This window comes from Martes martes, assembly GCF_963455335.1.
Source record: "Martes martes genome assembly, chromosome: 4".
In the NCBI taxonomy this organism is placed as follows: Eukaryota; Metazoa; Chordata; class Mammalia; order Carnivora; family Mustelidae; genus Martes; species Martes martes.
Genome location: NC_137891.1, coordinates 170,392,949 through 170,537,127, shown reverse-complemented (window position 1 = coordinate 170,537,127; position 144,179 = coordinate 170,392,949). Strand labels below are relative to the sequence as shown.

Sequence of the window (144,179 nt, the reverse complement as noted above, 5' to 3'; positions counted from 1 at the left end):
TATCCACTTATATCACACCCCTTTTGAGCTACATTGGACAAATCAGTTGTCTTTGGCATTACTTTAAAAATGATATGAATATTCTGTTAGGATGCTTTGGGCTACAAGTAACAAAAAAGCCACCCCCCCCCCCAAAAAAAAGAAAAGCCATCCCAAGCTGCCTCAAACAGTAAGGATGGAATTATCTCACATGATCATAAATTCTAAGATGGGGTGGCTTCCAAGTTGGGGAGCTGGTTATTTCTCTGGCTCTGAGAACCTGTTCTTGGCTTTCCCCTGAATGTTTTCAAGATAGCTTCCCCCACCCCCTCAGTTGCAGATTGCATAAATGGGTAAATCCTGCTCCTTTCTTCACAGGCATATTAGCATAATGATTCAGGAAAGGCCCCTTCTTGTTTCGTACTCTTCCCCTTTATTCCTAAACTCTACTCTCACTCCCACTTTCCTCCCATTTTGATATGTTTTTGTATTTTGGGGTTTTTTTAGATTTTTTAATTTATTTGACAGATGGAGATCACAAGTAGGCAGAGAGCCAGGCAGAGAGAGAGGAGGAAGCAGGCTCCCCACCAAGCAGAGAGCCCGATGCGGGGCTCCATCCCAGGACCCTGGGATCATGACCTGAGCCGAAGGCAGAGGCTTAACCCACTGAGCCACCCAGGTGCCCCCCATTTTGATATATCTCTCTCTCTACATATTACCAGGCAGACAACAGAGACATACATTAAACATATATTATATATATATAATTATAACTATAATATAATATATATATTATAACTATATATATAATATATAGAGTTATATATATATTTACTTTTATATATATTTACTTCACACAAATGACACTGTGCTATACATGTTACCTCTTTTTTTTTCACTTTTTAAAAATTAACATTGTTTTTGTGATATGCTCTTGTTGCCATATATAAACCTACCTCGGGGTGCCTGTGTGGCTCAGTCGTTAAGCGTGTGCCTTCGGCTCGGGTCAGGTCATGGTCCCAGGGTCCTGGGATTGAGCCCTGCATCAAGCCCCGCATGGAGTCCCGCATTGAGCTCCCTGCTTGGCGGGAAGTGTGCTTTTCCCTCTGCCACTCCCCCTTTTGTGTTCCCTCTCTCACTGTCTCTGTCAAGTTAATCAATAAAATCTTTAAAAAAAAAAAAAACCTACCTCATAACTTCTAACTTACATGTTCTTTTATATTAACAGGAATATTAATACTCGAGTAGTGCTTAACTCTGGCAGGTGCTTTAAATGTTTTAACTCACATACTTCTTCCAATAGCCCTGAGGTAGATATTATTAACTCCCATTTTACTGATGAGAGGGAGACACAGAGAACTTGCTCGAATTTTCTATTTCTGTTGTTCAAAGTCAGAATTAGTAAATGGTGGAGCCTGAATTTCCACTGTCTTGCTCCGGAAGCCAGACACATCTCCACTTTGCCTCCATCCATGTTTTTTACCCATTCGGTCCCTTGAGGATGGAAACCTAGATTGCCCTCAACTCTCTATTACCATAAAAAGTACTACAATAAGCAAATGTATAGATTGAGGTGGAATATTCCTCTGAACCACCTACCTGTGGGCATGCTCGATCTGCCAAACATTGCCAGGTATCTTTTCAGAAGGGCTGTGCTATTTCACATTCCTATTAGCAGTGCATAAGAACTCATACCCACGTCCTCCTTATAACCTGTGCCAGTTTGGAGGATATCAAGTGGCAGCTCTTGGCTGTTTTGATTTGCATTTCTCGGTTATAATCAAATTCGAGCCTTTTTAAATATGCCTTTTAGGCACGTGCACCCGAATATTTATAGCAGCAATGTCCACAATAGCCAAAGTATGGAAAGAACTACATGTCCATCAACAGATGAACGGATAAAGAAGATGTGGTGTATATATATATACACACACACACACACACACACACACACACACAATGGAATACTATGCAGCCATCAGAAGAAATGAAATCTTACCATTTGCAGCAACGTGGATGGAACTAGAGGGTATTATGCTGAGCGAAATAAGTCAATCAGAGAAAGGCAATTATCATATGATCTCCCTGATACGAGGAACTTGAGAGGCAACGTGGGGGATTTGGGGGGTAGGAAAAGAATAAATGAAACAAGATGGGATCGAGAGGGAGACAAACCGTAAGAGACTCTTAATCTCACAACAACAAACTGAGGGTTGCGGGGGGAGGGGGGTAGGTAGAGGGTGGTGGGGTTATGGACATTGGGGAAGGTGTGTGCTATGGTGAGTGCTGTGAAGTGTGTAAACCTGGCGATTCACAGATCTGTACCCCTGGGGCTAATAATACATTATATGTTAATAAAAAAAATAAAAAATTTAGGGGCGCCTGGGTGGCTCCATGGGTTAAAGCCTCTGCCTTCGGCTCAGGTCATGATCCCAGGGTCCTGGGATCGAGCCCCGTATCAGGCTCTCTGCTCCGCAGGGAGCCTGCTTCCTCTTCTCTCTCTGCCTGCCTCTCTGCCTACTTGTGATCTCTGTCAAATAAATAAATAAAATCTTTAAAATAAATAAATAAATAAATGAATGAATAAATAAATAAATACTTTAAAATATTTTAAAAATAAATAAATAAATATGCCTTTTATATATGACCTTGTATAGCCTTCTTAGTCTATACAATGTGAAACTTACTGTGAAACTAAGGTACTTATATCCTTTGCCTGTTTTTCTATTTGGTTTCCTCTCTTGTTGGTTGGTAGAAATTACGTGTATATTCTAGACATTCCGTGTTTGTTTTAAACATCACAGTTCCTTCTCCCAGTCTGTCACCTTCCTGTTAACTTTGTCTGTGATGTGATATTGTTAGTTAAGCATATGCCCTAAATTTTGACCTTAGGATTTGGAATCTCTTTTAGGAAGTCTTTATTTACCCAGAGGTAACAGTTTTTCCTTTTTAGCTTTATAGTTTAAATTTCTGACACTCAAGTCTTTCATCGGAATCCACCTTTAACATAATTTCAAGTGAAAATCCAGATTTTTTTCCTCCATACAGTGAATTCATTTTTCTATCACCATTGAAAAATAGTCTTTCTAATGCTTTGTGAGCCACCTTTATCATATATTAAGTTCCCATGTCTATACTTTCTTTCTAAACTCTCCATTCTATTCCATTGGTCTTTTTCTTCATTTCAGTGCCAGCAACACGATGTTTTTATTACTGAGGCTTTGTTGTAGGGCCAGTTCTACCAGTAGGGCAGGTAGCCCGACTTTTATTTCCCTCTCAAAATAGACTTAGCTTTCATAGACCTTTATTCTATCATATTCACTTTATTTTTTTATTGTATCATTTTTTATTTCTTTCATACTCATTTTAGAATAAGTTTCCATTTCTCACCATTACTACTAGAATTTTTATTGAAGTTTCATTAATATATATAGATTAATTTAGGGGAGAACTGACGTCTGCATGAAACCCTCCCCGTAATTCACTGTGTCAGGTTTCCTTCACCTCATTTAGGTCTCTGCTAAAATGTCAGAGAAGCCTTCCCTGACCATCCTAAGTAGCACAGTAGCTCACCCTCACTCTCTGTCTTATTTAATTTTTTCATAGCACTTATTACTATCCAACTTCAGATTATTTACTTACTGCTTCTCTTCTAGAATGTAAGATTCATGAGGAAAAGTGCTTTGTTTTGTTTTCTGCTGTGTCCCTAGCACTCAAAACAATATCTGACCTTTGGTAGTCACTCTGAATATTTGTTAAACAAATGAATAAAATCTTTAGGCTGCTAAGGTTTTCCCAATTATGACATTTATTCAGGTTTTCATGTCTCTGAATAGAGTTGAAAAAAATTTTTTTAAAGATTTATTTATTTGAGAGAGAGCAGGGGGGAGAGGCAGAGGGGGGGAGAGGCAGAGGGAGCGAGAGCCCCAGGCAGACTCCACACTGAGTGCAGAGCCCCACATGGGGCTCGATTCTATGCCCCCAAGACTCTGAGACCATAATCCAAGCCAAAACCAAAAGTCAGATGCCCAACCGACTGTGAAAATTTTTAGTAAACTTCTTGGCCATTTCTTTTAGGCCAATTTCTGTAGACCAGGAGTCAGCAAACTACACCTGTGCAGGTCAGCTTGCTGTCTGGTTTTGTAAATAAAGTTTTATTGGACTATCCACATTCATTTAAATGTTGTCTATGATTGCTTTTGTACTACAATGACAGAACTGAGTGGCCACCACAGAGATCACACGGCCCATAAAGCAGAAACTATTTGCTATCTGTCTCTTTACAGAAAAAGTTTGCTGATCCTCTCCATAGACTAGCTTATTTGCTATTATAGATCATGTTATCTATTTATTACATTTTTAAGGCAAATACTCCTGGTATAAAAGAAAACTATTAATTTTTTTAAAAATATCTTTCCTGGGTGCCTGGGTGGCTCAGTGGTTTAGGCTGCTGCCTTCGGCTCGGGTCGTGATCTCAGGGTCCTGGGATCGAGTCCCGCATCGGGCTCTCTGCTCGGCAGGGAGCCTGCTTCCCTCTCACTCTCTCTGCCTGCCTCTCTGCCTACTTGTGATCTCTCTCTGTCAAATAAATAAATAAAATCTTTAAAAAAATAAAATAAAAAATAAAAAAATAAAAATATCTTTCCTATTTATTTATTAGAGAGAGAGAGAGCATGAGAGAGGAGAAGCAGACTCCCTCCAGGGCAAGGAGCCCGATGTGGGATTTGATCCTGGGACTCCAGGATCATGACCCGAGCCGAAGACAGTTGCCCAACCAACTGAGCCACCCAGGCACCCTGATTTTTTTTAAGATAAGTCTTTTATAGTTTTGATAGTTTGCTTGCTGATTATCTTGTGTTTTTTATACAGACTGTCATATCATTGGCAAGAGTGGCAAGCAGAAAGAGTACATACCTCTTTCACTTTTTTCTTGTCTAAAAGAATTGGCCAGACTCCAGAACTCTAGCCAACACTAGTGGTCATAATGAGCATCCACTACATCATCCTAATTTTATTATTTTTTTAAGATTTTATTTATTTATTTGAGAGAGAGACGGTGAGAAAGAGCATGAAAGGGGAGAAAGTCAGAGGGAGAAGCAGGCTCCCTGTGGAGCTGGGAGCCCCATGCAGGACTCAATCCCGGGACTCCGGGATCATGACCTGAGCCAAAGGCAGTCACTCAACCAACCGAGCCACGCAGACGCCCCATTTTCCTGTTTTTAATGCTATTGCACCAAATGTCTCTGTTAAGTATGATGAAAAATTACATGATTTTTACCCTTTGGTCTGTCCATGTGATGAATTATATTGACAGACTTTCTGCTATTGGGCCATCCTTGTATTCCTGGGATCACTCCAAAGCATCAGGATATTATCTTTTAAATACCCTGTTGGATTTGAGTACCTATTATTTTGTTTAGGATATTTGAATTGTGGACTACCTTAATTGCCATGCAGAGATCTATGCAGTGACCACTCCCTGTTTTTCCAACCTCTCTGCTGGAACTACAAGCTAAGCGCTATGCTACATGCTGCATTACAACAATGGCTATGATACAGTCCCTGTCTTTAATAGCTCCCATTATAATGGCAGAAACAGACATTTATACAGTTTGTATAGTCATAAAAGTTATATGAACAAAGATCTCCTTCCCCAGATGAATGACCAAGCAGGTCTGCTTCCTTTTCCTTGGATATACCTTAACACTCTTGCGTATGTATTATCTTTCTTTCCTTTTTTTTTTTTTTTTAGATTTTATTCATTTATTAGACAGAGATCACAAATAGGCAGAGAGGCAGGCAGTGGGGGTGGGAAGCAGGCTCCCCACTGAGCAGAGAGCCCGATGCGGGGCTTGATCCCAGGACCCTGAGACCATGACCTGAGCCAAAGGCAGAGGCTCAATCCACTGAGCCACCCAGGCACCCCTGTATTATCTTTCTTAATACCCTTTCCTCTTTGCCTTTCCCACTCTTTTCTGCCTATGTGCCTCCTGCACAATAAAAAAGTGGGATCAAAACAAACAAACAGGGGTGCCTGGGTGGCTCAGAGGGTTAAAGCCTCTGCCCTCAGCTCAGATTATGATCTCAGGGTCCTGGGATCGAGCCCCGCATCGGGCTCTCTGCTCCGTGGGGAGCCTGCTTCCTCCTCTCTCTCTCTCTCTGCCTGCCTGTCTGCCTACTTGTGATCTCTGTCTGTCAAATAAATAAATAAAATCTTTAAACAAACAAACAAACAAATAGGATCAAACAATGGAAAGCATGTAAGAGAGTGGGTAAGGGCTCAGGCGGGAGTGACAGCTAGGTTCCAATTCTAGCCATGCCATTCACTAGCTATGTGACCTTGCACATATTGCGCCACCCCCGAGATCTATTTCCTCATCTGTCAAACTGAGACTACCTTCATCACGTAGAAGATCGGGTGAACTAACCTGCGTAAAGGCTTTCGACACAGGGCCTGACGGCTGCCAGGATTTTCCCTTTCTGTCCTGGACCACAAGAAGGTCACAAAGTCTCTTTCCTCTGACTTCTGACGTTTGATGGCAAGTAAGTAGCATCACTTGTTTCACAATTCATGATGTTCTCCCTACGGTAATTTTTTTCTTTTTTTTATAAAGATTTTTATTTATTTATTTGACAGAGAGAGAGAGCACAAGTAGGCAGAGAGGCAGGCAGAGAGAGGGGGGAAAGCAGGCTCCCCGCTGAGCAGAGAGCCTGATGTGGGGCTGGGTTCCAGGACCCTGAGATCATGACCTGACCTGAAGGCAGAGGCTTAACCCACTGAGCCATCCAGGCGCCCCTCCCTATAGTAATTCTTTATGTATCTTGGCTTCTGGTGCTACCATTTAGTAGTGTCTTGGCCAAGTTAGTTAAACTCTCAGAATGTCTATTTTCTTATCTGTAAAACAGGATTCATAGAAGGAAGGATTCCTCATAGAATTGTCATATGAATTAAATGATCAGTATGCATAAAGACGTAATGAAGTGCTTGGCATATGAGTGCTTAATACTTGTTAGCTGTTTTCTGTTTGAGTATTATTAACACGACTGTATGCTTCTTGCAGGGAAGAACTGGGTTTTATAGTATAACATAACGGTTAAAACTCTAGAGTCTTGAGTTCAAATGTGAATTCCAGCATAAGTATGTTGTTCAAGCTGGATAGACCTCTCTAGGCCTTAGTTTTCTTATCTGCAAAATGGGAATGATAAAAGAACCCAGTTCCTAGGGCACCTGGGTGGCTCAGTGGGTTAAAGCCTCTGCCTTCAGCTCAGGTCATGATCCCAGGGTCCTGGGATCGAGCCCCACATCAGGCTCTCTGCACTCGGCGGGGAGTCTGCTTCCCCCTCTCCCCCGCCTGCCTCTCTGCCTACTTATGATCTCTGTCTGTCAAGTAAATTAAAAAAAAAAAAAAAAAAAAAAAAGAACCCAGTTCCTAGAGATTGTTGTAGGGATTAAATGAAATATCCCACTCACTGAGAATTTAGCATGGTGCCTGGCATAAATACTGATTTCTTGATCATTTAATAAGTATCAAGTAATGTGCTAAGGGTTTTATTTAGCAATGTTTTGTTTTATTTCTGTGAACCCCATGACCCTTGCCTAGCTTAGTACTACTCATATAATGACCTTTCAAATATTTATTGAATAAATGAGTGAGTGAATTAGTGAATGCTGAGCTGTATGCCACAAGAATCTTACCTCTGTAAGCTGGTTTGTCCCAGGTTAACACTCCTCATTCCTCTGAGATGACTTGGGTGTGTAAGCCATAAGGTTTAGCATCTGTAAAAAACAGGAGAAGATTATAGAAAGGGGGAGGTGTTGGACCCTGGCTTTTTTCACTCTAGAGAAATCACTCATGTTTTAGTGCTTGAACTTATTTCTCAGAACTGGTAAAATGAATTTTAAAACTGCTACCACTTTTGTGGTAAAATTTACAACATTCAATGTCATGGAGAACATAGAGGAAGGAGCACCATTTTGGAGGAAATAAAAATTGATGTAACTGTTCCTGAGGGCATTTAGCCTAAGAAAATAACTAGGGATGTGCACAAAGATGTAGTTTAAAGCTGGTCATCTTAGGGGTACCTGGGTGTCTCAGTCATTAAGCATCTGCCTTCAGCTCAGGTCATGATCCCGGGGTCCTGGGATCAAGCCCCACATCAGGCTCCCCACTAAGTAGGAGGACTTCTTCTCCCTCTCCCACACTCCCTGCTTGTGTTCCCTATCTCTCTGTCTCTCGTTCTGTCAAATAAATAATCTTTTAAAAAAATTATTAAGTCTGGTCATCTTAGTGATGTGTATGGCCTAAAAGATGGAAATAATCTAGATGTCTCATAAAAGGAGATGGGATAAATGATACTTTATTCACAAATGAGATATCTTGCAGTCATGCAAAAGAAATTGTAGTAATGAATTTAATGACATGGAAAAATATTCCAGATACTTATTAACTTGTGACTTTAAGCAAATTACTTAACTTCTCTGCCTCAGTCTCCTTATCAGTAAATGGGAATATTAATATTGACTTCCTTATAGTTATCGTGAAGATTAAATGAGTTATGCATAAGAATATTTGGAATTATACCTGTCCCATTTATAGATATAACCTGTAATTATTATTATTATGTGAGAAAAAAGTTTAAAAACAATGTGTATGATATGTTATTACTTACAAAACATATACATAGGGGAAAAGGTATGAAAGTACATTCTTCAAAATGTTATGAGCTACTTCTTGGTGTTGGAAATAATGGTACATTTTATAGCTGTTTTTGCCTTTTTTTTTTTTTTTACAAAAAGTATATATGGCTTGTGTAACTTAAAAACAATAATTAAAACCAAAACAAAACATAGGGTGCCTAGGTGGCTTAGTCGGTTGAGCCTCCGACTCTTGGTTTTAGTTCATGTCATGATCTCAGGGTTGTGGGATCAAGCCCCATAACAGGCTCTGAACTCAGCAGGGAGTCTGCTTGTCCCTCTCCCTCTGTTCCTCCCCCTGCTCCCACTCTCTCTCTCTCTCTCTCAAATAAGTAAATAAAATCTTAAAAAAAAAAGATCAATTTCTTTAGTAGGGGAGTCAGTGTGACGAGAATTTTCCACCCTGTCTGTGCCCTTCTTGTTAGCTGGTATGGCTGGTATAAGAGTATGAAAGGGGGTTAGTCTTCTTTCACTTTAAAAGATGATCTCCCCTTTTCTTAGAGGAGAGATGGACCCAGCATCCAGAATGCCCTTAGGCAGTAGCAAGTCCTTAGCAAAGTGGGGCCCGGCAATATAGAACCAACACTGAACTCTAGAGGTGAACAGGATATGAGTCATCACACTGGCATTCTGTCAGGTTGACTAAAATCATGTCTATGTTTTCCTTGGAGGTGTGAATGTGAAGTGATGAGATTAATTTAAAAAAAAAACACAAATATATCAAGATAAACATCTAAATAAATGGCTCCCTTCAAAGTACTTATTTTGAGAAATCACACACTTATTAACAAATTTTTGCTATTAGTATAATTTTTTGGATTTTTGGGGGGGTTGGGAGAAGTCAAATCAATTGACCTCAAAATTGGTTTGGATGGAATATTTTTCCTCCTCCTAATTTATTAAAATTGTGATACTAAGTGCTTTTCAGGTTTTTTTTTTTAAATACTAAGTGCTTTTTAAAGATGTAGTGAAATGGATATTGTTCAAGTGTTTCTAGTAGCATTATAAATTAGTAAAAACCTACTGGAAAGCAATTTGGAAGTAAATATTAAGAATCATCAAATCTTCTGGGGCACTTGGGTGGCTCAGTTGATTAAGCATCTGACTCTTGATTTCGGCTCAAGTTATGATCTCATGGGTGAGAGAAAATTAAGAAGGCTCCATGCTCAGCTTGGAGCCCCTTGCAGGGCTTGATCTCATGACTCTGAGATCATGAGTTGAGCTGAAATCAAGAGTTGGATGCCTAACTGACTGAGGCACCCAGGCATCCCCCCCCTTTTTTTAAAAAAATATTTATTTCAACAGTGCCACTTCTGATAATCCAGGCTGAGAGAATAAGAGAACGCATGGGGAAAGCTACATAAATAATAATAATAATAATAATAATAAACTTTATATAATAATAATAATAATAAACTTTTAAAAAACTTATTTATTTGACAGAGAGCAGGGGAAACAGCAGGTAGAGGGAGAAGCAGGCTTCCCACTGAGCAAGGAGCCCAACTCAGGACTCAGTCCCAGGACCCTGGGATCATGACTTGAGCTGAAGGCAGATGCTTAACCAACTGAGCCACCCAGGCACCCCACTTCTGATTACTTCAAAACTGGAATTTGTCTTTATGGAAGATGAAGATTTGCAGGGCACCTCGGTGGGTCAGTCAGTTAAGCCTCTGACTTTTGATTTCATCTCGGGTCATTATCACAGGATTGTGGGATCAAGCCCCACATTGGACTCTGTGCTGGGCACTTGGGCATGGAGCCTGCTTAGGATTCTTTCTCTCCCTCTCCCTCTGTACGCGCCCCCTCTCCCACCACTCACTCCGTCTCACTCAAAAAAAAAAAAAAAATGATTTGCTGCCAGCGAGCCTGTGTCATAGGCCCTGAAGTTATTTCTGAATTGGGCGTACCAGTAATGGTTTGGAGAGTGGAAACCTCCTGGGCATAAGCACGCTGCCTCTAAGGTGATGACAACCTTAAAGTAAATAATATTCATTTGTCGGTACCAGGTGTGTCCTGTGTTTAAGGAATCACTCAAAATACTGTTGTGGGTCCCAGACCAACCAGAGATTGGGCCCACTTCCAAAAGTCAGTCTTTATTAGATGTACCTGAAAAGGTAGGTGGTCTACAGGTAATAATCATCACTCCCATTTATGAAGCACTTACTATGTTGTAGGCACTGTGCTAAAAACAAAAACTATCATGTTTTAAACTCTTACAACAATATTTCAAGATAGATATTATTGTCTTCATTTTACTGGTGAGAAAAATGAGGCTCTCAGAGAAACACGGCCAAGGTCACAGCTGTGAGAGGCGGAACTGGATTTTAACCAAGCTTGCCTTCAGACATATCTTAAGACTCAACAGCTGCTCAGTAGAGCTCCTACCATTTGCATGAGTTTATTTGGTGACCTTATACTGATGGGGAGGAACAGAAAAGCTTTCAGAGGGAAGACAGTCTAATGTCCCCCTGCCTAGCCTTGAGGACCTGCCTATGTCTGAGTCCTATAGAATAAGGGACTGCAGATTAAAACTGTTTTCTGGGGCACTAGGGTGGCTCAGTAGGTTGAGCATCTGTCTTCGACTCAGGTCATGATCCCAGGGTCCTGGGATTGGTCCTGGGACTGAGCCCCCGTGGGGCTCCCTGCTCAGCGGGGAGCCTGCTTCTCCCTCTGCCTACCCCTCCCCTGCTTGTGCTCTCTCTCTCACTCTGTCAAATATATAAAATATTAAAAAAAAATAAGCCAAACTGTTTTCCTGTTTTATTCCAAGTCTCAAACAGAGCTGCTATGGGGCCCAGGTGACAGAATGTAAAAAGGTGGAGGAGAAGGGTCTCTAGCTCCCTTTTTTGAAATATACTCCACTTTGTTACAGTGTGGATCTTGAAGAATTGCTCTGTTATTCTGAGGTGGACACAAACTGGCAAGGACATCAGAGTTGGTGGAGTCCCAACCCAGGCCAAGAACCCAAAGAGCCTCCCTGGGCAGTGACATCGATGGCCAAAGTAGGAACAGGTAAGTGTAATGGATACACCTTGTCTGTGTCAAGATTCTTAGGAGATATCTCCAAGGACGGGATCATTTAACCAGATAAGACCTGGCAGTTGGGAGCATGGGAGTGATTTATTTCTTGAGGCCCAAGGAGGCTCAGGTGATAAGAACTTAGAGCTCTACTCTGTACACAAAAAGAGCTCAGCGGCATTTGTAGACATCTTGTGGACATGGGTCACCTGGGTTGCAAATATTGAAGGAACTCAAATAAATGACACTTGAAGAAACAAGAAGATATAATGAATAATCCAATAAAGAGAATGTAGAAGCAATAGTAAGCAAATAAAGTGTTTCAAAAATAGCATTGGCTACACCTGATGATCACCTGAATATCCCCCACCCACCCTATTAGAATCTTTGGGATGTGGACCCAGGAATCTCTCTTTTTCCCTTTAATCTCTCTAGGTGAATGTGAAGATCTTTGGTTTAGGAACCACTGTTCCTGGCAACCCTATTCACTAAAACTGCAAATCATTTTCAGGTATTTGGAAATTAGCTCTTACAGATGGTAGCAAAATTAGACCCCTCTTTATTGCTTTCTAGGAACTGGCAATCTAATTAGAGAAGTGAGGACATACCTCATAAGGACTTCAGGGTTAGAAGTAGGTCTTGAAAGATGAGTACAATTTCAGGGGCGCCTGGGTGGCTCAGTGGGTTAAGCGTCTGCCTTCGGCTCAGGTCATGATCTCGGAGTCTGGGGATGGGAGCCTTGTCAGACTCAACACTCAACGGGGAGCCTGCTTCTCTCTTTGCCCCTCCCTTATCCCCATCCTCCCATGCTCTCACTCTCTCTCAAATAAATAAATGAAATCTTAAAAATATAAAGATGAGTACAATTTCAAAAATGAAGTAGTTGAAGAACAGGAATGAATGAAAGCACGAGGTGGTTGAGAGGACAGTGAGTCCTCCACCTTTAATTTGTACAAGTAAACTAAGATCTGACCCAACCATTCCTCTTTTAGGAAATGTTTCCAGGAAAGCTATTAAGGCTGGTACCCTTAGCTGTGTTATTTGTAATTTCAAGTAACACCTCAAGAGAACCAATATATTGTACAGTAATAGTAGAAAACAATTACATCATAGAATACTATACAACTCTTTAGACTAAACCTGTGTACATAGAACGCTGTTGTAGAAAATGCAATCCATGGGGAAACATTCACGAAACATAAAGTAGAAAACAAGAATATTAAATACATCAGGTATGATCCCATTTTTAAAATACATATATACGTGTGTGTATGTACAGTGGAAAGAGCTACAAAATATTAATGGATGGTAGGATTATGCATAATATTTTTTTCCATTTTGCTTATCTGTATTCATGAATTTTCTGCACTGATCGTGTTCCCCTGTTTTTTAACATTATATCATGGAAACTTACAAACATACCCCCAAAAAGAAAGAAGTGTATAGTAAACCCCTATTTACCGATCACCCAGCTTCAGCAGTTACCAAAACTTCACCAATGTTATTTCATCTCTCTGTCCCCCCAACACTTTTTATTCTTGTGAGAGAAAGAGAGAGAGAGAGTGAGCACACGTGAGTGGGTAGGAAGGGGCAGAGGGAGAGGGAGTCAGAGAATCTTAAGCAGGCTCCATGCCCAGTGCAGAACTGGACACCAGGCTCCATCTCACCACCCTGAGATCATGACCTGAGCCCAATCCAAGAGGCGGGGGTGCTTAACCAACTGAACCACCCAGGCACCCTCCTGGACAATATTAAAACAAATCCCAGATAGCATGCCATTCCTTGCTTAAATATTTTAGTATGCATCTCTAACTTAATATTTAAACAAAAGCATGGCATTACTATATGTAACAAAATTAACACCAGTTAATATCACATGATACTCAGTTATTATTCACATTTCCCTAATTGTCTCAAAAATGTCCTTTTATGATTGGTTCATTTGGGTCAGGATCCAAAAGAGGTCAACATGTTACATTCGGTTTTTATGTCTCTAAGTTTCCTTTTCTTCTATAATGTTTCCCTCCTCCCCTCCTCTCTTTTCATGCCAGTGATATCAAGTAACAGAAGAATCTAGATAATCTGGTTTACAATATACAGCTCAGTCATCTGCTGTTGGTGGTTCCTACCGGAAGGTCTCCCTGCCCACCTCTGATCATCCCTCCATGTGGCACAGGGGATATTTAATTCTATTTAATTGTTAATTCTTATCCCAGAGGACCTTTAAGGACCTTCAGATTCAACTGTGAAGAGTAACTCAAGAGAGGAAGGCCTAGAAAGGTGACTCCCTTCATCTCTACAGTAACTTAAACCAGGCTCAGTTCCTTTGGACTCTCTGTTTCCTGTCTGAGTACTCTGATGATCAATGTCAGGAAGCCCATCCCCTCTCAGAGACCGGCTCTTCAGGATGATTCTGGGGGCAGGAGGGCACTGGCGTGGCCAGAGGCTGGAAACAGCCCCAAAGCTACGGTATTACTATACCTTTTTCACTTACCTTATTACCCAGTTTGGGGAACATATGATCTTCATCACCATCTGCTCCAGACAAGCTGAATGAAGATAAGAATCAGAGCCACGCTCATCTGGGCTCTATACTTTCAACTTTGAGAGTTCTTGAATGCAACTGTCTTCAGTATGTCTTGAGTTAAGACTGCTCCCGTCCGAATAGGTAGCCCTCTACATCTGGAGCACAGTTGTCATCCTAGAATGTTCCTTCCTGCTTCTTGGAATTTCCTTTGCTTCTCTCCTGTGTTGGCTCTCCTGTGTGTTAAATCCCATAACTTTTATCTTTGTTTGACCTCTAGTTTTGGTGGACTATATCTGCCAGTAGCTTCTCATGGAAGGATGCATTAGAGGTAAAAATTTTAGGAATGCCTGGCTGACTGTTGATCTTGGGGTCATGGGTTTGAGCCCCATGTTGGGTACAGAGATTGCTAAAATAAATAAATACATTTTTTAAAAGAGGTAAAAATTTTAACCCCTCAAGCATTTGATTATGTCTTTATCCACATGTTTTAATGATGGTGTCTATGGTTTAACCAGGCATAGTATCCTAGGATGAAAATCATCTTTCAGAATTTTGAAGACATTCCTCCCTTTGCTTCTACTTCCATGTTGCTGTCGAAAAGCCAAAGCCATTCTGATCCCTGATCTATATGGGACCAGTTTTCTTTTTCTGTAGAAGCTTATAGAATCTTGTCTTTATTTACAGAGTTCTAGTATTTCATAGTGATGAGTCTTAATGTGGGTCTATTCTCATTCATTGTGCTGGGCACACAGTGGATAATCTGGAAACTTATAGGAAATGTTCTCAAATGATTTTATGATTTCCTCAACTCTTTTTAAAATAATCTTTCCTTATGGATCTTTTATTCAGCTATTGCACTTCCTTGGCTGGTGCTCTAATTTTCTTTTTTAAAATTTTATTATTTTATATTATTACTTATCTTTTTTAAAAGATTTTAAGTGTGAAATAAGTCAATCGGAGAAAGACAACTATCATATGATGTCTTTGATATGAGGAAGTGGAGATGCAATGTAGGGGGGTTGGGGGGATATAGGAAAAGAAAAAATGAGAGGATGGGATTGGGAGGGAGACAAACCATAAAAGACTCAATCTCAAAAAACAGACTGAGGGTTGCTGGGGGGAGGGGGGACGGGAGAGGGTGGTGGGGATATGGACATTGGGGAGGGTATGTGCTATGATGAGTGCTGTGAAATGTGTAAACCTGGCGATTCACAGACCTGTACCCCTGGGGATAAAAATACATTATATGTTTATTAAAATTTTAAAAAATTTTTAAAAAAGATTTTAAGTAATTTCTACACCCAATGTGGGGCTCAAACTCACAGCCCCAAGATCAAGAGTCACATGGTCTTCCAACTGAGTCCACCTGGCCCAGGATTCAGCATTGTTGGGTGTGCCAGAACCCTCATTTATCTCCTTTTCCACATCCAAAATTCTGTTGTATTTATTGTCCCCTCTCCCATTTTTTATGCTTTAATGCAATCCTTTACCGAAGTTTTAGTGGGATTGGGAGGGTAGGGGATAGATAGGAAAATTAGATCTATGAAAAGTTATAGCCATTGACTTTATCTTTGAAATCAGAATGTTTAGCACAGGTCCAAGTAATTATAAGCATTCGATAAACAATATCTTAGTTTCAGTGAAATATCGGAATCTGTGTAATGCACTTCAGAGAGTGCCTGAAACAAGGTACATAACAAATATTGAAGCCAGTATTATTGTTATGCACTCTAAGCTATACTTAACATTCTGAAACCTGTTTATTCTACTTAATACAATCTTACGTTCATTCTTCTCCATCAGAAGTCTACCTTACTCTATTTTATTTTCATTTTTTTATTTCCAGTTAGTTAACGCACAGTGTTATATAAGTTTCAGGTGTGCACATAGTGATTCAACACTTCATACATCACCTGGTTCTCATCATGACAAGTGGATTCCTTAATCCCCGTCACTTATTTCACCCATTCCCCCTTCTCCTCTGGTAACCATCAGTTTGTTCTCAATAGTTAAGAGTCTGGTTTTTTTTGTTTTTTGTTTTTTGGGATTTTTTTTTTTTTTGAGTAATCTCCACACCCAACATGGGGCTCAGACTCACCACCCCAAGATCAAGAATCACACTCTCTTCTGACAGAGCCAGCCAGGTGCCCCAAGAATCTGTATCTTGATTTATCTTTTTCTCTCTTTTTTCCCCTCCTTTGCTTGTTTGGTTTCTTAAATTCCACGTATGAGTGAAATTATATGGTATTTGTCCTTCTCTGACTGCCTTTACTCTTTTTAAAGTTGTACACTATTCTATAGAATAGATAGGCCACTTAATCATACTTCCATTGATGGACATCTATTTTTCAATTTTTTTTCTGAAATACCAGCAATTCATACCCTAGTAATACATCCTTAAACACATGTGCTCGTATTTCTTTAAGATAAAGACTGAGAAGTGGAATTGCTCTATCATACTCACATGGAAAGTGTCTAATAGAAATTTCCAGAGTAAAAGAAGCATGTGAGTGATTAATCAGGATTTAATTATGGAAAGCACACTAGACTTGAAAGCAGAAGGTATAAATCCCAATGATGGCTCTACCACTTATCTTGGGAAACTGGTTCTTGTTCATTTGTTGAAAAATGTTTACTGGATTCTGCCTACTCCATGCCAGGCAGTGTTAGAGACTAGGAATAAGAGATGGATAAGACATAGTGCTCGCTCTCAAGAAATTTACAGTGATTGGTGGGGAGACAGACACATGAACAGATGCTGCTTGCTCACTGTGTGGCCTTGGGAAGTTGTTTAACCTCCTGAACATCTGTTTCTTTTTCTGTAAAATGGGTAATAGCCCCTAAACCATAGGGTTGTCATCAAGGTTATGAAGTAATGGATGAGAAGTACAGAAGTGCCCTTCGCAGTGCCTGGCACATCCTATGCACTCAATAAATGGAAGCTATATATTATTTAGTAACAAGATAATTATAATAAGTAACTTTTTATAGTTGCTATAATAGAAGTTCTACCTCTCTGAACTCATTCCTACAGTACTAAATGAATTGTTGAGACAATAATATACAATATACAAAGTGGCACTTGATAAATATTAGTTTCTTTTCTTGCATTTTTATGTTGAGACAGAGGGTAAATAAGCAGAGGGAAATGCAAATATCCATATATTTGGACACAGCAGTGATCTTCCCAGTCCATGTGTCACAGAGCCAATTCTGGACACTTCTTTAGCTACACAGATTTCTCCTGTGGCCATATCTGAACATCTGGAATAAGGCTACATACCTCCCTGACCGCAGACAGAGTGTTCACATGGCTCAGGGCTGATGGCTGCCTCCTGCTGGGGACTTTTTTCTTCCAGTTTGCTAAGTGCAGCTTGTATCCCATACTTAATGGGGTCACTTATTTGCTTGACACTGGCTTCTGTGAAGTAGTTTTGTTTGTTTGTTTGTTTGTTTTCTTTCTTACATTGATATAAAGTAAGAATTAAAGGAAGTGATTTTTTTTTAAAGATTTTATTTAATTTGACAGACAGAGATTGCAGGTAGGCAGAGAAGCAGGCAGAGAGAGAGGAAGGGAAGCAGGCTCGCTGCTGAGCAGTGAGCCCGATGTAGGACTCGATTCCAGGACCCTAAGATCGTGACCTGAGCTGAAGGCAGAGGCTCAACCCACTGAGTCACCCAGGCGCCCCTCCCTGGAGGGTTTTAAAAGCACTGACATTTATTTCCTTTATCTGGATGTATGCTTGTCCATGCAGATCATACCAAATTCCTCTGGGTTTTTATAAGCTTTGCAGAGATAGTATGGTGCAATGGGCTAGAGTCCAAATTTTATTTTATTTATATCTATCTTATTTTGTTTTGTTTTATTTATTTATTTATTTATTTATTTTTGTAAGGAGCCTGGCATGGGTGTTGAGATCATGACCCTGAGATCGAGATCCTGAGATCAAGACCTGAGCTGAGATCAAGAGTCAGACGTTTAACCAACTGAGCCACCCAGGAACACCCTCCCGCCCCCCAGCCCCAATTTTAGAGTCAGGCAGACTTGGGTTTGAATTATAGCTCTTCTACCTCTTTGCTCTGACATCTCAGACAAAATCTCTGCATCCATTTCCTCATCTGTAAAATGGGCAATATTACCTATCATACTGATAATGAGTGTCACTAATCCTATGATACTAACATTATAGAATAAACATGGGTTGAAAGAATCAGATAATACGTGTGAACTGCTCAACACAATATGTGCTTCCAGTTTTTAGTTATGATCATGATCGTTTTTATTTTCATTTAGGTATCATGCAGTGCTTGGCACCCGGTTGATGCTCAGAATCCAGTAGCTATTTCAAGTTACCTACAGTTTCTAACTGCCAGGATTACGGCTTTGTTATTGTTTCATTTGTTAGCGATAAACACCATCTTTAGCCTCATTCTTAGGAACTTAGGAACTCATCATCTCTGTCATTCTGACAGTGCCTGGCCCCTTTCCGGGCACACAGTAGGCGCTCAGTACTAGATGCTGAATCATGTCCAGTTGAGCTAAACATCCATTCAGGCATTAGTGCATAGCTGTGTCACTAAATAGATGCCATTCCAAAATTGACAGCCAGCCCCTGACACAGACATGCTTGAATGGTTTGTAAGCCATGATTTCAACTTCCTGCATTGCAGACATCTCAGTTAACATGCCATTCCACTCATATGACCATTGGAAGGAAAGGACAAGCTAATAGAAATACGTAGCTTAACAGCCATGAGAATGAGCTTTGGTCTAGGTAGACCCAGGCTTATGCCCTCGTCCTAGCACTATCTAGTGGATCAGTTACTTAATCTCTAAGAACATCAGTTTTCTCATCTGTGAAAAGAGAATAACCATAGCTCCTATCTCATCAGGTTATGGGGAGAATAGTATTTTCCAGGTAATGCCTTCTCTTTTTCTTTCCTTGTTTTACTTCTACTTTTTCAGCTTGGCTGTCCCTTCTTCCAGAAAGCCTTTCCTGCCACCCATGGTAGGTTGGGTTCACTATTATACTCTCCCTAAAGTACCTGGCAATTACCCTTTATAATTACTTCCTCAACTACTCATTTCCTTTCTGGATTGTGAACTCTCATAGGGTAAGGATGGTATCTGTCTCATTTATTCCTGTGTGCCCAGTGCCTTGGTATATAATGTTTTGGGTTGACTGTATTTGTTAACTGAGCGAACTAACAAGCTAATAATGCACATATATAGAGAGCCTAACATTTAGCAAGCTCTCAATAAATAGGATATATTATTATTAGCAACATAGTTTTGGTGCTGAGTTTATTCACCTTGAGAAAACTAGTGTGGTGAGAAAAGCAACAAATTAGAGTTAGGTATTGCGAATCTAGCTCTGTGTCTTGTTTTTAACGTGTCCTTGGCCAAATCTTTATTCTTCCCATTTTTCCACAATTGAAATGAACATAAGATATTCCTCCTGGTATCCACCTCAACTTGATTCTTATAAAGTCTGCCCTTTGTCAGACCACACCTGACAGGCTGTCCTGTGTATGCCCAGTCTTTCTAGATATAGATCCTATACTGCCCTAGTACTTTTCTGTTTTTTCAGCTGCTAACTGTTGACCTTCTCCATTCTGACCATCTAGCCCCCAACTGGCTACCTCCCAGCTTCCAGCTACACTGGTCCTCTCAATGAAGTCCAAAATCCTTAAGGTGCCTGCTAGAGCCTTATCTTCTTCCCACCTTCCCACTGTGCTCCAGCCAGTGGGCTTTCCTGATGTTTCCTGGAGGCACTAATCTCCCCGATTCAATGCCTTTGGGCACGGCAGTCCCTCTGCTTGGAGCATTGTCCCCTCTCTCTTTATCTAGCTAGCCTCTATTTAATCTTTATGTCTCAGCTTTTAACATCACTTCTTCAGGGAGCATTATTTGGCTCCTTTGGAAGAAATTAGATTTCCCTGTTATATGCCCTCTTCCTTGTAGATCTGGTATAATACATTGTCAAACCTTCTCATTTTAAAAGAAGTTAAGAATCTGGCCTTAAATGTGGAATTTCAGCTTTTAATGCTAGAAACTAATTTAAAAATTATAAAACACTGAGGGCGAGACCAAAATATCTGTCGGTTAGTGACTGCCTGTGGCCTGCCTATTTGCAGTCTGAGCTGTTCAACCTTGGCCTATACTTGGTAACTAATCCTGTGTTAATCATCACTCCATTGTCACTCCATTTAACTGTCCACTCTATGCCAAGTACTGTGATTGGTGCTTTATACAGATGATTTCATGTAATATCCAAAACCACCTGTGAGGTCAAGTAAGGTTCAGAGAGGTGAGAACACTTGCCTAAGGTCACAGGCCAGAAGTGGTAGAGCCAGGTGCCAAAGGTCTTCCCACTGCACTGTTCTGTGTCAAGGTACTATTTGTCAGTTTAGAATAGGAGAGACTTCTGAAGCTCTGCCTGACAACAACTATTGATATTTTTTTCAGCTCACTCTGTGCCAGCCATTGTGCTAAGCGGTTTACAAGATCTGGTTCAATCTTCACAACTATACAGAAGAGCTGTTATCATCACCATTTTATAGATGAGAGAACTGAGGTATAGAAGAGGTATTTGACTGACCCAACGTAAAGGCAGACAGTCTGATGCCACAGTCCCCATTCTTGGGAACTACTGTCACAAGTTTGGGTTTGTGGCAGAGTAGTGAGCTTCAAGGGAAAGGGAGAAATTTATATCACTCTTTCTCCAATCCAGAGCCCTACAGAGAAAACTCAACTGAGAGAAGAATCCTCCTAGTTTATTTCCAGGGACCGGCTGTTGAGAAATGTGGCCTGCAGGTGGCAGCAACATTAACAGTCTCTAAACTGCGAAGTTCAAAGCTCCACTGTGATCAAGCTCTGGACAGTCAGTCACTCATTTGCATATTGTTCTCTGATTGGCCCAATTCATTTTTGCTAGTTAATCGGACTTGGTTCTCAGCCCAATCAAAATGGCCAGGTTTGTAGAGCCATTCCCATCTGTGAAAGAAGAGAGCACTCTCAGAATTTGAAACTGTGGTGATGTCTTCCAGTCCAACCACCATCACCTGTGATTTTAAACTGTGGTAGCTAGAACCGGGTTTCAGTGATTCCCCAAAACTTTTTGAGATCTTAGGGTTTTGGGGCTTTAAAAATTTATTTGTTTGAGAGAGAGAAAGAGAGGGAGAGCATGAGTCGAGGGGCAGCGGGAGAGGGAGAAGCAGACTCCCCCCTGAGCAGGGAGCCAGACACAGGGCTCAATCCCAGGACTCTAGGATCATGGTAACAGCCCAAGGGAGATGCTAACTGAGCCACCCAGGTATCCCAATCTTAGGGTTTTTAAAAATATTGATTTATTTATTTGAGAGAGTGTGAGAATGGGGGAAGGGGCAGAGGAAGAGGGAGAGAGAATCTCAAGCAGACTCCACAGAACATGGAGCTCAGCTCAGGACTAGATACCATAACTCTGAGATCAGGACAAGAGCTGAAATCAAGAGCCGGATGCTCAACTGACTGAGCCAGCCAGGTTCCCCAAGATCTTGGCTTTTAAAAAAAAAAATCTCTTTTTTGATAGTGGTGTTTTTACAGTAGAGTCTATATTGAAGGAAAAATTCAATAGCCTGAAAGAGTATACAGTGTGAAATCAGTTTCTCTATCACACACTATTCAGTTGCACTATTTTCCCATCACAGAGGAAAGCTTACGTATTCTTCGAGGTATAGACTATGGATATAAACGTATTCATTTACATATATCCTTTAAATAACCTACTATTAACTTTTCTTTTAAAGATTTATTTATTTATTTATTTATTTGACAGAGAGAAAGAGCACAAGCAGGGGGAGCAGCAGGCAGAAAGGGTCAGTCTCCCTGCTGAGCAGAGCCCGATGTGAGGCTCAATGTGGGGCTTAATCCCAAGACCCCAGGATCATGACCTGAGCCAAAAGCAGATGATTAACTAACTGAGCCATCCAGGTGCCCCTCTCAACACTTTCTTTCTTTTTTTAAGATTTTATTTATTTGAGAGAGAGAGAGAGAATGAGAGAGAGAGAGCATGAGAGGAGAGAGGTCAGTGGAACCAGACTCCCTGCCGAGCAGGGAGCCCGATGTGGGACTCAATCCCAAGACTCCAGGATTATGAACTGAGCTGAAGGTGGTTGCTTAACCGAGTGAGCCACCCAGGCGCCCACAACATTTTCTTTTATCCACATCTATCTCTGTAGCTTTAACTGATTCACTGTGACTGCTTTGTGCTATTCTGTATTATGACTATATCACAGTTGATTTACCCATTGTCCAGTAGATGCATATTTAACTTGTCTCCAGTTTTTTTCTTTGAGATTTCAAACAATACTACAAGGAACATCCTTGCACCTGCAGCCCGTGTCCGTGTTCATTGCTGAAAACTTGAAAACTTAATAAAAATAGAAAGACAAAAACTAATATTACCCATAACAGTTATTGTTTACTGAGTAGTTAGTGTATATCAGGTACAGTGCTGGCCACTTTGTGTATGTTACTTTAATTATCAAACCAACCTATATAATAGGTTCTATTGTGTTTCCCATTGTACAATGAGAGAACTGAATCTTAACCAGTTTAAGTAACGTGGGCAATGGCACACAGAGAGTGGCAGAACAGTTTTTTTATTGCCAGAGCCCATGTTCTTAATGAGTGTGAGCTGCAAATCCAGAAATATTAATGGTTAGCAATAGTGTTTACTTTCTTTTCCTTTTTTTTTTTTTAATAGGTTCTTTACCCAACATGGAACCCAACACAGGGCCCAAAGTCACCATCCAGAGATCAAGACCCAGACACTTAACTGACTGAACCGCCCAAACACATCTAGTGTTTACTGTTAGTTGGTTTCTCAGAAGACAAAGATATTTGGCTCAGGCCACTTCCCATTTAAAAAATTATGTTGGGAGTATAATACACATGCAGAAAAGTATATGTATCCCAATTAATGAATTTTTACGAATTGAAGATACCCATGGACCAAGCACCCAGATCCAGATCAAAAACCATCTTACCAGCATCCAGAAACCTCCGCTTACCTTCTTCCAGACACTGCTCTTCCTCCCTGAAGCGGAGCTGCTATCCTGACTTTCAACAGAATATTTTTTTTAATTTATTCATTTATTTGACAGAGAGGGACACAGTGAGAGAGGGAACACAAGCAGGGGGAGTGGGAGAGGGAGAAGCAGACTTCCTGCTGAGCAGGGAACTGGATGCAGGGCTTGATCCCAGGACCCTGGGATCATGACCCAAGTCGAAGGCAGCTGCTTAACAACTAAGCCACCCAGGCGCCCCTCAACAGAATATTTTTGCCTGTGCTTTATTTTATATATGTGAAATCATACGGTATATATGCCTTTGGTCTGACTTCTTTCATTTAGTATTAATGAAAATCATCCATATGGCTGAGTATAGCATATTATAGGACACAAAAGGCATATGGGCAACATAACATCTTGCAAAGAATTATGAGTGCCATCTTTCATCAAGATTGTTGCCAGCCATCACCTTGAAGACAACGTGATAAATTGGATCTAATATAGAACATGGACAGATCTGAGCAATGCAAGGGATGGTCTGGTATCACTATTGCCTTACCACATCCTCTCAGACTTCCCTTAGATTCTAGCTGAAGCTGCAGAAAACAGCTTAGCGAGGGCTTCAATTCTTCTTGCATTTTTTCTGCATTCTGTCCTGGAGCTTTTCCAACACCAGGTTCTAGGACACTGGTGGAACCCTGTTCAGAATGCAAGAGGAGCTGTTGCCCCCGGGGGCTAATCCTAATTAATGGGGCATAGAAGCCAATGGATAAATCCTTCTCAGAGCAGTCCTTGGGTGGACCATGCTGAGAGGCATTCTAGACAATCCTCAGATGGTTTTGGTAGGTTCGACCCCAAGGTGCTCAAAGCAGTGCTCTCAACTGGTAATGCACCCTTGGGATGGCTCCTTCTTTCCTGTTTTACTCTAGAATCTCACATTAAATCCCTGGGACCACATTCTAGATAAATTACCTGCAACTAGTACTTGTCTCTAGTTCTGCTTTCTGGGCAGAATCCTAATTAAGGCATATGTAAAATTCCTAGATGCTCAAGAAAAAGTTTTATTATTACTGCTATTACTACTACTGTTACCGCCATCATTAGTTACCTGGCATTTCATAATTGCCGTCCGTATTCATCCCCTTCGCCGTGGATGGTATTGAAATTCCACAATTAGAACTTCGATGGCAATAATTTTTGTTTTTTTTCCTAAGGGTACTGGGAAGCCACTGATTTTCTTTCTTTAAAAGAGTTTTTTGACTATACCATTTTTCAGGTTTTGTGAAGTATAATTGATGAGCAATGAATTTTATGCATTTAAAGTGTACAGTTTGATGAGTTTTGTTATATTTAAAACTTATCAGTCTTGAAACTATAACCATGATCAAGATAATTAATATACCCATCACCCCCCAAAAGTTTCCTTTATCCCTTTATTATGTGTGCCTGCCATACCTCTGCTTTCTTGGGTCCCCAGGCAACTGCAGATCTGCTTTCTGTCACTACTTTGCTTTTCCTAGGATGTTATACAAACAGAGTCATACAGAACATACTCCTTTATGTCTGACTTCTTTCACTCAGCATAATTAAGATTCATCATGTTGTTGTTCGTATCAGTAGTCTATTCCTTTTAACAACTGAAGAATATTCCATTGTATATCCATTCACCTTTTGAAGGACATTTGAGTGGTTTTCAGTATTTAGCTATTACAAATAAAGTTGCTATGAACATTCATGTTCAAGTCTTTATGTATATGTATGTTTTCCTTTTTTTTTTTTTTTTTTAGGTAAATACCTACAGTGTAATGGTTGGCCCATATGGTAGGTGTATATTTAATTTTTAAAGAAACTGCAATACGGTTTTCCAAAGTGGTTGTATCATTTTACAATGCCACCAACTGTGAATGAGAATTCTTGTTCTACACCCTTGTTAACGCTTGATCACTTGGTAGTACAAGTCATGGTGTGTAGATTATCTCATTGTGGTTTTAATTTGCATTTTCCTAACATCTTTCATGTGTTTATTTGCCATAGGTTTTTTTCTTTGGTAAAGTGTCTGTTGAAATCATTTTTTAAACTGGGTTCTCTGGGGGGTGCCTGGGTGGCTCAGTGGGTTAAGCCTCTGCCTTTGGCTCACATCACATCTCAGGGTCCTGGCCCCTCATAGGGGTCTGCTCAGCAGGGAGCCTGCTTCCCTCTCTCTTTCTGCCTGCCTCTCTGCCTGCCTCTCTGCCTGCTTGTGATCTGTCAAATAAAATCTCTTTAAAAAAAAAATAAACGGGTTCTTTGTCTTAATGGACTGAAATAATTCTAGATATTAGTCCTTTGTTGCATGCAGGTTTTGTTGGGATTTCATCCCAGTGTGTGACTTGCCTTTTTTTTTTTTTTTTTTTTAAAGATTTCGTTAGCACAAGCAGGGGGAGCCTCTGGCAGACAGAAGGAGCAGCAGTCTCCCTGCTGAGCAAGGAGCCTGATAGGGAACTTTTCATTTTTATAAGGGTGTTTTAAGAGCAAAATTTTAAAAATTTTTATGACTTACAATATATCTTTTTTTTTCTTTTATGGATTATGTGTTTGCAGCTCACGTAGATATTTTTCCTGTTTTTCTCTAGAAGTTTTGCGGCTTTAGGTTATACACTTAGGTCTAATTTGGGCTGTGACACAATGAGGTTGGCATTTAGCAAGATCTTCTGGCAGCAGTAAGGAAGGTGTTTAGAGGAAGATAGCCGGGAGGCCTGAAACTAGTGAGACTTGGAGAGACGACTAACTGACGGTGGCTTCCTCTAACGGTAGTGGAGAAAATGGAATGTAACCGAGATATATGGAATGTAGAATGACTGAAGGAGGTGTCAAGAATGATTCCTGGGTTTCTTCCTTATGCACAAGTTGAGAATAACTTACTTATAAGTTTTTGTACTTCAAACTGGCCCTCAATAGTTTTTTCCTTTTGCAGAAATTATAAATGAAATTTGACCGGACAGGGACTGAACAGTTAATCCAAAACAGCACACTTGCAGCATCAGCTCTTTCCTTAGGCACTGGCTGCAGCCGAGTACTCAATTCTATCGTCCCAAGTCCAAAGACCTTTGCGCTCTCGGTATCAGGAAAGATGCACAAGTTCTTCCACCCGCGGGGCGCAGGCAGCGGTTGGCGCATGCCCAAAGACGCCGTGCAGTACTGAAGGCCCTGAGAGCGGAAGGCTAGAGGGTCCCGCCATCTTGTCCTGCCCGCGACCCAGCTGGCCCTTGCTGAAGACTACAAGTCCCGTGAGTCCCCGCGAAGGCACTTCCTACCCCCTCACTGTCCGGCCTGCTCCCGCTCCCCCTCCCGGGGCGGAGGCTCTGGCTGCGGCCAGGCGGTCGGCGGGCCAGGTAGGATTTCCGGGGGAAACTACTGTGGAGGCTGAGGCGGCGGCGGAGGCCACCTGGGTGAGTTCGAGGAACAAGGGAAAGTGAGCGAGAAGTACGCGGGGTCTGGCTGTGGGTGTCTCCTAGGCTCCGGCAGTGTTTTTGGCTCCGCGAGGAGGTGGTGGTCCGGGCGGGGGTAACGGCCGGAGCCGCGGTGGGGTCGGGCCGGGGCGGGGCGGGTTGGGCCGGGGACGCCGCCTCCTCCTCCGCCCTCCCACAACGGTCCCGCCGTGGTTTCTCCGCCTGTAGTGCGTCCGGCGCCGGCTGGCCCACTCCGCCCCCCGCGATTTTGCGGGGCTCTTTTGTCTGGGCAGCCCCTTTGTGCCCGTGCGTGGAGTCGCCTCCTCCGTGGAGCCCGTCGGGCCGCCCCTAATGGGGACCGGTCCCTGGGGATCCGGTTGCGGTAACCGGATCAGGTCAAAGTCCATTTTTCAAACCCGTTCTCGGTCGGACCTCTGCATCTCGGCTGGGCAGAGCGGAGGCTCGGAGCCAGGCAGCGGCAGACGGAGTTTCTGTTGAAAATCCTCGAGGTTATTGTCTAACTCTGAAACGTCACCCCCGCGCGGCTTCGGGGCACGAGTCTGCAGGCGTTTTTCTCGGTAGGGGGATGGGCCTGTGGAAAAGAAGTGAGCTCCCTCCCCGGGAAACTGGGAAGGGACCGAATTTGCTACTGTGTCCGTATAGATTGCGGCTGTGATCGGGGAACCAAAGAACCAGTGCGGTTCGCGGTTCGCACACTTCTTGAATCTCGCAGGAGAGAAAGTGATTTATAGGGCACGAAACAGATTTTTCATTCATTGCATGCAGAAGAAAGTTGCAGGACTTCGTCCAGCCACCCAGTTCCTCGCCCCTCGTACCCGCCAATCCTTTTATTTCTTCTGCTCGAAACAAAAATTTGGAAGAAAACGTCCATTAATGGAAGGATCCGCGTTATAAGGAAACCAGAAACCTAGTTGCTTCTCGAAAGCAACAGAGAGACTAGTTCACCAAGTAATAGGAATGAAGCCAGTTTGAGGGAGGAGAGGTAGCCCGTACTGAAACTGGCCAAGTGTGTGGATTTAACCAAATTTTGTTAGACAGTGGTAATTTAATGTACGCTCCGTTGGAAGACTGCTAGGTTCAGCATAAGCCAAAGCTTTCTGAAAGCCAGTGTGGACACTCCTTTTTGGAAAGTAATTAGTATTTCAAGTCTCTGAAATGAGGACAACCAGGACCCCTTTACATGAAACAGGGAAGATTTTCAAGGTTATTATATAGGTTAAATTCCCTCCTAGTCAAGTTGACAGATAAAGCTATTGTACTTTATTATGTTGATATCTCATAATGGAAGTGATTTACTCTGGGAATCCCATATTGTGTTGGTAATACAGGGATGGAGGTCTTTAATGCAGTTGTTCTTCAGTTTTTAATCCAGCAATGACTAGGGATTGGTTGTTTTCCCACCTGTGTTTTGAAGAAGCATCCACAGAATTGCTCTAGAAGTTTTAAAAATAATCTAAGAACAGTAGTTGCTAATGACTGGCTGTTATTTGTTCAAACACGACATTGCTGGGATGCCTGGTTGGCTCAGGGGGTTAGGCTTCTGCCTTTGGCTAAGTTATGATTCCAGGGTCATGAGTTCCAGCCCTGTAGTGGGCTCCCTGCTCAGCGGGAAGCCTGCTTCTCCCTCTGCCTGCCTCTCCCCCTGCTTCTGTTCACTTGCTCTTTCTCTCTCTGACAAATAAATAAATAAAATCTTTTTTAAAAAATGACATTGCTATTAGTGTTATTTTTTGAAAACAGCCCATCATATATATTATGTAATTTCTCACTACAGTTCTGTGAGGTGGTGTTTCTAATTTTACAGCTGATAAATGTTAAATTCACAGCCTCTAAAATGTTAAATGACTTGCCCAAGTTCACACAATTAACCTAGATAGGAAATAGTAGCCTAAACTATACTCCAGTCCAGTGCTCTTTTCATTACTTCATACCTGTTGAGGTTACTCATCACACCACCATCCACAGCTTATGATTATTGAAATTTAAATATTGGAGAAAAATAATGGCAGTACATTCTAATCAGAGCAAAGTCATTTCTAAGGAACCTGAGTTTCTAGAACATAAACAGTGTCATACTAAACCATAAATCATATTTAATTTTAGTCCCATCACCTTGTTTGATGGTACATTTTGATTGCCTTGTGCTTCAGACCAAGGCAATTTTATGGAGCCCTGGGAGTGAAATAGTGGTGAGTTACTGGGCTGTGGTTTTGTCTAATCATTACTAAAAAGTTTTTGCTAATCTTTGCTTAAAGGTTTTTAAACAAATATGTTGGAGAACATCTATACAGCAGTTTTGGCTGCTGGAACTGACATCAAAGAAATAACTGAAATTGAGATACTTTTCTAGCCAGTGTCAAGACTCAAGAAAAAGCTTTCTTTAGTGTTTGCTTTTTGTAAAAACTTTTAATCAGTTTCAAACCTGCAGTTAAATCTTGGCTTTATGTCAGTACATGCCATGAATGTGACATCAGAAATAGAAACTTACTTCACCCCTTTACTTAAATTCTTCTTAGGTAAAATACATAACATGCCAATGGACTTGAGTCAATACAATTGGTCTAGCCTTTCTAACTAGTAGAAGCCTGTTTTAAATCTCTTATTAAGCCATCTTGATGGGAAGGAAATTTTTGCCCTTGTGTGTTTTGCTCTTGGTCAACTTTATTTTGGAATCAATTCATCTATTCATTCAATCATAATATTTTATTGAAAGCCTGCTGTGGTCTAGACACTGGAATTAGATTCCTGGAAATGCAGGAATCAGACCCTGAGGACAAAGGAGTGAAAACAAAAGTCTTCCTTCTTGGGGTGGTGGTGGTTGAGGGAGTCAGACAGTAAATAAGTACTAAATAAAATCCTCTCTTATGTGCAACCTTGAGTAGTGACCTCTTTGAAGGTTAGTTTTCTCTTCTTTAACACAGGGATAATCATTCATTCCTGCTCTGTCTGTGGAATTATTTCAGGAGTAGGGTATTTGGTCACATTATACCCTTTAGAAAAGGAAAAGGAGCATTGGAAGAAGATTGTTTATGAAGAAAGAGATAAAGAATGAGTAGATTCTCTGGCCTAAGAGAGTATGATGTCTCCTTGTAAGACATTCTGTGACTGTTAGTCATGTCTTCACGTGGGCCACCATAACCCTTTATGCACTCATCAACTAAGCCCCTTAATATTTGTTCTGTATTGTCACAGTTAAAGGTCTTAATGGCAAGGACTGTGTCCTAGTCTGTATCCTTCCTGCTTAGCACATAGGTCCAGGTGTTTTTTTGGAATTTTATAAATGTATATTGAATGAGTGAATGAATAACAAAAGTGGGCAGGGGTAGTTGTGGAGAATACCAGAATACAAATGCAGTGCCATAAATGGTTCTTTTATTCAGCAGATTTTTGTTTTGCCTGTTGGGTGCTGGGATCTGGATTACGTTCTGTAGGTACAAAGAAGATGTTAAGGGGGGGGGGCGCCTGGGTGGCTCAGTGGGTTAAAGCCTCTGCCTTCGGCTCTAGTCATGATCCTGGGATGGAGCCCTGCATCTGGCTCTCTGCTCAGCAGGGAGCCTGCTTCCTCCTCTCTCTGCCTGCCTCTCTGCCTACCTGTGATCTCTCTCTCTCTCTCTGTCAAATAAATAAATAAATAATAAATAATCTTAAAAAACAACTGTTTAAAAAAAAAGATGTTAAGGTATTGAGCCTCTGCCTTGAAGAGCTTACAACATTGCCACACCTGACCGTGGTAAGTGTTCAGTAGAGCTGTGTTAAAATATAGGAAGGGGACTGAAAAGTGATTTTGGCGCTTGTTCTTGAGGGATGAATAAGAGTTCTCCCAGTAGACCTGTTACTATTAAGGTAATTTCAGCCTGACTCCCTCAGGCACCACCACCTCGATCAGCCAGAGAAAGTTTGGCAGAGGAATGGATGTGCAAAAGTGTTAATGTGTGTGTCTGGAAAAGAGTGAGGAGCGTGGGAGTGGCTGGGTGGCTCAGACCTTCGGCTCAGGTCATGATCCGGGGTCCTGGGATCGAGCCCCTCCCTGGGCTCCTTGCTCAGCAGGGAGTCTGCCTCTCCCACTCCCCCTGCTTGTGTTCCCTCTCTTGATGTATCTCTGTCAAATATATAAAATCTTAAAAAAAAAAAAAAAAGTGAGGCGTGTGGTATAGCTTAAGAGGATTTTGCAGTTGGTTTTTAATATTTTTCAGTTCAGATGCCCCCTCTCAGAAATTTGAAAAGAGGAATGGATTTTCGCCCAGACAACTGCACATACGCAAACATGCATATAATTTTAGAAGGTTATAGAATGCTCAGGGGGGTCTCTGGACCCCTGGGGTTGAGTAGTTGAAGAATACAGTGGCTGCTGAAAGCAAAGGTTGATGGCCAGGTGCTGAGAAGGATTCAAATGTTTTGCTAAGGAGTGCAGGCTTCATGATTAAGGAATTGTTAAACCATCAAAGGTTTTTAAAGCAGGTAATTGACATAATCTCATCTGTTTTGAAAGATAATTGCTTGCTATCTTTCCGGTAGGTTAGAGCATTTAGGAGAGATACTTAGAGTAAGTGCTAGAAGAGTTGGATTTTGAGGACCTTTTTGTTTGATTTGATTTGATTTTTAAAAAATTTTTAAAAAGAGATTTGATTAATTTATTTGACATCACAAGTAGGCAGAGAGGTAGGGGGGAAGCAGGCACCCTGCTGGGCAGAGAGCCTGGAAAGTGGGGCTCAATCCCAGGACTCTGAGATCATGACCTGAGCCGAAAGCAGAGACTTAACCCGCTGAGCCACCCAGGCGCCCCTGGTTTTATTTTAAAAGATGGGAGAGATTTGACCAGTTGGAAGGTGAAGGAAAAGGAGCCGGCAGAGAGGCAGACACTGAAGATCGGCACAAGAGAAAAGGGAGATAAAGAAGCTCTGGAAGGAGGGACGCCTGGGTGGCTCAGTTGGTTAAGCAGCTGCCTTCGGCTCAGGTCATGATCCCAGCGTCCTGGGATCCAGTCCCACATCGGGCTCCTTGCTCCGCGGGGAGCCTGCTTCTCCCTCTGCCTCTGCCTGTGCTCGCTCTCTCTCTCTCTCTGACAAATAAATAAATAAAATCTTTAAAAAAAAAAAAAAAAAAGAAGATCTGGAAGGAGATAAAATTGAAACCACATGGAGAGGTGAGCCTTGAAAGGGAAACATGAAGAAAGGATGGAGGAAGATGTGTTTGGAAGGGATGGAAATGGGAACTGAAATTGGGGTAGTCCCCAGTCGTTTACTCTGCACACTGATCTAGGTCCTTTTTTTTTTTTTTTTTTTTTTTAAAGTAAGTTCTACACCCAATGTAGGGCTCAAGCGACCCCAAGATCAAGCAAGAATCACATTCTTCATAGACTGAGCCAGCCAGGCACCCTAGACACTTATATGTGTTATTTAATTTTACAAAAATTCCGTAGAGTGGGTGGGCATTCCCTTTTGACAGTTGAAGAAATTATGGCTTTGCGAAATTAACTTCATTTCCCAAAGGCACCATATAAGTAATGGAAGAGATCGGGAATCCAGATATATTTTGACTGCAAAGCTCAGGATCATAATTTCTGCCTTATAAGGTCTGTTAAGGTCTAGTGACCTCTTATTTATCTGCCTTTAAGAAGGAAGGGGTTAAGTTATCTGTGGAACGATAAAAGGTGAGAGTGGGCTAGTGGACTTCAGAAAGTGTCAAAAGTTTTGGAACAGCAGTGGTGGAAAAGGTAAGGCAGCCAAACAAAGATGAGGGAGAGGGCTACCCAACAGCAGTTAGGGCTAGCTGAGGTCAGGCACGAATTTTCTGCTAGTCCACGCATTCTGTCTCCTACATTCTCAGCAAAGGAGAATCTCTCGAATACTGTCGTATGGGCCTTAGAAGAAAACACACTCTATTGCCATAGAAGGCTTTGGTGCCGCCATCTCTGAGCAGATCACAAGCCTTGTGCTTCAATCTTCTCATTTCTGAATAGAGTGCCCTGGATTAGTTGGTCTCTCAAATTCTAAGATTTTATGATTTGCAACCAGAAACATTCCAGGGGATTTTAGGAGAGGAAGTGTGTTTAGTGCCTGTCTGATTTTTTTAGGGAAGAGGTGGTTGAAAAGCTACAGCTTTCAGATTCAGCCTTGGTTTTCAGTTTAACTTCTCTATTATATTTAAAACACCAGGTGTTGATTTTGACCATCTGAAAGCTCTGACCTGTTTACTCAATGTAGTGTATTTCCTATCTTTGGAGTCTGAAGACCTGGGGTCTAGTTCCAGCTCTATCACACTGTCACTGTGAATATCCAAGTCCGCTAACCTCCTTAAACTTTAGTTTCCTCATCTATAAAATAGGAATAATGACCATTTCTTTAGGGGCATGAGATGAGGTAAAGTATGTGAGAGGTCTTTGTAAACTGCAGAGTGTTTAATAAATATGAGCAAAACAACAAAATTTACAGTCATAGGAATACGTTTGACTTTCCTAACAATTAAAATGTTAAAATGGTTGTGTCAACTGTACTCAAAAAAATTTAAGGTTAAAACAGTAATTATGTAGAATTTAGAACTATTAAGCTGGAAATACATTTATCTTAAAATATTAAAATCCATTATTAAGAAGGTAGGTTGTGAATAAACAAGCACTGTAAGCTGTTAGTGGCACTGCAAATTAGGATACTGATGTTAGCCAACAGTTTGGTAATACCAATGAAGAACTAAATGTTCATAATTTGCTGATCCAGTCATTTCTTTTTTTTTAAGATGAAAAGTTTTGTGTTTTTTTTTTTTTAAGATTTTATTCATTTATTTGACAGACAGAGGTCACAAGTAGGCAGAGAGGCAGGCACAGAGAGAGAGGGGGGAGGAAGCAGGCTTCCTGCTGAGCAGAGAGCCCTATGTGGGGCTCAATCCCAGGACCCCGAGATCACGACCCGAGCTGAAGGCAGAGGCTTAACCCACTGAGCCACCCAGGGGCCCCAAAAGTTTTGTTTTTTTAAAGATTTTATTTATTTATTTGACACAGAGAGAGCAAACACAAACAGGGAGAGCTGCAGGCAGGCAGGGGAGAAGTAGGCTCCCAACTGAGCAAGGAGTCCGATGTGGGGCTCCATCCCAGAACCCGGGGATCATGTCCTGAACCGAGGGCAGCTATTTAACCCTGAGCCACCCAGGTGTCCTGAAAAGTTGTTTTTTTGTTTTGTTTTGTTTTTAAAGATTCTAAAATGTATGTGGAGCAGCCAACACACTTCTGAAGATAAGGGGAAACTTGTCCTACCTGATTACAAGGCTTATTATAAACCTGGGGGCACCTGGGTGGCTCAGTCAGTTAAGCATCTGCCTTCAGCTCACATCGTGATCCCAGAGTCCTGGGATCAAGTCCTGCATCAGGGTGCCTCGTCAGCAGGGAGTCTGCTTCTCCCTCTCTCTCTGTCCCTCCCCCCTGCTTGTGTGCTTGCTCACTTTCTCTCTCAAATAAATAAATAAAATCTTTTAAAAAATAAATAACTAAATAACCCTTTCAGTAGATACTGAGAGTAACTATATAGGACAGGTCACAGGGTGTGAAGAATTCTTTCCATTCTCTTTTACTTGCACACACCCAACTTTGCCTCCTGTTCCTTCCTCTGAGTTTAAATCTGAGGGAGAGCATTAGGATTTGGGATATGGGTGTGGTTTTGCTTTATGTATTAAGAGATGACACAGTATTTCTTATCTACTGGTGATACCAGTAAGATTGGGAATTTTTCTAACATTCTTGCATACCCTAATGCTTATATAAAATTAGGTAAGAGGTAAGTGGCTTCTGGAACACCATCTCTTTGTAATTGGGAGAGGGCTTCGTCCTTTCACTGTAGCCACAGGCCAATCAGGACCATTCTGTTAAATATCTTTGCAATATGTGGCGTAAGATAAATAAGTCTGTTTGCAACTACGGTAATCATTGCACACTTAATATTTTTTAATTGTGGTAAAATTTACCATGTTAACCTTTTTTAAGTGTACAATTCAGTAGCATTAAGAACATTCACAACATTGTGCAGCAATCACTACTATCCATTTCCAAAACTTTTCTGTCATCCCAAACTGAAACTCTACCCAGTAAATAATAACTCCCATTGCCTTCCCCTCTCAGCCCCTGGTAAACTTTATTCTACTTTTATGTCTGGCTTATTTCTTTGTTGTTGTTGTTGTTGTTGTTGTGTTTAATTATCCCCTCTTTGTCCTTATAGAAAGATGAAAGTTTATTTTGTAGCAATCAGAAGCTTCCCTCTAGCCTCTTAACTCTCTGCAGGAAAGGCACCATTGGGATGAAGTTGAAAAGCAAGCATTTAACCATCTTTAGGGCATTGGTGTTAAGGGATGAATGATAAAAGTTTTAGGGGATTTGATAAATAAAATATTTTGGTATGTGCTAGTGCTTTTAGAGGGCAGAGTAGAAACGAAAATATCAAAGAGCAGTTGTTGAGCAACTTCTTCCTTTTAACTAGAAGAGATTAAAAGCGTTAACCTCCTAAACATCAATTATGCCACATTAAATTCTTGTAAATAATGACCCTAAGTATTCTTTCATGAGTTAGTTATACTTGGTATCACTATGATCCAGACACACATGAAACTATTTAAAGTCTATTTATTTAAGTCCATCTTTTGACAGATCATTTTTGCTAGATTTCTAACACCGTATAGGTATATGTAACCAGACTTCACCTATTAAATAGAAACTTTAAGGGTGCCTGCGTGGCACAGTTGGTTAAGCATTGGCTCCGGTCATGATCTCAGGGTCCTGAGATGAAGCCCTGTTAGGTGCAGAGCCCAACTCAGGGCTCAGTCCCACGACCTCAAGATCATGACCTGAGCCGGAACCAAGAGTCAGTCGCTCAACCAACAGCACCATCCAGGTGTACAATCCAGGTACAGGATTTTTTTTTTTTTAATGTAATCTCTACACCCAATGTGGGGCTCGAACTCACAACCCCAAGATCGAGAGTTGCAAGCTCCACCAACTGAGCCAACCAGGCACCCCATTACTCTCTTTAAAGAGACTTTGCAGATCCCTATCCTGAGCCACTTTGTGTGGGTTGTAAAATTTAATTCCCAACGAATAATCTCAGTGTCACTTTCAAGTACTGACAACAGATATTATTAGCAGAAGGCTTCAGGATTTTTATTTTTATTTTTTTATTTTTTAAAGATTTTATTTATTTATTTACAGAGATCACAAGTGGGCAGAGAGGCAAGCAGAGAGAGAGAGGAGGAAGAAGCAGGCTCCCCGCCGAGCAGAGAGCCCGATGCAGGGCTCAATCCCGGGAACTGGGACCGTGACCCGAGCTGAAGGCAGAGGCTTCAACCCACTGAGCCACCCAGGCGCCCCAGGATTTTTATTTTTAAGGAAATATTGGAGGAGGGGCACCTAGGTGGCTCAGTTGGTTAAGCATCTGCCTTTGGCTCAGGTCATGATCCTGGGGTCCTGGGATTGAGTCCAGCATCAGCTTCTTGCTCAGCGGGGAGCCTGCTTCTCCCTCTGCCTCTGACTGTCGTTCCCCCAGCTTCTGTTTGCTCTCTCTGTCAAATAAATAAAACCTTAAAAAAAAAACAAAAAAACTTTAATTTCCTGAAGCCCAAATCTAGTCCCAGTTATTTCAGGAGAAGAAATAATAGGATTAATTTTGGGCGCCTGGGTGGCTCAGTGGGTTAAGCCGCTGCCTTTGGCTCGGGTCATGATCTCAGGGTCCTGGGATCGAGTCCCGCGTCGGGCTCTCTGCTCAGCGGGGAGCCTGCTTCCTTCTCTCTCTCTGCCTGCCTCTCTGTCTACTTGTGATCTCTCTCTGTCAAATAAATAAATAAAATCTTAAAAAAAATATAGGATTAATTCTGATCTGAACATCTTGAAAGTAAGATCATCCTGAGATCTTATTTTTCCTGAAAATAATGTCCTTTGTAATTCACTAAGATATTTCCTTGAGAGTGCTCTTGCTTATCAGTGAGCCACACCTCTATTTTAAAGAGCTGATTCATGCCTCTTAGTGGTAACAAAAAAGACCGTGTTTAACTAGAAGGAGGTTGTTTTCTTGAAAGGGGATATTAAGCCCATTTCTTTTTTTAAGTAGGCTGCACGCCCAGCAGGGCATGGACTCACAACCCTGAGATTAAGACCCGAGCGGACATCAAGAACTGGACACTTAACCGAGTGAGCCACCCTGGCGTCCCTAGTCCCATTTTTAAGTCTTTACCCTTAAGTAATATGTTAGATGTTGATTGTGCTTAAAAATAAGCATTTCCCAACTGTAACTTTTTTTGAACAGACTTCAAAAGACAAAAATTTTTTCCTGTCACATCATTAATAGCTTTCATTCTTTGTTTCATTTTGAGTGTCCAGGATAGACTCTGGTTGTAAATACAGATATAAACAAGTGTACCAAGAATATATAATTTTTCCTAGCAGGATATGTACTTTTTGAGATATTGTTGGGTGTACCAGTTGAGCGAATACTAGAAATAAGAAGACAGTGGAACAATATTTTCAAAATGCTAAAAGAAAAAAAGAATCTGTCAACCAAGAATTGCATACTCAGTAAAAATGTATGTCAAAAATAATTTTAAAAGAAAAAATTTCAAACAAAGGAACTGAGAGAACGTATTCCCATAGAACCTCACCAAAGGAACTTCTGAAGGATATACTTTAGGAAGAAGGAAAAATGCTTCTTGGAAACAAGGGTCTGAGATGCAAAGAGGAATGATGAGCAAAGAACATGTATAGTAAGGGAAACCTTCTTAAGGACTGACTTAATAAAACAGTAACATCTTTGTGGATATAAAAATGGAAAGTACTCAAATAAATATAAATAGGGAAGGGGTTTGAAATGAAAGCATTCCAAGAGTTCTTATTTAAACTTAATGTAAAATATTCATTTCAGAGCTAATAATTAAAGAATAGTAATAGAATAAAAATAAGTAGAAATGAGGGAAAGGAATGAGAAAAAAACTGATAAAGCAGAAGGCAAAAAAGGAGAAAAGATCTGCAAAGTGGAACAAATGAAAAATAGAAAATAAGGTGGTAAAAGGAATACAAAATATCTCTTAATCACAATAGAAAGAAATTAGAATGTGTTGCCCCAAAACTCTGTTTAAAAGACAAAGATGGGGGCGCCTGGATGGCTCAGTGGGTTAAGCCTCTCCCTTTGGCTTGGGTCATGATCTCGGGGCCCTGGGATTGAGCCCCACATCGGGCTCTCTGCTCAGCAGGGAGCCTGCTTCCTCCTCTCTCTCTGCCTGCCTCTCTGCCTACTTGTGATCTCTGTCAAATAAATAATAAATAAAATCTTTAAAAAAAAAAAAAGACAAAGATGGTCCAGATAGAGAGAGGACACTAAATAAATGGTAGAGATAAAATATTCATGGATTGGAAAACTTAGTATTATAAAGAAAGTTCTCCTGAGTTTGATTTTTAGATTGAATGTAATTCTAATCAAAATTCCAATAAGTTGTTTTTTTTTTCCCCATGGAATTTGACAAGTTGATTCTAAAATGTGTGTGGAGCAGCCAACACACTTCTTAAGATAAGATGGGGAAACTTGTCCTACTAGATTACAAGAATTACTATAAACCTGGGGGCACCTGGGTGGCTCATTCCATTAAGCATCTGTCTTCAGCTCAGGTCATGATCCCAGGGTCCTGGGATCAAGCCCCATGTCAGGCTCTCAGCTCATCGGGGAGCCTGCTTCTCCTTCTCCCTCTGCCTGCTGTTCACTTGCTTGTGCTTGCTCTCTCTAAGTCAAATAAACAAATAAAATCTTAAAAAAAAAAAGACTTACCGTAAAACTGATTATTAGACAATGTGGTTTTGGACCTGGGGTCAAAAAATAGATGCATAGGATAGTATAGAGTGCTGGTAGAGAAACCTGTGAATAGGGAAAGTGATATGGGACAAAGGTGGCATTACAGATCAGTGGAGAAAAGATAAATTATTCAGTAATAGACTGAGATCATTTGTTAGTCATAAAAAAAATGGATCTCTATCTAATACCGTACACAAAAATCAACTCTAGTTGCACTGATGGCCAAAATGTAAAGGGTAAAACTTTAAAAGGTTAAGAAGAAAATATCTGTCTTGTCTCAGGTCTTGTATACATTAACTTAGCAATAAGTTAAAAATAGAAATAAGGTGGAGGGATAGGACGTGATGGAAAGGGGTTTGCCATATTAGACAAGGTAGTCCGGGCAAGGCCCCTCTGAGCAAGTCGTATTTAATTTGCCACATGAAATAAAGGGGCAAATCATGCAATTTCTGAGAGTGGAGCATTCCAGGCTGGCTGAACAGCACCTGCAAAGCCCTGGGGTAAGAATGTGCTTGTTGAATTACAGAAACAGCAAATAGGGTAGTGCGGCAGGAACTAAGTGAGCAGGGTGATAGAAGTGAAGTCTCCGAGTGAGTAAGCGGGTTAGGTTATGTAGACTCTCAGAGGCCATGGTAAGAAATTTGGAGTTGATTTCAGATGTAATAGGGAGACAAGATCTGCTTTACTTCTTCAAAGGATCGCCCAAACCACTCTGAGGACAATGCATTATAAGAGTCTGAGTGGAAGGAGGGTGGATTAGGGAGTTGACACACTAGTCGAGGCAAGATGTGGCCATAGCCTGGAGTTGGGTGGTGAGAAGTGTTTAGATTATGGATATATTACAGAGGCAGAGGCAGTAAAATGTGGTGATGATTTAGATGTGGTTGTGAGAGAAAGAAAAGAGTGAATCATGACACCAAAGTTTTTGACCTGAGCAAGTGGAAAACTTAAGTTGCCTCTTTACTGAAATCATGATCTGAAATAGCAGCTAACACACTGCCAGCATTTTTCTTTTTTCTTCCTTCTTTCCTTCCCTCCTTCCTTCTTTTCTTTCTCCCTCCCTCCCTCCCTCCTTGTCTTCCTGCCTTCCTGCCTTCCTTCCTTATCTATGGCCTTAACTACTGAATAGGAAAGACTGGAAAAAGAACAAGTTGGGGGCGCCTGGGTGGCAGTGTCCTGGGATCGAGCCCTGCATTGGGCTCCCTGCCTGGCATGCTTGTGTTCTCTCTCCCTGTGTCTCTCTCTGTCAAATAATAAAATCTTTAAAAAAAAAAAAAAAAAGGAGTGAGGGAGTGAGGAATCAAGAGGTGGTTGTTATTATATTTATACATATGCTGTTAATATATAAACATATTAATATATATTAATAACAGTATATGTTGTTAAATATACTTTGTCTGAGAAACTTACTAGATTTCCAAATAAAGATGTGTAATCTGTGGATATACCAGTTTGAAGTTCAGAGGAGAGATTCAGTCTGGCAATATGAATTTGGAAGTCATCAGTGTATGTATTGTATTTAAAACTGTAGAACTGCGGCACAGTGCCATGTGGGCTGACCGGGGACCCGTCATCATCACAGTGGACACAAAAGAGAGCATCACAGCAAGAAGTATCTGGAGGCGCAGTCAGGGAAGTTTCCTGCAGGGATTGCCTCACTTGAGGAGGGAGAACAAAGACTGAGTTCGTAGGCCCCAGTTTAGGGAACACTTCACAATTGCTGGGCTGCGAGAGGCAGCAAAATATTTTGGATTCTATCCTGTCTTCAGGCAATGAAGACAAAGAAGGGGTTGGCTGTGAGGTATGTTTTGGAAATGACTCATACGATGTGGAGGATGAGATTTCTGGTTTGAACAACTCGGTGGATAGTGGCAAGCTAGAAAACTACCGGAAGAGGAGGTAATAAGGATGAGTGAGGCAGATGATGAATTGTTTTGTGTATGTTGAATGGAGGATTGTGGATATCTAGGTGGAGGTGTTTAGTGAATTGGACATGTGGATTTGGAGCTCATTCATTTAAAAAATAGTTGTTAATGTGGAATGCCTGGGAGGCTCAGTCACTTAAGCATCTGCCTTCAGCTCAGGTCAGGATCCCAGAGTCCTGGGATCAAGTTCCGCATTGGGCTCCTTGCTCAGTGGGGAGCCTGCTTTTCCTTCTGCCTGCCACTCTCCCTGCTTGGGCACTCTGTGTGTCTGACAAATAAATAAATAAAATCTTTAAAAATAAATAGTTAAATTAAAAAATAGTTATTGTGTACTTACTATCTTCCAGGCACTATTCTAAATATATATATATATATATATTTTTTTTTTTAAAGATACATTTATTTATTTTAGAGAAAGAGTACGCATGCATGCCTCTGCACAGGGAGGATGGGCAGGGGGAGAGGGAGAGAGAGAATCTCACTCAGACTCCATGCTGAGCACAGATCCCAACTCAGGGTTCAGTCTCAGGATCCTGAGATCACAACCTGAGCAAAATCAAGAGTCTGGTGATTAACTAACTGCACCACTCAGGCACCCCTCCAGGCACTATTCTAGATGTTAAAGATATAGCAGTGAAAAAAAAAATAGGCAACACATATGTCCTGAAAGAATTCATATTTTAGTGCGAGGAGATAATAAACAATAAATAAATTTATAACATAATGTAGAAGATAAGTGCTCTGAGAAATACAACGCTGGAGGGGTGCCTGAGTGGCTCAGGTCATGATCACAGAGTCCTGAGATCGAGCCCCACATCAGGCTCCCTGTTTAGCAGAGAGCCTGCTTCTGCCTTTCCCTCTGCTCCTCCCCCTACTTGTGCACACTCTCTCTCTCTCTCTTTCTGTCAAATAAATAAATAAAATCTTAAAAAAAAAAAAAAAAGGAAATACAAAGCTGGGAAAAGAGGTAAAGCAGGGGTGGGGTGAGGTGATGCTGATGATTTCGGTTTAAACTTGGGTAAAGGAGGAAGGCTTCACTGAGAAGGCAGCATTTTAGCAAAGACCTTAAAGAATTGAGGAATGAAAATCTGGGGGAGGAGCATTCCAGGGAGAGCAAAAAGCAAGTGCAAAAGCCCCAAGCATGCCTGGCAGGTTCAAGAAGCTTAGCGAGGGAGAGAGTAGTTGAACATCATGGGGTCACTGAACATGATCACAGGGCCTTGTAACTGTTGAAAGTCTTTTTCCCTTTTACCCCAAGCTTTTGAGAGAGATCTGGACTGAACATACATACAGGTTTGGGCATCATCTGCACATGGGTGGCTATAGAAACCATGGGAATACTTCTAGCACAGGCGTTCAGTTAGGTGGAGACAGGAAGTAGAGTCCTCTTCTACAAAGACTACTCAGAATTCTTTCAGCAAGATACCCTCCTGTTTGTGATTCTCTAAGGACAGAGTTTGTTAATTGAAACTTTCTGTTAGCTAACCCTGGATCATCACCCTGATCATCTAGTGGATAATGTGGTTAACAGTTGAGATACTGTTAATTCTGTCTTCTGTATCTGCCAGCAAATCCTGTTATGTTTACTAACCATTTCCAGATGTTCTCACTTATGTATCAGACATTTATTCAGTGCCACATACATCGGAAACAAAATACTGACCTCAGATCTGTTAGCATGAGGGTTCAAATAGAGCTTTGTTTTCACTAATGATTACACTGTGTTCAGGCTTCTAATGACTGTACCCCGTATTAATACCCCTATTCTCTCTAATTCCTTTTATACTTGTTGGAACGTTAACACTCAACTGATTTGACTTCTCAGCTAGTCTTTTTTTTTTTAGTGGTTGCTCTGGGAATTATAATTCACATTTTACCTTAAAACAACCTAGTAATCTTGTTCAGGTATATATCAATTTGATTTCGGTATAGCTTGTTCCTTTTCCCTGTGGTGCTGTTATTCTCATACAAATTATGTATTTATATATCATAAGCCATTGCTATGCTTTTATAATTATTGCTTTATACATTGTTTTTTTAATTAGTTAGGAAAATAAAATTATATACTTTTATACAGTCTTTTATATTTACCTGTGTAGTTACTTTTCCTATCGCTCTTTATTTCTTCCTATGGATTCTGGTTACTGTCTAGTTTCTTTCACGTCAGCATGAAAGTCTTCACTGTTTCTCATAGAATAGGTCGGCTAGGGATTTTATGCTCTCAGTTTTTGTATATCTGGGAATGTCTTCATCTCTCCTTTGTTTTGAAAGGATAGTTTTGCTGGGATGTAAGATTTTGGTTTAAGTCCTTTTCCTTCATCATTTTGAATCCTAAGCATGGATCATTTTGTGTTTATCTTACACTTTTTTGAGTTTCTTGAATGTATTTTTCATCATTTGGGGGCAGTTTCAGTTTCCCATTATGTGTATGTCTGTATACTTGATGGTTTGTATGCTTGAAGGTTTGTTCTCTGAGGCTCTCTTCATTTTTCTTCATTCTTTTTTGTTCTGTTCCTCAGACAGGGTAATCTCCGTGAACTTGTCTTTGTTTTTGCTGATTCTTCTGCCAGCTCAAATCTGCTATTGAGCCTACCTAGTGAATTTTTCTTTTCAGTTATCATACTTTTCAACTCCAGAAAATCTTTCTTTTTCTTTTTTTAAGGACTTTATTTATTTGAGAGAGAGCATACAAGTCGGGTGAGGGCCAGAGGGAGAAGCAGACTCCCCGCTGAGCAAGGAGCCTGATGCCTGGCTTGATTCAGGGACTCCAGGATCATGACCTGAGCCAAAGACAGACGCTTAACCGACTGAGCCACCCAGGTGCCCCAGTCTTTCTTTTTTTTTCCATGCAATTTCTATTGCTATTGCTATTGCTACTCTGTATTTGATGAGGCATTTTTCTCACACTTTATCTTAATGCTTCAGACATGGTTTTCTTTAGTTCTTTGAAGTATTTAGAAGAGTTTATTTAAAGTCTTTGTCTAGGGGTGCCTGGGTGGCTCAGTCGGATAAGCAGCTGCCTATGGCTCAGGTCATCATACCAGCGTCCAGGGATGGAGCCCCACATCAGGCTTCCTGCTCAGCGGAGAGCCTGCTTCTCCTTCTCCCCCTCCCTCTGCCTGCTTATGCTCTCTCTATCTCTCTGTCAAATAAATAAATAAAATCTTTAAAGTCTTTGTCCAGTAAGCCCAACATCTAGACCTCCTCAGGTACGGTTTTGTTGACTGCTTTTCTTCCCTGTATATAGACCATACTTTCCTCTTTATTTGTGTATCTCATAACTTTTTCTGAATACTGAGTGTTTAAAATAATGTGGCAATCTGCGAATCAGATTCTCCCTTCCCTCCTGCACATTTCTTTTTTATTTAGTGACTTTCCTGGATGAAATATCTGTAGAGCCTGTATTCTTTGTTGTATGACCATTGAAGTCTCTGCTTGGTTGGTTTAGTGGTTAGCTAATGATTAGACAGAGATTTTCTTAAATGTCTTGAACCAGTAAATTATCCAGCCTTTGCCGCGGGGGTTCTGTCTGTACGTTGGCATATACTTTCAGTGTTCCCAGCAGGCACTTTACAACTTTGCCTTAGCCATGACTTCCTGCTTGCACAGAATTTCAAGGTCAACCAGAGGTTAAGAGATCAGTGCCCTCTCAGGCCTTCCCTGGGTGTGTCCAGAGCCTGCAAATGCATGTGCCCTTCTAGATTCCTAAGAATATGTCAGAGCTGGGCGCCTGGGTGGCTCAGTGGGTTAAAGCCTCTGCCTTCAGCTCGGGTCATGATTCTGGGATGGGGCCCTGCATCAGGCTCTCTTAGCAGGGAGCCTGCTTCCTCCATTCTCTCTCTGCCTACTTGTGATCTCTGTCTGTCAAATAAATAAAGAAAATCTTAAAAAAAAAAAAAAAAAAGAATATGTCAGAGCTTTCCAGAAGCCCATATAGGCCTCTCGATCCTGGGCATTTATGGTTTTTTGTTCAGTGTCCTGTTAGCCTCCAGCTGGTGTCACTGCCTTAGGCTGTGGGGATGTTAAACAACTACCACTGACTGTTTTTTGAAAAATGTCCAAAGGATAGGGCTCTTCACACAGAACAAGCTCTGAGTCAGGTCCAATAAAGATAAGGAGAATGGAGTTTCTTGGTGCTATCAGTCAGATCACATACTAACAGCTCTCTGGGGATGGGGCTTTTAGGGATCTCCAGATTTGTTCTGTCCTTTCCAGTAGCTGCTAGGCTGCTGGTTTTTATAGCTACTGTGGTTGTGAGGGTCTTGGTTTTCAAGGCTAACCCAAAGCTGGGGAGAGGGAAGTGGGAGTCAAGGTAGTTAAAATGCCATAATACTTACTGGTCTTACCACGATTCAGCTGGTTTTCTTTCTTTCTTTCTTTTTTTTAATTGCAATAAAATATGCACAATATCAAGTTTACAATTTTTTTTTTAAGATTTTATTTATTTATTTGCCAGAGAGAGAGAGAGAGAGAGAGCACAGGCAGACAGAGTGGCAGAGGGAGAAGCAGAAGCAGGCTCCCTGCGAAGCAAGGAGCCCGATGCGGGACTCCATCCCAGGATGCTGGGATCATGACCTGAGCCGAAGGCAGCCGCTTAACCAACTGAGCCACCCAGGCGTCCCCAAGTTTACAATTTTTTAAAAAGATTATTCATTTATGTGGCAGAGAGCATACAAGCAGGGAGAGGGGCAGAGGGAGAGGAAGAAGCAGGCTTCCCACTGAGCAGGGAACCCAATGCAGGGCTCAATCCCGGGACGCTGAGATCACGACCCAGGCCAAAGGCAGACACAACCAACTGAGTCACCAGGCGCCCCTGAAGTTTACCATTTTAACATTTCTAAAGGATATAGTTGGTGACATTAAGTATATTCACATTGTTCTACAGTCATCACCACTATCTATCTTTAGACTTTTTCATTTTCCCAGACTGAAACTCTGTACCCATTAGTGATGATAATTCTTCATTCTCCCCTGCCTCAGCCCCTGGAAACACCAGGGGCTGACTGGTGTTGACTCCTCTAGGTGAAGTGGAATCACATAATGTTTTCCTTTTGTGTTTAGCTTACTTCATTTAGCATAATGTCTCAGGATTCATCTATGTTGTAACATGTGTCAGAATTTCGTTCCTTAATAAGGCTGAATAATATATTCCACATTTTATCTATCCATTCACCTGTTGATGGATATTTGGGTTGTTTTTTATTATCAGTAATGCTACTATGAACATGAGTGTACAAATATGTATTTGAGTTCCTACTTTCAGTTCTTTGGGGTATATATCCAGAAGTGGAATTGCTGGGTCATGTGATAATTCTGTTTTTAATTTCAATTTTTTTTAAAGTATGGGACCCAGCATGGAGCCCACTGTGGGGCTTGAACCCACAACCCTGAGATCAAGATGTGAGCTGAGATCAAGAGTCGGATGCTTGCAGTGCCTGGTTGGCTCAGTGGGTTGGATGGCCAACTCTTGATTTTGGCTCCAGTCATGATCTCAGGGTCCTGGGATCGAGCCCGTGTTGTGCTCTGCACTCTTTGGGGGAGTGTGTTTAAGAATTCTCTCGCCCTCCCTGTACACCTCCCCTGTGCATGCTTGCACTCACTCACTCTCTCTCTCTCTCTCTCAAATAAATAAATAAATATTTTAAATAATTACCTTTTAAAACAAAAATCAGCCACTTAACCAATTGACCCAACCAGGCACTCCCCCCTCTCTGTCAGTCTTGACGGCTTACTTGGTGGTATGACCCAAACCCTCATTCCTGAGGGATCTGAACCATTAGTTACCATGCTTTTCTCAGGCCAGAGTATCCAATTTGTCTGCTTACTGTATTCTGAGCAGTGGGAAAGGGAATACTAATGGGCACCCAAGTGGATCATCTGGGTTCCAGATATATTGTCACTAACCCCTTGTGGAACAGCAACCCTACTTCTTTCTGATAATAAGGATCAGTTACCCCTGCCAAGATGGTAATTCCTCCTTTGCCTTTTGATCCCTAGATACAAGAACTCGAAAATGCCCAGGTGACAGCCATAGCTTATAGACTCTAGGGATTCTTTCCCCACCCCCTCGGGATTCTTTTGTCTCCTATGGAAGTGTTCTCTTTTGGTGACGTAAATCTTTGCAGAACCCAGAATTGCAGGGATAATACACACAAATTCCCCAGGTGGGTCTTTGGGATTTGATGATAAACAGGGTATATTGTGTTTGTACACCCCCTCCCCCATTTTCCTATATCTTTCTAAGTTTCCTGTTGAAGACATAGCATATGAAGGTCTTTGATTTGGGGTATGTATTGCATCCAGGAGGTCGGCATTCTGTCCAGCCGTGCCTTCATCAGGCCATTTCAATGCTCTTTTAGGTTAGGAGCTCCTAGATGATGCTATATTTGATACCACCAGTAGATCCCGTCCGTGCTTCTGGGACCTATCTTGCACTTACTGTGAGGAAGTGATATTGTGTGGGATGATGCTTACTGGTAGATTAAACCTTTCCTGAACTCTCGTGTGGTGACGTTCCAGAGGGCAGGAAGGACAAACCTACCCCCAGACTATGTTCTTATTCCTTTCAGAATAAATTGTTTGCCTTTTCAAGGTGGGAGGGGCCAATATAGTCAGTCAGCTTGCCATCAAGTGGTTTCCTTAAAGATGGTACCATATTGGAGCTTAGTGTTTGCCTCTGTTGCTGGCCATTTGGACTTTTGGCTGCATCAGTAACTGGAGCATCCCTGTAAGTGGGAGTTCATGCAGTTGTCCATGCATGGTATAGATCTCTGCCACCGTGACCACCTTTCATGTGCCCATTTAGTCAGCACTGGGGAGGCCATGACAAAAGATGGCTGACAGAAACTGGTTGAGTCATTGTCTACTTGGTTGGTTAGTGCCTCTTTCATGGTAGATGTTCTCTGATGAATGTTAGGACTAGATCTTAACTTGGTTGTATCCACTCCATAGCCCTCCTGCATGCCTCTACCCTAAGACTTCCTTGTCGCACTGTTCCAGTCTTTCTACTTTTAAGCCCCCTGACCAGCATGTCACAACATTTGCCTACCATGTCTTTGTCTATACACAGTAGACAGTCAAGTGTACTGCCTAAAGCTCTGCCCATTGGGAAGGTTTTCCTTTACCACTGTTTTCGGAGCCACCCCCTGAGGGAAGCTTTAGTGTAGTGCCTGTCCAGTTTTCGCTTGTACCACATATAGCCATCTGTGAGAACTGTGAGGGTTTTTTCTTTGTCAACTGATGATAGAGCCCCCCATATGGCCAGAAAGGTATATGCTAAGGGAGGGGCGCTCGTATGACAGTGGTGGGTGATATGATGGTTTAGGTTCTCTGCTCAAGCTTGTGACTTCTGGTCCTGTTTGTGCTTGATCTTGGTTGTATCACTTTGATCCTACCTTGGATTGTTACTGGGTCCACCCAACATTATAACTTGGTGTGTTTCACATAACCTAGGTCATGACGGGTGATTCTAGATAAACGGGCACTTGGTGTTCTGGTGGTCACATGCTCCATATCTAGTAGGATGTTGTATCAATGCCAGGAGTCATTGTGCAGAAGACATTTGATTTTCCACTACAAAAGGCATGGCCTTGCTCCAGAACCCCAGGGGGTCTGTGTAGTGATTCTCCCCCTGGGGCTGGCCACAATACCATAGGATCTGCCAGGTTGTTTATCACCACCCAGGCCTGCAGAGTCCTTTCCTGTTTTGAGCTCCCCTTGAAATGCACCTTTTTATGTCACCTGGTTTAGAAGCCGTAGCAGTATTCTCAGATTCTCAGGTGGAATGGTTCCCTCTTAATTGTGGTAGATGCAAGATGCAGTTATTTACTTGGTTGCCTTAACTTGAATGGCATGTCTTATCAAGCCCTCACTACTGGGCCCATAAAAATTTTACTGATGTAATGGGCTCCTGAATCTTTGAGACATTTCTCTCTCACTCTGTGGAGTAAATGTCTTTTGACAAGGCCTTCAGTGTGCTTTCCACCCCTTGCTCCTCTGGCCCAATTAGCAAGATGTTACTAATATAGTAGGTCACTGAGGGGCACCTGGGTGGCTCAGTCGGTTTGGCTTGGTTTTGGCTCAGGTCATGATCAGGTCATGATCTCAGGGTGATGGGATAGAGCCCTGTGTCGGCCTCCACACTCAGCAGGGAGTCTCTCCATCTCCCTTTGCCCCTGCCCCCTCTCAAATAAATAATAAATCTTTAAAAATATATATATAGTGAGTCACTGTGATGTCCTGCAGAAAGTCCAGATGACCCATGCCTCTTAGGACTGTATTATGTAAGAAGGTTGCAAAATTAACATAGTCCTGTATGTAAGTGTGTGCTGTATTCTGTCCATGTGAATGTGAATTGTTTCTGATCCTGTTTACTTAAAGAAATTAAAAAAAAAAAAAAAAAGTTTATTCCTGCAGTCGTTGACTGCACACGGTGCTCCTGGGCCTACTAATCTGCTCTAGCAAACATACCTCTGGCATGGCAGCTCTAGTTGAAGCTAATACTAGATTTAGTTTGCGGCTATCTGCTGCCTGCCTCCAGGATTTGCCTGATTTCTTCAGGGACCACACAGTGAATTCTGCACCCTCCAGGGGTATTGCACTAATTTCCGCCAGCCCCCCTCCCTTGACTGTGGGGTACAACATTGTCTTGTTTTGTTATTTATTATCTTGGCAGGTGGGCTAGGGCAGGCTTAGTTTCTTCTACCTAGCCTTTCCCAGCGTGATAACTCTCATGCCATAGTCTAACAACTCAAAATAGGGATTGCCCTAATTCCAAGTATGTCTGTTTCAATGATACATTCAGGAACTGAGGAAATGACCAGCAGAACTCTTCAAGTGCCTGATACAGCTAGAGCGTTCCCGTCCACACATAGACCACCACTGTTCACCCCTGGTGAAAGTTAAGAGTTGGGCCGGCATCTTGTACCAGGATTATCTGTGTTACGGCTCTCACCAGTGATGAGGGATCCTCATTGCCATCTAGTCTGTGAGCAATTCAACTCCAAAACCCCTATATACTCCCTGTTTTTTTCAGATCACTCCTGGCACCAACTATTGGTAGGTTTTGTTCTCTGAAAAGGGACTCTGAATTAGAGTTTAGCAATTCAGACTGTTTATTAGGGAATGCCCTTGGGATCCAACCCGAAGAGAATTATGAAGCAAGATTGGGCAGACTGATCCTGTCTAATTAAAGAGCCCGGAAACAATTTTTTGTTTTATTTTCCTACTTGCATTCTAAACTGGCAACTTACTATATCTAAGATAACTTCTATGTTCTTTAGGCAAAGCCAGTTCCTTCTAAGGTATCACTGATATCCTTTCTCAGGTGTTTATGTGAGTTTTGGGGGGGGGGCATGTTGTTTGTTTTTACATTAAAATTTTCCTGTTTCTTTGCACTCTGGCAAATTCAAGATGGGGATTGGAAAAGAAATTTACTTGAGTAAACCGAGAATAATATATTTTAAAATGAAAATTAGCCTTAAATATTTTATGATATATTTGTACTATATATCTATATCTGAACTGTCTTAAAATAAATCCCAGTTGGTAATGTTCTCACTTAATAAGTTATACATTTCTGTAATGTTCCAGTTTTAAATTATAATCAGTGTTACTGATTAAAAAAAAAAAGGTGATGGATTTTGTGTTTTAAGTATATAATTTACCTTTTTCTCTTTTTAGAAACTATACCCTACCTCCCAAAACTAGTTAATAGTGGCATGGAAGATCCATTTGGTGAGTATTACCTGCATTTTTCTTACTAGATGATATTTGTGGGGTGTTTTCCAAAAAAATCATATTGCAGACTAGGAAGACTAGTTAGGAAGTACTTAAAATTTAAAACAGGCATTTAAAATATGCATCAGCCATGAAAGGGACCAGAGGCCGTTTTTCCTTGTTTAACCTCAGCATGCTGGAGTAAGATTTTGATTCAAGCATTTTGTGATTCTTTGCCAAATGTAAAGAAGTCTGGATCTCGTTTTATGGTAGTATAACTTGAAGTACAGTAAAAATGTTACCAATGTTACATTCTGCTCATCCCCAGTTACCCTAGAGGACTGAAGTCCGACACTCTGGCTACTGGTACAAGTAATTAGATACTCAGGTTAATATCTGTTGTCTTGCTTTGGGAACGTGGCTGAAAACTTGGCAAGGTCCAAATTTATCTTCTGCTTTTAATGACCCTAAATTGCCGCGTTGGGTTTCTGCCACACACACCCCCACCCCCTCAGCATACATAATCCTCAGTGTGAACACTAGAGGGCAGTCACTACTTTTGTCATAAGTTCTATTACCACATTAATTCTGGAGGGGATTACTTATGAACAGTTTAGTAAACCGAGTTGATTTTGGTTGCCTGGTGACAAATCCTAAAGAACATGTACATATGACAAACTAGAGTAACATTTGACTACTCCAAAGGTGTTTACTGGAAACTTGTTTTTTTTCTCTGACCTCCTTACCTCACCTTAGGCATAACCTAAATTTAATTGAATCTAATTAATTAAATTTATCATTAAATTAATTAAATTTACTAGAGAATACCAAAGGGAGAGTTGCTATAGAAGTTATGGTTTGTTGGTAGTCAATTGAAACATAAATGGAGGGGCACCTGGGTGGCTCAGTGGGTTAAGCCTCTGCCTTCAGCTCAGGTCATGATCCCAGGGTCCTGGGATCGAGCCTCGCATTGGGCTCTCTGCTCAGCGAGGAGCCTGCTTCCTCCTCCTCCTCCTCTCTCTCTCTCTCTCTCTCTCTGTCTGCCTCTCCGCCTACTTGTGATCTCTGTCAAATAAATTAAAAAAATATATTTTTTAAAAGAAACATAAATGGAAATGTGCTTTTGATCACCAGTATGAGAAAAAGGTTGTGTTCTGTGCTAGTGAGACTTTTCCTCTTACACTTTAAATCTTGGAATCTGTAACTCGATTAACATTTATACTCATAATGTGGATTCTAGAGAAAAATGGAATTTTCTTAGTTGCTTATAAAACATAATAATATTTGCGGGGCGCCTGGGTGGCTCATTCGGTTAAGTGGCTGCCTTCGGCTCAGGTCATGATCCCGAGGTCCTGGGATCGAGCCCCATATCAGGCTCTAGGCTAGACCAAGAGCCTGCTTCTCCCTCTGCCTGCTGCTCTGCCTACTTGTGCTCTCTCTCTATCTCTCTGTCAAACAAATAAAAATCTTAAAAAAAAATATTTGCTAGTTTATGGTCCATTCAATACCATTTGACAAAGAGTAGAATTTGGAATGTGAAGTAAGTTTGTTTCTAAGAAGATGGAGTCCCTTTAAGATAGGGTGAGAATTTTGTTATAATTAGATTAGCTGACAGTTATGTGGATAGTTTGAAAAAGGATTATTTGTTGTATTCTGAAAATAAAAGTGAGAGATTTTGACCCATCAAGTTCCACGGGACAGACCTAAGGCCTCTGGGACCTTCCCTATGTGGACAGATACTTACACATTTCATTATATAATATTTTAATATCACCTTTGTTAATACTGCCACTGGTCCTATTGGAAGTCTTAAATATTGAGAAGTGGAAGTCTTAAATATTGAGAAGCTGTCAAGATTCACTCTGGTGAATATGTCTTCCAAAATTACAATTTTCTTTTGGAAGCCTGACTTATGTCACTGGCAGCAAGTACTGTCCATTTTCTTCGTAGTGATAGATGCACTTTTGTTCAGTTTTGAGAACATATCTGTCAAATATCTAAGCTTGAATAACATAGTTTGTTATTCAAGTAAAAATGATATTTCATGAAAAAAGCTGGCTAGTTGAGCTTGCAACTCAACCACCCAAGTACTTTTATTGAAGGTAACTGTTAGACTTCAGTATATGTTATGTACGTACTTACCACTTCCTTACACAGAAAAATAAAAGGACATGTACTGAAGCATAAAGATTTATTAAAACTGGTAATTTTTACGGCTTTGTCCAGGGCATTCTTAAATCAAAACAGGCGTTGTCTTTAACTGCAGTAATGTCATGGTGAGGACTGTGAGTCCTATTACAGTTTGTGCTGCTGCCTTGACTTGCATTAAGGTACCAGCAGTTTCGCTCACTATTGCTTTTGCACCGTTGGTACAGTGTCAACACTGAAAAGGCTAATAATAATTTAGTATTATTAAGTAAGTATGTAGCTGTACCTCTTAGACTCCTGGAATGATCTCAGGGATCCCCAGGCATCAGGTGACCATACTTGCTTCAGTTTCCTGAAGTTTAAGGAGTCTGTCCCATGGAAGAAAAGCAACTCTGGACAGAGTCAAGACTTGTCCTGGAAATTGTACTGGGCAGGGCTCCAGTGTGGACCCAGTCTCGGACAGGTAGCAGAAGTATGGTCAGTGGAAGTGAGCAGTTCTGAGTTCTGTGATTTCTCCCAAATTGACCATGACCCACCTATAGCTTTCAGGAGTTGGTTAAAGATCACTTCTGTAGGATGAAATGAGTGTTCTGAGCTCATTAAACTGCTGAGTGTTTTGAGAAGAAATTTATCAACACTTCAGTCAAGTTAAGCCGGGGACCATGCTCACCTGGGCACTACACTCATATTCAAAAAGAGGATAAATGGCAGCAAAGATCGTAGTGATGGCAGCCTTCAGTGTGTCTCTTGGGTCACTGTTCCAATCTGGACAGATGTCTCTCTGGGTGTAGTGCACAGATGTCATCCTGGATAGCACTACTAATCTGGGGACATGGTTCAATCCTGTGTCATCTTCTTATTGATGGCCAGGTGCTTCTCAGTGCTGGGCCTCCAAGAAATTTCCTGGTCCTCACCTCTTTTTCCTTTAGCTCTGCCTCCTGGAGGAATTCTTCATCTTTATCCTCACTTGAAATTTTCTTTCCTACTCTTACATTCTGAATTTCTGGGAGGTTTTATTCGGGGAATGTTTCTTTCATAGTATCCTTTTATTGTTTCAGCAACCTGTCTTTGCCTTGCACAGTCCCTTTTCCCCTAAAGTTGCTTTTCTATGTTTGTTTTGATGTGTTTTGTGTTAGGGCTTTCCTCTGATGTCTCATAATAATTAGCTGTCTGCTCATGATTAAGAGTGGGAAGCTTTAAATTAGAAGCTTTAAACGTATAGACTGATTAGCTCTGGGCCTTTCTGTAGGGTGAGCTTCTTGTCCATTTTGTTGAAGAAAAATCCCCAAGTCAGTAGGAGCAGATTTTCCCATCACTGACTAGATGTCTAGATGGTAAGGAGAGAAGAGGACTTGGCAGGGGGGAGGGGGGAGATGCTCCATTCAACTCCATTGTGCACGTGGTTGCCCTGTTCCCCTCAGTTTTCAGTGCTATATTCCCACCATCGACTGTCTTCTGTGTCACCAGTCCAGAAACCAATTGTTTTATTCCCTCCAAGAAACAGACCTCTTGAATTCTGCCACTGTTAGTACGGGACAAACATTCTAAGTCATGGAGTGGGGAAGGTTGATGAAGGAATGAAACAGTTTTTACCCTGATTCTCTTTATTTTATTTCCCTCCCTTTCATCCAGTTCCAAAGGTACCTGGCAGAATTCAATGAAAGTATTATTAATCTGTATTAATAATTTATAGCGGGGGTAGTGGGAGGAGTAATGACTGCACTGTACGTTAAGTGCTAGAAGGAAGGAAGAGAAGATGGAGATGTGTGTATAGTTCATGCTACTGTGATATTCCATACCTCACGGCTTTTAAAAATTGCTCATTACTACTTCTGCTTTCTTTCTCCCTCCCTTATCATCTGTTTATGGGTGAACAGCCACTTTCCCCAAAGCATGCCAGAAGAAAAGGGACTGGAACCCTGTCATATGAAGCTCCAAAAGGTTTTTTTGGAGTAGGAGAGAATCTATGTACTAAATTGCCTTCCCAAAATCTTCTGACAACTTTCTTAAGTTTCTATACACCCTCCCTTCCATAGAAGTGAACACAATTTGTTGAAAAATATTTTTTTGGAATGTGATTGATGAAATAATTATTATTATAATCATACATATATATTTATTTATTTACTTACTTACTTACTTGTCAGAGAGAGCACACAAGCAGGGGCAGTGGCATCCAGAGGGAAAAGCAGGCTCTCCGCTGAGCAAGGAGCTCAATGTGGGACTTGATCCCAGGACGCTGGGATCGTGACGAGCCAAAGGCTGATGCTTAACCTGCTGAGCCACCCAGGTGTCCCTTGATGAAATAAGTATTTAATGAGATGGATTATTAGTATGAATTCTGAATTTGAAGCTAGTTGCAAAGGCTTTTATTCATATGCATGGTATTTTAGGAACAGATTTATAACGTAATATCTCTTTCGGATTAAAATTTGTATCACGTAGGAATATGAGAAGAGTTGTGTTGAAGTGGAAAACAGAAGCTATATCTAAACAAATAAAAATTATTTTCTTCCTGTTCTGTATCTGAATTGATAAATCATTATTGTGTTATAATAGGGTTTTTCCTAGCTTTTCAGGGACACTTGTTCAGGAGCCATGCTCAAAGCTAATGCGCTTAACTTCAAAGTTCGTGGGAAAACAGGATGCCTGGCTGGCTGGGTCAGTAGAGCATGTAGCTCTTGATTTTGGGGTTGTGAGTTTGAGCCCCACATTGGGTGTAGAGATTAAAAAAAAAAAATCTTAAAAAAAAAGTTCATGGGAAAACATTTTGTGATGCTATCATGTTGTTACCACTTGAAGTTCTAAATGTTTTAATAACACAGTCCTTCACTCCCTCTGCTTTTAGAATGAAGACCAAAATATGAACTTAATTAGTTTTGAGATCCTTAGGGAGTAAGAGATAAATTCCTCTGGAATTAAACTGTGCCAAAAATTATATTAGTTCTATTTTTTCCTGTGGTTTTAAATAGAAATTTTACAAAGCGTTATTTTAAACTTATATTATCTTCCTTTCCTGTTAGGACTATAAACTTATGGAGGGCAAGATCTTCCTACTGTTATATCCCACTGCCCAAGAATAAGCACACAATACATATTTGTATGTATTTCTTACCATGGTTTTAAATTTTCTTCATAAAGTAGAATTACCAAGGGGATGGGGGCGGCTCAGTTGGCCAAACAGTTGTCTCTTGGTTTCAGCTAGGGTCATGATCTCATGGTCTTGAGATTGAGCCCCAAGTCAGGCTCTGTGCTCAGTGTGAAGTCTGCTTCAGATTCACTCTTCCTCTCCCTCTCAAATAAACAAATAAAATTTTTATTTAGGAAAAAAGTAGAGGGGCCCCTTCGTGGCTCAGGTTAAGCGTCTACCTTCAGCTCAGGTCATGATTCCAGGGTCCTAGGATTGAGTCCCGCATCAGGCTCCATGCTTAGCGGGGAGCCTGCTTCTCTCCCTTTGCCTGCTGCTCCCCCTGCTTGTGCTCATGCTCTGTCTCTGTCAAATAAATAAATAAATAAAATCTTTTTTAAAAAATTAAATTTAAAAAAAGTAGAATCACTAGTCTTAAGGGAAATAGAGTGTGCAGAACCCCAGCTTCTATCAACTTTAATAGCACAGGATACCATGTAATTTTTTTTTTCTGTCAGTAGAAAAAGATGAACCGTAGTGGTAATGCAAGCCTGAAAAGTAATAATACTGACATTCTGGACCATCTCCATATCCTCTCACTACTTTTCATCCTTTCTGACTATTCCTTTGCACCTAGAACATCATAGCAAGTATGATAAGTTGGCTAAATGTGTAGAATGGTTTCCATCTGCATTTACTTTTGCATACTGAGCTCTTATCAGTGTGTCATGGACACTGCATAGGCAGCGATTATTAAAATTAAAATTAAAAGGAAGTAATAGGAGAGATGGATGGCTTCACTTAGCGTTTTGTATCTGCCTGTATGGTTTTCATCCTCTAACTATATATGTGTGTTACCTTTATTTTTCAAAACATAAACAGATTTTATCTGGGTTGTAGTGTTAAGCAAATTATTGTTTCTTCTTTATATTTCTCAGTGTTAAAAATAAAATGTATGGGGCACTTGGGTGGCTCAGTCATTAAGCAGCTGCCTTCGGCTCGGGTCATGATCCCCGGGTGCTGGGATTGAGCCCCACGTGGGGCTCCCTGCTCAGGGGAAAACCTGCTTCTCCCTCTCCCTTCCCCGTGCTTGTGTTCCCTCTCTCGCTGTGTCTCCCTCTGTCAAATAAATAAAATCTTTAAAAAAATAAAAAAAAATAAAATTAAATGTGTAAAACTAATTTCTTAAAGGAGGTAAAAGACAATAAAAGGTTTTTTTTAAAGGGAATTGAATATTGGCCATTTTACATGCACAGCTTAATGGCTGTACCTCAGATAACCATGTTACATCTCTGTATAATAATGTGACCTTTTAAAATATAAGACATTTTATTCCTTTTTTTTAAGATTTTATTTATTTATTTATTTGTCAGAGAGAGAGAGAGAGAGAGAGAGCACACACAAGCAGACAGAGTAGCAGGCAGAGGCAGAGAGAGAAGCAGGCTCCCTGCCGAGCAAGGAGCCCCATGAGGGACTCGATCCCAGGACCCTGGGATCATGACCTGAGCCGAAGGCAGCGGCTTGACTGACTGAGCCACCCAGGTGTCCCCATTTTATTCTTCTTAGGAACTAGATTCAACCTACCCTATCAAACTCCCGACACAATTGACTTGTTCCTCATCCACTCACTGAACACTCATCCAGTGTTCAGTAAACACAGTAAACAGTACAGGTCAGTAAACACTGAGCAAAAGCAAGGCAGCATGTCCTAACAGTTAAGCCCTCAGGCTCCAGAGTCAGACAAACTTGATTTCAGATCCCAGTTCTGCCATTTCTTGGCTATGTCCTTTTAGGCAATACAGTTATTTGTCAAGCTTCAATTTATCTGTAAAGTAAGGATATGGATTTTGCCTTTCCCACAAGTTTGCTATAAGAATTAAATGAATGAATGTGGTGCGCCTGAGTGGCTCAGTGGGTTAAGCCTCTGCCTTCAGCTCAGGTCATGATCTCAGGGTCCTGGGATCAAACCATTAGGCTCCCTGCTCAGTGGGGAGACTGTTCCCCCCCACCACCCTGCCTGCCTCTCTGCCTCCTTGTGATCTCTGTCTGTCAAATAAATAAATAAATAAATCTTTAAATGAATTAATGCTTGTAATATTTGTAACATGGTGCCAAATACATAGTAAATATGTAATAGCTGTAATGTCTTAGGTGCTAATGTCTTTTTTTTTTTTTAATGATTTTACTTATTTATTTGGGGGGGTGTGTGGAGCAGGAGAGCACTGAGCAGGGGCAGTAGCAGAGGGACAAGCAGACACCCTGCTGAGTGTGGAGCCTGACTCTGAGATCATGACCTGAGCCACAGTCTGATGCTTAATCAACTGAGCCACCCAGGTGACGCCCCCCCCCTTTTAAGTAATCTCTAATCTCTCCGCTCAATTAGGGGCTCAAATTCAAGACTTTGAGATCTAGCTCATATGCTCTACTGACTGAGCCAGCCAGATACTCCTGATCCCGGCTCCTAGGGAGCTTTAAATCTGGGTTAACCAGTTACAAGGTATTCCATAAGATTTTTTTTTAAACCTATTTGTTGTTCATTGAGACAATTTATATACAATAAAAGTTACCCTTTTTAGGTATATATTCCTGGTTTTTTTTTAACAAACACATAAGATTGTATAACCCATACTACAATCAGGATAATAGGGTATTTCCTTCACCCAATAACTACCCTCCTTACTTTTTAAATAATCTCACTTTCTTCCCTCCACCCTCAGCCCCTGGCAACAACTTGAACCTGAATTCTGCCCCTTTTTCTATAATGTTATATAGACAAAATTGTATAACACATAGCCTTTTCTGGTTTTTTTCCACTTAGCATGATGCTGTTGAGATTCATACATGCAGTTGCACGTATTAGTAATTCATTCCTTTCATACTTTTTCCAAAATGTCATATAGTTGGAATCATACATAGCCTTTGAGAGTGACGTCTTTCACTTAGTGATAGGTATTTAAGGTTCCTCCATGTCTTTGCAGAGCCTGATACATCCTTTCTTTTTGTCACTGAATACTATTTCATTGTTTGGATGTACCACAGTTCGTTCATTCACCTACTGAAGGGCATCTTGGTTCCTTCCAAGTTATGGCAATTATAAATAAAGCCGCTGTAAATGTGTATGCAGGTTTCTGTGAGCACATAATTGTCAATTTATCTTTTTATTTGAGAAAGAGAGAGCAGAGCAAGTGAGAGAGGACACAAGTAGGGGAGGGGACAGTGGGACAGGGAGAAACAGGGAGCTCAACATGGGGCTCAATCCCAGGACTGTGGGATCATGACCTGAACCAAAGGCAGACAGTTAACTGACTGAGCCACCCGGGTGCCCTTAAAAGTTTCCAGTTATTTGGGTGAATACCAAGGAGTGCAGTTGTTGGAACATATTGGTATGAGTATGTTTAGTTTTGTAAGAAACTTGCAGATTGTATTTCAAAGAGGCTTTCCCATTTTGCATTCCCACTAGCAGTGAATGAGCCTTCCTATTGCTCCACATCCTCACCATCATTTGATATTATCAGTGTTTTGGATTTTGGTCATTCTAATTGGTGTGTAGTTGTATCTAATTGTGACTTTAATATGCAGTTCCCCCATGACTAATGATGCTGACTGACTTGTGTGTTTAGGTGCCATCCATATCTTTGATGAAATATCTGTTCAGATCTTTAACTCTTTTTACAAATGGGTATATTAATGAGTTGTGAAAGTTCTTTATGTAGTCCCTACGCAAGTTCTTTATGAGATATATGTTATGCATGTGTTTTTTCCTAGCCTGTAGCTAGTCTGATTAGCAAAAGTTTTTAATTTGATAAAATCCAGTTTTTGTTTTTTTTTTTAAGATTTCATTTATTTATTTGACAGACAGAGATCACAAGGAGGCAGAGAGGCAGGCAGAGAGGCAGGCAGAGAGGGGGACGCAGGCTCCCTGCTGAGCAGAGTCCGATGCAGGCCTCTATCCCAGGATCCTGGGATCACGACCCGAGCTGAAGGCAAAGGCTTAACCCACTGAGCCACTCAGGCACCCCATCCAGTTTTTTATTTTATGGTTATTGTTCTTTGTCTTTTTTTTTTTTTTTTTAGAGATTTTATTTATTTATCAGAGAGAGAGAGAGAGAGCAGCAGACAGAGCAGCAGACAGAGGGAGAAGCACGCTCCCTGCTTGAGCAAGGAGCCTGATTCAGGACTCGATCCCAGGACCTTAGGATCATGATCTGAGCCAAAAGCAGATGCATAGCGGATTGAGCCACCCAGGTATCCCAGGGCTCTTTGTCTTCTAAGAAGTCTTTGCTTAACCCAGTGTCACAGAGATATTTTTCTATTTTTTCTTTAAAATGTCTTACAGGTTTTTCATTTAGGTCAATGATCCTCTTTGAGTTAATTCTTGGATATGGTACAGTGTTGAAAATACTCTCTGTCCTCTGCTAAGTTACTTTGGCACTTTTGTTGAATTCCTGACGAAATGGGCAATCTTCAGGATGCCTGGGTGGCTCAGTCAATTAAGTGTCTGCCTTTGGCTCAGGTCATGATCATAAGGTCCTGGGATCTAGAGCTGCAGTGGGCTCCTCCTTGCTCAGCGGGGAGCCTGCTTCTTCTCTGTCTGCCACTTCCCCTGCTTGTGCTCACTCTCTCTCTCTCTCTCTCTGATTAAAAAAAGAAGAAAAAAGAAATGGGCAATTTTCTAGGAAAATATAATTTACCAAAGTGGCTCAAGAAATAAAGATCCCGTAGGGACTAATCATCATGGAAGAAATGTTAAAATGTATCTAAGCTCAGTGGGTTTAAGGATAATTTCATTGATAGTGTGAAGAAGCAAATAATTAGAAGGCTATATCAAAAAAAAAACAAAAAAAGAATGCTTTATCAACCGTAGGAGAGAAAAAAAAGAAAATATACCCATTTATTTTATAAATTTCAGAAGATCTTGATAACTATAAGCTGACAAAGATAGCACAAAAATAAAAGTGACAGGGGCACCTGGGGGCTCAGTCAGTTAAGCGTCTGCCTTCAGCTCAGGTCATGATCTCAGGGGCCTGGGATGGAGTGCCACATCAGGCTCCCTGCTCAGCAGGGAATCTGCTTCTCCCACTCCTCTCCCTCTCCCCCTCCACCCACCTGTGTGCTTTCTCTCTTTCTCTCTCTCAAATAAATAAATAAAATCTTGAAAAAAATAAAAGTGACATTTGTTCTATCTCAAGAAATACAGTTCTGGAAAAGCTATATAAAGTACTTGCAGAATAAATCTAATAAACATTGTTGTGTTTTTTTCTGATTACAATAATAACACATATTTCTTCCAGGAAAATTAGAAAATATAAAGTGGTATGAAGAAGAAACTCATGCCCAGTGATAACTACTGATTACCATTGATACCATTCTCATGTATCTGCTTCCATGATCTTTTCCAGAACAATTACATGTATAGTCATACATTTTTTAAAGATTTATTTATTTATTTGAGAGAGAGAGAGAGAAAGCACAAGCGGGAGGGACAGAGGAAGGGAGAATATTAAGCAGACTCAGCACTGAGTGTGGAGTCCAACACAGGGCTTGGCACCAGGCTTGATCTCACGACCCTGAGATCACCACCTGAGCCAAAATCAAGAGTTGGATGCGTAACAGTTGACTGTGCCACACGTGTATAGTTATACATTTCTAACATACCAATTCAGAACTTTTTTTCCCCATTTGGTATGTCAAATATCTCAGTATATTAAAGGAATATGACCAAGAGGATTTCTTTTAGGACCCAAAGATATTAAGGAATCTATAAATAATAACACATTCGTATATCAGTAAATCAAATAACAGGAGGAAAATTATATGCTCATTTCTGGAGGTGACAAGAATTTTTGATAAAATTCAACTATTCCAGCAAAAAACGTTTTTTATACTAGGAATGGGATGATTTTTTTAAAAAACAAAAAGCACCTACATTGCTACTAAATTGATTTAAAAGTTGGTAGCATTAAGACACATTTAGTAGAAATTAGATACAATTTCCTTTGACCACCACTGCCCAATGATAACACGTAGCATAACTGTTGTATATATCCTTTCGTTCCTTTTTTTCCTTTTACAATATGTTTATATACTCCTTAAACATGATAAAGAATGACTGTCTGAAATACTGAAGAAATGACCACTAGAGTAAGAAGAGGACAGTCCGCTCAACAAGCCCACTATTCCCTTATTTAACATGATTTGGGGAGTTCTTAGTGTAGTAAGACAAAGACTAATCCACAGAGATATAGTTCCAATAATGAATGAGTTAATTGTATATTTGTTGGCCAATATTACTCTATCTTCAGAAAAATGCTCCTAAGAGAAGCAGCTGGAAAAAAGTTCAATATAATAGCTGACTAAGGGGCGCATGGGTGGCTCAGTTGGTTAGGCCAAAGCCACTGCTCAGGTCATGATCCCAGAGTCCTAGGATAGAGTCCTGCATCAGGCTCCCTGCTCAATGGGGAGCCTGCTTCTCCCTCTGATCCTCCCCCTTCTCGTGCTCTCTCACTCTCTTTCTCAAATAAATAAATAAAATCTTAAAAAAAAATAGTTGACTAAATGCAAAATAATTGTTCAAAAGTGAATCATTTAAGTGTATGTATAATAAATTATATCAAAAAACCACAGGAATTAAAAGTCATTTACAAAAAGAAAAAAAAAGTTGTTTACAGTAATAACCCAAATTATGAGATACCTAAGAATGATTTGTTGTTGAAGAGTGAACAGATGCATTGTGTCAAAAAATGGGGAAAATTGGGGTGCCTAGGTGGCTCAGTTGGTTAAGCCTCCGCCTCTTGATTTTGCCTCAGGTCATGATCTCAGGGTGGTAAGATCGGCATCTGGCTCTGCACTTGAGGCGTCTGCTAGAGATTCTCTCCCTGTTCCACCCCCCGCCCATATACTCTCTTTCTCTCTCTCAAATAAATAAATAAATCTTAAAAAAAAGAAAAAGAAATGGAAAAAATTATTGGTACCATGTATTAGTAAATTTACCATATAGATCTAATGCAGTTCTAATAATTGAAGTGAATTTATATTGGCTTGTGATATTTGGCACAGTGTACAAAATATAACTTAGAAAAAAATTAAGTAGTTAACAAACTGTCCTTCTTTGCTGATTTATGGTGCCGTATCCGTCAAGCTAGGGTCTGTAAGATCTCAAGTATATTTTTGGACTGTCCTGTTCTGTTGAACCACCCGTCAGTTTTTACACCAGTTCTACTTTATTTATTATTATTATTATTATTTTAAGATTTTTTTTTTTCAGAGAGAGTGCATGAGTAGGGCAAGGAGCAGAGGGAGAGGGCGAGCAGACTCCTGGCTGAGCAGGCATCCTGAAGCAGGGCTCCATCCCACAACCTTGAGATTATGACCTGAGCCGAAACCAAAAGCTGGACATTCAACCGACTGAGCCAACCAGACGCCCTTGTTTATTATTGTAATAGTTGTATTTTAAGATCTAAAATAATAGCCCTTTATTATTCTACTTTTTTAAGCTTTTCTTTGCTATTTAAAGAAATAACCTTGATAAAGAGCAGTGTGCACATCACAGTGATTATGGCATATTCCCATTTAAAAGTGGATTATTATTTTTTTATTAACATATAATGTATTATTAGCCCCAGGGGTACAGGTCTGTGAATCGCCATAAAAGTGTATTATTTTTATTAAATGAAAAAAGCCTTTAAGTTTTTGAAACTTTTATGTATTAATATTACGTGATAAGTAAATATCCTTAATTTTAAAAATGTATTTCCTCAACTTTCTTTCCATTTCAAATTAAAGTATGATCAGTGGGATTTAAAAGTTGATAATAAGACTAGTATAAACATTTCCCATTTCAAAACAGCTTCAGTGGTTGTCATCGTGGGCCTGATCAGAGTTCTGTCATGTTAAAAATCACCTTTCTTGGGGCGCCTGGGTGGTTCAGTCAGTTAAGCGTCTGCCTTTGGCTCAGGTCAGGATCCCAGTGTCCTGGGATCGGGTCCCGCATCGGGCTTCCCTGCTCAGCGGCAAATCTGCTTCTCCTTCTCCCACTCCACCTGCTTGTGTTCTCTCTCACACCTCTCTCTCTAACAAGTAAATAAGATTTAAAAAATTAAAAAAATAAAATAAATGACCCTTCATGGTAGGCCTTTGACTTGACTGAAAAACAGCATAGTATTTACAAGACTGCTGTTTGAACATCAGTGGAGTCCAGAACACATGCACGTGCGCGCGCGTGTGCGCACACACACACACCACATACCCCCCGCCACACACACAAACATACACACAGAGACACACACACCCCACACCCCTGTAATGGAGGCTTCCATTACAGGAATGTGATAGCAGTGTAATGGATTGTTTGTGGAACGGTGCCAGTGGCTTTCAGTTCCTTGCTGAAGACTCTTGTTTTTTTCCTTATCAAACCAGTGTTTTTCTGTTAGTAGCCAGAACAACATCAGAGCAGATTGTAGTCTGTAGCTACTGCTTTCCGTTTTTTCCACTTTGTAAGATTAAATACTACATTTGACTTGACTATTTAAATATTTTTAAATTTCATATTTAAATTCCCTTTGATGATTCTATATCTTGTTTTTCCTCATTAATCTACCCAAATAATTCAAATGCTATAAAACAGGTGGGTTTGGCTGCTTTCTTTTGTCTATTTCCCACCTCCAGGCCCCAGAGGTCAGTCTCTTCCTTTTTCAGTTTAGAGCTCAATAATCAAAAGGTTTGAATAGCAAGAACCCTTGTTATGTCTGAAATAATAAAAGAAAGAAGCGGCACCCAAGAAAAGACATTCTTGCTAGGTGGAGCTTGGCCAATACTAAAGGGATGTGCTTGTTTAGTTCTGGTTTTAATCTCATAATGTATCCAAGGCCAGTGGCTTAACATCAGTTATAGTGAAGTTCAATTAGATTTGCATGATCATTTATTTTCATACTCACTGTATACCCTCACTTCACCAAAAGATGAAAAGGTTGGATGGTTGGATGACTGGCTGGCAGACCGATTCATTAATTCATTCAATAAATTTTTGTTGGCACACTGCCCTAGCTCCCATGAAGGAGAAAAAAAATGAGTAAGATACAGTTTCAACTCTCAAAGAGGAGGTTAAGAACTGTCAATGTGAGGCAGAATGAAGAAATGTTTTTATACATACACAAAGAGTTGTGTTACTGGAATTTTATGTTATCTTATTCAGCATGACTTGTATGTAAGGAAGTTATTAAAACAAAACTTGCTTGTATAGCTATATATTTCCTTTTCTATATCTGTGTTCTTTGAATAGTTTAGTGGTGATTCCTCTTTTTTTCTTGCCCCTCCCCCGCCATGGTGGTTTCTTTAAGGAGAATTTTTGTCATATTTGTCTGGTATCAAGAGAATTTGGAGAACATGGGGAAATAGGAAAAACTAGGGACTTCCTAATTACCTTAAAGATACAAATAGAGGCTTCTGTGTAGTATAGTCAGTTAAGCGTCTGACTCTTGATTTCAGCTCAGGGGATGATCTCAGGGTCCTGAGGTCCAGCCCCAAGTCGGTTTCCATGCTAAGCAGGGAGTCGGCTTGAGGTCCTCTCTCCCCTTGCCCGCCCCCCACATTCTCTCTTCTCTCTCTCTCTCTCTCTCTTTCTCTCAAATAAATAAGTCTTTAAAAAAAGATATAGAGAGACAGTTCCTGGTGATGAAACATAGTTTTATATTGCTAATAATGCCCCCAGAGTGGGTTAAAGGTGCGTCAGTAATTTGTGTCTCTCATGAAACACTGGAGCTTGAGTATTTTTGTTGTAGGTTTAATTTGAGGAGTGGTAGAAATGTCTCTGTCCCAAATAGCCAACTTTTCTTGATTTTAGACCTTTCATTTATTTTCTAAGAAATTCCTCTAAAAATTGGTTTTATGATAAGAAGCATTATTCTTATTGGTGGCCATACTGGAAATGTCAGGGATGAGCCAAGAGAACAAATATTTGTTTATTTTAACAGTGCCATTTTGGACAGTTTAAATAACTGCTCTATTCTCAAATTTTACTTTTGTTAAAGTAATGACTCTTAGGGTTTTTCTCTAAGGTTAAAAATAAATTGTGTAAGGGTGCCTGGATGGCTCAGTTGTTAAGCATCTGCCTTCAGCTCAGGTCATGATCCCGGTGTCCTGGGTTCAAGCCCCGAATCAGGCTCACTGCTCGGCGGGAAGCCTGCTTCTCCCTCTTCCACTCCTCCTGCTGTGTTCCCTCTTTTCCTCTCTCTCTCTCTCTCTGTCTGTCAAATAAATAAAGAAAATCTTAAATTAAAAAATTTAATAAATAAATAGTGTGAATTCAATGTATGTTTAATTCTACAATGTATTAGTAGGAGTAGAGAGTCACCTCCAGATTACTTGGATACAAGCTCCAGCTTTGCCATTTACAAGCGCTGAACTCACTGGACAAGTTTAACCCCTGTGTGGCTCAGTTCCCTCATCTGTTAAGTGGAATAATAAATGGAATCCTTTTTATGTGCTTGTTGTGAGAATTAGATTAATTAATACATGTAAAACACTTAGAACAGGGGCGCCTGTGTGGCTTAAGCTGGTTAAGCATCAGACTCTTGATTTCAGCTCAGGTCATGATCTCAGGGTCATGGGATAGAGCCCTAGTCTGGTTCCATGCTGAGCGTGGAGTCAGCTTGAGATTCTCTCCTTGTGCCCCTCTCTCTGCTCCTGCTGGTGCATGCTCTCTCTCTCTCCCCCTCTCTGAAATAAATAGATCTTAAAAAAAAAAAAAAAATACAGTCCCTGGCATTATAATACACACTCAGTTAATGTTAGCTGTTACTATTCATAGACAATGAGAGGAAAGAATGCATGGGAAATTGAACTTACTCTTTCTAAGGTTTAGCTTTCTTTTTCATCAGATCTTTTGTTAGAGATGTTCATATGTAACAAAATAGATAATTTAGTATTATTTTATTTCTTCATGTTCTGATTTTTCTGATGGAAACTTTTACCATGTAATGAAATGATTAGGAAACACTGAGGAAGGGGAGAAAAAGCAGAGATAAGAAATCAGCTTTGAGTGATTAAAAACTCCTAGTGCTATTTTAGTCCTTGTAACTTAACTGTTTCTCTTAGAAACTAGAAGAGCAGACGGGGGCGGGGGGCAGGGGGGAGGGAGTTAATCAGTTTTTTATAAATCTTAAAACAACTATAATCAAAAGATTGTGTTGCTGTAAGCATATATGGCAGTGAATTTGTGCTAACATTTAACCCAGATCTTGCAAGATAATTTCAATTATGCCTGTCTTTTTCTTTTTTGTCATGAAAATTGTTAAGTGATTTATTGTAGTAAGTTCATTACCTACAAACCTGGCACTTTCCCCAACTTAAATACTCCATAACCTGAAAGGGTACCTATAGGCTGAAATAGTGAAAGATCCAATTTTCCCTTTGCCTCTGTCCATTGTTTCCAAATATTTATTGAATGCCTACTATATGCTGAGCAGTATGTTACTTTTTGAGACTATAAAGACAATTTCTGCTTTCAAAGACTGTAGGAAAGACAGGTAAATAAATAGGTAACTAAAACAAAAGTAATGTGTACCCCAAATGTAGAGGTATATTCAAGGTGACTTTGGAGCACAGAAGAGGGATACTTAACTCAGTCGTAAGTACCAAAAGGTAGATGTCCAAAGAAGGCTTCGAAGAGGAAATGATACATAAACTGGAATTTGAAGGAAGAGGAGTTAGCCACATGAGGGATTGTGGGGAGGGAGAGGCATTTCCAGGCAGCTAGAACAGCAGATGCATAGGTAGGTAGGCCCAGGAGAACATGTCACAGTTTAGGAATTTCAAGTGGTGCAGTGGGACTGAAGACTCGTCCTAGGACTGAAGATGAGCAGGTCTGGGAGAGGAATAAGAGAGAGAAGAGGCTTGTTAGGAGGCTGGGGTCGGGGTTTGAAGGATTTTTTGGTGAGCTGTAAAGGACACTGTTAAATTTGTGCTGTTACAAACAGCACTTCTGAGGACAGATAAGAGAGGAGTAAAGCTGGAGGCAGCGAGAAGTAAGCTGTCACTGCCCAAACACACAGAGGACGACGTTCGGACTGAAAGCTGTGCTCCACCAACAGATTCTGTCAGACCAGGAAGATTTATAAAATCGTGTAAAGGTACAGAAGACTTTTTGCCCCAAGTGAGTGAATCCCAGAAGAATTATTTCAGCCCTGTATCTTTTTTCTTATCCTTCACTACAAATCCATACAACAGACTGGTTATAACCTTTTCCTTGGATTTTAGGACAGAGGGTATTCTGAAGACCCTTGATGCGTAGGCCTGGTAACCAGGGGAGTGTTCAGTAGCTAACTGGATCCTGTTACATTAGGGCTTTTTCAAGAAAATAAATTATTTTTTTTTTAAGATTTTTTTTTTTTAATTTATTTGACCCAGAGAAAGAGATCACAAGTAGGCAGAGAGACAGGTAGAGAGAGGGGGGGAAGCAGGCTCCCCGCCGAGCAGAGAGCCCTACACAGGACTTGATCCCAGGACCGTGAGACCACAACCTGAGCCAAAGGCAGAGGCCTAACCCACTGAGCCACCCAGGCGCCCCAAGAAAATAAATTATTTTTAAGCTGAAAAACAATAATCACATTTGCATCTCGAAAGACTTTATTTGGTGACTACATTTTGATGGCATCAGTAGTGCTGATAAAGATTATTAGCTTTTCCAAAAGGTTAGAGTAGCATGAGGCTAATTGCTTTAGCCATAGACAGGTAAGCAAAAGTGCACATTGACCGTATTTTCTCTGACCTCACTGGATTGTTTTCCTAAAGTGTTGATGGGTTTCCTTGTTACTTTTGTTCTTTAAGATTTTATTTTTAAGCAATCTCTTGACCCAGTGTGGGGCTTGAACTCAGAACCGCGAGACCGAGAGTCAGAGCTCCAGGCACCTGCACTGTACTTTTATTTTAAAACAAGATTTAGAAACACAATTTTGTATAATCCAAAACATTCCCTCCTGTGCTTCCTCTCCCAGAATCTGCGGTTGTGAAAGATTGAGGGTTTTGAGGGAAGAGAGTGGTACAAAAGAGGTGGATACCTCATACATGGAAATCAAAGAATAAAGTGTGTTTGAATTACCGGCTGGAGCGAGTTTGATAGAAACACCACCAACACGGTCATCCTTGGTTCCTATTGCAGGAATCGCTGTTGACTCATAGTGTAGACAGGTGCTGATTACTCAGAATTTTTATTTAGTAGACGATGAAGGCTTTATTCTCCTGCTTTATTCTTTTTTTAAAAAAAGAATGTTTAAGATTCCTTGTTGGACATTCCTGAATAACTTTTACAAATATTATAGCTGTTATCAGACATTTATGGTATTCTTACTGAATATGTGGCTCAGAATATTCCTTGGTCATGTTTAGATTTCTTTCTCACTTGAAGTGAGATTGAGGGTGAGATGAGTTAGAAAGAGTTATGAAAGAGAGACGGAAGGAGAGAAGCGGCCGTGGCTAAGAGTCATCTCTCTGAGTCACCAGCAATGAATGCCACTTCACTGGGGAACACTGGGTTTGTTTCAAAACCCTGGGATGGGCAGCTCTTTGACTTCTGACTGTTTAGTTTCACACATCATTGATAACTTCTGGTTCCTTAGTAGAGGCCACTGGGACTTAGTTTTTATGAATGTCATATTTTATAAAGTACCTTTTTCTTTCAAACTCATCATCACTTTCACTGTAACTACTAAAATCTACTTTCAGCCCATGAAAAAGTACTATTTGGAGTAGAAAGAATAGTAAATGGAAAGCCAGTAAGATGGAGGTGTATTAACTTCCAATAGATAACAAACACATGTAATTCTCAGTAAATCTTTAAAAAAAAAAAAAACATTTTTCCTTAGGCTTTGAACTGTTGTTAATATTCAAAGACTAACTGAGTATTACTACAAAAAGTAGTAATTCAGTTGCTAAAGAAAGAGTATTCATAGCTCACTAGTTAGTACTGTATAAAAAGAAACATTTTTTTTAACTGTCAGGTTCCCTCCGCACATAGTGCATTTAGTAGGTGGTGCTTAGTGGTTGGTGCTGTGGAAGACAGACACCATACACTGACAGATTCTGTCAGACTGGGAAGATTTATAAAATCATGTAAAGATACAGAAGACTTTTTGAGATAACTGTTTTGTTCCTACTGGAAAGCTTCCTAGTGGCCTTTAAAAACCCTTTAGGGGGGCGCCTGTGTGGCTCAGTGGGTTAAAGCCTCTGCCTTCCGCGCAGGTCATGATCCCAGGGTTCTGGGATCAAGCCCCACATCAGGCTCTCTGCTCAACAGGGAGCCTTCTTCCTCCTCTCTCTCTCTCTCTCTGCCTGTCTTTCTGCCTACTTGTGATCTCTGTCAAATAAATAAATAAGAATCTTTAAAAATAAAAAAATAAAAATAAAAACCCTTTAGGTTCAGCATGTCCAATAGAACGTTCTGCGGTGAGGGAAGTGTTCTGGATCTGCACTGTCCAGTGTAATGGCCATCTGTGGCTATTAGGCATCTGAAATTTGGCTAGTACAACCGAGGAACTGAATTGCAAGTTATGTCTAATATAAGTACATTAAATATTAATGGATTTAAATAAATAATTTAATTATTAATAAATTTAAATAAATAAATTTAAATAGAAGTCCAATGCGCTATCCATTGCGCAACGGAGCCAAATAAATTTAAATAATCATGTGGACCTAGTGACCATAGTGTGAGACAATGCCTCTTTAGGTATTTGAGAACTGAACAGCACCTTTGACAACCATTACTTCAGTGACCAGTCATTAAAATATACCCTATTGTAATATACTCTATTGTAATTGTAAAATATACTCCAGTGTAATCAATATTTATTTGTAGTACCTTTGGAAGTGTCACCTTTTATTTTGCTTCTGTTAGAACTGAGGGAACTACAGTATAGTTTTACCTCAGAGATAATGTGGGTTCAGTTCCACACCACTGCAGCAAAGCAGCTATCACTGAGCCAAATGAATATTTTTGTTTCCTAGTGCATGTAAAAGTTATGTTCACACTATACTGCAGTCTATTATTAAGGGCACAGTAGCTTTATGCCTAAAAAACTAATGTATACATTTTATTTTTTTTTAAGATTTTATTTATTTATTTGACAGAGAGAGAGATCACAAGTAGGCAGAGAGGCAGGCAGAGAGAGAGGGGGAAGCAGGCTCCCCACTGAGCAGAGAGCCCGATGCGGGGCTCGATCCCAGGACCCTGAGATCATGACCTGAGCCGAAGGCAGAGGCTCAACCCACTGAGCCACCCAGGTGCCCCTAAAAAACTAATGTATACATTTAAAAAAATTTTTTTCTTTAAAGGTTTTTTTGTCAGAAAGGAGAGAAAGAGAGCAAAAGCAGGGGGAGCTGCAGGCAGAGGGAGAAGCAGGCTCCCCACTGAGCAGAGACCCTGATGTGGGACTTGATCCCAGGACGCTGGGATCATGACTTGAGCCCAAGGCAGAGGCTTCACTAACTCATCCACCCAGGCATACCACATCTTATCTTAAAAACACTTTGTTGCTGGGGCAATAGGTGGCTTAGTAAGCATCTGATTCCTGGTTTCTGCTCAGGTCATGATCACCTGGGTCATGAGATTGAGCCCTGTGTGGGGCTCTGCACTCTGCGGGGAGTCTGCTTGAAGATTCTCTCCCTCTCTCCCCACTCTCTCACATGCTCGCGCGTGCGCTCTCTCTCTCTCTCTCAGATAAATAAATGTTTTAAAAAATATTTTGTTACTGGAAAAAAAATAAAAATACTTTAGGGGCACCTGGTGGCTTAGTTGGTTAAGCAGTCTTCACCAGGAACAGATTCCATCTCAAGAAACCACATTCTTGGAACGCCTGGGTGGCTCAGTGGGTTGAAGCCTCTGCCTTCGGCTCAGGTCATGATCTCAGGATCCTGGGATCAAGTCCCACGTCGGGCTTCCTGCTCGGTGGGGAGCCTGCTTCTCTCTCTCTCTCTCTCTCTCTCTCTCTGCCTGCCTCTCTGCCTACCTGTAATCTCTGTCTGTGAAATAAATAAAATCTTTAGGGAAAAAAAAAACATATTCTTTGCTCATCACTTCATCTGTTCAAGTTTGATCATTAGATGGCGGCATTTCAGTCCCGTCTTCAGGCTCCATTACTCACTCTATTTCTCCTTCTTTTAAAATCCACATCTGCAGTTACTTCCTCCACTGAAGTCTTGAACCTTTCAAAATCATCCAGGAGGGTAGGAATCAACTTCTTCCAGAGTCCTTTTAGTGTTGATTTTTGATATTTGAACAAACCCTTCCCATGAATCATGAGTGGCTTGTTTTTGTTTGTTTGTTTGTTTGTTTTTTTAAGTAAGTGTTCTTAATGGCATGTAGATTAGTGAATCCTTTCCTGGAGATTTTCATTTTACTTTGCCCAGATCCATCAGAGGAATCACTGTCTATCGCAGCTACAGCTATACAAAATACATTTCTTAAATAATAAGGCTTGACGGTTAAAATTACTCCTTGATCCATGGGCTTCACAATGGATGCCGTGTAGCGGGCATAGAAACAAAGTTAATCTCACTGTACATCTCCATCTGAGCCCTTGGGTGACCAGGTGCATTGTCAATGAGCAGTAATATTTTCAAAGGAATTTTCTTTCTGGGCAGTAGCTGTCAAGAGTAGGCTTAAGATATTTAGTAAACCATGTGGTAAACAGATGTAATGTCATCCAGGCTCTGTTGTTCCCTTTGTAGAGGACAGACAGAGTAGAGTTAGCATAGTTCTTAAAGGCCCTAGGATTCTTAGAATGGTCAGTGAGCCCTGGCTTCTACTTAAAGTCACCAGCTCCATTAGCCCTTGACAAGAGAGTCAGCCTATCCTTTGAAGCTTTGAAGCCGGGCATTTGATTTTTCCTCTTCAACTGTGAAAGTCCTAGATGGCATCATCTTCCAATTTAAGGCTGTTTTCATTGACATTGAAAATCTGTTTAGTGTAGTCCCCTTCATTAGCTGTCGTAGCAAGATCTCCTGGAGAACTTGCTGCAGCTTCCACAACACTATTTGCCGCTTCTCCTTGCATTTTTATGTCATGGAGATTGCTTCTTTCCTTAAACCTCATGAACCAACCTTTGCTAGCTTCAGACTTTTCTTCTGCAGCTTTCCTCACCTTTCTCAGCCCTCACAGAATTGAAGAGAGCTAGAGCCTTTCTCTGGATTAGGCTTTGGCTTAAGTGAATTTTTGGCTGGTTTGATCTTCTATCTAAACCACTCGGACTTTCTCCTTATCAGCAATAAGGCTGTTTTGCTTTCTAATCACTCATGTGTTCACTGGAGTAGCACTTTTAATTTCCTCCAAGACCTTCCCTTTGGATTTACAACTTGGCTAACTCTGGTACAAGAGGTGTAGCTTCTGGCCATCTTGGTCTTCCACACGCCTCCCTCGCTAAGCTTAGTCATTTCTAGCTTTTGATTTAAAGGAAGAGACCTGTGACTCTTCCTTTCCCTTGAACACTTAGAGGCCATTGTAGGGTTATTGATGGGCCTAATTTCAATAATGTTCTGTCTCAGGGGCTAGGGAGTCCTGAGGAGATGGAGAGAGATGGGGGAGTAGCCAACCGGTGGGTGGAGAGGTCAGAATCCACACAACACGTATGATTAAGTTCACAATCTCATGGGGGCCTCGTGGTGCCCCAAAACAGTCACAATATTAACGTCAAAGATCACTGATGACAGATCACTCTAACATATTATAATAATGAAAAGTTTGAAATATTGCAAGAATTACCAAATGTGACACAGAGACCCAAAGTGACCAAATTCTGTTGGAAAAATAGTGCCAATAGACTTGATTGACACAGGGTTGTCACACACTGTCAGTTTGTAAAAAATGCAGGATCTGCGAAGCACAATAAAACGAGGTCTGCCTAAGCAAGGAAGATGACAGAGGAAGTTAATTGGGGAATTTATTTACTTCGGGTCTTTATTTTCATGTCATCTGCCCAGTGAGGCCCTTCTCACACAGTTTGTCATGCAGCACTCTCATTAGCCTACTCATCTGCCCTTTCCTGAGTAGTTTTTCTCTATCATCCTTATTACCATCTGACATCTTAGAAAGAAGGCATGGGTTTTGTTTTGTTTTTTTTTTTTTGTTTTTTGCCACTGTATTCACTACGGTGTCCCCAACACCTGGAATAATAACCTGATACTTTAGAGATGCTCAGGAAATATTTGTGGAATGAATAAATAAGACTTGTGGTTTCCCAATAATAATCCAATTCATTAAACAGCTATTTTGCATTGTATGGCAAACACTGAGCTAGATTCGTTATAATAAAGTGCACTATGGCCACTGCTCTCTCCCATATTAAACCACATCTTAGAGGCATTATTTGAAACGTAACATTGAATTGGTTAAGTCAATGGTTTGACTCTGCTGTCGAATTTCAGAAGCACAGGGGTGCTTGGCAATAATTTGATGTCATATGATGGGTTGAAAGTTCCGTCGGTGTCACTTACAGCCTCTTCCCACCTCCCTTTCCCCTCTCAGCCTTACAACCTGTGAATCTTTTGGTACATTTCTTTTTCCCCCACATCTTCTCATCTCCATTCAGCTAATTCTCACTTCTGTCCGGGCCTACCTTTCCCACTGCCTCTACTGCATTCTGACTCTGCAAATCCTTAACCCAACTGTGGAAAAAACCCTTTCATCTTTATTAACTGAAACTTTCCTGTTTAATACATTTCTTACCACTCTTTCTCCAGTTCTAGAAGCATCTCCTGACCCCTAGGGCATCCTTAAGAACTTACCATCTTGGGATGCCTGGGTAGCTCAGTTGGTTGAGTGGCTGCCTTTGGCTCAAGTCATGATCCCAGGGTCCTGGGATTGATTCTGGTATCGGTCTCCGTGCTCAACAGGGAGCCTGCTTCTCCCTCTGCCTGCTGCTCCCCCTACGTGTACTCTCGAGTACTCTCTCTCTAGCTAATAAATAAAATCTTTTAAAAAAAAAAGAATTTACTGTCTTCAAAACAAAAACCTGAAGAGAAAGCGAAAAGGCAGAATCTAACACCAAGGTTCTAGCCTGAGGTCTCCCATTGCACAGAGCCGAAAGCAGTCCTACGGCGGGACTTCCCTTTCTTTCTCCCATAAACACAGGCCAGCGCATTGTAGGCTCTCAGACATGCGCGTTACTGGAGGCCTGCCCTATGGATTGACTCTGTGACAGAAAAGCCTATCAGAATCTTCTCAGTTTTTCTTGAAGAACTATGGAGTTTGTATTTAAACACTGGGTGGGGGGAATCATTTCATAAAGAATCCAAGTGGGGTGAGAAGGGGCCAAATATTTTAGGCAGCTTCACTCATCCGACTCTTTTTAGAAATTCTCTTTTTTAATCCTCACAACATCTCTGTAATTCTGTCTGTTTTGCAGATTGGAAACTGAGGCTCACGTAAGTTAAGTAACTTGTTCAGATTTGCCTAATCAGTAAATGGGAAAGCTGAAATTTTACAGTTACTTGTGACTCCAGAGCCTCTGCTCTCTTTCATTGGTAAGCCATGTTGCCTTCTGGAAGTCAGGGTAGTCAGGCAGCAAGAATTACCCTATTGGATGCAGAATAGGAAGCAGGTGTGTTTACTTCTGCATCCAGTGAACCAGCTACAGAAAGAAACTGGTGTCATCTGGGGTAAATAAGATGAGTATCCAGTGATACCAGGGCCTCTGTCTTGACTTTCAGCCTGTTCTTCAGGCTCATTCATATGAAGCACACGTGCTTTCTGCTGAGGAACTTGAGCCTAATAGTAGTGATTATGTGGGGTTTTATATAAACATTTACCTGACAGATTTGTCTCCTTTGAAAAAAGTTACTACTTGCAAAGCGTACATTCTCAAAAACCATCATACATTCTCAAAAACCAACATGCCATTCCCCTCCCCCCGCCCCCGCAAAAGCAAGAGTTTCACAGCAATTCTCTGAGTTGTTTTGAACGATTTCTTAGAGCCTCCATCTATAGCACTTTCCTCACTAGATTTTTTTAGCAAAGCTTAAAATTGAAGAATGTTGTTTCTTCCCTTTGTCCAAGGTTACTAAATATTGGTCGCATGTCCACTGTGCACTGAGTTGTGTGAAGCATGGAGGGTTTAAAGATAAATACATCACTGTCCCTGCCCAAGAGAAGTTTCTAGCCTGTAAGAGAGGTCAGAAGATCATTGCAATTTAAGGTGATATGTCCAGCACAATCAGTCATAATCAGCTCTTTACCTCTCCAATCTTATGTCTTAATGCTTGTATCTTTTTCTCACCTCTGTCATCTCTTCTGTGACTGACTCTCTTTGATCTTAGCTCTAACTTCTTTTGAGATATTTTCTTTGATCTCTCAGGACAAAGCTAGACACTCCCACCCCTACCAGTCTGTTTGCATAGTTCCTAAGTACTGATTATTATAGATCCTGTTTACTTGAGCTGTCAACACCTTAGGGGCTAAAACTTGTTTTTAGCACCAACACATTGCTGGGCACATAATCAATGATCAGCAGATCTTTATTGGAATTCTGCTTGAATGACGAAAGGCTCATTAGAATGGAAGCAACGTTTGAGCCAGTTCTTAAAGGATGAGTAGAAGCTCCGTAGAATCCAGGCCAAGTGAAGGATTTGTGCAAATAGATGAGACCTTGAAAAGTTTTTACAAGTGCCTGACAAGGCTTTCTAATTTCCACATGGAGTTTGAGAAACAGGTTATTGTCGGATGTTATCTCCTGTAACTATCCAGAGCCAGCCAGACTAGGTTAGAGTTACATCATGGGATAAAGAATAAGAAGCTGCTCCCTCCCCCCACTTACAGATCCAGAAGTTGAAAATTAGACCTTTTCTTCAGTATGTATCTGTGTGACCTGTCAGTACTTTCTGTTGGTCATCTTTCCTAGAGGGAAGTGACTTTCTTCCCAGCCTTTCATAAGACCTCACCTCCTTGAGACATCTCAGGCTGGGAGAAAGTAGTACACCAAGATAAACTGAGGGAGATGTGATTAAAATCACTAAGAGTTTATTCTCCTAAGTAATCCAACTTATACTGGTACTTCAACATAAAAGTATATTTAAATGAACACATTATGCCCTTGTGGTTGATCTTATAAACTGCTTATTGAAATATAAGTCATAGTGGCATGTTAGTGTGTGATATGACCTGCTTGCCAACAAAGGCTTTGGAGTTATAAACGTCTCTAAGAGTTTTGTGTTTTATTTTGTTTTTTTAGATTCTGTTTATTTATTTGACAGAGAGAGAGATCACAAGTAGGCAGAGAGGCAGGCAGGGGGTGGGGGGAGCAGGCTTCCCACTGAGCAGAAAGCTGGATGCAGGGCTCGATCCCAGGACTCTGAGATCATGACCTGAGCCGAAGGCAGAGGCTTAACCCACTGAGCCACCCAGGAACCCCTAAACGTCTCTAAGAGTTTTGAATGCCTCACTCTTTATAGGTTACTTGCAGTGTTTAGAAGCAATTCTTAAAAAAAAAAAAATGAGGCTCTGGTTAGAGGGCTTCAAGTGCTGTCTTTGCCTATTAAACTTTATTTTTATAAGGCCTTTTTGCTCTTTCCATAAATATAATAAGAAGAGATTCACAAATTTTAATGTCACTTCCCCCTCCTTGAGGCAGTAAGCTGTGGAGGAAAAGTACCCTAAAAAGAATATCTTCTATAGGTGACAATTAAGAAATAGTTGTCTACTTCCTATAAAGTTAAAATGAGGTTGCCCTTTGCATTTTTTTAAAGATTTTATTTATTTACTTGACAGAGAGATCACCAGTAGGCAGAGAGTCAGGCAGAGAGAGAGAGAGAGAGAGGGAAGCAGGCTCCCTGCTGAGCAGAGAGCCCGATGCGGGGCTCAATCCCAAGACCATGAGATCATGACCTGAGCCGAAGGCAGAGGCTTAACCCATGGAGTCACTCAGGCAACGCTGCATTTTTTTTTTTTTAAGTAGGCTCCAAACTCACAGCCCTGAGATTGAGACCTTAGCTGAGATCAAGAACCAGCCGCCGAACCAAGTGCCCGCCCTTTGGATTTCTAACATATATTATATGGAAAACTAGAATGAACTCAAGGCTTTGATTGTTAAATTTTATATGTTTCTTTAAGATTTTATTTATTTGAGAGAGAGAGAGAGAGCACAAGCAGGCAGAGCGGCAGAGGAAGAGGGAGAAACAGGGAGCCCGATGTGGAGCTCGATCCCACAACCCTGGAATCATGACCCAAGCCAACAGCAGACACTTAACCGCTTCACCCTCTGAGCCACCCAAGCACCCCAGTTGTTAAATTTTAAAGTCATCAGTGGACCAGTATCTTCCTCTCTCTCTCTCTCTCTCTCTCTCTCTGTTTCTCAGCTTGCTTGCTTACCAGTTGGCACCAAGTAAATATTGATTGTTGGAATGAAACTGAAACAGGCTGGCCAGGGATTGTGTATCTGCTTGGTGCAGAGGCAGCAGAGTGATCGGAGAGATTTGTGTTGTAGAGAATGGGCTTCCTTGGGAAATGAATATATCTTTAGGAAATAGGTATTTCCTTGACCATTTACACAAGCGCCAAAGTGAGTCCTGGGGTTAGAATTGGGAGACTTGTGTTTTAGTCCTGGCTCTGAGCAAGGCAGTTAATGGTCACTCAGAATGCTTTCATTCTTTTAAGTTTTATTGCCACCTTCACAGTGCTCTAGAATAAGTAATGAGCCAAGCCGAGCTAGGCATTAAATTTAGCAGGTGGTAAACAGCAGCCATACCAGGATCCATAAATCTATTGTTGTAGTCTTGTACGGTGCTGTCAGCATCAACTGAATGCTGCAGTACCGTTTCCGGTTTGTGCGTGTGTGTGAGTACACGCTGTTCCATCTGCTAAATGTTTTGTACAGCAGCCCTGATTATGTTCAGACTTCCTCCTTGGTCTGCTTCTCCCACTTTGCTCTCTGGATTCATGATACAAAAATGTCATCCTCTTCCGTTTCTGACTAACCTCTTTGTAATGACTGAGTTTTTTGCCATCTACCATTGTTCGCTGCTCCTGGCCTTTCCTTTCTTGACTTGTTTTTTTTACACCTGTGATCCTTGGTGCTTGCGTTAATTGCGAGTTTTCCGTGTGCTGGGCACATTGCAGAGGGCTTTATTTATGTTCATGTCATTTAGTCCTTACACCTGCCTTGTGCTGCTAAGCATGGTTATGTCCCACTTTACAAATCAGAAAACTGAGACGCAGAGGTAAACGTACTTGCCTAGTGTTAACACCTAGTGATAGATCTGGAATTAAATTTTCAGTTGCCTTCAGAGCTCTCCTCCCCCTTTTTTAAAAAATTTTGTCATTTTTTTTTAAGATTTTTATTTATTATTTGACAGAGCACAAGCAGGGGGAGCAGCAGGCAGAAGGAGGGGAAGAAGCAGGCTCTCAAGGACCCCAAGATCATGACCCAAGCCGAAGGCAGGCACTTAACCAGCCGAGTCCCCTTGGCACCCCCAAAGCTCACCCTCTTTTTTTTTTATTTTTAAGATTTTATTTATTTATTTGACAGATCACAAGTAGGCAGAGAGGCAGGCAGAGAGAGAGGAGAAAGCAGGCTCCCTGCAGAGCAGAGAGCCCGATGCGGGGCTCGATCCCAGGACCCTGGGATCATGACCTGAGCTGACGGCAGAGGCTTTAACCCACTGAGCCACCCAGGCGCCCCCAAAGCTCACCCTCTTAAGCATATGCTGTTGTTATGGCCATGATGATGCAGACAGTGGTGGTGATGACGATTACTATACTTTGTTGAGCACCTACTAGGTTCTGGGCAGTGCATTTGACACATTTTGCCTCCCCATTTTGTAGTGTAGAAGCTGCAGTTACACAGGCTCTGCTTTTAGGCTGATGGCTAAGTGCCAGAGTTTAAAGGCTTTGGGCATTTGTACATTAGAGCATTCTTTCAATATGTTTTTCCTTTTTAATGGTCAACATAATGTTTTTCTGACTACTACCAGTATGAACAATTAAATATTGCCTAAGTTTCCCTGCACTTTTTTTCTTAACCACTGTCTTGGCATTATCAGTTTCTTATTTGTTACCTTTGGGTTTTTTAATTTTTTTGTTTTTTGGGGTTCTTTTTTTATCTACATCAAAAGCAGATAATGGGGGGCAAAGGAGAAGGTGTTAAGGAAAGGCAAAAGGAAAGTCCAAATACTAGAAATTATTCTGTGATCTCAGTTTGAAAAATGAAGATTTAAACTAAAACCTCTTGTTTTTTAGCAGCTGTCATTTGTTGACAAACTTTGGCACTTACAAATAAAAATTCATCAAGCTGTGTCCTTAATATTTATGTGTTTGGGCTACATGTAAATTATATTATAAAAAAAAGAAAAATCAGTATGCAAGCTGGACCTTCAGTTGCTGCATGGGGTTAGCTGATATTTCCTTGTATTATAAGCAACATGTAGGGTTACTCCCAGTAGTTTTGTAATCCCCAAGATGACATGGTGGTTACTGAGCTTTAGCAGAAAGAGAAATGTTGTATAATATCTTCCAAACGTTTATTTCAAGTTTACTATTTTAGTAAGGAAAATGTTCAGAACTGTTTCTTTTTATTTTTAGAAAAGGTATATTCAGCCCTAAAATATCCTTCCTGATGTTATTAATTCCCCAAGTATAGATCAAATCCTGCCTTGGGCATGCCACTTACAGCGAGGAAATACTACAATTTTAGAGCAAGCCGTGAACAGTCGATACTTCTGAGGCAAGCCTGTATTGAACACATACCTTTGAGTTGAATTCTGCGCCCATCAGCCTGCTGTGCATAACCCTGATGTTTTCTGTATGAACGTTTTCAAGTTCTTCGGTAGGCTCCTGAGCAGGCTCCCATTCCTCTACGTCGGGGAGTCTGGAGAGCTGCCGCCAAGCTCCGGGTCAGGAAAAGTAGGTGTGGCCTTTTAGGGCTGTGCCACTCCTGTAGTTGGCAGGTCTCCTCCCCTTCCTGCACTTGAGCTCTTCACAGTGTGCGCTCTGGAATGACAGGCATTCCTGTGTGCAGAGAGCAAGAGTGAAGACGTATTTGTACGAACCCCAAGTGTCCAAGTCGGGATACAGGGAACAGAAACTCCAGCAGATTAACAGACCTCATGCCGTTTCCTGATGTCTGGCAGTGACACTGAGAGAGGAGTGCCTGTCCCCTTTCAATGTGGATTTATCTTTTAAGAAAAGTTTTCTTTGGTCCGGGACAGTTTGTTGTCGTGAGACACATCAGACAATTTAATCATGGGGCAAGCTGACGTCTCCAGACCGGTAAATCCAGATGCAGTTGGTGAGTAATAGAAGGCAAGGAAACAAAATCTTGACAGAGGCAAGGCAGATGAATAGGTGAAATTGAATACTTTATAGGAAGTAGAATGTTGTGAGGATTTTGTTGTTTATAACTTTAGGATGTTTACAACTTCGTAAAGAATGAATGAAATTTTGTAAGTTGTTTTTCACTCAGTTATATTAATTTACTGCTCATAGCTTTGTCTTACTTGATCCCTTTGGAGTTTTTTGTTTTTTAATAATACTGCTAGGAAACCATCTATTAAATTCTTGTTCTTGGAGAAATAAGTACTACAGGATGTCATATTTAGAATTCAGTGTTGTTTTACTAGCTTGTTGCAGGACTTGAAATATGTATGGCCTAGAACTAGAACTGTTGACTTCTATAAATGGGACCATTTTCAAAAATTGTCATAATTTCTTAGACTCAGCTATACATTCTCCAAGTAAGTCTCCACCTTTTCCCATTGTGCTGGTATGTTCATTTTTCATAAGGCAGTTCTTTGGTATAAACATTTCTGAAGTCAGTGCTTTACTTTTGAAGTGTTATTGTCTCGGAGATAGTTAGAGACCAAGCTGGTAATTCCAAGTGTAGCTTAAGAGTTTCAAGGCTTGTAAGTGAAGTCAAAGTCCATGGTCGCTGTAGATTCACTTTCCCAGCTGTGGGGTTTTGTGAAAGACGAAGATGTAAAGGTGGGAAAAATAGTTCTAAGTGGAATTGTTAAAGGGTTGAAAATATAAACAAAGTGAGGGAAAGCCTGGGAATACTTTCTTGACATTACACTTAAAAAAAAAAAAAAAGATTTACACCTTCTCTTTGATTTAGGAAGCAGCAGAAAAGTTTTGTTCAGTCCTAGGCTGCTCTTTTTTTTCAGAAATGAAAAATGTTGATGACTTCAAAGAAAAGTTTAAAAGTGTGAGAACACAGGTAACATTCCCAAATGTCTTGTGATTTAATATTATTTAGTTTCTAAAAGGGTGTTTTCTCGCTGAGAACTTGCCAGGTGAAATTCCTACAAAGTATTTTTCATGTTTTACTAAAACTAAAGCACGTGGATCACAAAGTGAATCATTAAGCGACAGATTTTTTAGGACCAAAGTCAGGACTTGATTCACTTTACCTTGATCACCAGCAATTTTTAAATTTTTTTAAAGATTTTATTTATTTATTTGACAGAGATCACAGCAGAGAGGCAGGCAGGGAGAGAGGGGGCGGACCAGGCTCCCTGCTGAGCAGAGAGCCCGATGTGGGGCTCGATCCCAGGATCCTGGGATCATGACCCAAGCCAAAAGCAGAGGCTTTAACCCACTGAGCCACCCAGGTGCCCCAATTTTTAATTGTTTTAAAAATTTTTAATGAAATGTTTTATAAATAGAAAAAGAAAAAGGCATAGAGAAAAATATAAAGGAACCTCTGGGGCCCCTTCGCAGGTTAAGAGATGGAATTAAAAAGAGAGAGATCCCACCTCACCCCTATGTCTATGCCTGCATTCCCTTGTGATGACACTGTTTCTTTGCTCTCAGAGGTAACCACTCTCCTGAGTTTGGTGAATTCACTTTTGGACTAGTAAATTTTCCTGTCATTCTTGATTAATAAGGATAAATAAGCATCTAGACATTTATCTATGAGATGGAAATGAATGGGTCTTTGAAAAGCAAGAAATGGGTAAGGAGGTATAACTTACTAATAGGATATAACTAACTTAGGAAGAATGCCCATCTAATACGGATATATAAAATATCTCATCTGAGTAGGTAAAATTTGATATATTTATTTGATAAAAAGTTAGCATCAAATTTATCAGTTTTTCTAATAGTCCTTAGAAGAGACCCATGAAGAAGAAATAGAAATCACTCAGGTACTTAAGATTTTTATGTTCTCTCTAGATTTAATTTTTGGGTTTTATTTCCTATTTCCTCGATGATTCATAGGTGGCTGTAAGCTATTTTAGTGGACAGACTGCATTCTATTATATTTCTTTTCTTTCTTTCTTTTTTTTTTTTTTAAGATTTTCTTTTTAAATAATCTCTCTACCCAGTATGGGGCTTGAACACACAACCCCGAGATCAAGAGTCTCACACTCCACTGGCTAGGCCAGACAGATGTCCCAATTATAGTTCTAATAATTCAGGATTTATTTTATTTGAGGAAACCAGAGCCAGTCATGAAGGGTCAACACTGACAACTTTGAGGACTACATCACTGCTTTAAAGGCTTTTACCAGGGGCGCCTGGGTGCCTCAGTGTTAAGCGTCTGCTTTCGGCTCAGGTAGTCTCCCTACTCCGTAGGAAGCCTACTTCTCCCTCTCTCACTCTCCCTGCTTCTGTTCCCTCTCCCACTGTCTCTCTCTCTGTTGAGTAAATAAATAAAATCTTAATAAAATAAAAAAAGGCTTTTACCAAACTTAACTGTTTCTTTATGAAATTTAAAAAGCATTTCAGTGAATGGGTATGTGGAAACTCTTACCAGATTCTTTGGAAGGATAAATGTACAAAGTCAATGAAGATTTAAATCATTTGTTTACAGTTCTAGGCCTATAATATAGTAGTTAGTTTTGAGCTTTGAGACTGATGGTATTGGGACACCTGGCTGGCTCAGTTGGTAGAGCATGAGACTCTTGATCTTGGGGTTGGGAGTTCAAGTCCCATTCTGGGAGTAGAATTTACTTTAAAAAACTAATTAATGGGGCACCTGGGTGGCTCAGTCGTTAAGCATCTGCCTTCGGCTCAGGTCATGATCCCAGAGTCTTGGAATCAAGCCTCTGCTTGATCAGGCTCCCTGCTCCTCAGGAAGCCTGCTTCTCCCTCTCCCACTCCCCCTGCTTGTGTTCTCTCTCTCACTGTGTCTTTCTCTGTCAAATAAGTAAAATCTTTAAAAAAAAAAAAACTAATTAATAATAAAATTCATGGTACTAGGTTGGGCACCCAGGTGTCCCCTAATTGATTATTTAAATACAGAGAAGGAATTTATGCTGTAGTGTCCATTCAAGGAAATTAAGTTATCCTCAGTGGTTTGTATAAAAGTTATCATCTTCAAGTGAAATATGTCCATAGGAGAAGCCTTTATATTTTCTCAAATAAAACTCTCAAGTAGAAGCACCTGAGTGGCTCAGTCAGTTAAGCATCTGCCTTCGGCTCAGGTCATGATCCCTGGGTCCTGCCTGCTTCTCTCTTTCTCTTTCTCTCTCTGTGTCAAGTAAATAAGGTCCTTTTAAAAAAAAAAAAAAAAAAAGCCTTCAAGTAATAATACTTTGTATTTCTTTTTTTTTTTTTTTTAAGATTTTATTTATTTATTTGACAGACAGAGAGAGAGGAAGGGAAGCAGGCTCTCTGCTCAGCAGAGAGCCCAGTGTGGGGCCAGAGCCCAATGCGGGGCCCGATCCCAGGACCCCGGGATCATGACCTGAGCTGAAGGCAGAGGCCCTAACCCACTGAGCCACCCAGGCGCCCCAATACTTTGTATTTCTTGATCAACATAAAATCTGTTTCTGTCTTCATTAATATCCTTTACCATGTATCACATTAAAGCAGCCAGCTAATTGTAATTAGCACAATCCTTAAATTGAGCACAACACCAAAGAATTTTATTTTATTTTATTTTTATTTATTTTTTAGAGGGGGAAGGGGCAGAGGAAAGGAGAAAGAGAATCCCAAGCAGGCTCCGTGCCCAGCATAGATCCCCACATGGGGCTCAGTCTCACGACCCTGAGGTCATGAACTGAGCTAAAATCAAGAGTCAGTCACTTAACGGACTGAGCCATCCAGGTGCCCCAAGACCAAAGAATTTTAATAAATTCTAGTCTGAAATTTTCTTTCTCTCTGCCTTTCTATTCTACATCTCTGTGTTTGTGCGTGGTTTTTTTTTTTTTCCTTTTTGACCTTTAATTTGCCTCTCATTCACTAATTATACTTTTTTTTAACATTTAGATAAGAATGTATTGCTTTAAAAAATACAATATTATAGGGGCACCTGGGTGGCTCAGTGGGTTAAAGCCTCTGCCTTCAGCTCAGGTCATGATCTCAGGGTCCTGGGATCGAGCCCCGCATTGGGCTCTCTGCTTGGTGGGGAGCCTGCTTCTCTGTCTCTCTCTCTGCCTGCCTCTCTGCCTACTTGTAATCTCTGTCAAATAACTAACTAAATAAATAAATCTTTAAAAAAAATAGGTACAGTATTATAATTTTCCTCTTTTTCTACATTCATTTTCCGTCACCATTTGATTCATTTTGCTCTGAAATTTGTAGTTATGGGTGATGATGGAGTCATTTGGGGCAAGGTGATTTAGAAACATATGGTCATTTGGAGGCAAAATCAGTAAGGAGATTGTTGGATGAATAAAATTTAGTGTAGCTATGTAACAATATTAACAGAGGAATAAATAATAGGTGGGTTAATTAAAAACAAACTACTTCGGGGCGCCTGGGTGGCTCAGTCATTGGGCATCTGCCTTCGGTTCAGGTCATGGTTCCAGGGTCCTGGGATCAGGCTCCGAGTCGGGCTCCCTTCTTGGCAGGAAGCCTGCCTCTCCCTCTCCCACTCCCCGTGCTTGTGTTCCCTCTCATTGTGTCTGTCTCTGTCAAATAGATAAATGAATAATCTTTTTTTTTAATTTTTTTTAAAAGATTTTATTTATTTATTTGACAGACAGAGATCACAAGTAGGCAGAGAGAGAGAGAGGAGGAAGCAGGCTCCCCGCCGAGCAGAGAGCCCGATGCGGGGCTCGATCCCAGGACGCCGAGATCATGACCCGAGCCAAAGTCAGAGGCCTTAACCCACTGAACCACCCAGGCGCCCCATGAATAATCTTTTAAAAATAAATAAATAACACTTTGAAGAAAAACACTTGGCATTATTTGGTCATGAGAATTATCAGAAACATTTTTCATACTCATCTAGGTGTAACAATAAATGCTTTCTTCTGAGAAAGAAGGAATAGTCACACTTTCCACATGTAATCAGGAATGAGGAGGAAGCAATTAGTATAGGGGTCTGTCACAGACTCCTTATAGGATTTTCGGTATCAAATGTAGACTACCAACCAAAAATTACTGTCCCGTCTCTGTTCCGATGGATTTTCTCAGTAGCCCCTTTTTTACTTGCAGGGAAACTTTGGAAAGTTTAAGCCTTTTTTCCGTGAGAGAATATATTATTTTCTGGCACCTCACTATAAAACCTTACTCTCAATTTGGAATTTTTATCAAAAAAGTATACACATCAGGTTGCCAAGGGCATCCTGTCTTGATGCAGTCATGATCAGATCATGATACTTTACTGGAGTTGGAATCTCAGACCTAACTGTCCCTGCAGGTATAGAGCAAGACCTTCTCCCTGACTATCTTCTGCAGCTCTTTGCCCATTTCTCTTTCCCGAAGGTCAGAACTTTGCAGCATTTCCAAGGGAAGTTGTGGGCGTGCTCTAGACAAAGCCTGCTTTGTTCATTAGCAGCCGCTTTTGCTTTCTGTACTTTTGTTATAGTTTTCTAAAACAGTTCTTTAAATCCAATAATAATCCTCTTTTAGAAGGCAAAAAAATGAATAAATGCAATAGTGTAAGTACCACAAATTACTGTTCTCCATTTACAAAGTTTTGATGCTGTTAAAATGATTGTATAAACACAAGATCTGTTTCAAACTCTGTGGGCATAAAAAAAAAACCACAGAAATATTACATTATAAAAATAATTGATCACAGTATATGTAAGTCAAGTCATGCTGTATCCCTTAAACTTAAAAAAGATAATTGTGGGGCACCTGGGTGGCTCATTCAGTTAAGCGTCTAACCTTTGATCTCACCTCAGGTCTTGATCTCATGGTTGTGAGTTCAAGCCCAGTGTAAATTTTTAAAAAATTATTTTAAAGATAATTGACGACTTTTTGATAATGAAGTATGTATCTTGTTGCACAAAACTATAGGTTTTTAAATTTTGGAAAAAGAAACTGGTTATTGGGGCGCCCGGGTGGCTCAGTGGGTTAAGCCTCTGCCTTCGGCTCAGGTCATGATCTCAGGGTCCTGGGATAGAGCCCCGCATTGGGCTGTCTGCTCAGCGGGGAGCCTGCTTCCTCCTCTCTCTCTCTCTCTCTCTCTCTCTACCTGCCTCTCTGCCTACTTGTGATCTCTGTCAAATAAATAAGTAAAATCTTTTTTAAGAATAAATAAATAAAAATAAATAAATGTTGACGAGGAAAAACCCAAGAGCTGAAAAAGAAAGTACTAGAACTCTGTATAAATACATGGTGTAAGAAACAAGCCTATGAAATTTGAGGTGCTACAACTTGAGTGAGGGAGTAGGTAGTTTAAATACGAGGGCATAGAGTCCGGGTACTACTCAAACCAGAAACTCCAAAGTGTAATTTGGGTAGTTATCTTCCTCTCCTATCATCCACTACCTCCAAGAAACACCAAGACCTCCAATTCTAACGTGCTTTCCTTGTGGGCTGCAGCTGCATGACTCAAAGAAAAAGGTGTTTTCTTTAGAACACACAAATCATAAAACTATAGCCAGTATCGTACACCCAGTGTTCTGACAAACAAAGGGAAGCAAGGAGGAAAACTACCTTGTTTTGCCTCTCATAGAAAACAGAATGGAGCCATAGGGCCATTTTATTTATTTTTTTTAAAGATTTTATTTAGGGGTGCCTGGGTGGCTCAATGGATTAAAGCCTCTGCCTTCGGCTCAGGTCATGATCCCAGGGTCCTGGGATCGAGCCCCGCATTGGGCTGTCTGCTCAGCGGGGAGCCTGCTTCCTCCTCTCTCTCTCTGCCTGCCTCTCTGCCTCCTTGTGATCTCTGTCTGTCAAATAGATAAATAAAAATCTTTAAAATAAAAATTTAAAAAAAAAAAAAATTTTTTTAAAAAGATTTTATTTATCTATTTGACAGAGAGCACAAGCAAGGGTAGTAGCAGGCAGAGGGAAAGGGAGAAGCAGCCACCCCGCTAAGCAGAGAGCCTGATGCAGGACTCAGTTGCAGGACCCTGGGATCATGACCTGAGCCAAAGGCAGACGTTTAACCGACTGAGCTACCCAGGCACCCTTCCATAGGGCCATTAGTTTAAGCAGAAACAACGGCATATCCAAATGTGACTCCAGGCCCGTATTTTTTGTGTTTAAATTGGAAATGGAGAGAGATGTTCATAAAATCAAAGTTGTTGAGAAGTGGTTGATGTGCAGATTAGCTTAGGAACAGCTTCAAATTCACTTCTCTCAGTCCTTTATTTGTGAGTACAGAATAAATTTGAGGTGTAATTATGCCATTAAAAAATTTTAAAAGGGGGCCACTTGGGTGGCTCAGTCAGTTGAGCATCTGACTCTTTTTTTTTTTTTTTTTTTTTTTTAAAGATTTTTTTTTTATTTATTTAACAGACAGATCACAAGTAGGCAGAGAGGCAGGCAGAGAGAGAAGGGAGGAAGCAGGCTCCCCGCTGAGCAGAGAGCCCGACACGGGGCTCGATCCCAGGACCTTGGGATCATGACCTGAGCCGAAGGCAGCGGCTTTAACCCACTGAGCCACCCAGGCGCCCCTGAGCATCTGACTCTTGATTTTGGCTCAGGTCATGGTATCTATCTGTATATATAAGCTAGAAAGAAGAAACACTAATTTCCATAATTATACCAGCAAAATATTTATTTTTTGGTTTAGTTCCTTCCATTCTTCTTTTTAACATATTTTAGCATAGTTTAGATAACATGATGTGTATGATTTACATATAGATTTAAGTTCTGCTTTTTTTAAAAGATTTTATTTATTTATTTGAGAGAGAGAGAAGGAGAGTGCATGAGCCGGGGTAGGGGGTAGGGGGTGGCAACAAAGCAGAGGGAGAGGGAGAAGCTGAAGCAGACTCCCCGCCACAGGGAGCCAGACATGGGTCTTGATCCTAGCACCTGGAGATCATGACCTGAGCTCAAGGCAGATGGCCAACCAACTGAGCCACCCAGGCACCCCATCTTCTACTTTTAACGTGGGATTATTAATTATTCTAGAAACTTAGTTTTAGCAATTATATATTGTTTTATTTTTTGAGTTTTTCAGTTTATTTATTTATATATGAATTGTATATTTAAGACTTCCCCAGTTATGTACCACCTTAAGTAACACTATCAGAAATAACATCTCCAGGCAGTTTCCATCTTCTAAAGCTGAGTTTTCTAGACTTTTGTGTAAATATGTTATAATATTTAAGCTTTTTTTTTTATATTTAGGGTTTGTTTTTCTTTTTTTAGAGATTTTTTTTTTTTTTTTAATGTGACAGAGATCACAAGTAGGCAGAGAGAGAGAGGAAGGGAAGCAGGCTCCCTGCTGAGCAGAGAGCCCGATGCGGGGCTCGACCCAGGACCCTGGGATCATGACCAGAGCTGAAGGCAGAGGCTTTAACCCACTGAGCCTCCCAGGCACCCCTATATTTAGGCTTTTAATAGACAAAATGGTCTTACATATTTTAGACAAAGTTGAAGTTAAAATTTGAAAAAATATGTGCATAACCCTGGCCATTAGTCTAGTTACAAATAATACCTATTCAGATAACAAAAGAATATATGCCCAGATGGAATTTGGCAATGGGGGACCAATACCTGTTTCCTAGGCTCTTCAAATATGGATTTAAGCAGACTGCAGAATAGATCTTGCCCGTGAATTTTACCTTAGTCTATTTTCAGTCTGCTGCCTTCCCTTTTTAAAAATACTCTTGGACTTGAGCTGAGAAGGCTTGACTGGCTGCCTCACCAGTAGCATTTAATTACTTGAAGATCCCACCCTTCATACGTAGGACATTTGATGGAATCAGGTTTTTGTGGTTTTCCTCTGGTGTCAAAATAATGTCTGTGGGGGCAAAAGACAAGATGATTTGCTTCTTTCCTTTTTCATTAAGAATTATTAATGTGATTCCCTTTCTCCTTCTTCTGCTATCTTTCATCTATGAGAACACTCCCTTGATTCAGCATTTATTTCTTTCAGCAGGCAGCTAGGCAATGAGTGTGTGGGAAGAACTTTATCAACACTATTTTAATCAGTTATAGGTGTTGCTCTTGAATCATGCCTGAAAGTTGAGTTTCCAGAGCACTGCCAGACTAGTCCCATAATTGAGAGTATGACTTCAAGTCCTATCTCACTCTCCCACATATCCTATCAAAGCATGAAGAATTTATCTGTCTCAACTTAAAGTAAGATCTAAAGAATTGTGGTACATAGTAGTCAGTGAAGAAAGACTCGTTTATAAATAAAAAAGAAAAATCAGTAATCTGATGTAAAAATAATGTACAATACTGATCCAAATCATACAAGTTGATTGCTACATCCAATTTAAGTACAAAGTAATGATTTCTAAGAGAAGTAAACAAAGAATTGATAAAGTACCTATTGAAATTTGAAGTAATTATAATGGAGTGGCAAATTTGTTTATAAGGAGGCTTCAGTAAGAAACCAAATTTTAGAATTTTTACCCTTCATAAATTTTGGTAGTGAGCAATATCTGAGATGAATTAAAAGAATGGAACTTGTTAAATTATATAAAATAGAGATTGGGGTACCTGGGTGGCCTGGTCGATTGAGCATCTGACTCTTGGTTTCAGCTTAGGTCATGATCTCCTGGTTGTGGGATTGAACCCCGCTTTGGGCTCTGTGCTCAGTGTGGAATCTGCTCCGGGTTCTCTCTCTCTCCCCCTCTGCCTGCCCCCCTGCTCGTGTTCTCTCTCTCAAATAAATAAAATCTTTAAAATAGAGGTTAATACCTATCATCAGGTTGTGTAAGAATTAAATCGTATAATGTGCCAGCTTAGTAAATTACATTGTAAAAACTTTTGTTAACAAATGAAGCCTAATGTTGGAAAGACTTTTAAGATTTCAGCTTAATCTTTATTCTGATGGCAGCGTGATTGAAAGGATCGTAGACTTTTAAAGTCAGAGACTTGGGGTGCCTGGGTATCTCAGTTGGTTGGGCATCTGTCTTCGGCTCCAGTCATGATCCCGAAGTCCCAGGATCAAGTCCCACATTGGGCTCCCTGCTCAGCAGGGAGCCTGCTTCTCCCTCTGCCCTTCACCGTGCTCGTGCTCTGTCTTTCTCTCTCTCAAATAAATAAATAAAATCTTTTAAAAAAAAAAAAAAGTCAGAGGCTTGGATTTGAATCCCACTTATAGGGGCACCTGGGTGGCTCAGTGGGTTAAAGCCTCTGCCTTCGGCTCAGGTCATGATCCCAGGGTCCTGGGATAGAGCCCCACATCGGGCTCTCTGCTGATCGGGGAGCCTGCTTCCTCCTCTCTCTCTCTCTGCCTGCCTCTCTGCCTACTTGTGATCTCTGTTTGTGAAATAAATAAATAAAATCTTTTTTTTAAAAATGAATCCCACTTATATCACACTATAGGCAAAGAGAATGCATTAAAAGAATGAAATATGCAAAGAAAAGCAGTCCAGCAGAAGAAAAAAAGCCAATTAAATGACATTTATAAGATATTGCAATTAAATAAACAACAAATAAAACTAAACTCGCCACTGAAAATACTATGCCCAGTGAAAATATCCTTCAAAAATGATGATATAAATTATCCTAATTGTAGGAGAACCTGGGTGGCTCAGTTAGTTAAGCATCTGACTCTTGATTTCATCTCAGGTCATGATCTCAGGGTTGTCAGATAGAGCCCCGCTTTGCACTCTGCACTCAGCCACAGAATCTGCTTGAGATTTTCTCTTTCTCTCCTTCCCCACCCCCATGCAAGCACATGCGTGCACGTTCTCTCTCTCTCTCTCAAATAAATAAATAAGTAAAAATCTTTTAAAAAATTATCATAATTATAAGCACAGGATTACAGAAGGAAATAAAGATTACCTGGGAAAGCAAATATGTAGGAAATATAAAAGAATATTGTTTATTAAAACAACAACAATAATAATGTTTGCTGTGATTTATTGTTTATGTAGAAATAAATATAACAACACAGTAAATAGAGTTGAAATGTTATAAAATTCTTCCATTGTTTATTAAGTAAGTAAAGTACTAACAACGTAGATTGTAATAAGTCAAGGATTCATAGAACAAATCAGACCAATAGAAAATAAATAGCAAGGGGACACCTGGGTGGCTCAGTTGGTTAAGCGGCTGCCTTTGGCTCAGGTCATGATCCCAGCGTCCTGGGATCGAGTCCCACATGGGGCTCCTTGCTCGGCAGGGAGCCTGCTTCTCCCTCTGCCTCTGCCTGCCACTCTGTCTGCTTGTGCTCGCTCGCTCTCTCTCCCTCTCTCTCTCTCTCTGACAAGTAAATAAATAAAATCTTTAAAAAAAAAAAAAAGAAAGAAAAGAAAATAAATAGCAGGGGCACCTGGGTGGCTCAGTGGATTAAGCCTCTGCCTTGGGCTCGGGTCATGATCTCAGGGTCCTGGGATCGAGCCCCACATTGGGCTCTCTGCTCAGCGGGGAGCCTGCTTCCCCCTCTCTCTCTCTCTGCCTGCCCTGCCTCTCTGCCTACTTGTGATCTCTCTCTATGTGAAATGAATAAATAAAGTCTTAAAAAAAAAAAAAAGAAAAGAAATAGCAAAACAGTAGACTTAAACCCCACTGTGTCAGGAAAAACATTAAATATAAATGGACTAAACACTCTAAAGGACAACAGTTGTCAAACTAGATAGAAAAACAAAATCAAGGCAAAAGTGTTACTAGATTGACACAGGGACTTTCATAGTGATGAAAGGGTAATTTAACAGAAAGATATAATAACTCTAAATTTGTTTATATCTAATAATGTGGCTTTTAAGTATATAAAGCAAAAAAGTAACAGAACTGAAAAGAAACAAAAGAGACAAACCCATTTTTGTAGGTAGAGCTGTTAACATACCTCTCTCAGTAACTGATAGAACAAGCTAACAGCAAATTAGAAAAGATATTAATGATTTGTACAATGTGATTAAAGGACATGACTTCGCTGGCAGACATGAAACACTCCCCTCAACTGCACAATGTACCATGTTTCCAAGTGGACATTAACCTAATAGAAATCTGGAAGAAGAATAACTACGAACTTTTTTTTCTTTCTTTTTTTTTTTTTATTTAAACTGTATCTGAAACTAAAAGGCACAGGAAAGACCCTTATAGTTCTTCTTTAGGAATACTTATACGTAAGTGGGAAACACTGGAATGATGCCATGATTTTCTAGTTTATTTTTTTCAACAAAGAATTATGTTACAGACAGAGAAGATCTGCCTCTGTCTCTTTGAACATGCATAAGGTTTACAGATAATAATCTGGGATTGGCTTTAACAAACCTGACTGATCATAAGAGTCACCCGGAAAGATTTTAAAAAACAGATTCCTGGATCCCACTACCTGAGGATTCTGTATTTTGAAAAGGTAACTGAGCTAATACCAAGTATTTGAACAGATTTAAGAGTTACCATAATAATGTTCTATTTGTCATATGGAGGGGAGGAATGTGGAGAATATGAGAATATAAGAATATATGAGAATAAAAAAAAAAGAATATAAGAATATGTAAGAATGAATGAATTTGGGATAATAACCAGGTCAGGGTTGGGTGTGGCTAAATCCCCCCACTGCATGAGTCAAGAGGCATATCCTCTTCTAAAAGTTTTATAAACATGGGGGCTCCTGGGTGGCTCAGTCGGTTTAGCATCTGACTCTTGATTTCAGCTCAGGTCATGATCTCAGGGTCATGAGATCAAGCCCTACGCCAGCCTCTGTGCTGATTGTGGAGCCTGCCTAAGATTCTCTCCCTCCCTCTCCTTCTGACCTTTCCCCCACCCCCAACTCTCGGTCCCATTTACGCTCTCTCAAAATTAAAAAAAAAAAATAAAAGTTTTATAAACATGAAAAGTAACATTTGTGTAAAACATCAAAGGAAAAAAAAAGCTCTGCTCTCTGCTTTTTATATTCAGTAACTATATTCTTACACAAAGAAAGAGGAGGGCTATTTTAACAGTAGATGTAGATGGCAGACACAGTCATTTATATCATAGCTGTTGGTATTTTCCACACATGCTGTACTTTTGAATATAAATTGAACTTGTCTTAAGTTCATATGTCTTAAGTTCATATGCCAGCAGGCATGAATATGTTTGAAAGGATATCATAATCTTGCTGTTTTGAATGTGTAAGAGAAAGGGAACACATAAATAATATTGTTCAATATAATGAAGGATTACAAGGAATGAACTAAGTTCTGCTTTAGGAAGTGGTTAGGTTAGATACCCGGCAAGATAGTGGCAGCAAGTGAGATGGCTGTATCTCATTGAGGGACTTGACAGGAACTTGTCTGTGATCCATTCTTACCTAACACTCCTCAAGCTTTCTGGCTGTCTTTCTTTGTAAAAGTATCCCATAGCACTCACCTTTGCTTTCACATGGTTAGTTTGTTGTTTTGTTTTGTTTTGAGTTTTTATATTATCTTCCCTATTACTTTTAATCAAACAGGCATTTTCTTTTTTATCATTTGGAACTAAGTGAAGTCCATTCAGTGGGTGGGTGGCAGGATATTTCAAATTTCAGTTCCTCCTTGCCTCTAGCAAGTAAGGTGACTATGAACACCTAGTGGTGGCTTAGCTCCATTTCTGAAAGTGTTATCATTAACATATGCTAAAATTATATTACAGGACATATTTAAAATGCCTTGAGGTCTCATTGACATTTCATAATTGGGAGTTTACTGTCTTAAAGCACTGGCTCTTAAAAGCGATACCTGTATTCACCCAGGTCCCACTCCTGGGGGTGCAACCCTGGTGCCACAGAGGGGAAATTGTTGGGACAGGAGTTGTTCTGATGTCTCTACAAGTAAACTTAGGGATATATGGTGCGGCATTATAATAACTAGATTCTCTTGCATTTTATGGAAGGAATTAAAGTAGTTGAGACTCAGGATGTGTTCGAGTAAATCATGTAAATAGGAAGAAAAGAGTCATTGTCCTCTCATCTCCTTCAGTAGCCAGAACCCTGTTTTGCCTAAGTCACCAACGTACAGAAAAATAATGCACCCGGCAGTCACTGCTGTAGTCACTGTGATCGTGACAGTTGTGTAAATCTGACTTTCATCAGCAGGTTTCCCTAGACTCACATCTATCAACCAAAAAAGATAGAATTTGGCAACTGTTTCTTTAAAAAAATAATAAATGCAGGGCGCCTGGGTGGCTCAGTCCTTAAGTGTGTGCCTTTGGCTCAGGTCATGATCCCAGGGTCCTGGGATTGAGCCCCACATCAGGCTCCCTGCTCCATGGGAAGCCTGCTTCTCACTCTCCCACTCCCCCTTCCTTTGTTTCCTCTCTCGCTGTCTCTCTCTATCAAATAAATAAATAAAGTCTTTAATAATAGTAAAAATAATAATAAATGCTTGTTGATTATGTATTTTCTTTTTTGAAAAACTATCCACAGTATTAAAAGAAACTTATTTTAGTGCATATATTATGCCCATTTATCCCCCCAAAAAAGAGCGTTATTTCTTCAGATCTGAAATTGTGTACAATAAGCATGTGAACGTATTACATAGGATAATATAATATGTGATCCTTGATGTATTTCTATAAAGTAAAGGTTCCACTTTGACTCCAGGATGGTTATTCCTCATGACTCTTTTTTTCTTCTCCTCTAGACTTCTCCAGAGAACCCTGGGACAGTAGGTGGAGTGCAAAGCTGTATTGTGTTGCCTTCCTGCTTTTTTTTGTTGCTTTCCTGCTTTTATTTTTATTATTATTATTATTATTATTCTTGGCCCAGTCTTGGCTGCTCCCTTCTCTGCCACTAGAGCTAACTAACTAAACCCTGCATGTGTGGTCATTGTGAGGGATTCGTGGCCTTTCATTTCAGTCCCGCACATAATACCGTGTCAGTGACAGTTTCTGTCATATCCTTAAGATCATGACTGTCCCTAAAGTACTATTGTGATAGGCAAACTGGAATCCCACCTCTGCTTTCCAAAAAGATTTCATTTTAAAGCACTGTCTGTAATGCCCCAGCCCCAGGCTCCTTCCAGTGCTCCAAACTTAGGGTCTTGTGAAAGGAAAAAAATAATCTGGGAAAGAAAAAAAAAAAAAAACAGGTACAAGGAAGGTGTTAGCACTTGATGTGTTACCCGCCCTGAACTATTAATGTCCTGAAAGAGGAGGGCAGAGGGAGGGCAGTGTTTAGTAGAGAATGATGACTCACTCACTCAAGATGGAACTCCCCATTTCAGTGACACTGGAGGCAGTAATGTTAGCTGGGGAACGCCTCCCCCCCCCCCCCCCCCACTCCGTACCAAAAGGATGAGAATGGGAACAGCGATAGGCTGCAAGGGGCAAGATCTCATGCATATTGAAAGGACATTCACATTTGTGTGTATGTGTGTGTGTGTGTGTGTTCGCGCCTTTTAAGAGATTTTGAGCTGGTTATGATCATCTCGTTGAATTTTTGTCCTAAAATGATGTCAGCTTGGTTTGGTTCCTTTTCCCTCTTAGTAATTTATCTGTTATGGATTTTGATGTTTGGTGTCCGTGTGATGTCAAGGAATCTGTCTGCATGATTGTTTATCATTGCTCCGATCCTTTCCAACCACCACAGGAAGAGAGGGGAAGGGACCTTTTAGAAGTTATGCTGACGTAATAAATTGGCTGTTCTTTCCCTGTGTGCCTTTCACCATACTACAGAGGAAGCAAGCCAGCCCACCGCAGACCCAGGCATGGTCATGGACAGTGTAGAAGCGGGAGACATGACGCCTCCCACCAAAAGGAAGAGCAAGTTCTCAGGCTTTGGCAAGATCTTCAAGCCCTGGAAATGGCGGAAAAAAAAAAGTAGTGATAAATTCAAAGAGACATCAGAAGGTGAGACATTAAGATTTAAATATATGTTCTGAGTTACGGAGTTTCTAACTTTAGAAGTATCCAACTTTCTCATTCTCTTCCCAAGCTTCTCTAACCCTCTATTTGAAGAGGGAATTCAGTCTTTCAGGAAGAAAACCAAGGGGTCACTCACTTATGTACTATAGTCTCATCCCCAGATTGCCATTTTGATGGAATTAAAGTTTATTGATGGAATTAAAATTTATCAAGTGGTGAATGGAGTTCCTGAATGGTAGCAAATCTATGATGCTTCTTTTTCTACTCTGACCACTTTCAGAGAAAGTTCATCCATAAGTATATAAATACTGTATTGTTGAAATGCCAATTAAAAAAGAAAGAGCTAAAATTTTATCAGTATAGTTTCTTTTGAAAATGCTGCTTTCCCCATAACATAGGATATGGAAGAAATTATGCTTTTAAATTTGAATTTAGTTTTCCTGTTCTTTCCAGAGAATGGAAAATTGAACCACTTTGTTCTTTTACCTGTTCAGTTAGAATGCTTAAAATGGACCTTTAACTGCCACATTTCTGAATGCTGTTTTCCAATTTAATATTAGTTTTAGAGCGAAAAATATCTATGCGAAAACCGAGAGAAGAGCTGGTTAAAAGAGGGGTTCTCTTGGAAGACTCTGAGCAGGGTGAGTCTGTAAATAAAATAGCGTATGTCTGTCTCTATACACTTGGGTGTTTGATTCTGACTAGGCATTTGAATTTTCTTTTTATTGCTTTTGGGAGGGAGGGGAGATTTTTTAAAGCTTTTCATGCATCCAGAATGTTTTTTTTCAAACTTTTACAAAAGAAAAAAGACAACTTAGTAAAAGAGCCTACAGAAGCACTGGATAGTTCACTAAAGAATATATACATAAATACATAAATTTTTTTTAAAAAAGAATATATACAAATGGGGCCCTGGCTGACTCAGTCAGTGGAGCATGTGACAGCCAATTTCCAGGGTCATGAATTTGAGCCCCAGGTTGGGTGTAGAAATTACTTAAAAAAAATATTTTTTAATTTAGCATAATCTGGGGCACCTGGGTGGCTCACTCATCAAGCCTCTGCCTTCAACTCAAGTATGATCCCAGGGTCCTAGGATTGAGCCCTGCGTCAGGCTCCCTGCTAGGCAGGAAGCCTGCTTCTCCCTCTCCCACTCCCCTGCTTAAGTTCCTGCTCTCGCTATCTCTCTGTGTCAAATAAATAAATAAAATCTTTTTTTTTAAAGATTTTATTTATTTATTTGATAGAGATCACAAGTAGGGAGAGAGAAGGAAGCAGGCTCCCCACGGAGCAGAGAGGCCAATGCAGGGCTTGATCCCAGGACCCTGGGATCGTGACCTAAGCCGAAGCAGAGGCTTAACCCACTGAGCCACCCAGGCACCCCAAATAAATAAATAAAATCTTTAAGAAAAAAAAAGTTTAGCATAATTGTGAAAGCTGGAGAGATGCAAACCTATGTACAGGCATGTCCAGGATTTGGTATATAAACAAAAATATAAATACATGGGGCACCTGGGTGGCTCAGTGGGTTAAGCCGCTGCCTTTGGCTCAGGTCATGATCTCAGGTCATGATCTCTGGGATCAAGTCCCGCATCGGGCTTTCTGCTCAGCGGGGAGCCTGCTTCCCGCTCTCTCTCTCTGCCTGCCTCTCTGCCTACTTGTGATCTCTCTCTCTGTCAAATAAATAAATAAAATCTTTTTTAAAAAATATGAATACATGTATATCAGGAGATATGTACAAACATGCTTGTAGCAGCAATATTTATTTATTAACAATAGAGCAAAATTGGAAACAACCCAAATGCGCACTGATAATAAAATATATAGGGTTCCCTAAGTGACTTAGTCAGTTAAGTGTCCGACTCTTGATTTCAGCTCAGGTCATGATCTCAGGGTCATGCGATTGAGCCCTACATCAGACTCTGTGCTAAGCGTGGAGTCGGCTCGGGATTTTCTCTCTCCCCCTCCTTCTCCTTCTGCCCGTCCCTCCTATTCATCTGTGCGCGTGCGCTTGCTCTCTCTCACTCTCTCTCAAATGAATAAATAAATAAATAATCTTTTTTAAAAAATGTTTCTAGATCCCTGAAGCCTCCCTTGCCTCCTCCTAACACACCTCTCCTTCCCCCACAGAGCAGTTACTCTTCTCTTGTGATAATAATGTTTGTTCTATTATAGTTTAACCACTTAAGCATGCATCTCTAAACACTTTAAGATTGCCTGTTTTTTCTTTATATTTATAGAAATGATATATGTATTCTTTCATGACTGACTGCAGTTGCTCAGTATTACTTATAAGAATCATATTTTAGCATGCCGGTGTAGTTTGTTTTCACCACTGTATAATATTTCATTTTATAAATGTATCACCAGCTATACACACGCACACACACACACATGCACACACACACATATATTTTAAGGTTTATTCATTTTTAGAGAGAGCGTGTGAGTGGCAGGGCAGGGGGAGGGGTGCAGCAGATGAAAAGGGAGAGAAACAGACTCCTCTCTGAGCACAGAGCCCAACACAGGGCTTAGTCTCACAGCCTTGAGATCATGACCTAAACCAAAGTCAGACACTTAACTGACAGAGCCACCCAGCCACACCCTCTGGAAACATTTTCTTTCCCCCTTCCTTCCTTCCTTCCTTCCTTCTCTTGTATTTAAATTCAATGAATTAACATACAGTGTATTATCAGTTTCAGAGGTAGAGGTCAGTGATTCATCAGTTGCATTTAACACCCAGCACTCATTACATCACCCAGTTACCCCATCCCCCCACCCACCTCCCCTCTAGCAACCCTTAGTTTGTTTCCTATAGTTAAGAGTCTCTTATGGTTTGCCTCCCTCTACTTTCATTGTTTTATTTTTCCCTCCCTTCCCCTATGGTCCTCTGTTTTGTTTCTTAAATTCCACATATGAGTGAGATCATATGATAATTGTTTCTCTGATTTGTTTTGCATAGCATAATACCCTCTAGTTCCATCCATGTCATTGCAAATTGTAAGATTTCAAATTTTTGTTGGCTGAGTAATATTCCATTGTGTATTTATGTGTGTATATATACAACACATCTTTATCCATTCATCTGTCGATAGACATCTGGGCTCCTTCTACATTTTGGCTATTTGGAAACATTTTTTTTAAAGATTTTATTTATTTATTTATTTGATAGAGAGAAAGAGATCACAAGTAGGCAGAGAGGCAGGCAGAGAGAGGGGGAAGCAGAGAGCCCGATGCGGGGCTCGATCCCAGGACCCTGGGATCATGACCTGAGCTGAAGGCAGAGGCTCAACCCACTGAGCCACCCAGGTGCCCCTGGAAACATTTCTTAATGTCCATGATGATCACACAAGTGTCCTTGAAATATCTCATTGAAATTTACATTTATGTTTATTATATTTATTTCTCTACTAGTATTATACTTGACAATAAAAAGCTAAATACAAGATATTTTGAGAGAATTCAGTGCTGTGCTATCTATATTTGATTTATTTAAGGAAGGCAAATATTTTTTGTGGGAATGAAAATATCTACTGAAGGGAAAATATTAAAACATAAGAAAAAAAAATTTTTTAAGGAATCTCAAGGGTGTAAATATGAAATGATTTTATTCTAATAATTATCTCTTAATTTCCTATACTGAAAATGGCCATTTTCTTAGTGAGGGGTAAAAAAAACAAACAAACAACAAACAACAAAAAAAACCTATTCACTCTTCTTGCAAATGTCTACCCTAACAGGCTGTGACCTTTAACTCTGAAATTGAATGACTTGTAAGGGATCCTTGGAGCTGATCTTCTCTGTGTCTCTTTATGGTCTCAGCTTTGTGCTGGCTGCAGTACTGTCTCGCTTTCCTTTGTTTTTTGTTTTCATATGTATATTTTAAATATTTTATTTGTTTTAGAGAGAGAGAGAAACTGGGGAGGGACAGAACCTCAAGCAGGCTCCCTGCTGAGTGCAGGGAGCCAGATGCAGGGCTCAGTCCCATGACCCCGAAGTCCTGACTTGAGCCAAAATCAAGAATCAGATACTTAACTGACTGAGCCTCCCAGGTGTCCCTGTTTGTTTGAGCTTTTTTGACCAAATTTGTCTGCATGCCCAGATTGCTTCCCTAATCTTCTGTTTGTCATAAAGATTATGTTTTGGTATTTCAACACTTATTTCTTGTTTAATAATGTCAGGACTTTTCTCCAATGTGTGACTTTTATGAAGCAGCTTATCAGAAGAATTAAGAATACAGTATGTTGGTTGTATTTCATTTATCTTCATTCAAGTTCCTTTGCATGAGATAGATCTGAAACTCAAGTTTTAAAACTGTATCCTATCCTTTGGACAATGGGAGAAAGGAACCAAACCAATGGAATATTTCAGTTTTTAGGTTTTGAACCATGTTGTTATATTGCTTATTCACAAAATTTAATTAAATTATGTAGATTAAAGTTTTTTTTAAAGACTTACTTATTTGGGGGACACCTGGGTAGCTCAGTCAGTTAAATGGCTGTCTTCGGCTCAGGTCATGATCCCAGAGTCCTGGGATTGAGCCCCACATTGGACCCTCTGCTCAGTGGAGAGCCTGCTTCTCCCTCCACCACTCCCCCTGCTTGTGCTTGCTTCCTTGCTCGCTCTTTGTCAAATAAGTAAATAAAATCTTAAAAAAAAAAAAAAAGATTTATTTATTTTAGAGAGCAAGCACAGTGCGGGGAGAAACAGAGGGAGAAGAGAAAGAATCCCAAGCAGACCCCTTGCTGAGTGCAGAGCCCTACATTGGGTTTGATCTCACAACCCCAAGATCACGACCTGAGCTGAAATCAGGAGTTGGACACCCAACTGACTGAGCCACCCAGGTGCCCCTGAATTGAAGATTTTTAAATTTCAACTCCCTAAAAATTTTAAGGGGCTGGGGGACAGAGGAAGAGGGAGAGGATCTTAAGCAGGCTCTAGGCCCACTATGTAGCCTATCCGGGGCTCGATCTCACAACCCTGAGATCATGACCTGCACTGAAATCAAGAATAGGACACTTAACCGGCTGAGCCACCCAGGCACCCCTCAGCTACATAAAAACTAAACAAAGGAAACAAACATGAAGGAAAATCACTAAAATATTAATTAGCATTTGTTGTCAGGATCGGAATACAGGAGGCTTTTTTTTTTTCCATTTCTGAATTTTCTTCATGCTTAACTATGAGCATGGATAACCAGTTTTTTAATGAGACTTTGAATTTTATATTTGGACACAAAATCTTCTAGGTATTTTAGGTGGTTAACTATAATTGTAACACCTGTGTTGCAGCACCTTTGACCCTTGCTTTTTTTCTTTCCTTTTTTTTTTTTTTTTTTTTGGATAATAGCCATTTCTTACCCCTTGCCTTCTCCTGCCTCTTACTTTTCTTGCTCACCCACAAACCCCATACGTTACTTGCTTGTTGTTTTTCACCTTCATTCAGTTTCTTTTGCCCTATGCTTCCTATTGGCTCTTTTTTTTTTTTTTTAATTTTTTTCCCCTATTGGCTCTTGATCCAAGTTATTTTTAGCCTAAAGGCTCAAAGCCCCATTTGATAAATGAGTTGTAGCCATTGGACAAGATACTACTCTACCAACCAGGTCTTTTGCCTTTTACTAACTTGACTTTATTATAAAATACTTAATATGTTTTCTGAGATGGAACAAGGACATTCATAGATGTTAAACCCGGGTACTGCTTATACTCCACTCTGTTAGCATTGTAGAAAACCTTTGCATTAAATATAAGAAATTTTAATAGACATATAGATCAGGGCACCTGGGTTGGCTCAGTGGGTTAAAGCCTCTGCCTTCTGCTCAGGTCATGATCTCAGGGTCCTGGGATCCAGCCCCACATTGAGCTCTCTGCTCAGCAGGGAGCCTGCTTCCCCCTCTCTCTCTGCCTGCCTCTCTGCCTACTTGTGATCTCTGTCAAATAAGTAAATAAAATCTTTTTAAAAAATAGACATATAGATCAATGGAACAGAACAGGGAGCCCAGAAGTAAACCAACAATTATATGGTCAATTAATCTATGTCAAAGGAGGGAAGGATATACAATGGGGGGAAAATGGTTTCTTCAACAAATGGTGCTAGGAAAACTGGACAGCTCCATTCACAAGAATGAAACCGGGCCACTTCCTTATGCCAGACACAAAAATAAACTCAAAATAGATTAAAGACCTAAATGTGAGATCTGTAACCATAAAATTCCTAGAAGGAACATAGGCAGTAAGTTCTTTGGCATCAGCCATAGAAGAATTTTCCGAAGTATTTGTCCTTTGGCAAGGGAAACAAAGGTAAAACTAAACCATTAGGGCTACATCAAAATAAAAAACTTTTGCACAGCAAAGGACACCAATAAAACAGATAACTTACCAAGTGGGAAAAGATATTTGCAAATGATATACTTGATAAGGAGTTGGTATCCAAAATATATAAAGAACTTATACAACTCAACACCCAAAAAACAAATAACCTATTTAAAGAAATGGGCAGAATGGGGCACCTGGGTGGCTTAGTCAGTGAAGCATCTGATTTCAGCTCAGGTCATGATCTCAGGGTCCTGGGATTGAGCCCTGTGTGAGTTTGCTTATCCCTCCCCCCTCCCCTCCTCATTCTCTCTCTCCTCTCTCTCTCTTTCTCTCAAATAAATAAATAAAATCTCTTGGCGGGGGGGGCAGGAGACATGAATAGACATTTTTCCAAAGAAGACATACAGATGGCCAACAGATATGTGAAAAGATGCTCAGCATCACTCGTCATCGGGGAAATGCAAATCAAAACTACGATGAGGTATCACCTCACACCTGTCAAAATGGCTAAAATAAAAAACACAAGAAATAACAGGTGTTGGTGAGGATGTGGAGGAAGAAGAACCCTCATACACTGTTGGTGGGAATGCAAGCTGGTGCAACACTGTGGAAAACAATATGTACATTCCTCAGAAAATTAAAAATAGAATTACCAAATGAGGGCACCTGGGTGGCTCAGTGGGTTAAGCCTCTGCCTTCAGCTCAGGTCATGATCCCAGGGTCCTGGGATTGAGCCCCTCGTCAGGGTCTCTGCTCAGTGGGGAACCTGCTTCCCCTTCTCTCTCTGCTTGCCTCTCTGCCTACCTGTGATCTCGTTCTGTGTTAAATAAATAAATAATAAAATCTTTTAAAAAAAAAAAAGGAAGAAGAAGAATTACCGAATAATTCAGTAATTCCTCTACTGGGTATTTACCTAAAGAAAATGAAAACACTATTTCAGAAAGTTATATATACCCCCGTGTTTATTGCAGCATTATTTATAATAGCCAAGATATAGAAGCAATCCAGGTGTCCATCCATAGATGAATGGATAAAGACACACACACACACACACACACACACACACACACATATTACTCAGCCATAAAAAAGAATGAAATCTTACCATTTGCAACAAGAGAGATGAATCTAGAGAACATAATGCTAATTGAAATAAGTTAGAGAAAGACATACCATATGATTTCAGTTATATGTGGAATTTAAGAAATAGAACAAGTGAACAAAGAAAAAAGACACACAAAAAAACCAGACTGAAACAGAGAACAAACTGGTGGTTGCTGCTTGGGAAGTGCGGGCAGGGGTCAGTGAAATAAGTGAAGGGATTAAGAGCACACTTACCGTGATGAGCACCGCATAATGTATAGAATTGTATCATTATATTGTACACATGAAACTAACACTGTGTTTTATTATACGTGAATTTAAGAACAGATCTTAAAAAATTTTTAAAAAGAGGGGTGTCTGGGTGGCTTAGTCGGTTAAGCGCCTCCCTTCAGCTCAGGTCATGGTCCCAGAGTTCCAGGATCAAGTTCCGCATTGGGCTCCCCAATCAATGGGGAGTCTGCTTCTCCCTTTGGCCCTTCCCCTCCCATGCTCGCTCTCTCTCTCTCTCACTCTCTCTCTCTCTCTCATAAATAAATAAATAAATAAATAAATAAATACAATCTTTTAAAAATAAATAAAAATTTAAAAAAAATTTTTTTACATTGGGCCCCCGGGTGGCTCAGTGGGTTAAGACCTCTGCTTTCAGCTCAGGTCATGGTCCCAGGGTCCTGGGATCCAGCCCCACATTGGGCTCTCTGTTCAGCAGGGAGCCTGCTTCCTCCTCTCTCTCTGCCTGCCTCTCTGCCTACTTGTGATCTCTGTCTGTCAAATAAATAAGTAAAATCTTTTTAAAAAATAAATAAATAAAAATTTAAAAAATTAAAAATTTTACATGAAAGCAGACAATCCAAGATAACTGATCACTTTTTCTTTTTAAGATTTTATTCATTTATTTTAGAGAGGGAGAGGGGGTGTGCAAGCAGAAGAGCAGGGGAAGAAGCAGAGGGGGAGAGAGAGGGACAAAAAGACTCCAGGCTGAGTGTGAGCCCCATGAGGGGCTCAGTCTCACAACCATGAGATCATGGCTTAGCTGAAACCAAGAGTCTGACGATTAACCAACTGAGCCACCCATGCACCCCAATAACTGATCTCTTTTGCATATATTTACCTAGTGCAGTAGAAACCTAGTAGAAACCAGTTAGTAATGTTTCTTGACCTTTCACTCTATGGTTTTCAAAAGTAGTAGTCTTTTTTGGCTTTGAAATGATTCCTTGGTTTATATTCTAGAAGGTCCTGTTTTTATTAAGCCTGAGCTATATTGACATAAAGCAATAACTTAACTACATTTCCTTGGTTGCCATCTTGCTACCATCCCTGTTTTGAAGTAGTTACCAGAATACTTTAGCTTGAGAAATTTATTTTCATTTAGTGCTCATTTGCCATAGACTCTTTACTGCTTTTAGCCCACGCTCTACCTCTCATTGTCACTGCGTGGAGAATGATCCGGTCTGATCTAGTAGGAGGTGGTAGGTTGGGGCGAGGGAGACTGGTCTCTGAGAACTTGAGGAACTAACTCAAGGGTCACTAAGATGATACTACCCAGAGGGTCGCACTGTGGAAAGCCAACACGAAAACCATCTAGAGAGCAACCGCTTCCAGTCCCCGTGACACTAGGAGGTGAAACGGAGTTTACATCTCTAACTTCAGTTTTCGCAGTTCTCTCCTCCAAAGGAGTCCAGGGAAGCTCCGCAGTAACTGGGAACCTTTGTCTAACTGTTCTGTGCAGGAATCTTATTACCTGTGCTGTCCGTAGTGACGAGTGGTCCTCCCAAAGCCTCCAGCCTAGGGATCATTCCTGCAGTTTAGTTTGTGGGCATGTGTCTTTCTGTCACGTTGAGCTCTGATCAGTCCACCAGTTCTGCCCCTTGCTCCACATTCCTAACGCCCAGCACCCTCCACTGCGTCTCACCCTTATTCCAGCAATAGCTCAGCAGTAGCTTTCCTGTTCTAGTCCTTGCCTGACCCACCCCCCTCTCAGCTCTCACATTTAACCTTGGAAAAGACAGATCAGATCAGATCTCTCTCCTCCTTTAATTCTTTGGCTTCCGTTGCCTACAGGATTTGGCCCAGGCTCTTGTACATGGCATTCAGTGTTCTTCATAGCCGGGCTCTGGCTGGCCTTTCCAGTCCTGTCCGTAACTGTTTCTTATGTGTATCTGTTTTTCTGCCAGACAAAGGAGTTGCCGGCTCCCAGACATGCCAAATGATTTCATCCCTTCGTCCATGCTGCTCCTTCGTCCTGTCTTTCCTCATTTTGTCAGCAGTACGATTGGTTCCTACTCCTTGAAGACCCAGTATAGCTACCAATCTTTGTGAAGCTTTCCCAACCTCATTTTCAGCTCAAGAGAATTGTTTCTTCTTCATACCTACCCCAACACTCCATTTGTTACAGCTCTAAATAGTTAGTGTTCGTTACTTAGTGTATTAAGTCGGTCTTATTCATGTAGCAAGACAGCTGGCACATAATGGCAATCCATTGTTTATTGGTGAAAGGAATTACTTACTTCTATTGCTACTATAAAATCTGAATAATCTAGATCTGAATCAGCAGCTCAAACAGGAGGAGGGAGAAAGGGGTAAGAAAGTTATATATCTCCAGCTCTCCTCCCTGTCTGACCACACCATTCCATCAGTTTGCTCTCTCCATTTGACCTTGCAGGTGGTGAGGATCCGGGGAAGTTGAGCCATGCCATGTTAAAAAATGGCCATACCACTCCCATAGGAAGTACCAGGTCATCTAGTCCAGACCAAGAAGAGGAGTCAGGAAGAATAGCAAGTCTTAGGAAGCCTGTTCCAGAAGAGGACCGAAAGAAGCGACTAGGTGAGAAACCCTGGGTTTGTGAGTGTAAGAGCCATGGATCAGCCATTCTCATTTAACTCACAGTTTTGCTAGAGCCAGGGGAGAAATAAAATCCAGACGGAATTCTGTTCTTCTCTAGCAATTCCTCAACTAGTTGAAACTTGAAGTGGAATTTTCCCTCTGCTCATTCTTATATTCGCAAAAGACGTAAGTTGTGATTCTCAAGGACAGAGGAGGACATTAAGCATCAGACACCTGTAGGACTTTTTCAAGCTGCACACTCCTCCACCCGAGGGATTTCGTGCCTCCTCCAGTTGCCTGGCTCTGGTGTGCAAAATCACCACCACACGGGCCTCTCTTACTCTGGGATTGGGCTTGAGAAAGTTTCATTTACCTTAAGTTTGTTGAGGTTGGGAAACTTGGCCTGTAAACTCATCTGCAAGTTAAAAAATGGATAAAGTTGACCATGAGCCTACAGATGTGTTCACTTTTTCAGTCTCTCTTGTGACTCTTTCCTCACTTTTATATCACATCTGTCATCACGCAGGCTCGACGGGAAGCCAGCCTAATTCTGAAGCAGAATCTGTTCCTGAGAACGCACCCAGACAGCCTTTACTTCCCCCGAAAAGACCCCTGTCCTCTTCTCATGAAGCAAATGAAGGGCAAGCAAAGGATGCCACTTCCTCTGGCAGCGGGGCCAGGCCTATCACCTCCACCCCCACCACAGCCCCCGCCGCAGCGCCCGCTGCCTCGAACCCAGCAAAAACTGCTAGTTCCTCCGTCACCCCAGCCCCAGCACCCAGGACTCTGCCTGCTGCTCCCACAGGCACTAATGCCACCACTGCCCCGAGCCTCACTCACACGGTCCCTGCCAAGCAGCCCCCTCTCCCGCCCCCTAAACCAGCTCACAGAAATAGCAACCCTGTCATCGGTAAGTAAGTCTTTAGGTTTCCCTTGCTTTGGGTTTGGTTTGGTTTGATTTTTGATTTGGGCTGGTGGTTTTATTGGATAATTACTACAGTATTGATTTGGCCTGTGACAGTTCTCCACGTCTTGTCCCTCTGAACACCCTCGGTAAAGAGAAAAGTCTTAAAAATGGCGCAGATAGCTTTGAATGAAAATGGATGAGGATCAGATACCAATAAATTTAAGTTCTAGTTTGGTGGGAGGGAGGGATTAATAGCTATTTTTCTAAAACTGTTTCTGAAATACTGCGTCTAGTTGGGGGACTGGACATGTGAAGACCACAGCAGGTCTGGCCTACGTGGAGAAAAGGGGTTATTTTAACCTATTTGAAACCACCAATGCCTGCCTTCAGCATGAGCCCAACAGATAAAAAGGTGATGGGGTAGATGCCAGTGTAACTTTTGATTCAGCGTCTGGCACAATACCTTCATGCGAACTGCAAAATACATTATTCGAAGTGTCCTGATACAGTCGTGTTTTATCTTGAGAGAGTTAAGAATGCTACTCTTAATAAGTGGTAGAAGAAAGAAAACCAGGACGATAAACAGTACATTTTTGTCATTTTAGTAAACTTTTTTATATTTACCTGAAGTCCTGTTTAGGTCAGCTTTTCTTTACATACATGTATACCTTCTTAGAGGAATTTTCAAGAAAGGAAGGAGAGGAAAGAAGGTAGTTTTTCAGGAAAAATGATACTAGGCTTAGTATGGCTCGAAGTTCTTGTTCATGATTAAAGGGAGGAATTAAGTACGCTCATTAAACAGCTAATACCCCCACCTTGTGTGGGGTGATGAGAACCCTGAAAAACAGGCTTAGGATATATGTATGACAGATTGGAGTAGGTTTTTTGTTTTGTTTTGTTTTAAGATTTTATTTATTTATTTGACAGAGAGATCACAAGTAGAGAGGCAGGCAGAAGAGAGAGGGTGAAGCAGGCTCTCTGCCGAGCAGAGAGCCCAATATGGGGCTCAATCCCAGGACCCTGAGAACATGACCTGAGTCGAAGGCAGAGGCTTAACCCACTGAGCAACCCAGGTGCCCCTGGAGTAGTTTCATTTAAAAAAGGATGGGGGTTATTACTATTACCACCACCCCGGATGGACAGTGCTGTGTTGACTTATCTCTGAGGAACTCAAGCAGCTTTCATATACTTGCTTTCAGAACCTCCTTGTGAAGTAGGAAAGCGATTTTATCTATTATATAGTTAGGGCAATTATAACATGAAGAAGTTGTGACTCACTCAAGGTTGCAGTTAATGAGAAAGAGAAACCAAATCTAGGCTTTTCAGCTCTTGAGCCCAGACCTCTGTCCTGTACCCCTATATTCTCAAACTGATGTCTAGACAGGTTCTCATCACGATCACCTGGAGGGCTTGTTGAAACACAGATTGCTGGGCCCTGCCCTGACAGTTTCTGAATCAGTTAAGTCTGGGGGGACAGGGAGCCTGAGAATTTGCATTTCTAAAAATTTCCCAGATGATACTGATGCTGCATATGTGGGGACCACGCATCGAGAACCATTGCTCTAAGCTAGTAACAGTCTACCCTTTTCAGGACAAGGCAATATAAAAAATATTAACATGTGTTCTCTGGGCTGAACCACAGAGGCCACTCTTGGCCTAAGGTGAATAGCCCAGAGCAATAGGCCTTGTGACTGAGGGATCAACATCAGTCTTTTTTTTTTTTTAAGCATATAACGTGTTAATTTGCTTCAGGGGTACAGGTCTATGAATCGTCAGTGTTACACAGTTCACTCTCCCCAATGTCCATCACCCAACAACATCAGTCTTGAGTGGTCCTCAGCAGAAGGAGAAAAATAGGACCGTTCACAGAGTTCTTATTAAGGTTAACTAGATTTGATTTTAAGGACTATTCTTTATTCTGAAATTATGACTTTGCTAATTCTTTGCTGATAAAAGTCCATTTATTTCATGGAAGGATTATCTTCACAAATGGTTTACTTGATATCAAGACTTACTTGGAAATATTAAAAATTGATAGCCTGAGGTTGGTTGAGAATTTCATTTTAATTGTACTGGCCCATGAGATCCGAACATTTAGAAACCACTGCTGTAGACATTGCAGTATCTGATAATGGGCATAACAGTGTTAGGACTAAGGACCGATTAGGAGTATTAGGACAAAGGAAGGACCACCATAAACAGCTGAACAAGTGAAGGGAATTTGTAACCCTTCCAATGAACATTCCAGCGTCTTGCCCACAGAACTCAGCCATTGTGAGGGAAGATGTAACAGAGTTCACCTCTTTAATATCTTAAAGTATATGTTTTCCTTAAGTTATCAAAGATAATATAACTTATCAATTCAAACAATAAAATACTCAAATTTGGTCTTGTCAGGTGTAGGTTTTGTTGTAAACGGAGTATCTAACGGCTCTTTTTAAGAAGCAGCAAAAGTCCAGTCTACCCAAAAAATCTCATTGAGGCTAAAATTAATATTTTCTAAATCTTTTTTTATATGTGTATGCAATGTTATTCTAGAAAGTCTTTTAAAATTTTACCTAAGATGTATAATACTGTGTGTTAATTATACTGGAATTATATTTTTTTAAAGTGAATTTGGGCATTTATAATATATAAAAAACTAAATGATTAAAGTAATATAAAGTTAATTTATTCACAGTTAATAAATTATTATCTTACATATTTAAATTATTTTCATAATTTGGTGTATGAATAAGTAACTATGCCAAATAAAATGTAGTTAAAACTGAAAAAAAATTTACTTATTATTAGTGACATTAGAACATCATCCTATTAGCTAGTTTTTTACTTTGAATGCTACCAGTGGAATGGGACTTAGGGCAAGTAAATTTTTATTTCGGGGGACCTTGATGTGTTGCTCTCTAGGTAAGACAGTGGGAGCCATTTGAAAACAAGTGGTGTAACCAAAATTTGGGATTTGAGGAGAGGGTTAGAGGTTGGTGATCAAAGAGACTTACGATTTAATTATTTTGCAAGATTAGCCCATGGGTGATGTGATGATCTACTTCTTAAAGTCCATTTGGAGCCCTCCAAAGGGACCTCGCTGAATCAAAACCTGAGTCATTTTGGGGTTGGGGGGATCACATAGAGATACATATTGTCGTGAAACAGGGTGGGGGCCTCTCGTAAGCGTGTGTTGGGGATCCGCCATGTGCCAAGCACTGTGCCCACTTCTCTGGATATGCTGATAGAGACGGGTTGCTCTGTCATCAAGGAGCCCATAGAGTAGTGGGGAGTGGTCCTGGGGGCTTGGGTATAAAGGATAAGAAGTATGGACACTCATAAAAATCACAAAGACAGTGAGATCTAGTGGATGGAATCTAATAATGAGACCTGGGACTAGCCCAGCCCTTGTATGTAATATGATCTTGGGCAGGTCATCTGACTTCTGTGGCCTCAGTTTTGCCTTCTGTAAATTGGTAAAGATAACCTCCTCTAAAAGACAATTACCATATGATCTCTCTGATATGAGTAATTTGAGAGGCAAGGCAGGGAGTCTTGGGGGGAAGGGAGGAAAAAAAATGAAACAAGATGGGACCAGGGAGGGAGACAAACCATAAGAGACTCTTAATCTCAGGAAACAAACTGAGGGTTGCTGGGGTAGAGGGTGGAGGGATAGGGTGACCACATGATGGATGTTGGGGAGGGTATGTGCTATGGTGAGTGCTGTGAATTGTGTAAGACTGATGATTCACAGACCTGTACTCCTGAAGCAAATAATACATTATATATTAATTTTAAAATAATAACAGTCAAAAACTAATGATGTATGATGACTAACATAACACAATAAAAATGTAAAAAAAAAAAAAAGAAAAAGAAAAGATAACCTCCTTTACAAGGAGAATCCAAAGTCAAGGATAGCAAAGCACTTTGATTTCCTCAAAGTCCTTTGCATTTGCTGTAAAAATTTAGGATGTCATTATTGATAATTTTATAATGCAGAACTGGGATATCTAGATGTCATTATTTATCAAGTTATGGTAACAGTGCCTGGTAGTATTTAGGTTTTTTTACTGCTACCTGTGTGGTCAATTTTTTTTTAATTTTTTTTTTTTAAGATTTTATTTATTTGACAGACAGAGATCACAAGTAGGCAGAAAGGCAGGCAGAGAGAAAGAAGAGGAAGCAGGCTCCCTGCGGAGCAGAGAGCCCGATGCAGGGCTGGATCCCAGGACCCTGGGACCATGACCTGAGCGGAAGGCAGAGGCTTTAACCCACTGAGCCTTCCAGGCGAGTGTAGTCAAATTTTTTAATGGAATTCTGTTAGACAAAAGAACTTACTCACATTTTTAATCTCACCAAGTCATAAAAAGTCATATATATTAGAGCAAAGAAGTAAGAAATTTCTCATCAGAGTATTAAGGTAGTCTGTATGTCTGTACATATATTAGGTCTTCTAGATATTTAAATATAAATTTTGTTTTATTCAATGGGAGATACCTAGGTTGTGACAAAGCCACAAAGCGGTATAATTCACCTGAAAGCTGAGAGTAAGCTCAGTTCTAATCTAGGCTCTGGGCTGGCCCTTCAAAGCACTGTGAAGCCATCTTAAACTAAGGTGTTGTTCTCTCTTTTCCAGCTGAACTGTCCCAAGCAATAAACAGCGGTACACTGTTATCAAAACCATCCCCACCATTACCACCTAAGAGAGGCATTCCATCAACCTTGGTACCCGCCTCGGAGTCTGCCACCACAAGAGCACCGAGTGATCAGAGAGAAAAGAACACATGCTCTGTGGGCTCTGAACCACTGTTGATGATCCCACCTCCCTCTCCATCACCCCCACTGCCTACTCATATACCTCCCGAACCCCCACGGTCCCCTCCGCTCCTTGCTAAGACTTTTCAAGTTGTGCCAGAAAATGAGTTTCCATCTTCCTTAAACCTGCCTCAGGAGGTATCCCAGCAGGAAGATCAGAAAAAGGAGGCACCCAAGAGGATGTTGGACCACAGCTTTGGGGAGCCCCATGTACCCTATAGGCTGCCTCCACTCCCACTGCATATCCGAATCCAGCAGGCCCTGACCAGCCCGCTTCCCATGACTCCTCCCTTGGAGGGCTCTCATAGAGCTCACTCCTTGCTCTTTGAGTACGGTGACAACTTTTCTGAGGACAGCAGTACCCTGGGTCGGACCAGGTCACTTCCCATCACTATTGAGATGCTGAAAGTGTGAGTGCCTCTAAAGTTTGTCTTTTGTTTCCTCTTCTTTATTCTAGGTAGCCTTTCTTGGAAAAAAGTATTTATAAAAAGAAACTGTGATTAAAGTTAGAATGCTCAACAAATAAAGACATGTTCTAGAATTTGGACTTTATTTACCCTGCTGATTTCTGTATCACTGTTTCCATAGTGGCCATAAACGTTTGTACTTGAAAGTTAAACCACTCTACTTTTTGTATATGATACAAGGGAGGCCATGTAACATGGTGCTTAAGAGCGTTAACCTTGGGAAAAGCTCTGGGTTTAAATCCCAGCTCTTCGTCTTTCTTCCTAGCTTGCAGTAGTGTTTGTTACTTAACCTTTCTGCTCTTGAGTTGTCAGATCCATAAACAAGAATAATAACCTATCTCATAGGCTTGTGAAGAGGAAATCAGACAAATCTGAAGGCTTGGTGCCCAGTGCCTAAATGCAGTAGAGAGGGACAGAGAGCAGTCTGGAGAAAGAGAAGGGAGCCCTGAAAGATAGCTCAGTGTCCAGCCTCACAAAGTGGAACTGACCAGCTTGTTCTCTCCCTCATCTGTCCCAAACACCTTGCCTTTTCAAAATTCCAACAAATTAGACTAAAGGTTAACACTTTCTGGCGAGTTGGAGATTTGCCAGGGATTTGCAAGTTGGAGAACTGTCATAGACTTGTTGCCACATACTGCTTAGTTCCTTTGCCATAATCTTTGTACTTGCCAGCATGATTTTTTTACATCCTGGAAAGAGACGGTTTAGGAGCTCACATGGACTAAGTCACAGCTTTATGCATCCAGAGTAGAACGTTTTCATCTTTATATCTCTTTGCTTCCTTGTTAAACTAAGGGAAATAAGTGGGTTAAATATCTTTATTACGTATCCTCCATGAGCCAGGCACAGTGTTAGATGCTGTGTGGTCTTCTCATTTAATCAGCCCAAAACAGACTTGCTTCTCACATGTAGATCATTAGGGGCCTGTGTGCCAAACGCTATTATGTTCTAGAATTTATCTGTTTTATTCTCACAACGAGCCTAGCAGGTAGATATCATTCACATTTACAGAAAAGTTAAATAACTTATGAGCTAGTGAGTAAGTCGTAGAGCTAGGATTTGAGCCTAGAGCCTTTTAGATTAATAACTGCTAAAAAAAAAAAAGTTTCTTAGCAAGATTCTTAAAGTTAAGGGAAGGAATAAATTATTTCCCTCGTGGAATTTTCCATAGTTATTCAGTACTATGCCTTGCAAATCAGTTACCCGTTATGTTTCTTTTCTTTTCTTTTTTTTTTTTACCCGTTATGTTTCTGAAAGGAAAATATAATTATGTTAATTTGTTAGTCCAGACGATGAAGAAGAAGAGGAACAAAACCACCCATCTGTATGTGTTGAAGATGTGGCATCTACCTCAGTTGTTCCTAAACTACCACGGTGTCTGCAGGAGGAGGAGGAAGAGAAGGAGAGTGACTCTGATTCAGAAGGTCCCATTCAATACAGAGATGAAGAGGATGAAGATGAGAGCCATCATAGTAAGAAAGGGAAAAGCAAAGGAGAAAATGATTTTATCGGTAGAGCTACTTGCTGGTGTCAGATGAATGGGAACAGTCCCCCTCTCCTATCGAGTCATCTGGCTAACTGACACCGGAAGCCAGGGTGATAGAGCCTTGTCCCTGTTTTTCCCACTGTCCAAACGAGCCAGTGAGAGAGAGCCATGTAGACTGAGTCATGCAGGGTTTTGTTTTCTTTTGAAGATTGATTTATTTTAGAGAGAGCATGCAGGGAGAGGGAGAGAGAGTGCAGAGCCTGAGCAGGGCTCAATCCCGCAACCCTGAGATCATGACCTGAGCTGAAATCAAGAGTTAGAAGCTCAACCAGCTGAGCCACCCAGGCATCTAGAGTCATGCAGGTTTTTATCTGTTTGTGATCGAAGAATTATTTATCTTGATAGTATTAAAGAATTCAGAGTGGGACGCCTGGGTGGCTCAGTTGGTTAAGCGGCTGCCTTTGGCTCAGGTCATGATCCCAGCGTCCTGGGATCGAGTCCCACATCGGGCTCCTTGCTCAGCAGGGAGCCTGCTTCTCCCTCTGCCTCTGCCTGCCTCTCTGTCTGCCTGTGCTCACTCTCTCTGACAAATAAATAAATAAAATCTTAAAAAAAAAAAAAAAGAATTCGGAGTAGAACGAAGTTGGTATTTGGGCTGTGTTAAAAAGACATAGTGATGTTGTCCTTTACTCTCGTGAACTTACTGTGTCTGTGGGGGAAAGAAGAAAAACCATATGTATGTACACAGATCTGCAAGTAATGGAATCCTGATTCCTACAAGCGGGAAGGCAGCTTTAAGAAGAGGAATCTTGGGGCACCTGGGTGGCTCCGTGGTGAAGCCTCTGCTTTCAGCTCAGGTCATGACCTCAGGGTCCTGGGATGTCCTGGGATGGAGCCCCGCATTGGGCTCTCTGCTCAGCCAGGAGCCTGCTTCCCCCTCTCTCTCTGTCTACCTCTCTTTGCCTACTTGTGATCTCAAATTAATAAACGAAATCTTTAAAAAAAAAAAAAAAAGGAATCTTGGGGCTCCTGGCTAGCTCAGTCAATAAAACATGTGACTCTTGATCTCAGGGTCATGAGTTCAAGCCCCACATTGGGCATAGAGCCTATTTTTTAAAAAAAATAGGAATCTTATGAAATGTGTTAGTGCGTATGCCTTTATGTTGTCATTCAGAGGGCTCTCCCATGTTTAGATTCTCTCTCCTCTAGTAACTCTTACTTAGAAGAAATGTAGAGGAATGTAGAAAGGAGAAAATATCTTTGGCCCAGCTGAGTCCATCTGACTAATCAGATTTTCAGACGTCTTCAGCTTTCCCCCCACCTCTGTGTTAGCTGGGAGATGCCATACTCTTTGTTCAGACTCTTGTCTAGTTCCGGGTGACTTTGAGCCTTAGCGTGCACTTTTTTCCTTTCCCTTACACAAAGGTGCTCTGGCCAACAAAGTGAAAAGGAAGGACACACTGGCAATGAAGTTAAACCACAGACCCAGTGAACCAGAGTTGAACGTGAATTCCTGGCCTCGGAAAAGCAAAGAGGAGTGGAATGAAATAAGGCACCAGATTGGGAACACGCTGATCCGGTAAGCCTTGGCTTCGAAGAGACTGATTTTTATTTGATTTTGCCAGAAGGTGTGTCAGAAGCCAGAAGGTGTGTTTGTAGTGGAATATTCACTTTTATCTTTTTCCTTTTCTAATTTTAGAAACCACATAATTTTTAAAAATACACATTGTACACAGTTGGGTATCCAATTTGGAATTTGGAAATTAAGGAACCACATGGCTCTTGGAGCTTTAAACCATGAGATAGACATATTTCACAGCTTTACGCACAAGTTAGACACAAATACAGCTTTTATTTTATTTTATTTTTTAAAGATTTTACTCATTTATGTATTTGAGAGAGAGACAGAGCATGAGTGGGAAGGAGGGGCAGAGGGAGAGGGATAACCGGACTCCCCACTGAGCAAGGAGCCCAACTGAGGCCTTGATCCCAGGACCCCAAGATCATGACCTGAGCTGAAGGCAGACGCTTAACTGACTGAGTCACCCAGGGGCCCCTAAATACGGCTTTTAAAAAGTTTCTAGAGAGGCTGGTTTGGTCAGTGAAGCATGTGACTCTTGATCTAGGAGTCATGAGTTCAGGCCCCACATTAGGCATAGCATTTACTTTAAAAAAAAATTTTTTTTTTAAGTTTCTAGAGAATTCAGGTGCTTCCCAGGACAGCAGGACTCCTCTGTCATTTATCCAGTTGCTCAACTTCAAGCTGTCAACCCAATTAAAGATCACACCCATATTTTCGTTGTATCCATTTCACATGTTCTGTGTAACTGCCTGCTTTCAAAGTGATAGTATATTTTTCAAGTCAGCTGGAACCAAAAGCATAAAGAAGCTGAATGCAGGCCAGCTTCCTACACGTGTCATATACATAGAGTCCGGGTGTATAACAGGTGTTTGAACAACTCACATGTTTCTTTTGGTAGAATGAGGAAAAGGAAATGGAACTCTTGGCATATTCTTAACAAAATAATTAACTTAAAATGTCCATTAATTAAGATATTTTCTCCTTTCGTGCCTTAGACACCTGGCTTTATTGTTGGCCAGGATAGCAGTCTTAATGAACAACTGTAGCCCTCTGAGTGTCAGCCAGAGAACATCAAGAATAGGAATTAGTTAAGAATCTGGGGGTGCCTGGGTGGCTCAGTCAGTTAAGCATCTGCCTTCAGCTCAGGTCATGATCCCAGGGTCCTGGGATCGAGCCCCGTGTCAGACTTCCTGCTCCGTGAAGAGCCTGCTTCTCCCTCTCCCTGCCACCCTGCCTGCTTGTGGACTCTTTCTCTCTCTCTCTATCTCTCTCTCTCTCTCTCTGTCAAATAAATAAATAAATAAAATCTTTAAAAAAAAAAAAAAGAATGGGAATCTTTGATAATAGATTTTTCTTTCACTACAGAGCTGTTTGCTCATCTTTGAGTATTGTTTCATGAGTCCTAGTCTTAGAAGGGTTTGTTGGACACTAGCAATGAACAATCTGAAACTGGAACCTAAAAATACAACAGATTAACATTTACAATAGCCGTTAACAATAGCATCAAAAATCTTTAAATATTTACAGATAAATCTGACAAAAGATTATGTAAGACCTGTACACTGCAAAGTATAAAATACTACTGAAGAAAGTAAAGAAGAGCTAAATAAAGGAAGAGAAATACCATACTCATGGGTCAGAAGTCTCAAGTATTTTTTTTTTTTTAAGATTTTATTTATTTATTTGACAGTCAGAGCTCACAAGTAGGCAGAGAGGCAGGCAGAGAGAGAGGAGGAAGCAGGCCCCCTGCTGAGCAGAGAGCCCGATGCAGGACTCAATCCCAGGACCCTATCCCAGGACCCTGGGATCATGACCTGAGCCGAAAGCAGAGGCTTTAACCCACTGAGCCACCCAGGTTCCCAGTCTAAAGTATTATTAAGGTACCAATACATGTGGGGCGCCTGGGTGGCTCAGTGGGTTAAAGCCTCTGCCTTCGGCTCGGGTCATGATCCCACGGTCCTGGGATCGAGCCCCGAGTCGGTCTCTCTGCTCAGCAGGGAGCCTGCTTCCTCCTCTCTCTCTCTCTCTGCCTGCCTCTCTGCCTACTTGGGATCTCTGTCTGTCAAATTAATAAATTTTAAAAAAATAAAAAATAAATTTTTAAAAAAGAGACCAATACATGCGATTCCAATCAAACTACTCCCCCAGAAGGCTTTCTTTAAAAATTATTTTTATTAACATATAATGTATTATTTGCCCCAGGGGTACAGGTCTGTGAATCATAAGGCTTACACAATTCATAGCACTCACCATAGCCCATACCCTCCTCAAAGTCCATAACCCAACCACCCTATCCCTACCCACAAACCCCCAGCAACCCTGAGTTTGTTTTGTGAGATTAAGAGTCTCTTATGGTTTGTCTCCCTCCTGATCCCATCTTGTTTCATTTTTTTCTTCCCTACCCCCCAAAACCCCCTACCCTGCCTCTCAAATTCCTCATATCAGAGAGATCATATGATATGATACCATATGATTTCATATGATATCATGTGATATGATATCATATGATATATGATATCATATGATATCATATGATTTCTCTGATTGACTTATTTCACTCAGTATAATACCCTCTAGTTCTATCCACATCTTTGCAAATGGCAAGATTTCATTTCTTTTTGATGGCTGCATAGTATTCAATTGTATATATACACTGCATCCTCTTTATCCATTCATCTGTTTATGGACATCTAGGTTCTTTCTTTTCTTTTTTTTTTCCAAGATTTTATTTGTTTATTTGACAGAGAGAGAGAGATCAAAAGTAGGCAGAGCAACAGGCTGGGGGGTGGGGGAGGGTGGGGAGCAGGCTCCCTGGTGAGCAGAGAGCCCGATGCAGGGCTCGATCCCAGGACCCTGAGACCTCGACCTGAGCCGAAGGCAGAGGCTTAACCCACTGAGCCACCCAGGCACCCCTCTAGGTTCTTTCCATAGTTTGGCTACTGTGGACATTGCTGCTGTAAACATTTGGGTGCACATGCCCCTCCAGAAAGCTTTTTTTAAATTGGCAAACTGATTTGAAAATTCTTACAGAAGTACAAAGGACACTATAATAACCAAAGCAGTTAAGGAAAAGAACAGGGTTGGAGGACTAACACAGTCGGATTGAAGACATACTAAAAAGCTAAAGTAACCTAATCGGTATGGTGTTGACATAAAGATAAACAGATAAACAGAACAGAAAAGAGAGTCCAGAAATATACCCACCCATACATGTACAGCTCATTTTTGATAAAGGTACAAAGATAATTTCATGGTCCTTTCAACAAATGGTGCTGGCGCAAAAATTACTTCAGTTCATGCCTTGCATCACATGCAAAAAATTAACTCAGAATAAATCCTAGGTTTAAATATGAGAGTTAAAACTACAAACCTTCTAGAAGAATATGAGTTGGACAAGATTTCTCAGATATGATCGCAAAAGCATGATTCTTAAGAGGAAAACATTGGGTGCCTGGGTGGCTCAGTGGGTTAAGCCTCTGCCATCAGCTCAGGTCATGATCCCAGGGTCCTGGGATCGAGCCCCATATCGGGCTCTCTGCTCAGCAGAGAGCCTTCTACCCCCTCTCCTGCCTGCCTCTCTACTTGTGATCTCTCTCTCTGTCAAATAAATAAATAAAATCTAAAAAAAAAAAAGGAAAACATTGATAAATTGCACTTCAGAAAAAATTAAACATTTTAGGGGTGCCTGGATTGCTCAGTGGTTAAGCTTCTGCCTTTGGCTCAGGTCATGATCCTGGGGTCCTGGGATCGAGCCCTCCATTGGGCTCCCTGCTCAATGGGGAGCCTGCTTCTCCCTCTCCTGCTCCCCCGCTTGTGCTTGCTTTCTTTCTCTCTCCCTGTCAAATAAATAAATAAAATCTTTTAAAAAAAATTTTAAACATTTCTGTCCTTTGAAATGTAAAATGTAAAAACAAGCCACAAACTGGGAGAAAAGTATTCACAAACCATGTATCTGATAAAGGTATTATATCTAGAATATATGAAGAACTCTCTAAATTTATTAAGGAAAAAACAACCCACTTATTACATAGTGGGGAGCAGAAGATATCTAAGAAGGCATACAGATGGCAAATAAGCACATGGAAAGATGCTCAACACCATTAGTCATTAGGGAAATGCAGATTAAAACCACAGTGAGACACCACCGCAGGCTCACTGGGCTGGCTAAAATTGGACAGTTTAAAAGGCAAGAGTTGCTGAGGATGAGGAGCAGCTGGATTCTCATACACTGGTGGAAGGAATGTAAAAGAGTAGAACTACTTTGGAAAACAATTTGTAAGTTTCTTTAAAAAAATCAAACATAGGGGCGCCTGGGTGGGTCAGTTGGTTAAGCGTCTGCCTTTGGCTCAGATCATGATCCCAGTGTCCTGGGATCGAGCCCCACATCAGGCTCCTGGCTAAGCAGGGAGTCATCTTCTCCCTCTCCCTCTGTCTCTTTCCTTGCTCATGCTCTCTCTCTCTGTCCCTCTGTATCTCTCTGTCTCAAATAAATGAATAAAATCCTTAAAAAGTTATTTAAAAAAAAAATCAACCATAGGATCCAGCAAACACAAATATCCATCAAAGGGCAAATGGACAGGGGGCACCTGGGTGACTCAGTTGGTGGAGCATTCGACTCTTGATCTCAGGGTCATGAGTTCAAGCCCCATGTTGGGCATAGAGGCTATATTAAATATAAAAGGAAGATAGAAATTTGGACACAGATTCAAATACACATGCAAGGACAGTGCTAGGTGACTATAGAGGCAGAGGTTGGAGTGATGTGTCTATACACCAGAGAATGCCAAAGACTGCTGGCAGCCCCACCAGAAGCTAGTGGAGGGGCATAGTACAGATCCCCTTCAGAGGCTCAGGAGGAACCAACCTTGCCCACACCTTGATTTTGGACTTTTGGCCTCCAGAACTGTGAGAGAATAAATTTTTGTGGTTTTAAGCCACCTAATTTGTGGTAATTTGTTACAGCAGCCCTAGGACACCAATACAAGGTTGACAGGTATGTTCATAATTGTGGTGATGGTTTCACAAGTATATACACAAATAAAAACAGCAAATCATGCAGTTTATTGTATGTCACTTAGACATTACTGGAGTGTGAGGGTTTTTTGTTGTTTGGTTTTTGGTTTTGGGGGGTTTTTTTGGATGAACATTTAAAAAGGGAGGTCTTATTCAGAGTGACCAAGAAAAACTTTGAAATACATAAAGAAAAGGGGTGCCTGGGTGGCTCAGTCAGTCAAGACGCTGCCTTCGGCTCAGGTCATGATCCCAAAGTCCTGGGATCGAGTCCTGGAGCCTACTTTTCTCTCTGCCTCTGCCTGTCTCTCTGCCTACTTGTGCGCACGCGCGCGCTCGCTCTCTCTCTCTCTCTCTCTCTCTCTCTCGCCCACAAATAAATAAATAAAATCTTAAAAAAAAAAAAGAAATACATAAAGAATGTTGTGAATTGTGTAGAAATTGGGGCTGGGAGTTCTCTAGGCAGCCAGCTAAAGGGTTGCTAGCATGCAGTTCAAATACTAAGAAGTAGATATCAAACGTAACAAGTGAATAACTGATACCAGAGACGACAAGTTATTGTCGGTGATTAGCCTCTCAGAACTGTGGATGAGAGGAGAAACTTCATCAGTATTTTACAGAGAGAACCAGAATTAAAATCATAGTATCATAGAATATCATTTCAAAAGAGACAGCCTTAAATTCCAGTGGTTGCTAACTCACTGGTTTAAAAATCAAAAGGAAGACATGAGAGTCAGGTGGGAAGGACTGAAAAAATACATATGTGAAAATCTCAGTCCTGATGCCTGGCTTTCTGAATTAGAATTTCTATAGTATGCCTTAAAACTCTGTGCTCTTTCAGCAAATCTGTTTGAGAGGCAGCAGTCCAGTCCAAACCTTCACTTTACAGATGACTACACTCAGGATCTAACTGACCCTTTTTGTGGTGACAGGGCTCGTTACTATCAGAGCTAGAACTGGAATTTTGGCCTTCTGTTTGCATGTACAATTCTGTTTTATGTTGTGGTATCTGTACTAACACTTCCAACATGAGAATTGTTTCATAAACAGAGAAACTAATGAAATACCAACACAGTTTAAAAACCTCTTGCTTTCTTGCTAATGTAGAGGCTAATATAAACTGAGACCGAAACAAATCTTTATAAGCAGGCTTGGGACGTTTAATGGACAGTATCCTTATTTATCTCCTTTTTAGACGGCTGAGTCAAAGACCGACACCGGAAGAACTGGAACAGCGAAACATACTACAACGTGAGTCCAGCTCTGGGAAGAAAATTGGGTAGAATTTCTCAGACTTTATATTTCTGACTTTAATAGACATGCTGGAGAAAAGAAACATTTTCTACAAGGGCCAAGGAGAAGGTGTTCCAGCCCAGCAAGGACCACTCATATCTTTTCCCCTGAAGGAACAGAGTTCCCCCAAGCTTCTTTTATAAGATACCGTGTTATTGCTTAGTGTACTGGGAAGTGCCAGAAAATTCTGTTCCGTTGTATCCTGAGACTGCCTTGGCCATATAGGAGGATTTCACAGCACACGGTAGATGCTGCCCAACTTTTCTCTGCCTTCGGGGAAGGTAGCGGCTTTGCATTTGGAGGGGATCTTCCTATTCCTCGTGCACTTTGAGGCCTGGGGCCCAAAGCAAGGCCCAGTTGCCTTTTTCACCTCTGAAGACTTTCATACATCTGAAGTCACAAAACAAGACCCTGTATTTCATTTTCTTTCTGTGTTCATAACTAACTTCCTAAAATAGCATTCTGATCTAATACACATTTGATTCCGTTTTCCAGACTCGCGGGTGAAATTTGCCCTTAAAGCCTCCATGCTTTAAGAGGATTGGGCTTCATAGCGTCACCTGGGGACATGTTCGGTCTGACCAGCCCATCCCCTGTTCTCTCATCACTGTGTGGATACATACAGTTTAGGCACTAAGTGAATTTTAAACTTGGGAACCTTTATAGACCTATCACACGAAAGCTAGGCACATACCAAGCCATTCCCTATATGATCATTGAAAAACGTAAAGACCATTCTTAGCTCACAGGTGGTAAAAACACAGCCAGCTGGCTGGATTTGGTACCGTAGTGCTGCTGACGTTTGCTTTTAAGTATTCGACTCTACAGTTGAGAAAATTGTCTTGATGAGCCATCCCCAAAGTTAGTGTTTTATTCCGACTTGGAGTCTATAAGAAATAACTGCCCTGTAATTACTGAAAACTTTGATAGGCAAATTGCTGTTTTGAAGTAATATTCTTTGCTTTGGACTGTTGACTGTAGCTAAAAATGAAGCTGATCGGCAGGCAGAAAAACGAGAAATTAAACGTCGGCTCACTAGAAAGGTATGTAGCCCAAGTGTTCGGTTTCACGCTGTCTACTGATCACATACCTTGTATTTGGATGACCTGTTTGGTTAGAAAGAAACGAATTTGGGGCACCTGGGTGGCTCAGTGGGTTAAAGCCTCTGCCTTCGACTCAGGTCGTCCGTGATCCCAGGGTTCCGGGATCAAGCCCCACGTGAGGCTCCCTGCTCAGCGGGGAGCCTGCTTCTCCTTCTCCCACTTCCCCTCCCCTTCATTTGTTCCCCCCCTTTTAAAGGTTAAAACCTTTTTTTAAGATTTTAAGTAAAACCTTAAAAAAAATAAAAATAAATGAATTTGACTTGAATTGCCATAGATTGCTGTGAAAATAGAATCCATGATGCAGATACCGAAAATAACACTGCATTCTCAAGAGCTTGTTTGTTTTTTTTCATTTTTACTATTTAAAGAACACCTAGCACAAGAAGGTGCCCCGTTAATGTTTACAAAAATTCTGACCTTTTATTTGGTAAACCTGGGATTTTATGTGGACTCTAAAACCTGTTGAAGTATAGAGATGGTACCAGGGGGAGTGTGTAGCATTCAGTTTTGCCTGGAAAACTGGTGGTTTTCTACTCAGAAGGAATTGAACTGACCCTTAGTGATACCTGAAAAGTATGAAAACACTAACTGGGATTTTGTTGTTCGTCCCAGATCAAATAGGGTAAGAATCTTTCCTGTACCAGACCTATGTTAGCTTTTAAGCTTAGGAATTAATCCCCTTTTCCTTTCCTTCCCACCATAATAGTTTATAATTGCCTCTGATCAATTCCAGTTTGGCCTGAATTCTCTAGATATTTCTTAAAAGTTACAAGAATGCCCAGAAAAGGGAGACCTAGGTGGCTCAGTTGGTTAAGCAGCTGCCTTCGGCTCGGGTCATGATTCCAGGGTCCTGGGATCAAGCCCGCATCAGGCTTCCTGCTCAGCAGGGAGTCTGCTTCTCCCTCTGCCCTTTACCCTGCTTGTGCTCTCTCTCGCTCACTCTCTCTCTCAAATAAATAAAAGCTTTTTAAAAAGTAAATAAACAAAAATTTTTAAAAAAAAAAGAATGCCCAGAAAAGCAAAGGATCTAGACATTTTCTTCCTTTTTTCTCCCACTTTTTCCCTCCCCCAGGAACAGAAGGATCGTTGTTGATAAACTGAGGGTAGCTAGATGGCACAGCTGGACTTGATACCTTCAGGTTGAGCAGGTGACCTGATTGTGCAACCTTAAGTCATAATTCATTACTGAATCTGGGCATTATTCATATTAAAAGGAAATTTACCCTTTACCTTACCCACTAGATACTGCTTTCATTTTTTTTTTAAGATTTTATTTATTTATTTGACAGAGAGAGATCACAAGTAGGCAGAGAGGCAGGCAGAGAGAGAGAGAGGAGGAAGCAGGCTCCCCGCTGAGCAGAGAGCCGGATGTGGGGCTTGATCCCAGGACTCTGGGATCATGACCAGAGCTGAAGGCAGAGGCTTTAACCCACTGAGCCACCCAGCGCCCCTACTGCTTTCATCTTAAATATACTTACTTTCAGGGCACCTGGGTGGCTCAGTCAGTTAAGCATCTGCCTTCAGCTTCGGACATGATCTCAGGGTCCTAAGATTGAGCCCTAGGTCGGGCTCCCTGCTCAGTGGGGAGGCAGCTTCCCCCGCTCCCCCTGGTTTGTGCTCTCTTGCTCACTCTCTCTCTCTCTCTCTCCAATAAAATCTTTAAAAAAATAAAAATAAAAAATAAATGTCCTCACTTTCAAATGTATTATATATGAATTTATAGCCCTAATCCTTTTGCTACCCAAAACGTGGTCCACAGACCAGCAGCATTGGCATCACCTGGCAGCTTGCAAGAGATGCAGAATCTCAGGTCCCACCTCAGACCTGCTGAATCAGAATCTGCATTTTAACCAGGTCCCCAAACAATCTGTATGCATATTAAAGTTTGAGAGGCACCGGTTATACTGGTTATACTGGTTTATAGCTGTGGTTCTCAGTTTAGCTGGGCATTCAGGAACTTTAAAAACAAAACAAAACCTCCCAATACCCAGAATCTCTGGGAGTGGACCCAGGAATCTGGTGTCTACAGGCCCCCAGGTAATTCTGTGTGCCGCCAAGGCTGAAGCCCTGGGTCAGAGGCGGTTGGAATGCCTGTTTGACGCCTGATTCCTGGCATAGTGAATTAAGAGGCTCCATTTCTTTCAGCTCAGTCAAAGGCCAACTGTGGCTGAACTACTTGCCAGGAAGATCCTGAGGTTTAATGAATACGTGGAGGTAACAGATGCTCAGGATTATGACCGGCGAGCGGACAAACCCTGGACCAAACTGACCCCTGCTGACAAGGTAGGTGGCTGTTCGTTTGTCTTTCTCACTCTCTGTTTGAAGAATGTAAGACACTAACTAGAAGGGAAAAACTGTAAAATGTTTACTTCTGCTATAATGTTAAATTTCTAATCAAGGTACAGACGTAGGAACCAAAACTTTATATTAATGACTCCACCACCGCCACTGCCGCCACATCCGAAAGAAAAGAAAGTCTTTGCTCTGTCACAGAGTCCACAGATCTGGAAGGAAATTAAGACACATTTTAACGTGGTTAGGTTTGGTTGGAGGAAGTTTGGGTGGTTTATTTTAGTAATTATGGATTTCACTTTTATAACAGGGAAGACATTTTTATGTGCTGTAGAAACTATAAAAGCTACAATATCTCTTTTAAGCTCTGTGAGTGTTTTGATCTGAGTGGAGATACTCAGTTTATTGGGAGCTGAATTGTGTCAGGGAGGGCGATGTGTATCAGGCTCGGCGTGCAGACCTGGCTTCTCTCCTTGCTCTGGTTTGCCCACTGCGGGGTGCTGTGGCTCATGAAGTTAAGCACGATAGAGAATAGATGGCAGATGACACGGCTGACTGTAGCAGACTAAAGATGCTGAGACATCTTTGTTTCTACTCCACAGGCTGCCATACGAAAAGAATTAAATGAATTTAAAAGCTCAGAGATGGAGGTTCATGAAGAGAGCAAACATTTTACACGGTAAGACCCGGAAGATGCAAATACTGTGAGCTAAGTAGAGCTCCCCCACGACACCAACATAAGGGGGGTTGTTCCAATGGGAAGGACTCTAGGGACATCATTAAAAGAAGGACACAGCATGCTGACTGCAAGACGACATAAGAGAAAGGAACGAGGACCAAACCAAGAGGCTGTAGGAAATGCCTGACTGAGTGTAGTATTTTATGTGTATCATTTAATCCTTGCAATAGACCTGGAGGCTTTGTTAATATCCCCATTTTGCTGATGAAGAAACAGGCCAGGGCACCTCGCTGTCTCAGTTGGTGGAGCATGAGACTCTTGATGTGCGGGTTTGTGAGTTCAAGCCCTACACTGGGTGTAGAGCTTACCTAAAAAAAAAAAAAGAAAGAAAGAAAGACATGAAACAGGCCCAGAAGGGTTCATTAAGTTCCAGAACCAGGACTGGAGAAAAGAATGACTGACTGGAAGCCCCTGGGTGCTCTCTTCCTGCATCTCACTGTCCCGGGGTATGTGTGAGGAAATTGTTGTTGGGTTAGACGAGACCTCAGCCTCTTTGATTTCAGTTATTTCTGTCACTGCTGATCTTACCGAGTCAGTGTATAAATTTTGTTTTAGTTAGCTGTCTTCATGAAACAAGAAGTATTTTGATACAGAACTACTGTTATAATTAAGGACCCACCCAAAACTTAAAGAATCAGCTGGCTACAAACAGAATCTGTGAAAGTATGTAGGTGATTCTCAGAACATTTATAAAAAGCCAGAGGCGCCTGGCTGGCTCAGTTGGAAGAGCATGCAGCTCTTGATCTTGGGGTCGTGAGTTCAAGCCCCACATTGGGTGTAGAAATGACTAAAAATAAACTTTAAAAAAAAGAGAGGCTAAATGAGGGAAGATACAATGATGATTACAGTTTGCTATAAAAAAGCAAATAAGCTAAATTGGAAGATAAAATATTATTAAGCATTTTTCCATCACAATACAGGCAAAAGTTGCTTTTTTTTTTTTAAGATTTATTTATTCATTTTGGAGAACATGCATGAGCAAGGGAAGGGGCAGAGGGAGAGAGAGAGAATCTCAAGCAGACTCCACAGAACCTGATACGGGGCTCAATCCCACGACCCTGAGACCATGACCTGAGCTGAAACCAAGAGGTGCACACTCAATTGACTGAGCCACTCAGGTGTCCTGGTTTTTTTAACTATAGAATTTTTTTTTTAAGATTTTATTCATTTATTTGACAGAGAGAGATCACAAGCAGGCAGAGAGGCAGGCAGAGGGGGGTGGGGAGCAGGCTCCCCGCTGAGCAGAGAGCCCAATGCAGGGCTTGATCCCAAGACCCTGAGATCATGACCTGAGCTGAAGGCAGAGGTTTAACCCACTGAGCCACCCACGTGCCCCATAACTACAGAATTTTTTTGTACTGAACTCTGAGAGTACAGAAGGCAGATTTTTTGAAAAGCAGTAACACACTCAGGGCATTGTAATATGAACTCAAATAACAAGCCATACTTGTCAGCAAGGAGACTGTGCTCTAATCTGGAAACTACTCAGTATAGTGCAGTCAGTATGATAAATGCCTCAGTCATTCTGAATCTAGAATCTGCCAGGTTTCGTGTCCCAACTCCACCATTTCCTAGCTGTGTCAGTGTTAGCCATTCTCATTGTTATTCTAATAGTAATAAAGTACTATAGTGAGCAGCATTCAAGGAAAAGGGTCATAGAGAAGGTGATACTTAGACTGAGTCTTAAAGCATGTGAAGGAATTCATTTGGACAAGAAGGAAGGAAGGAAAGAACCAGCATTACCAAACAGCACTGTAAGCAGAAGGACCAGCATCAACAAAGCTGGAGGAGGTGAGAAAGTGTGCCATGTCTCCAGGTGACAGAAAATGTAGCTGGAGCAGGGGACATATGGGAGCAGTGTGGGGAGGAGAAGACCAGCGCGATGGATTATGGTCAGATGCTGAAGAGCTGTGCCTGTTACGCTAGGATTCTGGTGGCGCTCTGGCAGGTGCCGTGGAAGGCTGGAGAAGCTAGCGGCAAGGAAACCAGTTAGGAAGTCACTAAAATAGTCACAGTGAGCACACTGGTAGCTCAAACCAGGGACGTGATCACGACAATGCAAGAGAGAGGTTTGAACAACATTTCGAGCATAAGGGGGCGTCTGGGTAGCTCAGCTGGTTAAGTGTCTGGTCTCCCTCTTCCTCTGCATCTCCCCCTGCTTGTGCATGCTCTCTCTCAGGTAAATACATAAAATCTTTTTTTTTTTTAATTTCACTTTTTTTTTCAAAGATCTTATTTATTTATTTGATAGAGAGAGATCACAAGTAGGCAGAGCAGAAGGCAGAGAGAGGGGGAAGCAGGCTCCCCACTGAGCAGAGAGTCTGATGTGGGGCTCGATCCAAAGACCCTGAGATGATGACCTGAGCTGAAGGCAGAGGCTTAACCCACTGAGCCACCCAGGCACCCCAATACATAAAATCTTTTAAGGAAACATATTTCGGGGGTGCCTGGGTGGCGCCTGAGTGGCTCAGTGGGTTAAAGCCTCTGCCTTCAGCTCAGGTCACAATCCCAGGGTCCTGGGATCAAACCCCACATCGGACTCTCTGTTCCGCAGGGAGCCTGCTTCCTCCTCTCTCTCTGCCTTCCTCTCTGCCTACTTGTGATCGCTGTCTGTCAAATAAATAAATAAAATCTTTAAAAAAATAAAATAAAATAAAAGGGGAAGACGCACAGTAAGCAAACTGGAAAACACACTCTGTATGTTGAGCCCCATGACCCTGTGACACATTGACGTGGAGATTCATAGAGGAAGGTTGGGTGTTCAGGCTGCAAGTCCCGGGAGAAACAAAGCCTCAAGATACAAAATTATGAGAAAAGATAGTGGTTTTTGAGGGGAACATTATTTGTATGTAAAGGATGGACAGAGGAAAATGAACCAGGAAAGCATGCTGAGGAAAAGCAATTAAAGAAGAAGGAAAACAGGGCGCCTGGCTGGCTCAGTCAGTAGAGCGTCTAATCTCAAGGTCATGAGTTCAAGCCGCACACTGGCTGTGGAGATGACTTAAGAAAAAGAAGAAGAAAAGTCAGTTAGAATTAGAGTAGCAAAGAGGCAATTTTGAAAAACGAGAGTGTAGTGGCAGCAAAGGAGTCTACAGTGTCTGGTAACTCGGCTCTTTCTGCTCGTCTTGTTTTAGCTACCATCGCCCGTGACGCTGAAGTCTGAGAGAACAACTAAACCTCCCAACGCAGGGCTGCTTGGCTGCTTCAGTCTCCAGAGCGATGTGGAAGGAATTTCTGCACTTCCCCGCACAGCCAGGGTTGAGTCCTCTGGGATGTGGTTCCGGGTGAACAGCACTTCTGTGAACGTAGCATTTCACTGGAATGGGTAGTGGTATGCTGCTCTGGACAAAACTCTTTCCGGTGCCTTGAACCCTGTGATACCGCAGCATACTTGTGGGGTCTTCCTCACCAGCCACCCATGCTCCGGGCCACCCGCACCCTCACCCCAAGATGACTGCCTGTGCTGGGGCACAGTTTGCACTGTTCGCCTTACCTGCTCCGTCCTGGTTGGGAGAGCCCCTTGTGCAGGCACCAAATTCCAGCTGTCAGATCCAGCTGGTGGTGGGAAGAACCTTCTGGAGGCCCCCAGCCTTCTGGCAAAGGGGCCCCCACCTCCAGGGCACGCCTCCACACCACACTGGCACGTCCGTTGAAAACACCGTACTATACCTCTCGTAACACAGCAATACAGGCCTCTTCGGGCGATTGGGCCTCAGAGAAGCTCAGGATCTGACATGTTTTTCCTTTTCAGCACAAGTTATCCTGATTTTTATTTTTAAAGTTTAAGAAGAAAAAAAAAGTCTTGAAGAAGTGCTAGAAACTTGTGTTTTTCCTATCTATGAAGCAGTCAGCTGCAATTAGATTCCAAGTTAGGAAAATGAGAAAGCATATATGTTTTCTACAGACAAAACCAACACCAAAAAAGGCCTTTATTGTTAATGCCAACTTGGCAGAAAACAAACTCATGGCTTAAATTTTATAAGCTGTTGTACTTTTGTCATACCAAATGAGATTCTAAATCATTCTGACCAATAGATGTATTCTCCTCCATAAAACAGAGTTGTGGCAACTCTGGGAGCAGCCATCCTCCTTGGACTGCCCCCCCTCCCCGCCCCCTAAGGTCACTGTAAGATCTAGGGACACAGGTGCTGGACGGGAAGGGGTCTCTGGAGGAGGAAGTAGGAGGGGCACCATCATGACCCACTCCTCCTCCCTTCTCCTCAGTGCTGTTGGCCCTTCCCTCCTGCTGACCTTACCCTCTCTGGCAGCTTCCCCCTCACGTACCCGTCCTCTGCCAAGCAGTCGCCAGTATCCTCAGTGCCCTGGCCTGGACTCAGTCCCCACCCCTTGTCTTTGTAGTATATAGTAATATGATTTTCTAAAACAGAAAATTCCTTTGCTTCCTTTGAGTTTTTATTTCGAAAACCATACAGCCTCATCTTTTCCTTCTAATACCTGTCCATACTAAGTGGGAAAAAAAATAGTTCCTATTTAACTGATGAATGTGGCTTTTTTCCCCTTATTTTAATGTTCAGAAAACGGTGGCTGTTTCATAGATTTCTTCTGCGGTCCCTGTTCTGTCGCAGCTGTTAAGTAGACGTTCCTCGTTTTCTGCTTTTATGTCCCTGTGATATTTGCTGAAAAAATCAGAATATCAGGTCAAAACAAAGGAGGTGAGGTGACCATGAAAGGGAGTGTTTTCTCTCTGTATGGGGAATAGGGAAGTCTTCGGATTTCTCAGTTACTGTCACATGCTTTGCAGCTATGAAACTGGTGGGGCCGCAGCTCCTTGAAGCTCATTACATTCGGTGTGACTGCAGGAAAAGTGACAGTTCTACACAGTTGTCAAGGGTCTGTATGTAAGGTGGCCACACATATGACTTGTTCTGTTGGGTCGGTTTGGAGACTGTTTGGCTGATGCCAGCATTCTCTGTGACTTGAAGTGACATTTTCAAACTCTTCTTCCGCTGCCTGGCTTTGCCTTCATGTGCCAAGTTTGAAACAGGATTTGATTACCTGAGCTACTTGTCTGCTCTCTGTGCCGCCAAGCACTCTAGTTCGTCTTTCATCTCATCATGTCCTTTTGAAACAAGATGCTTTGGGGATCAAGTCTTTTCAGGTGTTTTTATATATATACATATATATATATATATATATGATGGATTTTGTGTTCCCTTTTTGTGTAAGTAACAATTCACAATCATAATGTAAAGAAGAAATAAATGATGTATTGTACTTCAAGATATTTCCCTGATGTACAGAATCTCCTTGTAAAGTAAATAATTGCGTTGTATATCAGTCTTCTTATCAATATTAATTATAAAGTATTTTAGAATTAAAAAAAAAAGCCAAACTATTATTCTGGTGTGAGGTGCTTATTTTTTTAATTTACCTTATTCAAAAAGACTTAAGATAGCTTATAAATGATACTTAAAATACTGCTAGACACCCTAAATGAGAAGTAAATGAGGGGGGGAAATAATACTAAGAATATTAAGTGTAGGGACGCCTGGGTGGCTCAGTCGTTAAGCGTCTGCCTTTGGCTCAGGTTATGATTCCAGGGTCCTGGGATTAAGCCCCACATCGGGCTCCCTGCTCGACGGGAAGCCGGCTTCTCCCTCTCCCACTCCCCCTGCTTGTGTTCCCTCTCACACTGTCTCTGTCAAATAAATAAATAAAATCCTCAAAAAAAAAAAAAATATTAAGTGTCGCCAGAGGTGAGATCAGTCAAGTTTCTGTCTGTGCACACGAGTGGAAAAAGAATGGGCTGCAGAGAGAGGAAAGCCAAGTGTGACCAACCCCCCCACCCCCGTAGTATATACCGGCTATGGCACCAGGTCCATTATCCTATTTATCCCACCCCTAAACTGGGAGGTAAGGGGAAATACACTCCTGTTATCAGGGAAGAACCTGGGAAGTAAAGTCCCCTCCTGAAGGTCAAGGCCTATAGTCACTCTTTGCATATATTCAAGAACAATCAGTTGTCCCTACAAGGATTTACTGTGTGTGAACCACACATAAGTAGACTTTAGGCTGATGGCACAGTAGGACAGACAGTTCCTTCCTCATGTCCTCCTCGGGCAAGCAGCCCAGTTTCAATCCAGGTGGCCGCACCAAATGACTCACTTTCCTCTTGTCACTTCGGAGAATGGCTTTGATGAGTACACCACCCTTTACCAAGAGAGGAGAAACCATGAGTCAGAACTGTTCATGTCATTGAGTTCTATCTGCTCCCAGATTTTCCTTCTCCTAGCCCTCCAAAGACCCCACAGGGGCCGAAGCTCCAAAGAGATCTCACATAGCCATTGCTCTTTTGAGGTTAAGCATTGTCCACAGAAGGTGCACATTGCTCAGAGTTTGTTGAAACAATGAATGAATTTAGGGTCCTTAGGGATTTAGATTAGTGTGCCCAGGCCAGGGAGGACTATAGTTGGTGACTGAGAAGAGGTAAGAATGGGAGGGGATGGGATAGGAAGTATACCTAGGAAAGGTAAGAATGCACAACAAAGAGAAGCCAAGCCCTGAAACCAAAACAGCCCAAACCACTGCTTCAAGGCTCTATTCAGTTCCAGCTCTAGGAGGCATGAAGCATAAAGCAGGAACCACCAGCAACCTGGGCCACTTGGTCAGTCTGTCTTGTGTGAGTAGCATTAATTTCTTGCCCCAACAAAGCCTAGAGGTCATCTGACAGAAACAAACATCCTTAATTTTCCTCTATCTGGTACTGAAGAGAGACACCATTCATTCATTCATTCATTCATTCAGTGTTTATCTCCTTCCTAACCTCCACTCCCAGGAAAAAACAATCTTCCCTTGATCTTTTTCTCGTAAACCTATTACCTACCTCCAGCTTTTCCTACACTCCCTTGATGTAATCTATTCTAATGTTAAATTCCTTCACAGTCCAAGCAGTTGAGCTAAATGAGTGACCCGTGGCAAAAGAAGAAGTGATGCTGATGGAAACTGAATAGGCTACTTGACATTGGCTTAGGACCTCTGGTCTCTCCACACCACTTTCCATTTCTAAAGCCAGAGTCACTCACCTCATCAAAATCTAAACTAAATCCAAAATGAAATGGCTTTGCCTGAGGTCACCAGTGACTTCTCAGTTAACTGCCACTTCCCAAACCTGTTTTCAGCTCCTAATGTATTTGACTATTCTGCAGCATTTATTTGATGCTTTGGGCCATGTCCTAGTCTGCAAAACTTCTTCCTTGGCTTTTCAGACCCCACTGTCGCCCAGTTCTCTGATCATGCTTTCTCTGCCCTGGTGACTTCTTCCCTGACCAATATTTATATGTCCTCTTGTCACTCTCCCTGCCCTCCCAAGGTGACATCCACCACCACTCTTATTCTGACCACTTCTAAATCTCTCTGCAACTTAGATTCCTTGCTGGAATCCAACCCTATATCCAGTTGCCCTTTGGACATCTATACGCCCAGATGTTCCCAAGGTAACTTTTCTGCACCACCAATGTGGACCTTACTGTCTACCTCCACAGCCTACTTTCTCAATCATCGGAGTTAGAGGACCACCTATGTTCACTCTCATAAGCCTAAAACTTTGGTATTATCTGCAAGTTCCTCTCTGCAGGTTTGGTGAGACAATAAATTCTGTGCACTCGCTACCTCAGAAATGTCTCTCGATTCCTAGATCTCCTCTCGCCTTGTTTACTATTAAAGTTCGAAGGTACCGGGGCGCCTGGGTGGCTCAGTGGGTTAAAGCCTCTGCTTTCGGCTCAGGTCATGATCCCGGAGTCCTGGGATCGAGCCCCGCATCGGGCTCTCCGCGGAGCGGAGAGCCTGCTTCCTCCTCTCTCTGCCTGCCTCTGGCCTACTTGTGATCTCTCTCTCTGTCAAGTGAATAAATAAAATCTTTCAAAAAAAAAAAAAAAGTTTGAAGCTACCATAATATAATGGGACTTCATAACCTCTGATCTTTCCAATCTGTCCTCCAATATTTACACTAGGGTTTCCTTTCTAAAATGCAAAGCTGAGGGCGCCTGGGTGGCTCGTGGGTTAAGCCTCTGCCTTAGGCTCAGGTCATGATCTCAGGGTCCTGGGATCGAGCCCCACATCGGGCTCTCTGCTCAGCAGGGAGCCTGCTTCCTCCTCTCTCTCTCTCTCTCTCTCTCTCTCTGTGCCTGCCTTTCTGCCTATTTGTGATCTCTCTGTCAAATAAATAAATAAAATCTCAAAAAAAACAATGTATCATTGTAAAAATAATTAAATAAATAAAATAAAATGCAAAGCTGGTCACAGCAGTCCTTTACTTCAGAACTTAGTGGTCCCTAGTTGCCTGCAAGATAAAATTTAAGCCCTTGGGCCTGGACTACAACAGAGTTTATGATCTAGCATTGGCCCACTTTCTCGTCTTGTGAAAAGAGTGGGCCCTTCTTCCTTCAGTGTTCCTCATCAAGCTGACATTTTCCCCTTCCCAGAAGACCACGGCCCTGCTCGCTCCACAGCCGGCGATGTTCTCATGATCCACACTCCACTCCTTCCCTCCACCCTCCCAGTCTGAGGTCAAATTTTGACTCCCAGGAAAATGCCTTCAGCCTTCAGATTGTTCCGTTGCTCTGTCCTCTGTGTTCTCAGAATACAGCACTCGTTGAGTTATCATTTGCCGGCACGTCTATTTCTCCCAGTCCGGGGCTCTCACAGCAAAGCGTTTCAGGCTGGCTTCTTTGGTAGAGCCTGCGACTCCTGATCTTGGGGTTGTAAATTCAAGCCCTACTTGGGTGTAGAGATTACTTAAAAATAAAATCTTAAAGAAAAAAAAAAGAGTTTCATGTCAGAGTTCCCTGTGTCTAGCACAATGCTTAGCAAATAAATCATATCCACTAAGTAAATGTTGAATGAGTGATTGAAAGGGAGCTGAATACTGGTAATATGTCCAGACAAGTAGCAGAATTATTTGTCTTCTCTCCTTTATGCTACTGGTGCTCAAACATTTTGGTTTTGTGACTCCTTTACAATTTTATTTTATTTATTTATTTATTTAGATTTTATTTATTTATTTGACAGACAGAGATCACAAGTAGGCAGAGAGGCAAGCAGAGAGAGAGAGGAGGAAGCAGGCTCCCTGCGAAGCAGAGCGCCCAATGTGGGGCTCGATCCCAGGACCGTGGGATCATGACCTGAGCCGAAGGCAGAGGCTTTAACCCTCTAAGCCACCCAGGCACCCTCCTTCACAAATTTTAAAAATTATTCAGAACCCCAAAGAACTTTTATATGAATGACATATAAGTAGTGATACTTACTGTACTAAAATTAAAACTGGGGAAATTTTTAAATGTATATAATTTATGTACCTTTCAAAATAATAACCCCAATGCATGTTAACATTAATAATATTTTTTAACGAAAAATAACTAGTTTTTTGGAGTGCCTGGGTGGCTCGGTCAGTTAAGCATCTGCTTTTGGCTCAGATCATGATCCCAAGGTCCTGGGATGAAGCTCCACATCAGGCTCCCTGTTCAGTGGGGAGCCGGCTTCTCCCTCTCCCTCTGCCTGCTGCTCGCCCTGGTTGTGCTCTCTGTCTCTCTCTGTCAAATAAACTCTTTTAAAAAAATAACTATTTTCCAAAATAATTAGGGAGTGGCATTGTTCTGCATTTTTTTTTGCAAATCTCTTTAATGTCTGATTTAATAGATGACAGTTCAATTCTCAGTCTGCTCCTGTATGCGATCTATTGCTGTATGTTGTTTTGATTTAAGTAAATGAAGAAAATCCAATCCCACACAGATATAAAGCTGGTAAAGATGACAGCCATTCTTTCAATTTAAGGAGTATTTCATGAAAAAATGTGGCTATTTCACCTCATAACTTCAAACAGTTGTGTAAGTGCTTTTCCTGGAGACAAATGCTGTATTTTATGTGTACTTCTCACTTTGTCACAAAAAATATTAAGAAGATGGATACTAGGGGCGCCTGGATGGCTCGGTGGGTTAAGCCTCTGCCTTCGGCTCAGGTCATGGTCTCAGGGTCCTGGGATTGAGCCCCACATTGGGCTCTCTGCTCAGCAGGCAACCTGCTTCTCCCTCCCTCTCTGCCTACCTCTCTGCCTACTTGTGATCTCTGTCAAATAAATAAATAAAATCTTAAAAAAAAAAAAAGAAGATGGATACTCAAAATTTGAGAATTAATGAAATTAATGACTTATTTTTTTCATCAAAGGCATTCTTAGGGGACACTGACTCTATTTTTATTTTGCTATATATATTTTTTGTGGTAAAAAACACATGACATAAAATGTGCCTTGGTGGGTGGAGGGGATGGGCGGGGGCAGGCGGGGAGGGCTGCACCTGACTGGTTCAGTTGGAAGAGTTGGAAGAACATGGACTCTTGATCTCAAAAAACATAAAATGTGCCCTTTTTAACCATGTTTAAGTATACAGTTCAGTAGTCACTGTATGCACACTGCAGTATAACAAATTTCCAGTACTCTTTCATCTTGCTAAACTGAAACTCTGTACCTACTGAATGACAATATTCCCAGGGTGCCTGGGTGGCTCAGTCAGTTAGGCATCTGCCTTCGGCCTGGGTCATGATCTCAAGGTCCAGGGATCAAGCCCTCCCTCAGGTTCCCTGCTCAGCAAGGAGTCTGCTTCTCTCTCTCCCACTCCTTCTGTGTGTTCTCTCTAGTTCTCCCTCTCAAATAAACAAATAAAAAAAAAAAAAAAAAAGAAGATGAAGAACAATATTCCCCCTTTCTATATACCCCCAGTCCCTGGCAACCACTATTTTCTAAGAGTTTGAGAAACTGACTTTTTCTTAGGTATTTTATTTATTTATTTATTTATTTGACAGACAGAGATCACAAGTAGGCAGAGAGGCAGGCAGAGAGAGAGAGGAGGAAGCAGGCTCCCTGCTGAGCAGAGAGCCCTATGCGGGGCTCGATCCAAAGACCCTGAGATCATGACCTGAGCTGAAGGCAGACACTTAACAGCTGAGCCACCCAGGCACCTCAATTTTTAAAATTTAAATTCAATTAATTAATGTATAATATACTATTTGTTTCAGAGGTAGAGGTCAGTGATGCATCAGTCTTATATGATACCCAGTGCTTATTAAGGCACCAGCAGTTTTATCCACCATTTCACTTTATAGCATTAGTGCAGAATCAACACAGTGAAAAAGGCAAAAAAAAGTTTAAGTATTATTATGAAATAGTTTTGACCTCATGGATTCCCAAGAGTCTCAGAAACCCCCCAGGTTTGACAACTTTGCTTTAGAAACCATTGCTCTGGGCATGTTTCGCATCTTAAAATCTAGGTAATAATACCACTGTCTTAGAATTGCTGTGCTAGTAAATAACCTACACAAAGAATTCAGCACAGAGGCACCTGGGGGGGCCCAGTCAGTTAAGCATCTGCCTTCTGCTCAGGTCCTGATCCCAGGGTCCTGTCTTGGGAATCCCTCACCTGCTCAGTGGGGAGCCTGCTTCTCCCTCTCCTCCCAGCTTGAGTGCTATCTCTCTCCCTATCTGTTTCTATCCCTGTCTCGCTCTCAAAAAAAAAAAAAAAAAAAAAAAAAATGTAGAGGGACGCCTGGGTGGCTCAGTTGGTTGGGCGGCTGCCTTCGGCTCAGGTCATGATCCCGGCGTCCTGGGATCGAGTCCCACATCGGGCTCCTTGCTCCACGGGGAGCCTGCTTCTCCCTCGGCCACTCTGTCTGCCTGTGCTCACACTCTCTCTCTCGCTGACAAATAAATAAATAAAATCTTAAAAAAAAAAATAGAAATCTTAAAAAAAAAAAAGCGGGGGGGGCCACAAAATCTTATAGGAGGAACACTATAAATATTTCCACTCATTATTACCTATTACCTAATCTCTATTCGCTTAACACCATATTCAAAATTCTATCACATTTGCAACATTTCACATGTAATATGTATCTCCAGAATTCTTTACTTGCCTACTTCTTTATATTAGGGGAGTGTGTGTTAAAATATGCTTAATGTAAAATTTACCTTTTTAACCATGTTTAAGTGTACAGTTCATTTGTATTAAATACATCCATTGTTCTGTATTGGAGGATTTTGATTTTAACCAATTCCTTATTTATTTATTTATTTGGGCCCCTGGTGGCTTAGTCGGTTAAGTGGCATCCTCCCTAGGGTCATTCCAGTTCCGCAAAGGGCTCCCCGCTCAGCGGGAGGCTGCTTCTGTCTCTCTTTTTCTCTGTCTCTCTCTCCCTGCTCGCACTCTCTCTCTCTCAGATAAATAAATAAATAAATAAAATCTTTTCTTTTTAAAAATTTTATTTATTTACTTGAGAGAACAAGAGCGCGAGATAGAGCACAGAGGGGGAGACGCTCTGCTGAGCCAGAAGCCCCACGCGGGGCTCGATCCCACCATGCTGGGATCATGACCTCAGCCGAAGGCAGCCGTTTAACCGACTGATCCACCCAGGCGCTCCAATAAGTAAAACCTTTTAAAAAAAAATTAGCCAGTTCGTGTAGAAGTATTTCTGTCCTATTTATCTACTCATTTATCAAATGTTTAATTTCACATATGACAGGGCGGATTCGATCGCTTTTGTGAGTGTGCATTTTTCTAGATGGCTTTTTCGATTTTGCATATAATTACTCCAAAGTGTTGGGGGGGGTGGCGACTTTATTTGAGCGTACATCCTGCAGATTGGGTTAGCTGATTGCTGAGAAGTAAACCTGCCACTCAGCACGGACTACATATTTCTAAACCCCGCTTCAGTCATTTACGTTCCCCAGCAAGGTTCCCGCGCGAGGGCCCTATTGTCGCGAGAAGACTCCGAACCAGGTAGGGGTGGGGCTTAAGCCGCAGTGGTTCCCAGAACTCTTAGCGAATTTCCGGTTCCCTAACTGCGCAGGGCGATGCGCAGGCGCAATAGATAAACCTTGACTTCCGCGCGCTTCAGAAGGTATAAATATAGATGCCCGGGTGTTTGCTCGGTCTTTTCGAGAGAGTTGCGGCTTTGAGTTGTTTGCTGTTGGTGAGTCTATTTACCCGTTCGATTCGTTAGTTCTAGGTCTAGTACCCGGGTCCCGCCAACCAGATTTCCTTTTAGGTTTCCTCTCCAGGATTCCCTTCTGCGGTGTCTGTGCTGACTACACTTACTGGTGCAGCTCAATTCGGCCGGATGTGGGCCGCTGAGGCCTCGCGAGCCGCGGGGCTTGCCAATAATCTAAGGCGCTCGCGCCGAAACCTGCAGAGGTGCCACCTCCCCAGCCGGTCGCTAAATGCGCGGCCCACCCCCGCCCTGTTGCCCATCGCCCGGCTTATGAGCTTGTCTCCACGAGGCGGTGGAACTGCATGCAGGTCCTTTAATTCTGACACTCATCTGAGCTTAATTGATTTCGAAACGGACGATTCTTAATTCTCCCACTTCCTTTATGATGTAGGGAAGGGGTCACGACTCCTGATGACCGGTTTATGGGTAGGAGCCGTAATTGCTGTGTCAGCGGCTCTGCATTTGCTATTTCCTTGACAGTAGTGTTAATCGCCTGTTGGGGTTTGCAAATATGTTTGGGGTTCCTGGCTGAAAGTGCGTTTAGGTCACTAACAAGAGACTGCTGATCGGTTTTTAACTCGAGTTTCGTTGGCACTTGGGAATTCAGGGTCCACCCCCAAAATGGATATCCTGGGGAAGTAGCTTACAAGTTAAGTAAATGACAGTGACCAACGTGGATATTCCCGGGAGGTCACTCTCCCCGGGCTCTGTCCAGGTGGCGTATGGGAGCATAGGGCTCTGCCCCGTGACGTATGGTCCCTTTCCACGACGTTGGAGATGAAGCTGGGCCTTGAGTCTGCGCCTGCATATTCCTACAGCTTCTCAGAGTCCTCTGGACCATGACTGAGGAGACAAACCATGCAGGAAACAGCTCTGTAGAGCACCCTCTATCTGGATCTAGGTTGACTGGAAAGAAAAATCTCTTACCAGCTGCTGTATTACTGGATTAAGCTCTTGCCTACTTTGTTTTGCAGGGATCGCTCAGGATTCCAAATAAATTGATTTGAGGTAAGTAAACGAAAGAATTTGGGGTAAGAATTGTTTTTGGTTTGTGTTTTCCCGTTGACATTTAAGTCACCCTAGCCCAGTTCCTTTTCATGAATATGTTCCTGCCATTTAATACACCCAGATAGAAACTTTGCTGCATTTTGTTGATATCTTGACAGTTTTGTAAATGTATGCTCATATCTGGGAAGATAGCTTGTTATCCTGTAGAAGTTAATATTTTCACGTCTTTAATTGTCGTGGGATAGGGTGGAAACTTCTCTGCTAATGGGAAAATTCTTAACAGTTGGGGTGAATTAACCAAAGTCGAGATTATCAAAGTGTGCATGCAAATCATAGATAAAACAAATGTGCATACAACCTCAAAGTCTGTGTATGGTTACCAAGGATTTGGTCTCCAGTACAAGCCCTTTCCCTGAGATGAAGATGGGTGTATGTACCTGAATATTGCTAAGACCATGAGACAGTAGTAAAAACTGGGTTTTTAACAGGCTTTTGTCACATTCACTTGTGTAGCATGGAATGGGGAAAAATGAAATTTCTTAAATGTTTTGAGGGTGATGCTGTTTAATCATAGGCATTCCAACGTGGATACACCCGGGAGGTCACTCTCCCCGGGCTCTGTCCAGGTGGCATACGGGAGCATAGGGCCCTGCCCCGTGACGTATAGTCCCTTTCCACAACGTTGGAGATGAAGCTGGGCCTTGAGTCTGCGCCTGCATATTCCTACAGCTTCTCAGAGTCCTCTGGACCTTGACTGAGGAGACAAACCATGCAGGAAACATCTAATGAAAACTTGAAATTTTTAGTGAGATCGTGAATATGAGTCTGATCCTCTTTATTTGTTTTCATTCAGGAGAGAAGAGGAGCTTCACCTAACATTGGCTGTTAACACTTAACCTTTTGGGTCCTTTATTTGGCAGGGAGGGTTGGTAAAATGAATGATAAATGCTGTTTTGTAAGGTAAGCCTGGAAGTTTGGAAGCTTGGGCATATTTGACCCGTTTTTTCAAACTGCCGTTAATACTAAATTTGGGGAACAAGTTGAATGTTCTATAGGACAGGTGCCCAGTAAAATTTAACTAGTGAGGACAGGACTGAATATGGCCATGTCTATTAAAACAGTCTGGTCCTTTAAAAAATAAGTAAATAAATAAAACAGTCTGGTCCAAAAGATTCCAGAATGCCTATGAAGAGAAAACTTGTCCTAAGGAAATTAAGATACTACTTGGCCTTTTCTACTATTCTCGAGTAAACTGGGTTTTATAACTACATAACTGAATGGAGAACAGAAGCCTATGAAATCCTAAGTATGTCTTAAAGATGCAGGTCTGTTTATAATGTATTTATGAATTATAATAAAGATGACTACATACTTGTGTGGCTCCCTTTTTGGGGGGGAAATGTGACTGACAACTGTATTCTGCAAATGGAAGTGCTTGTTTTGGGAAAACCACCTTTGCAGTTACTGTTTGAGTAGTTCTGCATTAACTAAAGAGGCTGAGCTTGTGTGTCTTGTCACTTGTGTGACAATGTGTCACACATTCTGATGTGGGGAAATGTGTAATTCCTACCAGTTACAGGTAAAAGGTTGCATTCAAAGGTGGGTAGAGCTTAGAATAATGAATTTAGGTGTGTCATGAAAGACAATATACACCTGGACATGAGTGTTCAGAGGTCAGAGTTACTAATTAGACCAAGCCTTATCCTCAGTTTCCCACAATATAGTACAGGTAAATTGACCTTAACAGGATTGGGCATAAATGCAAAAATCACACTATTAAGGTAGTTGAGCCTCTACTGCCAATGTTCCAAGTGGGACTTAAGCCTGAGAAAATTGTCATCCTGCCTACGAGTGATGTGAGATTGAGTCACAATGGGAATCTTGTCAAGCTCGTACTAGCTGCCAGCATTATAGGGCAGTTGAGACCCTGAAGGATGGGGACTATCAGGGAACCATCTAGAAGGTAGAGTCTAGATCCAGAGTGGGGCTAAATGAACATAAGGTGGGGAGGGGGCTTTTAACAGCCATGTGGCCAGTTAGAAGTCATCAGGGTCAAGTTTAAGGGAAGTGGGTGATTTTGAGTAATCTTGGAACATCTGGGCAGACTGCTTCAACGAGTTCAGGGCCAGAGGATAGAACTGAAGCTAGGTAAGCGTTCATAGCCATTATAGAAAACCTGGGAGAGCTTGTTGGGGGCTTGTTTTTAAGGAATAAGACTTAAGGTCATCTGTTAAAACTACATTTGTACTTACTGTGCCAGGCACTATTGTAAGCTTGGCATGTATTCATGACTGAGGTAGGTATTAGATTTAACAAATAGGCTAATTGTCCAAGCGAACAGCTGAGTAGAGCCTCTGCCCAAATCTACTCCTGTAGACTTGCTGGGAAGGAACTCCTATACCTGGGCCAGCCTTTTTTCCAGTTCTCATAAGCAGCCTACTGAGAGGAGGTGCTCAGTAAAATGTCTGAATGGTGTGTTTTCCCCTTAGAATCAGGCAGGGAGTTTAGTTTCTAGTACAAGTGAACACAGGCAGGGTAACCTGCTGGGCAGGAAATAACACATTCTCTGTGTAGCTGAAGCAAAGCTGTCAGTAGGTATTCTAGGCCCTACCCTTTCAGCCTCCTGCTTTCGACATACCTGTCTAGGCTTTTTCAAACAGGCTCTTCTAGCCTTTTTCTGAGTGTAGGCAGTCGTATCCGTCATTGCTAAACTTGGTCTTGGAGTCAAAGCCTGCCTGGTTTGAATCCAAAAGCACCACTTGCTGTCCATGTGACCTTGGGCAAGCCCCTTTAACTCTGCCTCCTTTTTAATCCACAGAATGGGGATAATTAAAGTACCTACCTGTTGGGGTTCTAATGAGAAATTAGTTATTTTGTAAAAAGCTTAGTCTCGTAAAAGTATGAGTTTGTTAAATGCCACTTACCAAGCAAACAACCTGGGATAGGGTATCTAATAAATTTTGACGAATAAATAGCTATTACTAAACCAGGTTTATCTCAGAACCAGCCCTCTTTCTAGGAGAGATCAAGGGATTAGTAACACCCAAGATCACCTAACTAGTAAGGAGCAAAACCAGGATTCAAACCTACTTCCAAAACCATATATATCACTAGCTTTGACAGTGGTGATGCTTATTTTTTTGAAGATTTTATTGAAAGAGATCACAAGTAGGCAGAGAGACAGGCAGAGAGAGGAGGAAGCAGGCTCCCTACTGAGCATAGAGCCCAATGTAGGGCTCGATCCCAGAACCCTGGGATCATGACCTGAGCCGAAGGCAGAGGCTTTAACCCACTGAGCCACCCAGGCGCCCCCAGTGGTGATATTTGTATATTATTTAATACTCCATGCACCTCTGTAAGGTAGGTACTCTTTGTGCCCCTTTTGCAGATGAGGAAAGCTGAAGTTGGAGGATATGAGGAACTTGCCCAAGTTAAACAGCCAGTAAGGGGCAGAGTATGCATGTGAGCAAGGTCATATCATGTCATATCATGCCTCAAAAAGTACTATTTCCACCTGGTTTAAACCACTTCTTTTTGTATTAAGCTAATGTAATAACCATGACACCATAGAGCCTCAGTTTCAGTTGTAATGAATTCTAAACTTATGTGCCCAGTTTTACTTGACAGTGGAAAATAAAGTGGAAATGAGTAGTTTCCTGGGGAGTGAGAGCCTTTTCCTGGCCATGCCTCCCTCTTTCACCACCTTCTATCTTTGGGATGGATAGGACCCACATTTTAATGATAGTACCTGACAT

General features: G+C 41.3%; 1 protein-coding gene and 1 long non-coding RNA gene across 4 annotated transcripts; both read left to right on the top strand.

The window, feature by feature from the left end:
* Positions 1–26,452: 26,452 nt before the first annotated feature.
* PHACTR4 (phosphatase and actin regulator 4) lies at positions 26,453–130,803 on the top strand. Of its 3 annotated transcripts, XM_080801116.1 has the most exons (15): positions 26,608–26,701; positions 50,136–50,189; positions 95,284–95,311; positions 96,317–96,490; positions 97,066–97,146; positions 106,580–106,741; positions 107,268–107,651; positions 112,273–112,861; positions 114,203–114,390; positions 115,830–115,983; positions 122,192–122,247; positions 123,271–123,332; positions 125,538–125,675; positions 126,287–126,363; positions 129,558–130,803. In XM_080801116.1, the coding sequence occupies exons 4-15, from the start codon at positions 96,349–96,351 to the stop codon at positions 129,571–129,573; spliced, it is 2,049 nt and encodes a 682-aa protein (XP_080657242.1). In that variant the 5' UTR covers positions 26,608–26,701; positions 50,136–50,189; positions 95,284–95,311; positions 96,317–96,348; the 3' UTR covers positions 129,574–130,803. The 3 variants fall into 3 exon arrangements, with proteins under 3 accessions (XP_080657241.1, XP_080657242.1, XP_080657240.1); XM_080801115.1 differs by lacking the exon at positions 95,284–95,311 and having other exon boundaries at positions 26,453–26,701; XM_080801114.1 differs by lacking the exons at positions 26,608–26,701; positions 50,136–50,189; positions 95,284–95,311 and adding an exon at positions 59,592–59,691.
* An 8,503-nt stretch (positions 130,804–139,306) lies between these two features.
* On the top strand, positions 139,307–141,794 carry LOC308342068. Its single transcript, XR_013966744.1, has 3 exons — positions 139,307–139,398; positions 140,391–140,424; positions 141,278–141,794. It is a non-coding gene; the product is annotated as an uncharacterized lncRNA (long non-coding RNA).
* The last annotated feature ends 2,385 nt before the right edge of the window (positions 141,795–144,179 follow it).

Excerpts from the sequence above, each read along its gene's own strand:
- PHACTR4 (XM_080801114.1), top strand. The coding sequence starts at position 59,667 with ATGCATAGCGGATTGAGCCACCCAG. Across the intron at positions 107,652-112,272 it reads AAATAGCAACCCTGTCATCG|CTGAACTGTCCCAAGCAATA; the intron begins GTAAGTAAGTCT and ends TCTCTTTTCCAG. Across the intron at positions 123,333-125,537 it reads AACGTCGGCTCACTAGAAAG|CTCAGTCAAAGGCCAACTGT; the intron begins GTATGTAGCCCA and ends CATTTCTTTCAG.